The following is a 144,179-nucleotide window of genomic DNA, read 5'->3' on the forward strand; positions in this document are numbered from 1 at the left end:
GTGTGATGACTTTAACTAATGACATGTCCTTCTTCTCCCTTTTAGGTTCGCCAGCAGGCATTTGCTCTCCGGACCCTGAATGGCCACCCCTGACCCCGGAGGACCACCATGCTCCCCGTGCACCTGTGTCACACTCACTCTCTGAGCCAGGCACCAGTGCAGATACCAGCACCTCGGTGGACATTAGTTCAGCAGCTGGTATCTCGGTGCACATTAGTGAGGGCACTTCAGACTCACGTGAAGTACAGGCGGAGGCAGAGAGTGCCCAGGGCACCAGCAGTTGGAGGACCACTGGAGACTAGGGTGATGCTCAGTCGAAGGCTGATGATGAGCCTCTGGAGTCATTCATTAGGCTGCAGATGCTGGATCTCCAGCGGGGTGTACAGGAGGATCTAGCAGAGATCCAAGAGGGTATGCGTGCCATGGTCTCCATTGTAGAGGAGACCCTGTGGAGTGTGAGCACTGTATTGACCCTCATGGCCAAGCGCACTGCCTCCTCCATGGAGAGAATGGCGACTCATGCAGAGGCTGCTCCAGGAATAGAATCAGGGGTTCCTGGGGTTGTGCTCAGATGCAAGCCCTCACACAGGCACTGACCTCAACTGTTCAGTACCCGTGTGAGAGATGGATGGGGCACCCAGTTTCCCAGCTAGGTGCCCATCCATCAAAGGTGCGCAGGTAGGTCCACAGCAACCTCACGTTGGCACACAAGCTTGTCTTCTGTGCAGGGATCTCTCAGGGCCCTCTGGCTGACGGCAGCAGCTCTTCCGCCCCTCTACCAGTGACCATCGCATCAATGAGGCTGCAGCGACTGGGGAGATGCCAGCTGTGGAACTGGCCGCTCCCTCCCAGGTGAGGCCAGCACAGGCTCCACTGGCCAGAGGACGACCGCCAAGGTCATCAAGGCCAACAAGACAGCAGAGTCAGCAGGCTGCCTCCAATGCTGGTGCCAGCGAGGGGGCAGCACCTAGACATAGCACCTGAAAACGTAAGTTTAAAGCACCTTAAGCACAAAAGGGACTGGTCACTGGTGATCTTTTGTTGCCCCATTTTGTTTTTCTTTTTTTAATGGTGTGACGACCAACACCGGATATTGTTCTGTTCAGTACTATGTGAGTTCCGACATTAAATTACATTTGCTTTTGGGTTATTGGGCTGAGTACACTTCATTTGTTTTGTAGGTGCAGGGCAGGCCATTATGTAATGCTGAACGTGAGTGGCTCAGGCACTGAGTGTATCTTGGGGGCCAAGGAAAGGGTCATTTCTGTGATCCACGATGGAGGCAGCAGCCCTGGCATGAGGTGATAGGTCTTATTTGGCAGCCTAGCTGAAGGAGTGTTGGATCAAGGCATCCCTGGTGTCCCTACCTCCCTGGAGGTTACCGAGGTCTGGATCCACGCCCTCAGCATTCTCCTCACCGTGCTCCTTTTCTGACTCACTACTGGATTCGTGCTCTGTGGCCTGTGCAGCTGCGACAAGATCCTCTTCCTCCAGTGGATCCATCCCTGCCAGTGCCAGATTGTGGAGAGTGCAGCATGCAACCATTATCAGCGACACCCAATCTGGGGGGTATTGTAGTGCACCCCCTGAATGGTCCAGGCATCAGAAGCGCATCTTGAGAAGACCAATGGTCCTCTCTATCAAAGCCCTTGTGAAGGCGTGAGTCATATTGTACTGCTGCTCTGCCTCTGTTCTTGGGTGGCGGAGAGGCGTCAATGAGCCATCTTTTCAAGGGATTGCCCTTGCCGCCCAGCAGCCTTCCATCAGTCAGGCTGGAACATTGAAGGGCCTTGGCACCTGGGAGTGTCTCAGGATGTACATGTCATGGGAGCTATTAGGATACCTTGCACAGACTTGAAGAATCTTCATCCTATGGTCACACACTATCTGCACGTTCATGGAGTGGAATCCCTTCCTGTTAATGAAGGCACCCGGCTGACCCGCTGGCACCTTGATGGACACATGTGTGCAGTCGATTTCACCCTGGACGTGGGGGAACCCAGCAATCGTTGCAAACCCTCTGGCTCGCCCAGCCTGGCTGGCCCTGTCCATACGGTAAAGAATTAAGGGCAGTACCCACCTGAACAGAGCTTCAGGCACCAACTTGATGCAACTATGGACAGCTGATTGAACACTCCACAAAGATCCCCCACTGACCCCTCGAAAGAGCCAGAGGCATAGAAGTTGAGGGCCACTGTAACCTTCAGAGCCACTGGCATATTGTGTCTAACCACACAGTCGGAGCTGATCTCAGGCCCAATCCTCTGACAAATGGAGGTCACTGTCTCCCTGGAGAGGCGGAGCCTCCTTCGGCACTACACGTTGGACATATTGAGGTGGCTGTATCGCCGCCTGTAAACCCTGGCAGCAGGATAGTGGCATCTTCGGCGGCCCCTTCCACCTCGAGCTACCTGCTGGCCCTGCGTCCCTTGTGCCTGCGCCTCTCCTCCTACAGGTCCCCCCATGGAAGCTGCTTCGCGACACCCAATCTCCTCTCCCTTCTGCCCCTTTCTTCCTCCTCAGAAGAGGTGCCTCCAGTGGAGACCATAATCCCCATCACCAGGGTAAGGGAAAGCTGTCTGTTATCTGGAAGGGTCCACATGGTCCAAATCCTCAGGGGGCCTGGAAGACACCAATGAGTCCAGAAATGGAGCCTGAAAATGCTAAGAATGAAGCCTCAAACAGAGATTAAGCTGACGAGTACCAATAAGCGACCAGCAGCAAATCATCTCCAAAACTCCTCACTATTCACATTGACAATGCTGCTGACCCTTCTTATCCTGCCCGTGGATGAGGTTTTGCAAATTGTGGGCTGCCCGCCTGCCCGTTTTGCCCATGCGACGATGAAAAATCGCACGGGCAACGTTAAATCGCCATCAATTGGGTTTTCAAGGGTCTTAACTGGCTTCTTAATTAATGGTGGCTGTGGCTTCAACTCCCGCGCGTCCCCCACCACCGAGTGAAATATCACAAGTCATTTTACACTCGTTTGGGTCGGGCACACGCTCGCCTGAGTGAAGAATTCTGCCCTACGTTTCCTAATACAGGTCACACTTCCTTTCCCTTTTTCTTCACATCCTCGCTGAACAAGTTTTTACAGCCAAGCTATTAATTCTAAACTTTTTCCCTTTTTCACTAAGTCAAGAATCACATGTGCTGCCACTTGCAGTAACCATGCTGTGGCAACCCCTCACGTTGGCTTTGTACATCTGATTTAGTTCTCTGTGGGTGACCAGCACAAGAGAACGCAAAATAACCAGGGAGACATGTGCCTCCCCCATAAAGCTTGCCTCTTGTCAGTACATATTGATCAGCACTGATGTTGTCTACAAAGGCCATCTCACCTGCTCAGCTAAAGGAGGACAGCATAGAGAGAGAAGCCTGGAGCATAGCAAAGAAGATAAAAGCAAGGAAAATAATGAGAGCGTAAGATGTTGCAGCCAGTGTGAGTGCTAAGATTGGAAGTAAAGTAAATAATGAAAGAGATTTGATTTTCTTTGTAAATGTATGTTATAATGCAAATTGTTATACAGTTGGAGCGCTTGTAAGTTCTTTGAAAAAATGGTAACTGGGGATATTGCTTGGCTGCTTTGTAGTTTATTAACTCTGGAGAGTTTTAAAAGACTAAGAATTTTTCTTCAATTATAAATGTTGTGCAACTTAATCTGGGTTAATGAACGTCTATTTCTTGTCTGTATGCCATTTGGCGAAAATGCAAGTGAGTTGGCATTAAAAAACCGAGGGAAAGTTTTATTTAGTTATTGCTTTCAAGGCACCAGTGATACAAGGTAACATTTATAAAAATGTCCTGTTTGGAAATTGGTCAAATCATTCTCACGTTGTAGTGGTACATAATAAGAAGCGAGGATATATGAAGGTACATGGCACTCATTTGATTTTCTAAGGGTTTGAATTTAAGTCATAAGAATATAAGAAATAAGAGCAGGGGTAGGCCATTCGGCCCTTTGACCCTGCTCTGTAATGCAGTAAGATTGCAGCTGATCTTCTATTTCAACTTCACCTTTTCAACTATCCTCATATCCCTTAGTCCCCTTAGTACCCAAAGATCTAACAATTTCAGTCTTGAGTATACTCAACAACTGAGCATCCAGGGTTCGTTCAGTCCTGTAATTTAAGTCTTGGCTATAGATTGTAAATAGCTGAGGTCCAAGTACTGATCCTTTCAGTGCCCTGTTAGTCATATCCCGCCAACCCGAAAATATCCCGTTTATTCCTACTTTCTGTTTTCTGTCCATTAACCAATTGCCATCCACGCTAATCTATTACCCACAATCCCGTGAGTCCCAATTTTCTGTACCAGCCTCTCACGTGGCACCATTTTTTGAAAATACAAATACATCAGATCCATTGGTTCCCCTTTATCCAGCCTAGCTACATCCTCAAAACACCCTGATAGATTTGTGAAACACATTTCCCCTTTCATAAATCCATTTAACTTTGCTGACTCATTTGATGATATTTCCAGGCTGTCCTGTTACTACACCCCTTTTAACAGATGCTAATATTTTCTCTACTGCTGATGTCAGGTTAACCAGCCTAATGTTGTCTTTCTTCCCTGTCTTGAATAGCAGAGTTACATTTCTATCTTTCAATTCCATGTTTTGGAATCTATTAAATTTTGGAAGATCAAGACCAACACATCCACTGTCAGTGTAGCCACCTCTTTTAAACTCTATCTCTTTTAGAGGGGATTTGTTGAATTTGTGTTCCATTAATTTCTCCAGTACTATTTCTTTACTAACAATGATATCCTTAAGTTCCTCATTTTCACTAGACCCTTGGTTCCCCACTATTTCTAAAATGTTTTTTCATGAATTCTACCGTGAAGGCAAATACAAAGTATTTGTTTAACGTACCTGCCATTTCCCTATTCCCCATTATAATTTCTCCTGTCTCAGCCTGTCAGGGACTGACTTTTAATTTACTTCCTTTTTACAAATCTGTGGAAGCTTTCACAAACTGTTTTTATATCTCTAGCTAGTTTGCTCTCATATTCACATTTTTCTTTCTGTATCAATTTCTTGGTCATCCTTTGCTGAATTCTAAAACCATCGCAATCCTTGGGCTTATTATTCCTTTTGGCAGCATTACCCCTTAGATGTCAACTGCCAAAACCAAGTGCAGTATGTATAATTTAACAAGTTTATTGGTTGAGGCTAAAACTCATGAAAAATTTGACTTTTTATGCCAAGACTAATACATGCATACAGCCAAAGTCCTTGAATTTATAGTATGCATGCAGGTCTGTGTAGAGAGACAGACGGAACAGTTGAAACTAGACATCCTCACCACATTCTTGTATAAATCAATATCAAGTGCATTGATCTTAAAGCAGCTTTCTCTTCCACACCATAAAACATATAAAAATATAAACAACGTTATGTTTAAAAAAAAATCCCAGTGCAATGTTATATTTGTCCACCGATAAATTATTATGTATCAGGTTGCATTCTATTTAGGCTCATTTAAACTGTTTTTGAGCTGGCTTGGCATGGTTGCTATGGAAACCATGTTAGATAAGAAAGGTTCCTATCAAAACTAAAAGCAAACAATGCAGAACTGAGCTTGACTTCCATATATGTGTACCTCCTATTACTAATAGATATCAGCTAAATTAAATTTTAGAATCTTATAACAACATTGGAAACAATTTTTTGCTCAGCGTGCAGGAGCGCACACGACACGCCCGAGTGTGAAATAGTGCACGTTGACTTTGGCCGAGCGTCCCGATGTCATCGCGCACTTGCCCGATATTTCAGTCGGCTGGCACGCCTGCCAACAATTAAGAGGCCTATTAAGGCCGTTAATGTATTAATTCATTGCAATTTTTCACTGCCCATCAGGCAGGTGGGCAAATCGGCCAGGCAGCCTTTGGATTTTTGAGGAAACCTCATCCAAGGGCGGGATAATGTTTCTGATATTAATTTTAAAAAACTAAAAATGTTTCGACAGAATTTTTATAATCCAAATGTTCATGTGAGGGAGTTTGATGTGTTGACATCTTTTCCTGCAATTCCAAATCTTTATTTCATGGTTTAAAATTCTTCAGCTCCCTGAGATAGCTCTCTGCCTTCAGGGAGCTTTCATTGCACACTCCCCTGCGCAGACTTCAGCACTCGCCCTCCTTTCACCCCTACCCTGGCAGCGCTGAGCCTTTCAGTGCACGTTTCATGCTGGCTAGCCATTAATTGGGAAGCCAGCATGAAATTGTGGTTGGGGGCCAATCGCGGGCCCTTTCCTGCCCACTGCGCCCACCCGACAACTCAAAATCCTGCCTCTTATTTGTGAAATCTGACACTGCCTGTTTTCATTGATATGGTGGGGAGTTAATCATGCTGCCTTTTTAACATCACCTGATAAAGACGGCTATTTTCCAGAATGCAGATTATGTCAAGTCCCATTAGCAAAACAAATCAGTATAGGATAAATGAGCAGAAGCAATGCTGTGTGACATGGGCAATTGTTTGCGGAGGATGCTTGAATTGATGCTCATGAAGCTGGCTTTGATGTTCTCCTCAGGTTAATTGAGTTAAAGATCTTTTACAGATTGTTTACTACTTCCTCAAAATAGCATTGATAGCGATGGCTGCTTTGAATGATACTGATGCCGTGATCTGAGAAATTAAACATTTGCAAACAAGATGAGGTGATGGACATACCAGTAACTGCCGTGTAAAACATATTGGAATGGATCCTAAAATGTGAAGATTTTAGTGTTAACAGAAATCAAACTTTATGATACTAAAGTTAAAAAAAAGGATCATACATGTCAGGGACTTGTAAACACTGGGTTGTAAGCACTGAAAATATAAATATGTTATATTATCTTATCAAAATAGTTCATTCTACCACTAGTCTACAATGTATAATTTCTTAAAACAATGTTATGAACTATTTTATATGTCTTTGAAGTAATTGAAATGAGCTCTAAACAACTTTAAAATAACTCTAATATTACCCATGAAACTCATTGAACAAATCAGCCCAGATACTTGAGCATTGACTAAACCCATTTCAGGAAATATTTACCATTTTGCTAGTTCCTGCAGCCCACAGAAGCTCAGTTCTTCCCTTTATTCTCATTACCTCCACTGAAGTGAACTACACTCAAATTTAAGGCTTAACTGGGTCAATTGGTAACTAGTAAAATTTAAAAAAACAATTAAATCAAATCTTGGAGGAGTCACCCTTATAAGGAAAAAGAAACATTTCAGACTATTCTATTACCATTGTTGCATGTTTAAATGTTGAAACCAACAGCCTAATCTGAGTTTTGTAGATGCAGTACTGGAATGAAGTAGAAGGCGGTGAGTTGTGCTGGGGTACTTCCCATGGACCATCTGGTGTCCTAGATGTTAAGTACTGACAGCCTATTTGACTAATTCACGCTCTGGCCTGATTCTTTTATCATAGGATGTTCAAACACTTATACTTCATCCAGCCACGGTCATTGGCTAAATATTAGGAGTGAGTGCCCTGGCTGAATTTTCCCCTTCATAGCTCAGAACAATGGCCAAATCTAATGCCCCTATTGCTGTCTTGGCTAACAAAGCACAGATCAGAGATTGAACTTGGGGCCTTCCTTGTCTGCATTACTAATTCCCCTACAAGGCTGTGTATTTACAGCAAGCCATTCTTCACATTTCTTGAGCCGTGGCTTAAAGTGAAATGCCAGCTACAGCAGATGATAGAAGGACTGGGCAGATGCTACATGTTGTTCAGGTTTTTGAAGGTTTTAGTGGCATGAACTATAAGGTATTGAGTAATTGGTCCATTGCCAGTTTAAAATGGCATGTGTATGAATTGTCATTGGCACAAAACTCATTCCTAAACTAGGCCTCATTTAAACTGGTACCAATTCAGGATGTATAAATGTTCTAAGGTGTTTTACATTTTGGTGCTTGGATTTCAGATGATTTGGTAGTTGATCCATCTTCTGAGATGTAACATAACTGTGACATTAGGACTATGATCTAGCAACAACACAGAGAGAAATATAAATATGATGGGAATATTAATTAAATATGTTGAGCATATTTAGGGAGATCTTGTAGCTTCATGTGATAAAATGGTTACAAGAATTTTAATGTACTCTGCGTTCAACAGTGAGTATTATTTTCACCTTATGCAGAGGTAATAACTCCCAGAACCACAGAGGGTTCTATGTACACAGGAAAACACTTTTTGATTAACGATTATTTGAGAACAACTCTTCTAGTCAAGTCATTAGAAAACTGTCTACTGATGTAGGATCATCCTGGACAGCACAGATAATGCTTGTTTTTTTCCCTCCATTATCAACCATCTCTCTCTTGTCCCATTGGGGAGAATTTTCTCCCTGTCGGACGGGCCAGTTGGGAGCAGGTACAGGCAGGCGGGGAGCTGATCACCGCTCGTGATCAGCTCCCTGCCGCCATTTTAAGTGGGTGGGCCAATTAAGGCCCGTCCAGCATGACGCATGGCCGGGCAGCGCTACCTGTGTGGGCGGGGGGGGGAGGAAGGAGAGTCGGAGCCTGCACTCTTCCGCGCATGCACGCAAAAGAGCGCAGAAATCTCCCTGAGGCCGCTCTGTGCCTCAGGGAGATTAATTTCTTATTGAAATATTCAAAGAAAGAAAGATAAAAATTATTTAGACAGGTACCCTCATGCGACAGTGTCACATGAGCTGGGACATGTTTATGAAATGTGAATTATTTATTTATTTATTTAATAAAACCTTTTGGAAACCTCATCCCACCCATGGATGAGGTTTCCTGAAAAATGTGAAGGCTGCTTGGGTTCTTCCCCTGTCTGCCAACCTTAAGGCTGGACAGGCAGCTTCGAGAATTACTTCAATTGGTTTATTATTGGCCTTAACAGTTCGGCGGGTGTGCAGTCACCTCCGGCATTTGCTCGCCAAACGAAAGATCTGAAAGACACATGGTGACACACGCCCGATGTCATCGCGCATCATTTTACGCCCCCACACGCTGATGTGAAAATTCTGGCCATTGACATTAATCCACAAAATATGTAAGGAACTCATGTATTTTTTTGTCAAGAAAATTGCAGCGTCTGTTTCTTCTACCTCAGCCACCAAGCCAAATCTCCTTGCATAGCTTTAGCCCTGAACACTTGCATCTCTCTAAGTTCCCTGCCCATGCCTCTTCGATTGCATCTTGTCCATGACCTACATCACCTGCTCCCTTGACCCTATTTCCACTAAATGACTCATTTATCACCTATATCACCTATCTTGGCTTCCTGGTCCCTATGCTAGCTTGTCTTATAAATAATTCCCTCTCTATGTTCAGTGTCCTCCTCCCTTTCAAAACCACAATCAACACCCCATCCTCAATAAACACATCTGACCATTCTAACTTTGCAAATCATCACCCCACTCCAACCTCCCTGTCCTCTTCAAAGTCCCTTGATATGTTATTAAAAAAGAAAATACTGGAAAGATGAGTTTTCCATTTTAATTTCAGAGTTCCAACATCTGCAATACTTTCCTTTTTGTCTTCTTGAACATGCTGTTGACTCCTAGATCTTGCTCATCTTTCCAACAACTCTTCTGAATCTCTCCAATCAAGTTTCTATCCTCTTATAGAACTGAAACAGTTCTGCCTAAAGTCACAAATGGCATTTTTTCATGATTGTGGCCATGGTGCAGTATCACTCTTGTCTTCCTCATTTCCCCTGCAGCCTTTCATATCGGTAATCATACCATTCTCCTCAAGTACCTCTCCTCCATTGCCCAAGTCTGTGGGACTGCCCTCACGTTTCCATCAAATCCAAAATATCTCTACAAATAGCTTCCCTAGGAGCCCTGCAAGGATACACCCTAGGTACTTTTCTCTTCCTCACCTTTATGTTGCCTCTTAATTGGCAGCATCACCTGCAGACATGGTGTCACCTTCCACCTATATGCTGATAGCATCCAGCTCGACCCTCTTCATAAACTCTTGAATCCTCCACTGGATGAACCACTGTTTTCATTAACTGAACGCTGAAAAGGCAAAAGCCATCCACAGCCCTCAACACAAACCCTGTTACCATCATAGATAACAGTTAACAAAAAGCTAAATGTGTATAAGTGGTTGAGCGAGACAATTTAATTAACTGTAGTATATTATCCTTCTTTTATTTTCTTTACTCAGTGACATGATAGTTCTTTTCTGAAACATATCGTTAAAAATTATTTATTACAGACTAATATTCCTTCTTAAAGTATGATCAAGAGAAAATTACATAGTTTTGCTCAGGAATAGGATAAATATTAAGATTGGGTTTATTATCACAGATCTATTTGTTAGTTACGCAAACAAAGTGAAACATTTCAAAGGCTCACCAGGTTACTGGCAAAAGTGAAAATGGGATACAGGAGAAGGCATGTTATGAATACAACATCTATATGAGGCAAACCATGTGCAGAAAAAAACTACCTCAGTGAGCAGAATCACCACAACAGATGGCCAGAATTGAGGAGCAGTGGCTGATGAGACTAAGATTCATCCAGGAGACTGTACTGTTTTGTCTATATTGACCTGATGGCTACTTTCAATGTTCATACTGTGTCAAAATTCCTTCCTTGTACAGCCTACCCACTGTTCCACTCCTTCTCAAATTGTCCATTGAAACTTCAGTCTCCGATCTTAACAGCTGACTTAACATTGAAATTATTATTGGCTCTCAAGTGTTCCATAGAGCAGTAATGAAGTGGTGCCCTCAATAACCATTCAAGGTTCTCTTTGATATTTCATCAACGCTGACAACTCAATTCTTTATATCTTTCAAACTGTTCGATATTGCCTCCTTTTAACTTCTGGTGTGATCCATCATTGCTATGGCACAGTGGATGATAATGCTGAGCTGTTCAAATCCCAGAGGGAAACTTGAAACAACTGCTACAACTATTTTACAATTTGTATTTATTTTGAGATGCTTGCCTTGAATTCAGTAGTAATAAGATCACTGAGTCTTAAAAGTTTCTTACAAAACTAAATTAAACCTTTATTAATAAAAAGTGATTTTAAGCATATGCATAGGTTTACAAGTTCTACTATGATAACTCTTAGCTCCCTTAGTTAATCTGGCTCCCAGTTACATCTCTGTTAAAGCAACAGTAAAACACTTCGGCCAGAGTATTGTGCTCGTTGGGCGGGCGCGCATCCAACCTGAATGAACATAAAATGATATGCAATGACATTGGGCAAGCATCCCGACGTCATCACGTACTTGCACGATATTTCGGTTGGTGGGCGCGCACGGGAGTCCGCAGTGTGCCCACTGACAATTAACAGGCCTATTAAAGATCTAATTGAATTAAATTTTTTGCTGCCCATCCAACCTTATGGTTGGCGGGCAGGCAAAAAGGCCAAGCATCCTTTGGGTTTTTTTTTAGGAAACCTCATGAACTGGCAAGTAAAATTAAATAAAAATTTTAACATTTCATTCATAAAATGTCCTTGCTCATGTGACAGAGTCACATGAGGGGACATTTTTTAGCATATTAAAATTCTTTACTTTTAATTTTTTAAAACCTTCATCTCCCAGAGGCAGCTCTGTGTCACAGGGAGCTTCTCCTGTGGGCACCCACACACATTCACTTGCACACTCGGCCTCCTCCCCCCACACCCCCCACACAGGCAGTGCTGAGTGCTGCAGTGTGTTTTTCATGCTGGGCAGTCTTTAATTGGCCCGCCAACATCAGGCCCTGATCGCGGATGGTGGTCAGCTTCCTGACTGCTCCTGCTCGCCCCTGCCGAGCCCACACAATGAGGGCAAAATTGTGGCCATAGGTTTAAACATACCCAGGCAAAGTAACATGAATCCCTGAACAGTCGAATTCAAAGTGATTTTTCTTAACTTCAGTTCCTTATAGAGAGCAGCTTGAGGCTTAGATATTGGAGGCTTTTCACACTTGTATTAGTTCTTAAAATGTCTGGCCTTACACACAGCCTTCTCTCCTTTATACGTATTTTCCCCTTTGAATGAAAATTCCCATTGTTTCACTTTGTCTTTGGACTTTACCTCTCTAATAATAAAAATCTATCATAGGACTAATTTTACCAGTAATCTTTGGGAAAAATAAACATACTGTTTCTTAACTTCTTCTGTCTAGGTGTAACATTTCACCCTCTCTTTTGAATTTAAGCTACTCTGGTTTATTTTAAAATGCAAATGTCCCCTTTATACCTCACATTCTAAAACTTCACCCATGTTTACCTATTTAACATTTTGAACCTAGCTTCTCTTCTTACATCAGAGCCTTCAAACCAGCTGTCTTTAATTCAATTAAATCCTCCCCCACCACACACACACAGACCCATAGATGCAGACCCCACTATTACTCTACCTTACAATAAATTCCGACAACATCATGGGTAAAATTTTTCGCTCGGTAGGCGGGCACGTGCCCAACCTGACTGAACATAAAATGATGCGGGATGACGTTGGGCAAGCGTCCCGCATCATCCCGCACTCGTACGATATTTCAGTCGGTGGGTGCGCGCCAGAGTCGGCAGCGCGCCTACCGACAATTAAAAGGACTATAGGCCATTCAAAAATTAATTGAAATAAGTTTTTCACTATGCATCCAACTTTACGGTTGGCGGGCAGGCTAAAACACCAAGTGGCTTTTGCACTTTTTTGGAAACCTCATCCGTGAGCAGGATGAAGTTTCCAAAAGCAAATAAAAATAAAATAAAAACTTTCATTTTTCATTAATATCATGTCCCTGCTCATGTGACATGTTTCAAACATTTTTATTTATTTAATTTTTTTTCATATATTTTCATCTCCCTGAAGCAGCTCTCTGCCTCAGGGAGATTATGTAGTGCGCACTCGTGTGCATGCGCCAAGGTTGCACTCACCCGGCTCGAACTCCTCCCCCTGCCTGCACAGGCAGCACTCAGCGCTGCCACTCGCAATCCATGTTGGGCAGGCCTTAATTGGCCAGCCAGCGTGAAATTGCCTTCTGGGCCCGGCCCGCCCACCCTGAAATTGTCTTCTGGGCCCGCCCCCACCCACCCCCGCCGAGCCCACACGCCAAGGGTAAAATTCTGCCCTATGCAAATTATTATATCTCCCTAACAATCATGTATTTAAAAGTGGTCAGTTTTATGCAAGTGTAAAATTGCATGCACTTGCACTTCCCTTACACGATGGTAGCAATTTGCTAGTTTTTAGTTTCCGGCACAGCACAATAACTACATAATAATTAGATAATAATAGAGTTTGATATGTAGAACCATAGAATGGTTACAGTACAGAAAGGGATCATTCAATACATCATGTCTGTGCCAATTCTCTGCAAGAGCAATTCCCCTCGTCTCGCTCCTCTACCTTTCCCCTCAGCCCAGCAACGTTTTTCTCATATTTCTAGATTTTCAGCCATTTTAGCATGGAACAGGAACATTTGGTATATTTATATTAAAATTATCCCTGCGTAAATAGCATTAGTACGATTTCACCTTTCAGAGGACAGAAGCTTTAAAGTTAGGGATTATATTCACAGGAAAGACACATGCTGAGAATGTGTAAGAGAGGTCAGGTGAAAGATCGATCCAGTTGGCCTCAGACAACAAAGATTTATTAAAAGGAAATCCCAGAAAACAGCCACAATTTAGGGACTTTTTTTTAACTCATGGGATGTGAGCATTGACAGCAAGGGCAGCATTTGTTTCCCATCCCTAATTTCCCTTTTTGGGCACCACTTGAGAAAAACACTGAGGATAGCAAGAGCAGAGAATGCACTCTGGGTGGAGGATTTCAAGGTCTATCACCAAGAATGGCTTGGTAGAACCAGTACTAGCCAAGTGCTGAAGGACATATCTGCCAGCCTGAGCCTGTGGCAGTTGGTAGGGGAACCAACAAGAAAGAAAAACCTATTTGATCTCACCCTCACCAACCTACATCCAGAAGATGCAATTGCCCATGGCAGTATTGGTAGGAGTTACCATCGCACAGTCCCTGTGGAGATAAAACCCCGTATTCACACTGAGGATGTCATCCATCATGTTGTGTGACAAATTCACCATGCTGGGATAGGTTTAGAACAGATGTAGCAGCTCAAAGCTGGGCAACCATGAGGCGCTGTGGGCCATCAGCAGTAGCAGATTTGTATTCAAAAACAATCTGTAACATCATGGTTCAACATACCCCTCACTCCACCATTGTCATCAAGCAGGGGATCAACTCCGGTTCAATGAGGATTGCAGGAGAACATGCCAGGAGCATAAAAATAAGGACTCAACTTGGTGAAGCTAAAACATTGGACTACATGCATGCTAAATAGCAGAAGCAGCCATAGACTGAGCTAAGTGGTCCCACAACCAACAGATGAGATCAAAGCTCTGGAGTCCTGCCACATCCAGTCCTAAATGGTGGTGGACAATTAAAGAACTAACAAGAGCAGGAGGTTCCACATACATCCCCATCCTGAATGATGGGAGAGCCCAAAACATCAATGCAAAAGACAAAGTTGAAGCATTTGCAACCATCTTCAACTAGAAGTACCAAGTGGATGGTCCATCTTGGCCTTCTCCTGTGATCCCCAGAATCATACATCCAGTCTGCATTCAATTTGATTCATTCCATGTGATATAGAACCATAGAAAAGTTATGGCTCAGAAAGAGGCCATTCAGCCCATTGCGTTTGCGCCTGCCAAAAAAGAGAAAAAAGGAAAATAGCTGCTCATTTTTAACCCCACTTTCCAGCACCTGGCCCATAGCCTTGCAGGTCACAGCACTTCAGGTGCAGATTCAGGAGTGTTTCAACCTCAACCACCAATTTAGGCAGTGAACCCCAGAACCCATAACTCTCTGGGTGAAAAAGTTTTCGTCACGTCCCCTCTAATCCTTCTACCAATCACATTAAACCTATGTCCCCTGGTAATTGATCCCTCAGCTAGAAGAATGAGGTCTTTCCTGTCTACCCTATCTAGGCCCCTCGTAATCTTGTACACCTCAATTAGGTCACCCCTCAGCCTCCTCTATTCTAAGAGGAGAATTTTCTCCCCGTCAGGGGTGGGGGGGTTGAGCAGGAGCAGGCACGGGCACGCGCGCACGCAGCCGATCACCACCTGCGATTGGCTGGGCACTGCCACTTTACGTGGGCGGGCCAATTAAGTGCTGAGCACTCCCTGTGCGGGCAGGGGGCGGGGGGCAGTGTTGGTGGGTGGGGTGGGGGGCGGGTAGGCTGAATCGGGGCCTATGCTCTTTCACGCATGCGTGCGAAAGAGTGCATAAGTCTCCCTGAGGCAGCTCTGTGCCTCAGGGGGATCAGTTTGAGCTTCAAAAATTTTAATAAAGAAAAAAAACTTCAGGACCTATCCCCTCATGTGAAAGTGTCACATGAGCTGGGACATTTCTATGAATTTTAATGAAAATCTTTATTTTACTTATAAATCATTTATGCATGAAACCTCTTCCTGCCCGTGGATGAGGTTTCATGAAAAATGCGAAGGCCGCCTGGGCTCTTTACCTGCCCGCCAACCTTAAGGTTGGACGGGCAGCTATGTTAAGTGGTTTAATTAGTTTTTAAATGGCCTTAATAGGCCTTTTACAGTTTGGCGGGTGCGCAGCTGACTCCGGTGCGCGCCCACCGAACTGAAAATCGGAATGACGCGCGGTGATGTCAGGATGCATGCTCAACGTCACCGCGCATCATTTTACGCGTCGGCAAGCAGGCCCTGCCCCTACTGGCTGAGTCGAACATAAGAGATACAGCCCTAGCCTATCCAATCTTTCCTCATAGCTGCAATTTACTAGCCCTGGCAACATTCTTGTAGCTCTCCTCTGTACTCTCTCCAGAGCAATTATGCCCTTCCTGTGATGTGGTGACCAGAACCATACACAAAATTTCAGCTGTGACCTAACCAGCGATTTATCTAGTTCCAGCATTACATCCCAATACCTTGCCCAATAAAGGAAAGCATTCCATATGCTTTCTTTACCACCTTATCCACCTGTCCTGTTCAGGGACCTGTAGGCATGTATTCCAAGGTCTCTCACTTACTCAACCCCTCTCAATATCCTCCCGTTTACTGAGTATTCCCTTGCTCTGTTTTCCCTCTGCAGATGCATTACCCCATACGTTTTCAGATTGAATTCCATTTGCCACTTTTCCACCCACTCAATCAAAGAAACAGTTGAAGGCTGAGGATACAGCAAAGGCTATGAGTCCCGACAACATCCAGGCATTTGTCCTGTGCTTCAGAACATGCTGTGCCCCTAACCAAGCTGTTCCAGTACAGCTACAACACTGGCATCTACTCGGAAATGTGGAAAATTTCCCAGCTATGTCCTGTACACTAAAAGCAGGACAAATCCAACCCGGCCAATTACTGCTCCATTAATCCACTCCTGATCATCAGCAAAGTGATGGAAGGGGTTGTCGACGGTGCTAACTAGCAGCACTCTGCTCACCGATGCTCAGTTTGGGTTCTGCCAGGACCACTCGGCTACAGGCCTCATTACAGCCTTGGACCAAATTCAAGGGATGAGGTGAGAGTGACTCCCATTGACATCAAGGCAGTATGTGATTGAATGAGACATCAAGGAACCATAGCAAAATTGAAGTCAATGGGAATCGGGGGAAATCTCTTCATTGGTTGGAATTGTACCTAACACAAAGGAAGATGGCTGTGGTTGTTGGAGGCCAATCATCTCAGTCTCAGAACATCACTGCAGGAGTTCCTCAGGATAGTGTTCTAGGTCCAACCATCTTCAGCTGCTTATTCAATGACCTTCCCTCCATCATAAGGCCAGAAGTGGAGATGCGGGGGTGCTTACTGGTGATTTCAGAATGAACAGCACCATTCATAACTCCTCAGATACTGAAGCAGGTTGTGTCCACATGCAGCAAGATCTGGACAATATTTAGGCTTGGGCTGTTAAGTGGCAAGTAACATTCGTGTCAAACAGGTGCCAGGTAGACCGTTTCCAACAAGACATAATCTAATCATCACTGAATCCTCCACCAACATCCAACATGGGAATTACCATTGACCAGAAACTTAACTGGACCAGCCACATAAATATTGTGGCTTTAAGAACAAGTCAGAGGCTGGGATTTCTGCAGCAAGTAACTCACCTCCTGACTCCTCAAAACATGTCCACCATCTACAAGATACAAGTCAGAAGTGGGATGGAACACTCTCCACTTGCGTGGATGAGTGCAGCTCAATAATACTCAAGAAGCTCGTCAACATCCAAGACAAAGCAGCCTGCTTAATTGGCACTGCATTACTCCCTTTCTTTTTTAATTCTTTCATGGGGTGTGAGCATTGATAGCATTGTTGATGACACTTTCTATTACTTTGATGATGACTGAAATAGACTGATGGGGTTATATTTGGCTGGATCAGATTTGGCCTGCTTTTTGTGCACAGGGCATATCTGGGCAATTTTCCACATTGTCGGGTAGATGACTTTGTTACAGTTGGACCGGCATGTTTTGTTCTTCTAAGTTTTGCAAGAGCCAGTTTAAAGGCCCCACATCACAGTGAGGGGTGAATGGTGGTGGAATTAATGATGGTGAAATCTACTGGCCAAGTTCCAGATAGGAAAAGAGTCAGGGTCCAAACTGCTAAACCTCTTGCCCAGACAAGCTGCAAAAATGAGACTTAACTGTTTAGTGCCAGTGGAATGTCGACTGTTGGAGACAGATAAAGCCTAGCAGTTTATCTCAAGAATAGAGTTGGCCAGGCCTAAATCAAGTTTTGGTCACTCTTTTGTATGTTTAGGTACTGAGTATGCAAAATTACACTACTAATTGTAAGGGATGCAGAATCCTCTTACAGCAACACCAGTTACCCAAACTAGAGAGAATATCTAGGGTAGCCCCAAATTTATAAAAATGTTGCTAACCTGCATTTTTGATTAGCAGGCAAATGGTCAATGAAAGCACCTGCCTTCAGGCCATTCTTACTGTCTTCTTCTTTCAGTTTCTCCCAGTTTATTGGGGTCACCACAATGCTGGCTGATCACCTTTCTCATCTCCTCCTTTCCAATCCCACTACATTTAAGTCTCTTGCCATTGCATCTTTCCATCTCGTCTTAGGCCTTCCTCTTCTCCTTCTTCCTGGCAGTCCCATCTCCATCACTCGCCTCACAACATTTCTGCTCTCTCTCCACAACAGATGACCATATCATTTCAATCTTTTCTCGGCTACTCTCCTTGATGCTCTCACAATCTTCACTGACCCCCTGATGTTCTGGTTCCTGATTTTGTCCCTTCTTGTCACTCTGCACATCCATCTCAGCATCTGTAACTCATTAGTTTCCAGTTGTTGTCCCTCTCTTCTTGACGTTGTCCAAGTTTCTACATTATATAACAAGGCCAAGCTCACAACTGTCTTGTAGATTCTTCCTTTCAGCTTCAGCAATGCTTTTCTACCACATAACACGCCACTGAATTTCTTCCAATAACACCAATCAGAACTAATCCATTGCTTAATTTCCATCTCTATACTTTGTTATGGCAGGCGGATGATAAATGCCAAGCTGCCCAAATCCTAGAGGGAAATTTGAAGCAGTTGCCACAATGATTTGCAATTTATGCTTATTTCAAGATGCAGGCTTTGAATTCAGTAAAAGAAGGCCACCAAGTCTTATAGGTTTCTTATAAAACCAAATTAAACCTTTATTAATAGAAGAAATGATTTTAAGCACATACATGGATCTACAAATTACTACTATGATAACTGCTAAATCCACTAATTAATCCAAACCCCAGTTACACTTCCTTTAAGGCTACAGTGAGACGTATGGGGCAGAATTTTCCTGTTGGCTTGTGGGGGCGGCCCACGCACCATCGCGATATTTCATTGGGTGGGCGTGCGATGATATCTGCTACGCGCCCGCAATTAATCAACGGGTCACCTTAGGCCCTTGACTTACCAATCGACACCAGTTTCTCGGCGCCCGTTAAATCTTCAGGTCGGCACACAGGCGTAACGGGCAGGCAGGTAGGACCCATTTGTATAACCTCATCCACGGGTGGGATAAGAGGGCTTACTGGGGTCGCGAGTGTGCACTGTCAAATATTGATTTTTGAAAGTTTTTGAAACATGCCTGTGTGATCTGCAATACTTCAAAACACATACCAGCTGCTTGTACAGGACTCTTAACCTTCAGGTCAGCACTCTGCAGTAAGGAATCTTTTTTGGGCCTGCAGGTTTCTGGAAGCCTTCCCTTAGACTGGGAATGGGTGCTGAATTGTCCACTGGAGGCAGCACCTCTGAGGAGGAAGGGAGGGCTAGAAGGGGGAGGAGGACAGGCATGCACATTCAGCCTCCAGGGAAGCCACTTTTGGGGGAACAGGCGCAGGCAAAAGGGGCGCAGGGCCAAGAGGTAGACCAATGCAGAAGGGGCCGCAGAAGACGCCACTATCCTGCTGCCAGGGTATACAGGCGGCGAAGCAGCTACCTCAATGTGACTGAGGTGCAGTGCTGAAGGAGGCTCCGTCTCTCAAGGGGGACAGTCAACTATATCTGTCAGATGATTGGGTCTGAGTTCGCTAACTGTGTGGGTGGACACCCCATGCCAGCGGCTCTGAAGCTCACAGCTGCCCTCCACTTCTATGCCTCTGGCTCCTACCAGGGGTCAGTGGGTGACCTTTGCGGTGTCTTCCAATCAGCTGTCCACACTTGTGTCAAACAGGTCACAGACGCTCTGTTCAGACGGTCATTGATCTTCATCCACTTCCGTTGGGACCAGGCAAGCCAGGCACAGCGAGCCAGAGGCTTCGCAGCCATTGCTGGCTTCCCCTGCGTCCAGGGTGCAATAGACTGTACACATGTGGCCATCAAGGCGCCAGCAGGTGAGCCCGGTGCCTTCGTCAACAGGAAGGGCTTCCACTCCATGAACGTCCATGATAGTGTGTTATCATAGGATGCTGATTCTACAAGTCTGTGCAAGGTACCCAGGCAGCTCCCACGACGCCTACATCCTCTGACACTCCCAGGTGCTGGGGCTCTTCAGTGCTCCAGCCCAGCTTGATGGATGGCTGCTGGTGACAAGGGCTATCCTCTCAGATTTTGGCTCATGATGCCTCTCCGCCATCCAAGAACAGAAGCTGAGCAGCAGTACAATAGGAGCCACGCCTCCACAAGGGCTGTGGTGGAGAGAACCATCGGTCTTCTCAAGATGCGCTTCCGATGCCTGGACCACTCAGGGGGCGCACTCCAGTACCCCCCAGATCGTGTGTCGATGATAGTGGTTGCATGCTGCACTCTCCACAATCTTGCGCTGGAAAAGGGGGAACGCAGTGGATGTTGAAGACATCGATGTAGTAGCTGCAGCTGCACACGATGACTCCAGCAGTGAGTCTGAGGATGTACATGCACAGGGAAATGCTGAGGGGGTGGATGCTGACCTGGGCATACGCCAGGGAGGCAGGGACACCATGGAGGCTTTAATGCAACCAACCTTCAGCTAGCACACCACAGATGGACCTCCAGGACAAGCCTGGGTTGTAGGCTCCATACTCGATACCTAAGTGCCAAATCTTCCAGGTTAGGAACACTAACTAAGGGCCTTGTTAATGAAGCTGAATCTCCCACAAAGCACTCCTAAACTTTTTGAAACCGTACACATGCAGAAGAAAAGAGGCACCCTCAGCCATGGTCACATGTCTGAATTTAATATCACAGGCAAAGAAACTTAATAAAACAAAATGACAAGGGTGTTCCAGTTCAAAGCAAATGATAAGGACCTCATCTCGGGCCAACACAAAAGCACCAGTGATAAACCCGTGTTGTGCCTAAGGTGCCTTATGTTTATGTTTCCAGGTGCTATGTCTTGTTGCAGCCCCATCGCTGGGAGTGGCATCTGAGACAGCCTGCTGACTCTGCTATCCTGTTGGCCTCGATGGCCTTGGTGTTCATCCTCTGGTCCGTGAAGCCTGTGCTGGCCCCGCCTGGGAGGGAGCTGCTAGTTCCACAGCTGGCATCTCTCCAGTCGTCACAGCCTCACCGGATGCTACGGTCCTGGGAGAGGGGCAGAGGAGCTGCTGTCCTCATCCGGAGGGCCCTGAGAGGTGCCCGTAGGAACAACAGGCAGCGGCTGCGCTGATGGGAGGTCACTTTGGACCTCCCTACTCATCGTGGATGGGTGGGCACTGAGCTGGAAAACTTGGTGCCCACACCATCTCCCACACTGGCACTGACCAGCTGAGGTCAATGCTGATGTGAGGGCTTGCTGGTCCGAGCGCATCCCCAGGAAGCCCTGATGGGTCTCCTGGAGAAGGCTCTCTCCATGAGAGTCGCCACTCTCTCCATGGAGGATACATGGTGCTTGGACATGTGGCTCATTGCTTCAGCGATCGTCTGCGTAGACTCCTCCACCACAGATACCAAGCCAAGTATAGCCTCATGTATCTCCCCCAGATGCTCCCGCACACCCGGCCACATTTCCTGCCCCTGCTGCGTCGCGGACGACTCCAGAGGTACATCATCAGGCACTGACTGAGCATGTGCCTGGTCCCCTGCAGTCCTCCAACTGCTAGCGCCATGGGCACTCTCTGTCTCTGCCAGCTCCTCCAGCGAGTGTGAAGTGCCCTCACCGCTGTGCCCTGGGACACTAGCCGATGTTCGAGGTGCTAGTATCTGCGCTGGTGCCTGCCTGGCAGAGATGGTGTGACGCTGGTGAGACTTCAGGGCCCTCAGGGTGAGAGGGGGCCTCTGCTGCTCCTCCTCCCGGCCCTGCTCCGCTGATGCTGAAAGGAAGAACAAGGGCAGTGGATCAGTTAACGTGGAGACAATGACAAAGTGCATCTCTGTCCCCCGTTTATGCGCTCATCCTTCCAGAACCAATGGTCAAGCCATGTTGCAACAATAACTAATTTAACAATCATCAGTGCTATGGCTGTTGGGAGAACAATGCTGAGCTCACTGTCAGGCATAAATACCTGGCCGTGGCACCCCAGCCTCACCGACACCAGTGGACCTGGGCGCATGGTGCGTCTCCAGATCCAGGGCCTCCTGCTCGAAGTGGCTAAGAATGGCTAACTGCGCCTGGCCGCTGCCAGTCCTCACACGCTCTGCCGCGCTATGAGCATTCTTCTCCTGAAAATGAGAGAAGAGCATTGATTTGTGCAAATTGCACATGGACTCTCTTCACGCACGGCCCACCCCAACCAGAGTGGGACATATCAGGGCTCCAGTGCCTCCTCACCCCGCTGCTGCCGCAAACTCACACAAAGATGCTAGGCCTGTCCCCCATCCCTTGGCCACGTGCTGCCTGCATCATATTAGGCACCACATGGTATATCCTTCCATAGCAAGGAGGTGCAAGCACGTGGAGCACTGAGCGCAGCAGATGGTTCGTTGCCATGGTACTTTGAAGCTCCCCTCCCAGCATGTTATCACCCTGACTTGGACATGTCCTGCAGTTCAAGTACAGTGCCTAGGTGCAGCTCCTCCAGGTTGTCCCCAAACCAGTCATGAGGGGGCAGAACCCATCTCTTCACCACCCTCTCAGGCTGACCTCGGTATGGGCAATTTCTGCTGGCCCACCCAGCGAAGGACACATGCCGTCAATGATTCAATGCAGTCACTACACTCAGGCTTGGGAGGGCGGAAGCAAGGGGGTAAGCCGACCTGCTGGGTTACATGACCAATGCCAACATTGTCCTCACCCTGCCAGAGCGCAACAGGTCATTGAAGTGCTTGCAACACTGGATCCAGGTGCGCCGCACCACGTCGTGGGAGCTCACCACCTCCACCACTTCCTCTCAGGCACGTTACGTCATGTGGGGGGCAAGGCAGTCATCTGAAAAATGAGGGGCACACTGGCCCCCCACCCTACCCTCCAGCCTGGCCTGCCCCGATGGCCTACCCTCCAGACTTGCATGAATATCATTGCCCCTCTGCACAGCCCTTCTCCCTTTCCAAGGCTGCCAGGCCTTCCTTTATACAATCCACCGGGTCACCGTTGGACCCAGTGGCCTGAGCATGCCCGCCGCCGCTCGCCCACTCTCACAATGCACGGGAGTGGTGAAGTGCGCTGGGCGGGCCTTAATTGGCCCGCCCGCGTGAAATGGCGGCGCTGACCCGATCGCTATTCCCTGCGCCCACTCCCGCTCCACCGCCCCCTGCCAACCAGAAAATTCAGCCCATAGATTTTAAAAGACCCAGACAAAGTAATACAGAATGCCCTGAACAGTCAAATTCAAAGTGAGTTTTTCTCAGCTTCAATTCCTTGCAGATAGCAGCCTGAGGCTGAGATGCTGGAGGCTGTTCACACTTGTTAGATCTTAGAATGCCTTCCCTTGCACGCAGCCTTCTCTCCCTTATACATATTTTCTTCTTGGAATGCAAATTCCCATTGTTTCACTGTCTTTGGACTTTACCCCTCTAATAATAAAATCCATCTAAGTACCAATTTTACCAGTAATCTTTGGGAAAAATAAATTTCTCCTGGCTAGGTGAAACATTTCACTATTTCCTTTTTTGAATACAAGCTAGCCTGGTTTATTTAAAAATGCAAATGTTCCCTTTACACCTATGTTTACCTACTTAACATTTCAAACCTAGCTTCTCTTCCGTTACATTAAAGCTTTCAGACCAGCTGCCTTTAATTCAATTAAGACCTACTCACACATACACATACACACACACACACACGCAGACCCATAGACATAGACCCCACTACTACTCAACTTTACAATAAATTCCAATAACATTATGAAAATTATTATCTCTTCCTGACAACTTCCATCTTCTGCCACCACTGACCCCAAATACTTGAAGCAGCCCATTTTCCCCACGTCAGGCCATTTTTTCTATATCCTTCCATTTTAGTACATCTTCTCCCTATTTAATTTTTCCTTCCCTAGTCTTCACCATGCACAATTCCACAACTGAAAAGATAAACAGCAGTCCTATTCCAGTTATTTTAGCCAATGGCTCTTAGGAATTGCAGAAATGTGTCTCAGGTTGGCATGCTACTCCATTTTCTGCTATCTCCCAATGCGGACATTCTTTATTTCTACTCAGCAGCTCTCCCTGGTAATCCACAGGCCTTAGCTTTGTGGGGAACTGCAGCAATAACCCCAGTTTCACATGTCCTACTACACAATGATGCAATGGTTTCAGTGCATCAATATATTGTGCCATTCTGATGTGCTGGTTATTGCAAAGCAAGCATATACATTGCAAGATGTTCTCTTGCCTTTCCATACAAATTCTTTTCAAATAATAGGTATGTTTCATGAGAAGGAAAGGGTAATGCACTTAAATCCTATTTTTATACTGTCTGTTTACACTCCCTTGTGTTCTGGAAGACCTTAAGTATACACAAGGCTATGAGAGTGCCAAAACCTTTGCCAACATGGTCCCACAAACATATCACAGCAATTACTTATTCCTCTGCAATGTAGGTTTTATTAAATATAGCCTCCCCAAAACATACCATAATTAGATTACTACATAGAAGTGATTAATACATTGCAAGCACAAGTTTAACAATATGTAAAAACATATTGTGTATGGTCAAATGACATAATGTCAAGCATTAAGCTATATTATCTCATTTTCAGTGCACAGTATGGGATGATATATGGTTACATAGAGCAGCTCTTAGCCATCTCTATACTTAGTGAGTATTTCCATATGACACTGATAATAATGGTATTAGTAGCGAATGATCCTTTGCAAAGAAACTAAGCATAATGCATGAATCATCACTTTACTGCAACAATAGAAGCAATGAAGGCAGCAGCATGATTTGATCTTTTTCTTTCCCAGGATGTGGCATCACTGGCAATTGTTGCCCATCCCGAATTGCCCTTGAACTGACCTTGCTAGGTCTTTCAGAAGTCAGTTAAGAGTCAACTACATCACTGTGGGTCTCGAGTCACATGTAGGCCAGACCAGGTAAGGACAGCAGATTTCCTTCCCTAAAGGCCATTAGTGACCCAGGTGTGTTTTTACAACAATCGAAGATAGTTTCATCGTCACCATTACTGAGACTAGCTTCATATTCCAGGTTTATTAACTGAATTCAAATTCCACCAGCTGCTGTGGTGGGACTTAAACCCATATCCTCAAAGCATTAGCCTGGGTCTCTAGATAGCTAGTCTAACGACCTTACCACTACATCGCTACCTCCCCATTTCTATCTTTGTTTCCTGTTACTCTATTCCAATTGTACTACAGAAGGTTGGAAGAACCATTGCATTTGGTGATATATAAATTATGAGGCATTCTGATCAGATTTCAAATTAACGTTGAACTCTGAATTCTCTGGAGTTCCAAAGCAGCTGATTTACATCAGGCTCTGAGAGACAGCTAATGTGGTGATGCAGCTGATTCCAACTTAAAATCAAACCCCAGGATATATAGCAGGCAGGTAATTCAATATCTGCCAGTGTACAGGCTGACTGGGGCAGCCACATGTCTATCAATTAAACTTTGCGGGGATAGCCCTCAGTTCAAATCAGCCTGATGCAAGCTGAAAGTGACCTTCACAAGTCTGACACTATTAACAGAAGTTTGTCTTGTTGAAAGATAATAATATAATGGAGCAAAATCTTTGGCGCAATAAGTTATCACCAGTTTTTCAATAGCTTTCTGAATAAAATTAACTGCCATGACTGGTCACAAATGGTAAATCGATAACAAACTTGTCAGGGTTAATAATCAATTTTGGGAGATCAATGCTCTTCAGGTACTGGAAGTCTGCAGTCCACTAAGCTGACCCCACATGATAATGAGAGGGAAATTCAACTAAGTAATGTGCTGGAGCTCCCAGAACATAATGCCTGATATGCCGGTAGTGCATAGAGGTCAGGGATTGGCTTTTCCAGCATCTGCAGCTCTACAATAGCTGGGAAACTGGTTGGAGGTGGTAAAAAATGGTGGAATCAAAGTTTGGAGGTAGGAAAGTGCTGTTCCAATATGCTATTGCAGGACATACTACAGATAAGGGTGAATCCTTCTGAAGCAGAGGAGCATTCTGATCGATAGAACGACGAAGAGAAATTGGGTGGAGGTGGCAGAGAATTGTTGCTGTCTCAACTGTGATCCAAACCTCAGAGCAGGTGAAGAAGAAATTTACTGGATTGTCAGTTTGTCATGGTAAGTATGCTGGAATTTTGCAGAATTTAACAATGCTGTCATGTAAGACGCCTTAGTAGCACTTCACTGTGTGTTTGGTGCAGTGTCACAGAGGGATAATACATACTTTTAAGCAACTGTTCATCCAGTGTACAAATACACAGGCATGCCATGTAATTCAATATGTCAAGGAATGATGAATTGCTACTATTAAAAAAAATTTGTCTTTGGCCAATGAAATGTGGAAAGCAACCAACACCAAGCACATTACCACACAATCTTCCTGCTGCATGCTCTAGGTTGACAAAATCATATAAAGTGGCTGATGGTTTTGGTACTTGGGTCATACTACAGAATTCCAACAAATGTCACTGATCTAACTGCTTGTAAGATATATGACTCGGTGTCAAATTTTGTTTGATAAGGCTCCTGCAAAGTGCTTTGGGAGGTTTTACTATGTTAAATGTTCTTTCCAAATGCAAGTTGTTGTTGAGCAGCTTGATGCCTAGATTATGGTTCCTGTTTGTCCATTTAGTTGGGAAATGGCTTGGGGAATAAGGAGCAGAAAGTAAGAATTAAGAAAAATTAAAGGTGGCGGGGGTTGGAAGGGGGGGAACAAATTTCTCTGGCTTCTTCCCAGGAAACGAGTACTCATCATGTGTGTCCATTCCATTGATCACATGGCAGTTAAATTGTGAAAAATGCCTATTGAACTTACACGCTTGTCTTCCTGTTTGCAATTTTTGATGAACCTGTAACCACTAACTTAAATGATTTATAAAATCAATTTCTATAATTAACTTAATTAGAAAACTAACCACAGAAATACTACCCCTACACCAGGAGCATAGAAGAATGGGTTAATGGTTATGCTACTGAAACCATGATAATATTAATGATGTAATTGTGACATTAGTAGTCAGGTGACTGGTAGGCTTCAAGAGAGCTAGGCGCAGAATAGTCTGTGTCCTCAATACCATGGTCAGAATTTTAGGTTCGGCACGCGCCTGACACATACGGGCATAATATAACGCGCGATGACTTCGAGGCTTCAGTTCAGGACTCCAGAGGAGTCATACTTCTTGGAACCTTCCAGGTATCAGACAGCCTTCAGTGGAGCCAGGTATACCCCAGCAACCCCAACCAAGGTTAAGATGATAATTTGTGATGTTATGACTCTAGGGGGAGATGGCGGGAATGTAAATAGTTTTGAAAATAGTTTAACGAAAGAATTTGACAGTTTTGTGATTATACTTGGTTGGGGGGGTGGGGGGTTGGGTATGTAGAGTAATGGGTTAATGGTTATGTTAATGAGGCCATGATGATATTAATGATGTAACTGTGATCAGTGGTCAGAGGACTGAGAGGGTCCAAGAGAGGGAGGCGCAGAATAGTCTGTGTCCTGAATACCATGTACTTATTATGATGCCTTGTAAATCATGTAATTAAACAGTTTTACCATCTCAAGTCACTTGTAGACTAAATTAAACCTCTCTGAAACAAGGAGCTATGCCAGTAGAAATAAATTTGATGCAATTCACATTCATCTTTTAGCCACTGACAATAAATAGAACTAGCACATAGATATCTATCAGTATTTAGTAGCAATGACTGAGTTAAAAAATTAAGTAACCCAATTTGATAGTCTCCAAATCTGCGTGTCCTATATCTGTGACTGTGATAAATGTTTCTGCCTGAATGTAGCATCAATTGTACAGAAAGAGTGGTACTGTTTTGTCCTCATTTACCAAGTTAAATAGCAAAAATTAGATCTGCTCAATATTCAGACTTGCAATGGAAAACTGAACCAAAGATTGGCCATCGTCTCCCGCGGTGGCTCAGTTAATAAAACTACGGTGCAGTTATGACATACAGACCGGAGATTCCTATCCCTGGTGCACATGGAGTTGGCTAATCTAAACTGAGGTTTCAGCAGAGGCACTACAATTGGCTTAAATTCATTGAGGTGAGAGGGAAAGGTCAGCGGGAATTACTCACCTAATCATTATCCAGTGACTCTTGTTGGAGATTTGAATATGTATCTGGTCATGTGGGGAGGACAAAAAGTTAGGTTTGGCTGGGATATCCCTCTGCACAACATTTCTTCCCAAAAAGAACCTCAACAGTCACTGCCTACATACCAATCCCACCCTAGTTCACAGACAGTCAGGACTCCATACAACTTCCCATTCTTTCACAAAAGATGCTTTCTCATCATCCAGCCTTTCCAGTTTATATTGGCAGTACTCAACAATTTGACTCAGCATTCCTCTTTCCCTTTATTCTAATTCAAATTAGGACTCTTGGTCCATTTCCTCTTTCAATCTAGCACACTTGCCAATCCTGCGAAGCAGGTTTGAAGGTGGGACCAGGATTAGGGATTAGGGTGTTGAGTTGCAGCCTGACGTGCTCTTGCCTCCGGGAGATCCTGCTAGAGGCTGATGAACATTGGCAGCGGCTACCCATCTGGCAGAAGGAGGTAATCAATCGCCATCAATTAAGGACCTAATGGAGGATTGGGGAAGACTCTGCTGTGATCCTCCCAGTGTCAGAGTGGAGTCCTGCTGAATGCCAAACTCGGCCGCCCCGTGCAGGCGGCCTCCCAGCGGCAGGACAGGTAGTCACCTGAGCCAGAGGCTCCATGCCCCAAATGTCAAGGCCGCAGGTGTGAAAGGCCTAGACCAAACAAATCCTCAGGATGGGTTTTCCCTTTCTTTGATTGGCCTACCAACTTCGGCCACCTTTAATTGTGAAATGAGATGCACGCTTCCGATGGTGCCGCCGTTTTGGAGCACCCTTGTGCTCTCTTTGCTGCCTGAGCAGCACCCAGCTCTTCCTTGGGGCTGCCGGCCTACCAAAGTGCCAGAAACTCACTTTCCATCCTTAATTGGCTCTGACTGCTGAAAAAAGGCAATGATCAGAAGATCCTGTCTTTTATCCCTGGTGTTCAAACTGGAACTTTATTCCTCCTCCAACCCCTTCAGTTAATGGTAAAACTCTCCTTCCTTCCCATCCTCACACCTCCATTGCTAGTTTCTCCCAACTTCCTACCCCCCTCCTTGTCATGCAAACCCCCATCTCACTCCCTTCCTTTGTTTGATATCCACTTTCTCTTTCCTTCATTACCATTAATTTCTATCCTCACCTCTTCAGTCAGTGGAAGCAGCCTTGTCTCGACCTGAATTAGAAGATCATGGGTTTAAGCTCCATTTCAGGACTTTAGGACTAAATTGAGGCTTACAATTCAGAGAGGGACTGACAAAGGGGCGCTGTCTTTCAGATGAGACAGTAAAGACTCTGCCTGCCTGGTTAGGTAAACATTCGCATGGCACAATTTGGTCAAGAGTAAAGGAGCTTTCCTGGTATCCGGGCCAACATTTATCCCCATTAAAACAGAGCAACTGGTCATTTATCTTTTTGCTCTTTGTGGGTATTTTGCTGTCCACAAAATTAGGTACCATGTTTGCCTACAAAAAAAAGCAACCACCTTCTAAATGTAATTAAGGAATTAGAGTACACATAAGAAGGAATCATGTATTTCCATCAATGGTAGCACTCAGGGAGTGATATTGAGGAGACAAACTGGAAAAATAAATCTTATTTATAAGCATATGCTGCCATTTTCAGCTTCTTCTGTGGTCATACTATTGCCTTACCCCTGCCTTTGGTGCCTCACTGTGCTCAGGGTAGGATGGATATTATTTATCAACCTATTTTTAGGGACTAAGAAACAAAAAAACTGCAGATGCTGGAAATCTGAAACAGAATCTCAGAATCACACAGTGCAGAAGAGGCCCTTTGGCCCATCGAGTCTGCACTGACACGTGAGAAACACAAACTGGCACAGAAACAGAAAATGTTAGGAATACACAGGATATGAACTCTTTTTTTTCCTGAAGTCTCCCAGGCTTACCATTTGGAAGCAGGTAAGTGACTGCTTCCATGACAATCTGAGGTCACCTGTTAAGAATGACAAAAAGTGACTCAAGGTCACTCCATCTTATTTTCTCTTCCTCTAGAGAGATTGGCCTCCACTCACTAGACTGAATTTTCATTTGGGGTTCCCGATCCCGTAATCGAGAGGAAATGTGGGCTGGGAACTCAAACACGCTGTTGATTTTTGAAGAGGCAGCCAATTAAGTGGCTGCCTTCAGGAGCCCAGTCCAATTAAGGATGGAGTGCAAGCTCCTGAGGCAGGACAGCCAATAGGAGGCCACCCAGCTCTAAAAGATCAGCAGCCCCACCGTCAAAGATGGGAGCTACCAATGCAGGTAAGAGAGAGGGGGTGACTTAGGATGGAGGTGCCCTCTTAAGACTTATCAAAAACTTTAAAAATGAAAGGAGGCCACAGCTGCCAGGGGAATCTCTCCACACAGCCTGTGGCTTTGGCTATGGTCATCTTGCACTCACAGCCACATTGTATGGTTGAGGGAGGGGAACATGGGTGTTAAAAATGATAAATAAAGCATGGAGAAATTATTTCACTGTGGTCCATCACTTCATTCATTGGCCAGGATTCAGTCTCTGCAGGGGGCCTGACTGCTGACTGGAAAATTCCAGTTGTTGTCAGCATGTTGATCATCTGCCCATTAGGGCTCTTAATTGTCTACTTGCCACTTGTGGAGAGGTAGTTATCCCCCTCCGCAACCAGCCTCTTCAGAAATAGCCTCGTGGAGGATGGTGGGAGGGTGGGGTGGGTTGGTGATGGTGGAACCACGCTGACACACTGGTCAGCAGGAAATGGTGGACCTAACCTTCTCCACTGCCACATCTGCGGCCATTTAAAAATTCAGCACACTGCTTCCCGAAAACAGTACAGCTGATAACAGCAGCATATTTGCTGTCTGTTCCCTCCCCTCTTCCCCAGCTATCATGTTTTGGTGTTATGGGACACAGTACTAACACATGAAAATACGTGTTCTCTAAACTACCTACTTTGCAATACAGTGACTTCTATTGCTTGTTTTTTTTTGCCTTACTACACTACTGTTAGGCACCTTGGGATGTTTTCTAACAGTAAAGTGTGTGTATAAATGCAAATTATTGTTCGTGTACCGAATGCCTTTTTATGTTATGCAATTGTATTTATCCATTTTTTGCTGGGGGAAACATGGGAGATTAATGTTACACTGAGCACAGAGTAAATCTTCTCCAAGATATTCAAAAGTGATTTGTGGATTTTTGGGGTCAATTTGCACAAAGAGGATATGATTTTTTTAATTGATTGAATTTTGTCCATTATTTGGAATGAACAGGGATAATATGTTAAGGGACATTGATAAAAAGTTAAAGAAGTAAATTAGGTCAAATGTGACTGGAGTTTCAGATAGTAAGACACAGCAAATATCTTTTAAAAATTAAATATATTAATAGTATATAAGTTTAATCCATTAAAAGTCAATATTTAGTTAACAACAAAGTTATCAGTGAAAGGTTTGTTTTGATACATCATAGGTTCTTACTACATACAATAGGATTTATGCAAAAGGAGGAATATGTTATAAAATGTGTGTCTCTCTCTAGCAATCCCTTGAAACGAGGAGAATGCTTGCCATGGAGTTTTTAATGCGCTGCAGCTACCACACCTTCTGGTTGACCAGGAAACTCTCCCACTCTTACCATCTGCCATAGGCGTATTGGAAGGATTTACAGGTTTACAATCAACCTGCTTGGCCACACCACGAATGCACCTCTGTAGCCGTCAAACCCTGTCGAGCTCTGGCAGCTGCTGGCTCAGAGACAGGAAAGCTACCCGCCATGCCACAAGACCTCCACATTATGAAAAGTAATCATTCTTTTGTATCTATGGAGTTCAAGCAGTATATTCATCTTTAAATCACTGCTAACATAATCATTCCATTTTGTGGTGTTAAAAAGCCACATCCTGTAGAGACAGATTGCAATTCTCAAAGGGTTCCATTGTTTTTTATGGCATTCAGATAATTTGAGAACCAGCAAAAGGTCACACAAAATGAAACTTTTCACCCTTTCAGACTTTGTTTGAAAAAGTTGCCTTCAGGAGTTTGTTAAGTAGAACTGCTTACATGGCACGATAATCTGGAGTTAACCAAACTGGTCTGAAACAGGGTCTGAAGGGGAGGTAGTCAATCTACTTTCAAGTTGAGTACATTTACAAATTGTCCCTAAGCGCAGTTAATGTCACTGTCATTTGGCATGGTCTTCTTAATGCCTTCCAATGTACACCATTAGAACACAATGCAATGTATCACGTAAAATAGGTCAGCAAAACAAAAACTAAATCGGAAACAAAACACAGCATGATTACTTAGCAGGATCTGTTTGATTTGTGTATATGTGCACTTGATACCATATACAGGACGCTGAGTACTCCTGTATTTTGGAGTGGGGGCATAGGGGGAAATGCACTCCTTGGAAGAAATTTAATAAGCCCCAAGAGAGCAGGCAGGGAAACGGGTGAATTGTAGAGTTGGGAGAGCAGCTGTGAGATGGAGTGCCCATCGCCTTTCCGAATCCCCTTGATTAAGTCAGAGGCATAGAATATCGAGGACAGCAGTCCTGTCTAGAGTCCATTTGAGGTGCTTAAGTGGCTAATTAGTGGCCACTTATCACTCAAGGGCCTTGTTCAACAGCAGAGGTGGACGGGATGGGGTGGGGGATGGTTTTATGTCATAAAGGGAGGCCACCTGTAAGCTGGTGGCCTCCCTGTAAGCTCAGAGAGGGGCTGGACCCTTCTGCTCGGGCACCCTGTGGCTCTTGAAGGCCCTCTCGACGGCAAGGGCTGCCCCTGCTGAAATAGTCCCTGCTGCCCGCCACAACGACCTCCTCCCCATCACCTGGGCCTGCCTGACTGGCCTCGGTGAGCTTGATGTGCTCAATTGTATTTCGGGGCCTCCTCCATGGTCACTGTCCCAGGGCCTGCTGCAGTCCCAGCAGTAACCACCGCTTCAGGTGGTGCTACAGGAACAAAAAAGCTGCTGGCCCTCTGCTTGGCTGCAGCTCGTGTGGCTGGGCTTTTCGCCATTAAAGGCATGAAAACCCCGATGACAGGCAGTTAATTGCCTGATTGACATTTAACCCCATCGGGGACTCTGAAAGTGATGGTGGTGGTGTTGTCCTCATCAGTTGTGGTCTACCATATCCAGCAGGCATTCAATCTCCTACATTGCCAGCCACCTTACTCATGGTAATCTGAGATAGATGACAAGCAAACAGCTATTGAATTTATTTCATAGGTTGTGAAAGGATGGTTTTTAGGATGTGCAGGATCCTGGCTGAGTTTTGGCTTTGAGCTACAGAAATGGCCACATAATGGCCCAAAACTTGCTCTGAACTACTTACACCCATTGCTGCACATGCAACAATTGTTTAATAGCCAAAAACATGCATGAAATCTACTAAGCTGATCAGTTTAATTTTCTTATGTGAAAAGTGTACTATGTTTTAAAATTAAAGACAAGCTAAACTCACACTGGTTATATAGTAAAGGAAAATCATTACAGTATATAGGTTAATATTTGGTTATGCTTCTACATTTTGTTTAAAGTGACTAACGATCTACCCAAGGCTGTTGAAATACTACTGGCTGATCCAGTGCGTGTTACAGATGAAGATACAGCAACATAATTGGACCTGATGTTAACTCAGTTCAAGATAATGAGTTTTTGAGTGAGTTAAAACCTCACCCATTCTTTATGAATGGCACCATCAATGTATTTGGGGAGTTTAGAAGGAATGTTGGGATTATGGGTGAGGAACTGTACATAAATCAGCAATTGTGTTTCTCATATGTCGGTCCAGACTTGATGGGCCGAAGGGCCTCTTCTGCACTGCATGATTCTGTGAATTGATCAAGAGTCAGGGAAGATTCTATCGCTTGATTCTATGAAGTGTTTCTTTCTAATGTAGCATTTCTGTTTGTGAATATTTTCTGATTGAAGGAGTTATTTTAATATAGGAATGAAAGTGAGGTATACCCTATTTGGAGGATACAATTCTTGGGAAAAAGAAACAAGTTCTCATTTTTAATCAAAACATTGTTAGTGCACATGCAGCTCACCCCCTGTCATTTGGTTCATATACAGTAACAGATTGTATAACAAGTGAGTCCGTTGCACTTTACAATACGTGTTGCATTAGGAAACAAGCCCAAGAGCAGGATTTTATGCGTCAGCGAGCGGGGGCGGGGCCCGCTTGCCGACGTGTAAAATGACGCGCGGTGACGTTGGGGGGAACTCCCGACGTCACCCCACCCCATTTAAATTTTCACGAAAGCGGGGGCGCAGTGAAATCAAATGCGCGCCCACCGGCCTGCCAATGGAGACCATTGAGAGAGTCAATTATGTAATTAAAGGACCTGTCCGTCTAACCTTAAGGTTGGCGGGCAGGCCAGGAGTCCTGGCGGGCATTAGAAAAAGCATGAAACCTCATCCACGGGCAGGATGAGGTTTCATGTAGGTTTTAAAAAATTTTAATGAAGTTTTTGAGAGAATTATGGACATGTCCCAACTCATGTGACATTGTCACATGAGGGGACAGGTTAGGGAAATTTTACTTTTCTACTTTTAGGTTTTTTACATTTTGAGCCGATCTCCCTGAGGCAGCACTTAGACTCAGGGAGATGAGTGCGCTCTTTCGTGCCCCAAAGAGCACACTCTCCATTTTGGGAATCCTCCCCCGCCTTAATTGGCCCACCCACGTAAAATGGTGCCGCACCCCTGATTGGGGACGTTGATTGGACGTGCGCCTGTGTGCGCCTGCCCTTCAACTTCCTCCCCGACAGGAGGACAAATTCAGTCCCAAGTTGCGGCTGATGAGAAAGGTCCAGTCACAGACTGCATAGCCAGCCAAATTCATAATCTTTGTGCAAGGTGGGTCCTATTTCACTCATTGATTAAAAAGATATATTACTGCTATCACTTAATAGCTTGTTGGTGACAAGAGTTGCAACATCATCAATTATTTTGTCCAATGTTAATAAGGCTCTTTTAAATGCCAATAATGGGGAACTGGTTTGGAGAATACATTGAGATTTATATCCTGGAAAACTCAATTCTTATCATTACATGCTGCAAGTCATTAACCCAGGTGCTTCTATGATTTTATCTCTTCGACTGCCTTAATATTAATTTACCTTTCATATGCTTTCAATAACCTTCAGTCTCAGTAACCTCTCCAGCCAGTTTTCCTGAAGTCATTGGGCATTTGCTAAAATGTTCATCAAAACAGAAGTAGGCAAACGTACACAAGAACTGTTTAAAAGTTAATTTTTGTAACAAGAGTATTTGCTTTTATGCTGTAGTGACTGTATTTGATTTTTAAACTGTCTCAAAGTCATTTTCTTTAATGTAAGGTTATATTACCCTTGGTGAATATATGGTCACTCTGTAGTACTAAAATAAAGCTGATAACTCAAGTTCTCAAGAGCTTTAACTGATTATAATTTATTATATATGTAAAAGAATGAACTACTTTATCACCATGTAATTTGTAAGTTACACTTTTGTAAACAACATCTGTAACACAATTATTTTTCTGTTATTCAGCATCTCCAATATTGTTCCCTTTCACTTACAACATAATTTCACAATATTTACCAATGATATTCTGTGCATCAACTGACCCAGGTACAATTCAGTCAGTTGTAAAGACACAAAGCAATGGGTGGCTAGATGTTGAATTACAGTTGCTTGTGAGGTCCCAAATTTTTTGGAGCTTCGATTGAAGCAAGTGGCTTCAAAGAGCATTTTTATAATTAATTTATTTCATTTATATGCAGTTCTGTTCAATGCTTTCTTGTCAAATGATAGCGAGCGTGAAGTCTTTTAAGTAATGAATGCAATAATAAACAATATAATGACTAGCCTCCGAAGTGTAACAAATCTATAAAATTGGTTACTATGTTCTTTGTAACCTCAATTATTAGTAATTTATTTTTAATTAGCTTACAGCCCTTCCCTCCAAATTTTCCACGTTTTTTTTGCAAGATGAATATTGTAAACACTTTGTGGCTGTGCATGCAATATTTCTCATGGAGTCTCATGAGGTTCCACTGAATTGCATTAAGTGACATTTTGCCTTTTTGCCAAAATGGCAGGCAGACAGGCATATAGATCCGAAATTACTGGTCCCTAATGGCCCAAATTGAAGTACTGCTGAACACTGTCAAATAATTAGTCGCAGGGACACAGGTTTCGTTGATATATTTGACTAGTTTACCTTTAATGAAAAGGGGTTTCTGTTGGCACAGTTTTACTATTAAATAAATAAAGCATTTAATCAAAACCATCTATATATACTATACAAAATACTGAAAGATATATTCAATTAAAGGGATACTGCAAAAAAATTGCTTTCAGAAGGGAACATTATGAACTGTGTTACACAAGTAGTATTACAACTGAATGGTACAATATGTAGTCAATACAGATTTAAATACTGTTCTTTTACATGGCTGTCAAAAAACATTACACACGTTGGGAATGTACACAAATGTGTAAGATATACTAGTGGTGGAGACAGGATTGCATTAGACTTAGTTTGTTAACACAGGGTTACCAATAATTAAAACACTAGGACACAAAAAGCCAATATGCTTAGCAGACATGTGTCACTTTCAGTCCAATATATATTTTATAAATACAAAGTATACTTAGAAGGGAAAAACTGCTACTCAAGCAGCGTTTATAACATCAAGGTACAACTCTAAGTCCATAAATGAAAAAGTTCATGGCCTCCTTAATTCCTTAGTAAATCTCAGAAGAATCCGTGAAATATATTTAGAATGTTTTCCTCAAGGATGCAGTTGTAAATAAAACAGTACATTCTAAAACATTTTCTTCTATGGTTCGTGACTGGCGATTTCACTGCCCACGGGACTGTCCTTTCACGCCTATAGAAATCAGATGTGTTTTTTCATAGATGTGAAATAAAGCCCAATTCACACAGCAATTTACTTTCTGATACCTTTAGAGTAATGTATAAAGAGGGTAACATGCATACTCCACTGCGTGTTACTCTGTATAATACAAGTGTAGTTTTATTTGACAAGGATGTCTAAACAGACAGCAACGTCTGTGGGGTTTCTTGTCCTATGTCGCGGAAGTGATTTAATAAATGAAGGCATCGATGTTTGTGAAAACATATTCCATCCAATCCTTGTTCCCTTTCCTAATACCAGGGTTTTGTGTATCATTTTTGGCCATTTCAGAGTATTAATACAATCCACCACCACAATATGATATTGTGATTTCACTTGTGGTGGGTGAGGGTATGGTGATATATGGCTGATGCAAAGACTATTTTGACAAGACCAGTAGCACGTTCCATTCATTATTCCGTTAACCCTTGTGAGGAGGTAATCTTTGAGCAGATGTAAAGGAAAAAAATAAATAAGCTAGAGCTGGCACTTTGTTTACAGAATGCACTTCAAGGTAAGTGTTCTCACCTTATCCCGAGTATTGCCAGACTGGCATGGTTTTAATAATGTACCATGTAAATTGTCCAGCTCAACAGTTTTGGCTGTGAACTAAATATTATTTATTTGTAAAAAGAAAAACACTGAAAAACTCCCAATGGGAAAAACTCCATGGAAAGATTCCCATGCCCTAATCACGATTGGAAATACATCACATGTCTTTACCAGTAACAATAATCTGTTATGCGATTGCAAAGCAGTGTGTTCTGAATTTATTATACTGATTAACACAAGAAATATCATTCATTTGTTATTACAATTGAAACGGCACAATTTTAAATCTAAATTCAAAACCATAAGACAATGAGATGTAGGAGCAGAAGCAGGCCATTTGGCCCATTGAGTCTGCTCCGCCATTCAATGAGATCGTGGCTGATCTGATAATCCTCAACTCCACTTTCCTGCCTTTTCCCCATAACCCTTGATTCCCTTACTGATTAAAAATCTGTCTATCTCAGTCTTGAATATACTTAACGACCCAGCAAGATCAGTAAAAAGTTGGTAAATTTTACTGAGCTAAAGGCCAACTTAAAATACTGATCAAATTTGTCTCTGGTAACGTGTTTCCTGTCTGAACACAACCCACTGAAGTTTATTATTGACCTTTTCCTGGAGTAAAAGTGACATTTTGCAGTGACACATTTATTGCTGTGTGAAAGGGGCTGAACACTTAATAGTCAGCAGCAACATGTAGTATTTTAGAATTCCTCTGTAGTAGAGTTTAAGATGCTGGCCATAGAATAAACAGATATCTTATTCATTCCAGGCCTTCTTCCATTTGTGCAAAAGACTCACCACAACTAACTCTCAACAGGATCCTGCATATCACCATCATGGGTGAGGTATCTTTATTTGATTAACTCCTATGTTATTTCAATAAGGTTTAGACACTACTTTAAAAATGGAGTTGGTTATGTCCCTTCTTCCCTGTGCACCATTCATTAAGAAGTCCACCGTCATTCCTTTCAGAAGAAACTCGTTTTTCAAAAAATAAACTCAAACCACAGTTTTAAAAGAAAATGCACCTGAGATAGAATATATACTTGCCAACTTCTCTGAAATGTGTACAGAGCATTGCACCTTCTGTGTCACTCAGTCCCATGGCACAGAGTCAATTGTTACGGTGACCTCGGGTTTCTCCAGTTGGTGGGACAGGAGTGACAGAACTTGAGTGCTATAATATTGGGTTTAATTGCATACGTACACATTCTTAGACTTTACACTGTGCACATTTCTCAAATGTACACGAGTGATTACACCCAAGAAGCTTAGATCATAAACATCTGATCTGCGATACAGTGCACTAACTAGTGCAGGGAGCTCTGAAAATTATGTGCACAGTTTTGTCTAATCAATTCACTCCACATATGTATGCAGTCAGAATAGAATTAACTGAGAGACATGCCACTGTCTTGGATATTCCAAAAGAACTCAAATACGTGTTCAGTAACAAAACATTCAAATCAACAACTTTTCACCAGAAAGCACTGAATTCAAACAACCAAATAAACTAAGAAAAAAAAATGTACCAATAATGGCACAAATCTTTCAGAACACTTAGCAGCGTTTCTTTCCTTTAGGCTTCCTCTCAAAAGGTAGAAAAAAATTGACTCCAGAAGGAAGGATTAAAACTACAGCATTATAACGACTGTAGAGTTAGCAAATGTGGGTAACGTGAATCTTAATATAGAAAATAATTCAATTACAGAAACATAAATGATACTCTGGACAACACAAAAAGGTTACAAGTATGCAGAACAGAAAAACCCCTTGTGGCACATTTTATAGGTTAAAGAAAATAAAATCTGAATTAACACTAGAGGTAGCCAGCTGTTCAAAAGTCTTTTAGTTTCACTTCATGTCTTTATTATTCACTGTCAAAGTAATGAACTTAGCATCTTATAATTAATATCAACAATACTGTATAGACCAACAGTCACAAAATCCAGCCAGAAACCGCTCCTTCAAGTTGAATAATGTGGTTTTAAGTTCTTGTAGAATACCCTGGTCTTCTCTGCTCATGTCTGGTAGAAGTGATGGTAGTGGTGATGATGTTCATGATGGTGATGATGTTCATGTCTCTGAACAATGCGACCAACATGGCCTTCATACAGCATAAGAGATGGCAAATCCCTCACATGCTCTTGCTCTACTACTCTTGAAGGGGGTTGGAAGGCTTTATATACTTGATGGTTGTCCTTAGATCTTTGCTTGTGTTTCTTATGACTCTGCTGATGCTGTTGACCAAGCTGCATGGGTAGATATGAAATATTTGGGCTGACTACCACAGGAGTGGGGGTCAGTGGCATGTAGGGACTCTGTGAAAGCTTGTTCTTGCCAACCTTTCCAACTGGGACTGAAGCCATCATATTTTTGCTCAGGGTTTTGGGTGATTTAACTAAGTGCTTGCTGGTGTCCTGATTGCGTAGTCTTTGCTGTAATTCAATCATCCTGGTGTATGAAGAATGGTTAAGATGACTGTGTCCTGGATCCATAGTTTGAGATCTCCTGTGGTGGCTGTGCATGATCTCAGGATCATGGGAACGGGATCTGGCATGATGAGAAATTTTCACATGATTTTCTTTTCTAGAAGTCACTGGAGGTGAACCTGTGGGATAAACACTTGCATTAGTCTATAAATTAAAGTGGGTCTTTATACTGCTAGCGTTAAGAACTTACAATATTAGGTTCCAAACTCCAAGGCTCTCTTTTCATTTGTTGCTTGCCCTACCTTTAGCTTTTTTTCCCCATATAGTTTACTCCAAATCTTCCAATCAATATTGCTCAAGAACCAGTTTCTGGGAGGTGTACATAATAACTCCAACATACACAACCTCCAGTGTTTCCTCTGTACTGTAAAGTGTCTCCTATTGGTTTGTCCAAGCTGAGTTTGAGAACTGCTTGTACAGGTAGCCCCATCCAACTCTGTTTGACCTCTGGACATCACAGGGTCAGATAGATCAATAGATCAGGAGAAAAAGACAGGTAAAGACAGACAGAGATACTGTAGATTGCTTCCCCCAGGATCCATCCCAGACATCTTCTTCCCAGCTGGACTGTCTGATATTGCACTTGCCCAGAGTACGAGAGTTGCATTGGGATGCACATTTAGCACCACAGCCAGTCACAAAAAAGGCCACTCAAAAGGGAGCAAACCTTCTGCTGGCACTAATGGAGATTGACTGATGCACTGCACCTGATAATTAAAAACTACCCTAACCATGGTCATGTTCTCCTGTCCCACCGACGCAACCTTTAGAGTTTTCACCTCTACAGCCCTAACCTGAAGACCATTCCAAATATTCATTCTTTGCATGAACAAGTGCTTCCTGAAATCGGCTCTGAAAATGTCATTTACCTCAATATCATTTACCGTCTTTCTAGATAGAAGAGGTAAGTAGCTATTTAAGAAGAAGCAATTAATGTAAAAACATAGAAACAAGAGTAACTACACCAGCACCCGCAAAAATAAAAATACAATAACCCAATTGATCTGCTCTAATATAGATCCTTGTACCTGGTCCAAATTTTGAGGTGTAGTTTTCTATCCCTGCCAAGTCAAGGTAGTGATTTCTCCTTTCTATGTTCTCATCCACACACTGGCGATGGCAGTTACTCTGCTGGGGATGCTGATCGCTGTTGTGACGTCTGAAAAATAGTAACTTGTTCATGTACACTCATTCCACAGAAGGCTTAATCCAGATGATGTTCTACTGTTCCATCACTGTCACTGGGTCAAAATCCTGGAACTCCCTCCCTAACTGCACTGTTGCTGTACCTACACCACATGGACTGCAGCAGTTCAAGAAGGCAGCTCACCACCACCTTCTCAAGGGTAACTAGGGATGGGCAATAAGTGCTGGCCCAGTCAGTGAAGGCCACATCCCGTGAATGAATAAAAAATATTTGTTTGTTTCCTGCATAAAATTAAACCTCAATTTTTTGCACCAAATCAAAATATGCCATCATTAAGTTTTATCTGAAATCCAACATACATATTTAAGTTAATCCAAGTAAATTGTGAAACACAGATGCACCTTAACTTTAATATTGTCAGGATATTTCTATGTAAAGTAATGGTGTTGTATTTCGACATGTGAAAAAACAATTATTGAACTTCATCATAATTACACAATAATCACAGGGTGATGTATAAATGTCAGTTACTTTTAACAGTTTTAAAGGATCTCGAAAGCTTGATTTTCTTTAACAAAAATGTTCTCATATGTTAGCCTGTTTCTTACCTAAGGGTAGCACGGATTTTCTTCTCCATATTCTTTGACTCCTCTACACATTTATTTTCAGCTTTTTGCCATGAATTGTTAACATCTAAGATGGAGTAGGAAATTTAAAGCATTAGCTCTTTCAGTTCAAATTACAACTTCTTTACTATTATCAAATATTTACAAGCATGAGAGTCAAAACTAAACTAACTGCAGGGTGGAACAGTGGCTTCTAGCAGCAGGCCCTGAATTTGTACCAGTCATTTTACCCACCCCTCCACATTGTTGATCTCAGTTAGGCCGTTGTGGTGGTATCACATGGAGGCCAGAGCTTGATTCAGTGGAAGGGGGTGGGGGGGAGGCAAGGAGGCGGGTGTGCAGGAGTGAAAGTTCAAGAGACACTTTGGCCACTCATGTGTGTCACTAGCATCTGGTAGAAGACACCTATCTTCCTAACCATGGATGGTGGGAGTTATTTTTGAGGTTTTCTACCTCAACCCTGAATCTCTTTGTTGAGCCAGGAATTAACCCAGTTCCATTTTGAATAATTTAACTGTGTCGATTTTTACCTGCTATGTGGCAGTGTATTCAATAAGTCAATAATTCCAAAGTAGGATTGAAAAGTCCCAAGTGATTTTAATCTATAAGCTTAGCTCCTTTAAACTGAATGAACCAAAACCGGGGCAGGAGGGGGGCCAGACTTTGGGGGTGGTGGGGGGTGGTGGTGTGGAAGAGGGTTGCACCTCAGTGATGGGGAGGGGGTACCTCAAAGCGGGGAAAAGGTGTTGGGGGTTGGACCTTGGGGTGTGGGGGCCAGGGGGAAGTGCTTGGGAGGGGGTGCGTGGGTTGGATGTTGGGGTGGTGGCAGGGTCGGGATGGGTTGGGGTGGTGGTGGGGAAACATCGGTTATGGAGGGGGATCGGGATGGGCCAACAGCAGCAGGGGGTGTCGGGCTTGTGGGCGAGGGAGGGGTTGGGTTGAGTCAGGTATGAGGGGTGTCGGGTTGGGTGGGGGGTGTCGTCAGGTCAGTCGGGGGAGGGGGTCAGGCCTGTGGTAGGGGTGGGGGAGGGGGTTGGGCCCCCAGCGGGGGGTGGTCAGGGCGGTGGGGAATTCTGCGGGGGGGTGGGGGGGTGGTGGTGGTTAGTCAGGGGGTTGGTCTGGGTCTGTACAATAGTTACCAAGAGCTTAGAGGAGGTTTTAATTCTTCTAACTTATTCTGGGTAACTTTTTGTGTAACACAGTCGGAACCATCTGAAGTTGGTGGTTTAAATCGCAAACTAAACTTACTTCTCTTCATCAGTGTCACTTGCTAGTTCTTATCCAATTTTTAAGTTCTGAATTATGGACGAGAAATTGGGCTCATGAGTGCTCCTCTTTGGATGCTTTCAGCGCCCTTGGGGCTCCAAAATAGCATCTGCCATGCATATGCACACGTGTGGGGAGAATTGTGTGCTGTGCAAAATCACTGAGGGCGTTAGCACACTTGTGGAGAACATTTTCCCAAATTGTGCAGGGCAGATAGATCAGTGTGTAACGTTGATTTGACGTTAATGGTCCCATTTTGGAGCTCAATGCTCCAGCAGTGCAGGGCAATTGCCCAAAGGAAGTTTGGGCTTCTGGGCAATTGCCGTGCAAACCCTTACCTGTGAACTTCCGAATGGGATTCCCCAGCGCATCATTGGGATACCCCCAATCTGACGCTGGGGAGTTCTGAAGTTATGGCCCACTGCTTCACCTAATCATAGTAAAGCTGGGTAGTATGTTGGTCTCACTCCTGTGGCCTTATATATTTTATAGAACTCTGTATACACTACATTTATTTGGCATTGCAACTGTTGCCATGCATTGCTTAATAGTTTCAATGTTATTTCTCATTTTATGGGTTGCTTTCTATAATGTACCCAATCTCATATCCACATTACAATGTATATCTTTATCCCAATTTGACTGCAAGGCTCCTAAAAAAATTACTACCTTCTTTCTAAAAGTCTAGATATCAAAACATCCATTACATTACATTGTATTGTACACTTCCTTTTAAACCAATTCAGTTGTCTTCAAAGGATTTTTAAAATTTGTTCATGACCTAGTGTTCACAGGCTTGGAATCATTGCCTTTACCTATTAAGTATATTTAAATTGCTTCCTTTATAATAGACTACAATGCTTTTCCTACCAAGCTGCTATGCCTATAAATCCAGGGGTCACATTTTTGACTTTTTTTTCCCAAAACTGGAACATAAGCTATTTTCTGATCATCTGGTACTACTGTTGCACTTAATGAGCTTCAAAAAAATAAATCAGCCACAACTGCCCTTACTTCCAATCTCATTTCCTTAAGTACTCTTGGATACATTCCATCTGGGCCTGTTCTCTTGCAAATAATCAAGAGTTCTGTGTTGTTTTTAAAGAAGTGACCACTTTGTTCACGATCTCTGATTTCCTTGACAAATTCAAATACATTAGCTCTTTCCAATCACTGGAAAGGAAATTCCACATTGAAACCTGCAAAAAAACCGACGAACTTTCTTTTCTAGGACTTTTTCTGATTCATTATTTTCTGTAAGGCATTTCACTTCTTTAATACAGTACCTTGCTTATTACAAACACAGAGAAAGAAAGCTTACTTCTCTTTGTCAGCATCACTCGCAAGTTCTTTTCCAATTTTTAAGTTCTGAATTATGGACGAGAAATTGGGCTCATGATTGCCCCTTTTTGGATGCTTTGAGAGTCCTTGGGGCTCCAAAATAACATCTGCCATGCATGTGCACACGTGTGGGGAGAATCGTGCCCCATGCCAAATCACTGAGGGCGTTAGCACACTTGTGGAGAACATTTGCCCAGAGTGTGCAGAGCAGATAGATCAGTGTGTAACATTGGCCAGAATCTTCGGGTCAGCGTGCCGGGGCGGGCCCCACTTCCCGACACATAAAATTACGCACGGTGACATCGAGCGCGTGTCCCGATGTCACCGCGCATCATTCAGGTCTTCATTTCGGCAGGTGCGCAGCCGACTCCGCTGCGCGTCCGCCGAACTGTCAAAGGCCTATTAAGGCCATTTAAAAACTGATTAAAGTTATTAACGGAGCTGCCTGTCCAACCTTAGGGTTGGTGGGCAGGCGAAGAGCCCAGGCAGCCTTCGCATTTATCATGAAACTTCATCCACGGGCGGGATGAGGTTTCATGAAGGGTTTATAAATTAAATAAATTTTTTTATTAAAGCTCATTGACACGACCCAGCTCATATGACACTGTCAAATGAGGGGTCATGTCTTAAAAACTTTTTTCCCCTTTATTAAAGTTTTTGAAAATCAAACTGATCTCCGAGGCAGCCCTGTGCCCCAACTCAACCTACTCCCCCTGCCCACACAGAGAGTGCTCAGCGCTTCCAGGTGCGTGTCATGCTGGATGGGCCTTAATTGGACCGCCCATGTAAAATGGTGGCGGGCAGCCGATCGCAGGCAGCAATCGGCTGCACGCCCACACGCGCCCGCTCCCACTCAGTCCCACCAACGGGGAGAATATTCTCCCCATTGATTTGATGGTAATGGTCCCATTTTGGACAATTAGCTCAACGCTCTAGCTAGCGCCCTCTCCTCACACAGCTCAGCATACATCCAACAGTAAGAAATCCTGCCTGCTAATGCTATTTAAAGGAACATCAACACATTACAATTAAGCAGCTGGCTGACTTCTTCTGGCTGCTGCTATGACTCTACAAGTATTTGGCGCTTTCTATGTTTGTTTAAAAGTCTACATGGGGTGGAATTTTACACTGGCGGGATTTTATGGTCCCGCTGAAGACAATGGGGTTTTGAACAGCTTGCCGCATTTTACAGCCTCGCCCCTGCCGCGATGGTGCCGTAAAATTCTGGTCATGGAGTGGCGTGGCAGGTGCTGAAGGATCTTTGCTAACTTCATGGCTTCTGTATAAAACAGTTATTCCCAGACATCGCTGTGAGACATTCCTTTTGAAAAAAAGCATAACTTGGAGAATGAACAGAGGCTATGCAGAGCACGACAACCTGATGGAATAAGGAGGGGGAAGAAAAGCTCTCAGCTGGAGGCCATATATGTCCAAGGAGTTCAGAAAGAAATTCTCCTACTTTGAACCTCTGCAAGGAATAACATGTGAGACATTTTCACTTGAGTAAGTAGGTCCTCACTGAAGTATTCAATCAGCTGGAGCCACAACTGCAATCTCAGAGCTGGGCAAGGATTGCATTGCCAGTGGTTTGAAAGTGATTGTGGCAATGAACTTTTATGGGTCTGGCTCCTTCGAGGCTGGACCTGAAGATATTTACAACATCTCGTAGCTTTCCGTCCATTATTGCGTAAGAGGCTCCCTATTCAAAGAAAGCTAACCAATATTCCCTGCAAATTGCATGACTGCACAATAACCCAAATGTTCACAGCAAAAAAACATTAAACGGATGTGCACTTAAATGAACCACCCACATATTCAAGAAAAACTAAGAGAGCATGTTGGAGCTAACTATATTTCATTTCCACTCTTACCAGAGACAAGCAGCTGGAGCATGCACACAGCATCACTAGGGTTGTAGCTTCCCCATGGTTCATTCGCTACATGCACATCACTTTACAGGTGCCTTATCTCAACTCTGTCTTATACTGGAACCAAAGAGATTTCACTCACTCAACATCCAGCTGGTGAGTCACCATAGGCAACGAGTCATGCAGGACAATGTGGCAGTTGACTGTGCCAGCTGCATTTGTGCCAGCATGGCAAACTAAAAGAATGTTACTAGGTGACAAGGACTGTCCGCTGATGGCCTGGCTCATGATTCCATTGAGCAACCCATGCAGATGTATTAGCATGCAACAATGAAAGTCATGCTGCCACACGAGCAGATCTTTGGTGTGCTGAAACAACACTTTCGCTGCCTGGACTGCTCTGGAGGAGCATTGTAGCATCTGACAGAAAGGGTGTCGCAAATCGTGGTGCTCTGCTTCATGCTACACAACCATACCATCATGAGGGGACAGGTCTTGCCACTAGCTATACGTTGAGTAGCTGGTGGTGTATCACATTTAACCTCCTACCTTTTAGCCACTTAATTTAATTGCATATTTTTCAATCCTCCATTTTGAAGGTTTAATTAAAGCTTTTAAAAGATCAGGGAGAGAAATTTCAGAACTCACCATTTTTGAATGCCCCCATCTCACAAATTGTGAGCTCTGTGGAACTCAGTATATTGGGTCTGGGCCACATTATACGTAATATAGTTTAACAAGCCACAAATCTGAATCTTTACGAAGATTCTTTACAATCTGTCTAGTTAAAAATCCGGCCCTTACAAAGTTCTGTCTGGTTAAAGTGACTGCATTAACAGAGAGAACTGGGAACTCATATTACACAAACCTTCATTTGCAAATACATGCGAATAGGCTAGTTTAAAAGTCTTTCTCTTACCGGTTTGAACTGTGTGATTGCCTTTCTTTTTTTGGCTTGCATCAGGCGTCACCGTTAGCTTTACCCGCAATGTTTTGCTGGTACTCGGTGAGTGGTTCACAGATGCATCTACCACCTCATAGATTGTGTGCAGAAGACTAGTGATATCCTGCAAAAAGTATAAAAACAAAAGTGGTGTAGTACTCTTATCAACAAAGAGGATGCCCAAAGTGTAGTTATTTTTTATAAACTGAGTTCTGGTGGGAGTCATAGGTTTTTATGGCTTTATGAGCAACACATTTATGAATGTTAAAATTAAATACACAGAAGAAAATATGAGGAATTATGCTTATGTGCACTTTTGCAGACAGATGGGAAAAATGTTGACTTAAGTACTGTGGAACCTAACAAAATTACATGATGAGATGACTCCAATCACAGAACAGTGCCCCTTACTGCTCATGGCAATATTCCCACTTTCCATCTTTATAGCCTTAACTATGAACTCAAATTACATAAATTCATTTCACACAGAATCATCATACTAAAAAGAGCTTTGTTGAAAGTACATGCAAGTACACCTTATTAATACTAATGACAAAGTTGGATTATAGCAGTTTTAATGTAGAAAGGATGGGAATCCATCGCTGGAGTGGCACTGGCTATGTTTGGCTAGTTAGGAATGAAACTATGCAGCCAGTCCTGTGAAGTTGGGTGATAGAGGGTAGCGGCACAACTTATAGGGCGAGAATTTCTCTGGTAACTAAATGTAGTAAAATCACAAGCCTGTTAGAAACGGCCAGGGAAGTTATTTTCAAAATATTTATGATATCACTGCGCATGGCAACCAGAGGAATTCTTACCCTGAGAGAGGATAGGAACAAGGTTGCCTGTAATGTCAGAACGTGTGGACAGTGATTAACTAGGTTCACAAGAGAACAGCCAGTTAGGTGTTGGATAGGTGTTGCTTTCACCTGTGGAATCATAACCAGCGGGAAGGAAGGAGTCGTTGGTGTGGTGGGGGGTGGGGGAAGGAGAGGGGGAAGGAGGGGAAAATATATCAAAGGGAAGACTGGATTAGACAACATCAGCGCAAGATTTTATAGCCTGGAAATGCTGCCAATTAAAACTTTATGTTCTGTGGGGCAAAGCAGAACTTAGTGTTACAAGTACATTTCATAAAATTACTGAAATATCCACTATGCCTTGCTTTCAAGTTGGAGACAACTGGTCTCACAGCACTGGAGCCCATATCCTCCCAAATTGAATTTAATTAGAGCAAACCTTTTATATTGCAGACTGCCATAAGAACCCCTTTCCCCAGCTAGGATAAAAGGTCTGCAAGTAAATATTTATTTAAATAATCAAATATGTGGAGATTGGCAGTATGGTGTCGACGCTACTACGTCAGTCACAAAGTGCTGTTACTAATAGTAGGTATTAAAGCTCATGCAAAGCACTACAGTGAGTGCTATTTGATCCATATTAATGTCCACTTTTACATCCCTGCACCTTACTGAAGCACTTTGCAAACAACCCACCGGCCATGAATATGATTGAACAAAGGTTTGAATTCAGGAAGTTATTTTTTTAGATGCAGGTAGCATTATGAGCATGCTGCTGGTACTATTCCTCCACACCTCTATAATAGCCTATTGTTCCAAAACTTGAGAAAAACAGAATTCATATTTAGCCATAACAACTTTCTACCAAGGAAATGGGCTGAGGCTTTCAGTTGTGCAATAGCTTCAATGTGCTCTCAGCACAATATCAGTTTTAGATTTATTAAAGTAGCAAAAATACAAACACAAGGCTTCCTCTGCTCTGAATTTATTTTTATTTTACAAGCCTTTTAATTGTACTACAAATTGCACTATAGTCACATGCAAACCACCAGGCAATTTTAGAAAGCAAAAGATTTAAATCATTGTTAAGAACCACAGCTGTAAAACTTTGTGGGTCAAACAGATTAGATTTAATTTTTCTGATTTCCAGTCTTTAACCGAGGTCCCTGTGAAGGTAATTACAGCAGAACTAATGGTTCTCAAAAGACCATGAGAACAAAATCAGTTAGGCCTTCAAAAGCCTCTGAAAGAGTAACAATGAATGAGATTACCTGGTATTTTTGAATCCACAAAGCCTGGCAATTTACCTTCCAGTACACACAAAGCATTGGAAAATACTTTTAATTGGTGCTTGGTAAAATGAGTTTATATCAATATTTAATTTATAAATATATTCCACATAGATGTTATTTCCTAATTATTCTTCCAGGAGATTAATCTTGGCAGTATTCCTCTTGTACCCAGTTTAGTAAATGAATATTGTTCAAAAGGAAACCAGTAATTTGGATAAATCTTACTAATCAGATGGCTTTACATCTAAAAAGTTCAATGACTTAAATTAATTAAAACAGTGCACAAACCTTCATTCTCCATGCAAAAGCAAAATATTGCAGATGCTAGAAATCTGAAATAGAACAGAAAATGCTGGAAATACTCAGCACGTCAGGCAGCAGCTGTGGAGAGGGACATAGTTAATCTTTCAGATTGAGAACCTTTCATCGGAACTGGAAAAAGTTAGAGATGTAACAGGTTTTATGCAAATGCAGAGACAGGGATAGGGAAGTGGGGGTGGCAGGGAGAACAAATGCGAATGTCTGTAATAAACTGGTAGACACGAGAGATTAAGGGCTGGATTTTCCAATCCCTGTGAAGAATGGGATGGGAGGCAAGGGTGCTGGAAAATATAGATTGCTACATTGGGACAGTTCCCCAACATATTTGCGCCCTTGGGGAAGTTTCCCAGGGACGGGTTTAGAAGGGGATCGGCTGCCTGCACCACGGAGGCGGGCAGCTAATTAAGGTGACTGAGGCCCTGGCCCCATTAGGGGCGATTTTGCAGCTTCCTTGGCATGTTGCCACCTGCAACGTGAGCCCGCTGCTACCAGGCTTCCAGTTCAATGGAGGCAGCCTTCTCATGGGTCATCAGAGCTGGAGACTCCATGCTCCACTGATGGGCCTCGGGCATGAAAGACCACAATCACAGTCTATCTCAATCCAGCGGAAGTGCTCCATCTTGTTGGATCTGTCGGACTCAATATTATTAATTTCTGATTGGGCCTGCAGCATTGCTAGACCACTTGCTATCCTTAACCAAGCAGCAAGCTCAATGGCAGCCAATGAGGTAGTCACCTGCCTGAAGATTACAGGGCCGGCCTTGCTGCTGGCAAGTGTGGGTTTGAGATCCCAATATGATCCTGACATTGAGGCCCTGAAGCCCGTGGTAAAATTCAGCCCATAATGACAAAGTGCTGATGGTGCAAGGCAAATGGAAATGGTAATCGGACAAATAAGGAAATAAAAGATGGGTCTAAAGATGGGTCTAGAGGGGGTGGTAATGGCAAGTTCTTTCCAATTCCGACAAAAGGTCCTGGTCCTGAAAAATTAACTCTGTTTCTCACACCACAGATGCCGCCTGACCAGCTTAGTATTTACAGCATTTTCAGTTTTTAATCCTTTATTCTCCATGTTTGCCAAACACCACAATGAAGATTTCATTGCATGAATTGCAATGTAAAGTCAATGCAAACCAAAATGACACAGTACTGCTATCTTATAAGTGATCAAGATGATACCTCTTTAAATAAAATTTCCTTCTAAATATAATGTCAACAATGAACTACTCTGCCTATGACATGAATGTACCATTCAAAACAATTTTACAACACGATTTGAGAATTTATTTAGCAAATTAGTTATTGAATAATTCCTGGGAGTTTACAGTAACTCTATACGAAGTAGTTCCCATAAAGATGTTATTTCATTGTTTTGCCTATGCTGCCTGAACTATATGGAAATATAGATATAATTCGTCCACCCCAATTTAGCTGTTAATGTTGTTTACTTTAGTTTTGCAGCACCCTGTTATCCAAGCATTTAAAGTTATTAGTTCCAGCTCGAGTTAGGCATTAGTAGAACTGCAGCTTCTAAACAGTATCTTAACAATGGAAGACTTTGTAATGCCTGCTAAGAACTGTCTTCAACTTCTAACAGGAGGCTTTGGAGCACCAATTAAAGAATTGTAAGAAGGACCAGTGCAACCGAGTTCACTCACCTAAAGAATATGTATATTTGGGAGATTAACTCTGCTCCCAGAGAAAAGTTCCCAGGTACAGCTGAAAGGGATGCAGATTGATAATAGTAAGCAGTTCTGTGGAGTGAGAAGCAGCCATGATAATTGTACACACAGTCAGAAAGGAGGTTAAAAATCTTGTGGATCTTTTATAAGTCATATATTTAGGTCTATTAATATTTTACATTTTTAACTCCTATTCCAATGCTATAAAGCATGCAAGTCCTTCTAGGATATTTTTACTGAGATGCTTTATCTTCTCAAGACAAGCCCGATGCTATTGCCATTCATTGGCAGTGTCAAGTTGCCATTTATTTCAGTTGCACCAGGGCTGTTGTTATGGTGGGAATTTTTTTTCTAAATATCTGCATGTGGAGTCTCAACAGACCTTTTCAAATGAATTAAACAAAACATCTTTTGAAACATATGCACTTGAAGTTAAACATGAGCTTGCCTAACAAATAATGGCAATGTGATTCAGCTGCAATATCATAATGACTGGAAAATGTAGCCCATTTCCTTGTTAATCCCTTGGAATATGTTACATAAAGCAGTTTTAAAGTCTTGGCTGCTGGGATCTATGAGGGCCTGTTAATATATTTGTACACAACTAGCAGTTACTCAAGACTATTGATGAAAAACCGTGGAATAACAGAGACTGGCTATCGTGTAAATGGATTACTCCCTCCAGAGTGAACATGAACATGAACCAAAGCAGGTTGAAATGCTACTTCACAGACCACTGTGTGAACCTAAACCTCTTTGTGAGCATCAACTGGGATTAGGCACCTTATTCACAATGAAAAGTGCTCAAATGCAGCTGCAAAACCAACAGCAATCTACTCTGAACCAACTTGACCTCTAGCTCAGCGGTCCATATTTATTTTAACGGTCTGCTTAAACCCTTTACTGTCAAAAGACAGTCTTACACTTGAAATATCGTACTTTAGCATTCACGTTTAATTAGGACAGGAATGTTTTAAGACAAACAAGGATTGAAGAAATTTACATCTTTGAACAATAAAAGAACAAAAAGTTGGTGAGTCATTTGTTTGGTTTACCTCACGAGTGACTTTCCCATTGTTATCGAAGTCATATAGAGTGAATGTCCACTCTTGCCTGTTGTCTTCTTCCACAGAAACATCACATTCCAACTCCTGTAAAATGCATTTTAAGGGCTACTTCAGGCTTTCTCTTAGCATAATGTCTTGATACATTCAGCACCATTATAAGCAGCAAATTTCAGACCTCAAGAGAAGGCATTATGTGCTAGAATCCTGTTTAATCAATGCCATGCATCTTTACAGTGTTGATATCTTGCCAAATGAGTAAATTCACAGATTTGCAATGAATACCTCACAAACATTAACTCATCCAAGCAATTTAAATTATAGGGAAATCCTGATAAACGCAAGACTGCTTTACGATAAGTGAACCAGGGTATCTGTGAATTGCATAAAATAGGTCCGACCTCATTTTTAAAAAAACTAAATCACTTATTTATTTAGCAATTTAATGTAAATAACACCAATATAAAAGTGCAACTTACATGTTATTTTATAGAATATGGAAAAAGATCAAACCTTTAACGGGTTATCTTTTGGAGGACTTATGCAAAGGAGAATAATGTGCATGCTGAAAAGAAATATTTCTGATTAGACCAGGGATTACAATTTTAGGTTTTCCTAAAACTGTGTAGCTGGCATTTTCTGATAATCAGAACTGGAATGGTGCTGTATTTTACCATATAATTTTCTTCTCCTGAATGTAGTGATTTATGGCGAGGTGGGGTTCTAAAGAAACTAAGAGTCTTCCAAACTACCTCATTTCAGTGACCATTCTTCACTTCTGAGCATCGACAACATGGAGCCAACTTGCAATAGCTCACAGGAAACTCTTATTACCCAGATTCTAATCACAAAAATTTGGGCCGGGAACTTGAGACTAGAACTTCACCCTCTATACATTGCCACAGGTTTTTTTGGTTCATTTGTGGTATTGGATGATATGATTGAAATTTTCAAGATATTAAGAGAAGCTGATGGGGTCGATAGAGAAAAATATTTCTGCTGGTTGGGGAAACTAGGACAAGGGGGCGTAGCCTAAAATTTGAGTCAAATGTTTCAAGAGTGAAGTTATGAAATACTTCTACATGCAAAGGGTGGTAGAGGTTCGGAATTCTCTTCTGGAAATGGCAATTAATGCAAGATCAACTGTGAATTTTAAATGTGAGATTTATAGAATTTTGTTAGCAAAAGGGATTAAGGGATATGGGGCAAAGGTCACAGATAAACCATAATCTCATTGAATGGCAGAACAAGCTTGATGAGGTCAAATGGTCTACTCCTTTTGCTATGTTCCCAAGTGGACCTGGTCCTGTACTAGCACGAGCCAAGCACTCCCATGGAAATAAGGTTTGACGGAGCATTCCCAGTCATTCCCTGTTGTTCTCTTGGAAGGTAACCAGGCCCACAAGTTCTTGGATAAGCTGGGGTTTGGGCTTTGTGCCCAAGGTGCATCAGATCAGGTTGTCACAGATCATCACAGTTACCTGATTTAAAAAAAAAATCACCTATTACTCTGTGCAGGCATACACACATGCACAAAATCCAGTAAGGGTTATTAGACAATGATCCTGAGCAGGAACTGTGGCTAATTTTTTCTCCTCTCTAGCCTGTGAATGCTGAGATCAACTGCAGTGTGTCCCAGTATCATCTAAGAACAGACCGAAGATCATGCATCTGGCTTTCCTAGTCTGTATGCCCTAGCTCATTGCCAGCAGTAAAGTTACAAGCCGAGCCTTTGACACAGTTGCCATTAGGCTTGTTCCAAATCAGAAATGTTATATAATGTGATTGGTTTGAAATGAAGCAATTCTAGGCTTAGTCCTGGTGTGTTTTTTTATCAGGTTAAGTGGCCAACATAATTTAGTGTAATGCACTCAATCAAGAAAGATATCAAGCCAGACTGCTAAGCAGAATTGCTTCCAGAAAGAAGAGAGATTCCTTTTTATGCCAGTCCATATTAGGTGAATTCAGATCCAAGATGATGGATAGCTCTATTTGTAGACAGCTGCCAGCGAGGCTAGTAGAGATCAGCATTGTTCCTGCTTTTAGACAGTGATCCCTGTGCTTTAACATGTCAAAGGTTCAATAGCAGCTGAGACTCCAGTTTAGGCCAGTGCTAATGTCTGAGTGTCAAGATCAATATCCAGGAGCAGGAAATATGCCAATCTTCAATGCCAGTCAGCTAGAAATCAACTTGAAAATATGTCATCCAAGGAGTTATTTTCCCATTGGAAGATCCAGCTTTCAGAAGGCTACTTATTGACTCGTGCAAATAGGAATATCCTCTCTCCGCAAGCAATGGGAATTGACAATGAAAGATATTGTTTTATTACTGCAATAATTACTGCATTTTACGAATACTTTTTCTCACTTCATCTTGGCGATATTTTGCATTGAAAGTACTGGTCACACACAAATAATGGTCTGATACAACTACAACAGCTGACAGGAAATAAGATGCCAAAGCTCATCTGTTCTCACTGATTTTCACACAGGAATAACAATCGAAAAAGGAGGAAGAAGTGTGGCCGGGAAGTAACTGCCCAATTAACGAGGAATTATACTCAAGTATGTAGATTCCAGTCATCGCCCAATCGATATAATGATTTTTCACCTGCCTCACCATTAACTGTTTCTCATGCATTGCCGGTTCATAGTTACAGTACAGTCCTATTAGTAGTGCTCAGTCTTAGTATCATTCAGGCAGTGAGCAATACTTTGCCCTGCAAACATTTCAGGATGGTTCATTTCTATAAGTGCCAGTGAAATCTATTGAAATTTGTAGAAGAATTCACCCTGAATATCAGTAAAACCTAACATGCAAAAAACCTCAAGAGAGAACACCATCTTGCATTTCCCTTCTATATTAAGCACGTCTTGCCCCAGAATTTGACATGGCTATTTCTTTGACATCTGGCATTAACATCTAAATATTCTGAATGTTGGTAACAACATTTGATGCAGCCAAGAAAATCCTGCGCAGACCATTACTGGACTTAAAAGTGGTTTTATTTCTCCAATTCACAGTTAACAGATGTTTATAAACCCACCAACAATACAAAATCTCTGAAGAGCACTGTTAATATAAGATTTTTAAAAATTTCCCTGCACAAATTTTTTCTCTTGCTCCTTCTTTCCTGAAGGTGGTGACTCCTGGGCCTAAATTTTCGCTCCTGGGTCGAGTGCACAGAGTCGGGACAACATCCAGATCTGAAAACCCAGGGAAAAGTGCCCTGGAAAGTTGGATTTTCAGTCTGGGGAGAGGGCATGGAGGGGGGGTTGGGGATAGTGGGGTGGGGAGGGGCAATGTAAATGGAGTTGGGTAGGCAACCCTAGAACCAGTGCGGAGGCTGACAGATGTGGAGGGGGGCTAGACGGAAGGCCTGCCTAGGTGCACCGACACTGTGTCAGAAGTTTTTTTAAAAAAGAGTTAAGCAGCCCTCACCCCCAACGATACACCCAATGCCCCATCCATGCCAACCCATGCTCCCCACCCATCCCTCATGGCCTCCACACCTGCCATGCTGGCCTGTGCCCCTCTACCCACCCCATGGCCCCTCATATTTCCATGCCAACCGATGTCTCTCTATTAACCCCATGTTCCCGCACACCCTCCATGCCAACCTATGCCACTCTACCCACCCCCATGGCCCCTCATACTCTCCATGCCAACCTATGCTCCTCTACCCAGCCCCATGACCTTTTATAGCCAAATTTGTGCCAACCAATGCCCCCCAAAACTCCACCCTTAGGCCTTACAGATACCATGCCAACTCACCCAGTATCCACCATGGACAGACCTCTGAACCCATGCTGAGACAAGATAAAATAAAGTTCTTAAGTGTCTATTGAAGAATTCACTGTCTCAAAAAAAAACCCTACTCATTATTTAAAAACCCAGTCACCACTTAATCCCTTATAAAAATAAGCATTCAAATTCATAGTCCCACTTCAAAGAGTCTATAACCATTTGGAGCTGTCAATCAAACTGACTGACAGGCAACCCACGGTGATAATGGAAAGCTGTGAAATCAGTCATGCAGCACTGATTAAGTAATGATAGCCCTCAGGACTCTGTCAAGAGATGGTGAAATACCAAGTACTGTTTTTTTAAACACTGCAGATAGTTTATGTTTCAAATATTTAAAGGGCAGGAGTTTTAAATGCCTTGACAACTTGACAGTTCCGATGAGCTTAACATTCCAATGAGGTATGCACTTTTTATGCACCTACATGTCTATTTTTAACAATCCAAAGGGCATCTTACTTCTCCCAAACTGCACCTTATCTCTAGCAAAGGGCAACTAACATCCCCAAAAGTTGTCCTGGGATTTTACCCAAAAAGGTGCCATATCTCTACAAAAGGGTACCCCACCTCTAAAAAAAGGTACCCCGCCTTTCCAAGCAACTCTGCAAAGTTTAGACCTACTTCTACCAGATCTAATCTGCACTCATCGTGTTTCCCACTCCTAGCTGACGAAAATATGACATGACAGGAGGAAGCTGCTGTTTCATATGGGCAGCTGACTCCGTGTACCACGGATATGCAATTTGGAATCTGCCGCCATTCCTCTGCACCCGTGAAATGGTAGGCGTCTTGTTCAGGGGCAGGATTTCTGCACCCAGGCCTCTGTAGCCATTTTTGTAACAACGGAGAGGCTCTCTGTCTTAACAAAAATTCAGGCCCTACTGTTCATGAAATATATATCAAGTGACTGAAAGCAATAAAATGTATGGGGGTCAAATTCTACTTCAAAATGGGTACAAAATGGGTGGTAGCAGAAAAGCTCCTTGTTATACAATCACCATCTGCATTTCCTTTCCATTGACATTAAGATAAAGAAAAATCATGTTGAGTCTATAATGTGCAGCTGATCCACTGCCACTCATATTACACCCCACTGAAGTTTACGTTCACCTGACTAGAGTTTCAGCTTTTTCTCCCTGTGCATAGACAAATAAAAGGGTCTTTAGCCTTGACAAAAAACAGATTTTCATGTGGGTGTCAAGAAAGTATAATAATGTCCATAATATTTTTCTGGTTTATTGTGAAGTAGGTTTATGGGGGTAAGGGTCTGTCTGTGTGCGATTTAATTACATTTGGAGTCAAGTAGACTGCAAGCTTTAATTCATCAAAAGAAGCTAGGTGCTAATGAGTAAACATGGATGCTGGCTTAGCATGTAAGATGTGAAGGGAATTTGCATTTTTACATAGATGAAGGGAGATTTGGATTTCAAAGGGGTTTAAGTCTGTTTACAACTAGCCAGATAAGCAAGGCTCAGGAATGTTTATTTTTCCCAAAGATTACTAACAATAAATAGTAGCAACATGACAGTTTTAAATTGTGAGGAAGATACAATTTCAAAGACAAATGAAACAATAGAATTTATGTATTAAAAGAGAGAAACATATATAAAGGAGAATGAGGCAATGTGTCAGGAGAAGGCCAGGTGAGATCTAACAGAAGTATGAGAAATAGACTTAATGAAGCCTCCAGTATTTGGGCATAAGTCTACTGTCTACCAAAACTGAAGCTGGAGAAAAGCCATTTGGAATTCCACTCTCCGGGGTGTTGTGTTAATTTGCTGGATCTGTTTAAAATCTAAAATCCATTTTTGGACCGTTGCCTTAAAAGTGTCTAACTGGGAGTCAGGTTAATTAGGAATTTTAGGAATAATTATAATAGTAATTGTAGTCCCACGAATGTGCTGGACATCTTATATTTTGTTAATAAATATTTTAATTTAATTTTTAAAAATATTTAAAAGTCTTGGTGGACTTATCACTTCTGAATTCAGTGCACGCATCTCGAAATAAATACAAATTGCAAGATTGTTGTGATAGCGCGGCTATGTTTCCCTCATTGGTTTGGCCCACCTGGCACACATCATCTGCTGGGTCACAACAAACAGTGGGCCACTGGGAATCGCCAAAAAAATATTAAACAAGCATGAAAATTATGGCCACAAGTTTTAGCTTAGTGGGTGGATGTGCACCCGACCCGACTGATTGTGAAATGACGGTGGCCAAGCATGCCGATGTCATCGTGCAGTTGCGCAATAGTTCAGTCAGCAGGCGCGCGCCAGAGCCGGCAGCATGCCCGCTGACAATTAGAAGGCCTATTAAGGCCATTAAGTTATCAATCGTCGTTAATTTTTCACATCACATTCAACCTAACGGTTGGCAGGCAGGTGAAAAGGCCAAGTGCCCTTTGGTGCGCTCAGCACTGCTGCTCGAGTTTCACACTGGGTGGACCTTAATTGGCCCGCCAGCATGAAATCGCGGTGCACTGTCGATCGCAGGCGGCAGTCCTGCATGCTAAGGGCAAAATTCTGCCTCATGTGTGCGCATCAGACCATATTTTGCAGCCAGGTAAATTAGAGCAATCGTGATCTCTGTGTTCCTCCAAGTATGACCTCTTAAGTATCCCCCATTTTAATTTTTCCACCTTTAGTGGCTGGGCCTACAGCTGCCAAGGCTCTAAACTTGAATTCCCTCGCTAAACCTATCTGCCTCTCTCTCCTCCTTTAAGATTCTCCATAAAATCTACCTTTCTTATCAAGCTTTTGGTCACCTGTCCTAATATTTCCTTATGTGGTTCAGCATCAAATTTTATTTGATAGCTTTACTGTGAAACAATTTGGAAATAAAAAAAATGCATATAAATAGCATTTTCACGACCACCAGATGTTGCAAAGCACTTTACAGCCAATTAAGTTCTATAATTAAGGCGTAGTTACTGTAGTAATGTAGAAATGTAGCAGCCAATTTGTACACAGCAAACTCCAGCTAACAGCAATGTAATAAAGATCAAATAATAAAATATTGGACAGGACATAACTCCCCTGCTCTTCTAAATAGTGCCATGGGATCTTTTACATCCACCCAAACAGGCAGATGGGGCCTCAGTTTAACATCTCATCTGAAAGATGACACCTCTGACAGTGCGGCATTGGCATGTCAACCTTGACTTTTGTACTCAAGTCCTGGAGTGGGACTTGAATCCAGAACTTTGTGATGTAGAGGCAAGCGTGTTACCAACTAAGCCACAGTTGATACATATACTTTGCTACATTAAAGGTGCTATATAAATGCATGTTGTTGTTGAATGGTTTTTACAGTCTTAACTCAGCCTGAGGCCATTCCTTCTACAAAAAGTTGCAGACCACAGGCCCTGTTCCTGTCCCTGACAGAGATAATAGGGATAATTTAAGCCACAGATGATAGTGTAAAATGGGCAATATGATTTAGTTGGCCACTATATATCTCCCCCAATTTTCATTTCCATTGAAGTTTTACACTTTTAGCCAAAGTCAAAATTATATCCAATTCTCAAAGCTGACCTGGAGTAATTTTATGATGTCATAGCTCAATGCACAAATGTAAAAGCTGCAGATCTCTTCAGAACATCGAATTTGGCTGCAGATCAGAAGTGGAGGAGCAGCACACAACACATTTACTTTCTTCCCCCCTTTTAAATTTTAATTTGGCCAATGTGCGAATGGTTGCATTTGTAAAACCTCTTACAATGAAGAACATTTTCAGCTGCTAAATTTTTCCTTGAGGTTTGTAACACTGTAAAGACAGCATTGAAAGTCCTTTATCTATCTGTACACGTTATCCATCCTTATATATCTAAACAAAAACTCACTTCAAATTTCAGCTGTTTCTTCATGCCACTTTGTCCAGCTCCTTCTTTTTCCATTTTCTTCTCAACTGTATTATTAAAGCCATCAGTGTTCTCTGGAGGTAGAGCAACTTCAAATTAAAAAGAAAGGGCGTCAGTGTTTCAGATTATTTCATGATCAATAGATACAGCTGTCACTTTGATACAGTGCAGTTTAAATATACATTTTGATATAAATTCTTAAAAATATAAACTTTAAGCCTGTATACAAATGATAGATACTAATATCTAAAATGGAAAATTATTCCTAAATGCAGTAAAAATGTTTATCGCTTAGGTTTTTAAAATTATTATGGGAGGTGCTGACTCTGGATAGATGAATAATTGGTTTATGGAAAAATCATCATAGCGGCAGGTGGAGAATTGTGATGACAATATAAAAAAAAAATCAAGTAACCATAATTAATTACCTAGTTATAGATAAAATAAAATTGAAGTATAAAATAATAAAAAGATTGCATATTTATTATCATTTCAGTGTACAAATAATTACATTAGATTGCAAAATGCAGGTCTCCTTAATTTACCAAACATAAATGAAAGGTCCACTGCACTCTGCATTTGGTATTAAAGTCCATAAGTCATGGCCAGAATCATCAGGTCAGTGTGTGAGGGCGGGCCCCGCTTGCTGACGCATAAAATGACATGCGTCACTGCGCGTCATTCCGATTTTCAGTTCGGCGGGCGCGCACTGGAGTCGGCTGCACGCCCGCCAAACTGTCAAAGGCCTATTAAGGCCATTTAAAAACTAATTAAAATACTTAATGGAGCTGCCCGTCCAACCTTATGGTTGACGGGCAGGTGAAGAGCCCAGGCGGCCTTTGCATTTATCATGAAACCTCATCCATGGGCGGGATGAGGTTTCATGAAGTGTGTATAAATTGAATAACACTTTTTATTAAAGTTCATTGACATGTCCCAGCTCATGTGACACTGTCACATGAGGGGACATGTCTTAAATTTTTTTTTTTCTTTATTAAAATTTTTGACAATCAAACTAATCTCCCTGAGGCAGCTCTGCGCCTCAGGGAGATTTCTGCGCTCTTCCACGCGCATGCGCGAAAAAGCGCAGGCCCTGGCTCAGCGTGCTCCACCTCCCCCCCCCCCAACCCGTATAGGGAGCACACAACCCTTCCAGGTGTGTGTCACGCTGGGTGGGCCTTAATTGGCCCGTTCACGTAAAATCACGGCGCGCAGCTGATCGCGGGCGGAGATCGGCTGCGCGCCCACCTGCTCAGCCTCCCCCGATGGGGAGAAAATTCTCCCCCATTTGTTGTCAGGCTGAGTTCTTTAAATTCTCAATCATTTACATACTATTTATGAGTTTTTTAAAGTAGTGGATTGGGCCTACAACTAGCGCCCTCACCTTCCAAATAGTTGTACACCTCTAAAGATCATGTCCTAATTTCCAAAAGATGGTCTCAGGTGTCAGAGAAAAAGAGAGTCAACATTGTAGAAAACCTTTCTCTATTTGCCGACAGCAACAGAAATAAATATCTCAATAGAATACAATGAGTTCGCAAATATACAGCACTGACTTCCCCATCCTTCCACAGATCACAGATGTACATTATTTCAGTCATCCATTAGAAGGCCTTTTCCTTCACAGCAGTTCAGACAGCTACACAATGTTGCAACAACTTTCACAAACCTCTGTAATGACTTCATTTAGATTTTGGGTCAAATGCCTAACCCTGACCTCAGTATTTTTACTTAATTAAGTGATAGCAGCCAAGAAAGTGCAAGATGGTGACTACAAGGAGAGGTTAGTGTGAGATATTCAAATAAAGCTGTATAGGCAGGGTGAAGAAAGACAATCCATTTAGTCAAACAAGCAAGAACCTTTGGTTCATGGATCTTCCAAGACCAAAAAACACCTCCAGAAGATTTTGTCACTCATTTACAAAAAGGCTGCTGCCTCTGTCAGACTAAAAATTGGCAACTTAAATGTATTTGCACTGTTTTTACAAGTTTATTCTGTTTTGGTGTGTCCCTTTAAAAAAAAGGTCACTTTATAAAATAAAGTTTTATTTTTGTATGAATGTCTCTCCATGATCACTGTTTATAGAACAATGTGAGACCATGAGCCAGCAGTCATTGATAGTGAACTTTTCTTTGAATGATACTATTGGGGAGAATTTTTCCTATGGTGGGTGGGGGCAGGAGCCGATTGCCGCCTGCAATCGGCTGTGTGCCATTTTACACAGGCGGGCCGGTACCTGTGCGGGCTGGGTGGGGGGGTGCGGAGGAGGGAGAGTCGGGGCTTGCGCTCTTTCCCGCATGTGCATGAAAGAGCACAGCAATCTCCATGAGGCACGGAGCTGCCTCAGGGAGATTGAATGGATTATAAAAGTGTTTAATAAATAAAGTAACAATTTATTTGAACATGTCCCCTCATGTGACAGTGTCACATGAGCTGGGACATGTTTGTGAAGTTTGGAAAATGTATTTAATTATTTTATAAAATCTTCAGGAAACCTCATCCCGCTCATGGATGAGGGTTCCTGAAAAACGCAAAGGCCGCCTGGGCTCTTTGCCCGCCTGCCAACCTTAAGGTTGGAAGGGCAGCATTCTTAACAAGTTTAATTACTTTTTTAATGGCCCTTAATAGGCCTCCAGCGCGCGCCCGCCGAACTAAATATCAAAATGACACGTGATGACGTCGGGACACACGCCTGACATCATCGCATGTCATTTTACATATCGGCGTGTTGTGCCCACCCCCGCATACCAACGGCAACATTCTACCCATTGTTTTTCTTATTAATTCTTATGACATGCCTCCAAAACAGCATAATTTACACTTCATCTGTGAAAAGTTCATTTAATAGTAAGTCAGTCTAAAGTTTACAGCACTGTAAATCTCAAACAGGCACAGCCAGAACACTGCTTGGGCATCAACATATCACAAAGCTTGGTAAGTGCACCTCTGGACTTAAGAGTGAAAGTTTTTCACTGCATGAGCTACAGTCAATGTAAACTTGAAAGATCTACTTTCCGCAGAGCGACAGTTCCCTGCTCATAATTCAGATGGTATATTTTCCTGCAAGTCGTCACAAGATTGATTCAAGGATTTTACAATTACATTCTAGGCCACTTTTAGGATGTCATGCCATTAGCATGGATAATGAAGGGACAATAATAGGATGTGTCATGTGTGCAAGTTTAGTGCCATTTAAATAATCCTGAAACTGGCTGACACCAAATATAAAGTCATATTTGGAGGATTCCCTTTTCCACAATCCCCATCCCATCCCACTCCAATTCCACCCGAGGACATTTTGGGATATGAGTTAATATGCACCAGCAGCCTTTATTACCTCATCCGAAGAGCTAAGCTTTGTGCAACACCTAACAGGGAGGACCAGCAGGCAAATTTAGTTATGGGGGACATCACAGCTCAGCACAATCCTATTCTCAACTAACAATTGAATAGTGATCAGGAGCAGAAACCTTGGTTGACCTCTACCTTCCCTAGTCCAGGGACATGGATTAGGAAGATTTGTATTCAAATAGACACAATGTTCTTGCTCATAAAATAACACATGATGAGTCAACGACCTTCTCCCCTTTCCATTTTTAAATTCCATGTATTTTCATTCACCTGCAATGTGCACTTTGAAAGAGGTTGTCTTGCCACCATGATTATTCATAAAAAAATAATTAAAATGGGGTCAATTTTGATGGTCTAGTAATTCTTTCTTGACTTTGCAGCTTTATTTTTGGTTAATTGAATAATGTCAGAATTATGTACAGAAATAGTTTGACTGAACCCACCAACAATTTACTGAAATAACTAAATCTGAATCTAAAACACCCTACCTGAACAATGGGCAGAATTTTGCTCTTGATGGGCATGGGCAGGGGGGCCTGAACAGCTCGGCGGCGGGCAGACAGCCGATTGCCACTGCTGCCAAAGTGGGCCCCGCCGCCATTTTGAGTGGGCGGGCCTTCAGCGGGCCATCCGACAGGAAGTGCTATGCGATTCCTGTGCGGGGGTGTGGGGTGGGGTGGGGGGAGGGATTCCCCAACTGTCAAAGTGCGCTCTTCCACGCATGCGCACGAAAGAGCACACTGCTCCTTGAGACTAAGTGCTGTCTCAGGGAGATCGGTGAAAGCTTTATAAACATCAAAAATAGAAAAATAAAAAAACTATTAAAATGTCCCCCTCATGTGACAATGTCACACAAGATGGGACATGTTAATAAATATGACTAAAACTTTATTAAACTTTTTACAAACAGACATGAAACCTCATCCCGCCAGTGGATGAGGTTTTATGTTTTTTCAGAAGCCCGCCGGGGCTCCTGGCCTGCCTGTCAACCTTAAGGTTGGTCCGGCAGGGTCTTTAATTGGGTTAACTACCCTGTCAATGGCCTCAATTGGCCACTGACAGGTCGGCGGGCGGACAGCTGATCGCGCTGTCCCCCCCACCTTCCTGAATATTTAAATGGGGCTGGATGACATTGGGGGTTCTGCCCGACATCATCCCGTGTCATTTTCGCATCGGCGAGCGGGCTCTGCACCCAACTCGCCGACGGAAAAATTCTGGCCAATGATTCACCCATTTCCCAACTAGTATCCTTGATTAAAACAGATTTCACTGTTAAACTTTATTGAATAAAATCAATTCAAAAGTGGTCTCATTAAATATTAGCTTGAATTTAAAGATTTAGAGAGTTGATGTCAAATCCAGTAGGTCCCAACATATTTCATCCTGCCCTCTGATTCAGGGAGAGTGATATGCCTGGTGAGGAGCCCATTCTACTTAACATTTTGGCACTGATTGTAACTTGCTCTCCAGCAGGAGGGAACGGAGCAGCATAGTAGTTAACATGATGGTGCTGCACACTACCATTCTGGCCAGCACATGGATTTCAGAGCTAATCTTTTGACCATATCCTCTCTTGTGATTCAATGTTGCCAAGGTATGCCACCTAATGCAGATCCAGAGACAGTGCAGTGTTGCAACTCCACCAAGGTCGTTTCTGTTTCTCTTCCATATGTTGGAGTACAAAGATGTCATGCAGATAGGGTTGAGCCGTTAAAGCCCGGAAGGTAATACGCTGCCCTTATTGCTTGGTTCTGGATTGTCTGTAGCCTCAGAATCAGTGGCTAGCTCGCGATACACCTGGTTTGGGTGGATATGGCTTTGTTTGTGGATAATTCAGGAGCTGACTCTACTTCTACTTCACTGCATGCAAGACTCACAACTGGCCTAGTCTGGCTGATGCCCAGGTGGTGAAGTCATTACTGTGTCATGTCAATCATATTCCTCTGGAAAGTTCAGCCCAGGAACTTCTTCCCTCTCCTGATCTTGATTGGTCTTAACAAACACTCAATCCTCACATCGTGTTCTCTTTTTGCATAATTGCACCACGCTGAGATTTCCTGCAGTTCAGCAGAATTCTCACTGGTTGCCCATTCCTCCAGGTCGTCCAGGCATATCTGGAGCTTTTTTGACACTGTTTGAACTCATGCAAATGGCAATATCATCAGCAAATTGTGTGAGCCTCAATTCATTGTCTGACTATTTAAAAGTCAGCAACAAATTAAGTATAGGAATGAGCTGCAAACTAATCCCTGTGGAGCTCCTGCCATTCGGCAAAACATGATGGAACTTGCTGTGCACTCTGTCAGCAAATTTGATAACTTGAGAGACAGCATTTTACAGTCATTGTGCCTGTTTCTGTTAAAAAACCTTTTCCGAAGCTGTCTAATCTTAGTTTGTGGATGATCAACCGGCTGTTTCATTTCACTGAGCCCTGTTTATATCGAAGACCCTTTTCTTTCTGCTCTTAAGTGAACCAGCCTGGTGATGTGTTGGGGATATCACTAGGCTTCTCACCAGGAGCCTGCTTCATTAGAATTGTTGCTACTGCTACACTCACTAATGCATCAGCCAGCTGTTTACCACTTACTGGTCAGGTCTCACTGGTGATTGGGGATGAAACTCTGCTGGATGCAGCCTGAAGGCAGCCAGTCAGCTGCTTTAGAATCCCAGTCTAGAAGATTGCAATCAGGCAGAGAAATGTAGTGTGAAGAGGACTCTCCCACAACTCCCCTTACCACAGCTGGTGTTACAATGGTGAGATTGAGCACGTTGTGGGAGTTAAAGCTGCTGATGTGATAAGTATACTGAGCTACAGCATCTTGAAATCCCCAATTATGTCCAGTAGCTCCTTGCTTGCAGTGTTAATAGTCTAGCCTTCTAAAACTGTATGTTTTGCATTGCATATCCCAGGATTAGCATGTCGTTTCCAAATCGGAGAGTTTTCCTGAATAGGTGCAGCGATAGAGAAGTCCCTGATGAACAATAGACAGCCCAGCAAACCTTGCCAACTGGAGAGATTCCAGGTAAATATGAGCACAGCTTAATGCTAGTTAACTCTGGTTCTGGTTCTGATTTACCACCAATTCCAATTATCCCTGGTGGTCTATAAAAGCAGTATCTGCCTGGGAAAGGCTAACAACAGTACTTTAATGAAAAGCCTCTAATAATTCAATCATTATAGAAACACTTGAATTAACATAATAGTCATTATTTATTTTCTATGAATAATTTATCAGAAAGAATTCATGTCTATTATGCAAAATATTAAAAAAAGCTTTTGGTAACCTGCCAACGAACTGAACAATTTTGTCAGATGAAAGCTGTGTCTGATGAATTAGGCACACCCTTAATTTAATAGATATCCAAGGGCAATCCTTGGCTTGTAAGACTGATAAACTCTCTGGTGACTAGCTGTAGTAAAGTTTTAGTTCATTTCATGGTGTATAGCCTTGAGGTGTCAGTGCAAAATCTTAATCATTGAGCCTTAGTACTAACTGTTGTCCTCATCCAAAATTTGTAACTATGAAGTCAGATCTTCAATATATTGCAGTAAATTTACCTCACAACATTTTACTCCACATTTGGAATTACACAGATATCTTTTCTCACACAGCTAATTAACAATATAGGCCCCTTACTGCTTTGCTAACTTCCTATAACCACAATGATAATCTTTACAGCTCAAAAGTTGATTTCTTCATCTCCATCTTCTATTCTAATAAAAGAAAATGCAAAGTCGAACTTTTCAACAATGTTCCCCAAGCAAGCTTTTACGTTACATTTTGTTTCAAAAAGCAGTCTTAGATGTATGACTGCTTTTGGAGTCAACATCACTGTTATGTTGTTTTGTGAAATTTGTAGATGTGCAGGCAAATTTACATATGGTAGAAATTACAACAAATCCTCTTTCAAATACCGTTAAATTAATGTGTATAATAATTGTTATTTGTGCCTGTTTTAATAATTCATTGGTGATTCGTATATAGAAATTATTTAGATCAAATGAAAACTTGACATAGAATTGCTAAATTTCACAACAGGCATCTGACGATTAAAACTCCACGTTCTGCAATGATGCATTAAACCTTTTCCCCGAGCTAGTTTTTAAAAACTAGCTGTGTAATCCAGTTAATCACACAAATATGGAAATAAACCATATCCCATTTTATACCAGTTTCATTTAATCCTCACTGAAACCTTATCAAAGGAAGACAGCTACAAAAGAAAAGGAATTGCACAACAGGAGTTCAGAAATATATAGGGAGCATAAAAGTAATTAATTATATGGAATATGATGTTTAAAGTCATTCTAGTTTTCATTAGATTGATTCGTGATTGAGGGTACAGTTATACTGTAGCATTGCTACAAAGTGAAGGGAAGCAGTGAGACATCGTGCCACTTGAAGTTACACTGCATGCTGCATAACTCCCTTGGCCCTTCTGGGCAAATTATGGAGTCATTTTAAATGAGCTGGAAAGGTAAATGATTTCTTCCCTCACTTTAAAACCATCAAAAGCAGAGCTCTTTGCATGCATTTAAGCAAAACTCCCTTGCCTCTGACAATTTAATTGGGAGCCAGACAGAATAAACCAATTCTCTACTTAACAGTATATATGCAACCTCAGCTAAGAAATTTCCCGTCAGGGAGCGGGGGAGGGGTCCGTTCGCCGACGCGTAATGACATCATCCCGCGTCATTTGCATTTTCAGGTAGGCGGGGGCGCAGCCGAGTCAGCTGTGTGCCCGCCGACCTGTCAACGGCCTATTTAGGCCATTCAAAAATCAATTAAGCTTATTAGTGGACCTGCCTGCCCAACCTTAAGGTTGGTGGGCAGGTCGGGAGCGCCGGCGGCCACATGAAAAAGCATGAAACCTCATCCACGGGTGGGATGAGGTTTCAGTGGTGAATCAAAAAATTAATAGACACTTTTAACTCACGTTATGTCCATGTCCCAACTCATGTGACATTGTCCCATGAGGGGACATGGATGGTGAATGAAATTTTCATGGCAGTAACTTTTTTACTTTGGGAACTGATTTCCCTGGGGCAGCATTTAGTCTCAGGGAGATCGGAGCGCACTTCCGACTTTAAGAATCCACAGCCCCCCACCCACACCCTTCACAGGAAGCACACAGGACTTCCCTGCAGATGTCACGCTGGGCAGGCCTTAATTGGCCCGCCCACTAAAAATGCCCCCCCCCACCCCCCCCCAACAATGGGGGGGAAAAGTTTACCCTCAGTGTCAGTGTGAACATGGAATCACTCCAGTCCACAAAATGAAATCAATTCATGACTAATATCATCAATAAAATATGCAACACTGAATTTGACTACGTGTTGCAAAAATAAATTTTAGCCATTCCACTTATTTTAAAACACAGGCACTTCTATTACAAATTTAATCTGGGATACCAGGCAAGAATGGGTAAACATTACTTTAATATAACAAACAAATAAATTGATGTTTGAATAAATCTGCAAAGTATACTGGATCTACCGTAATTTTCCAAAATTGGAATGCAGTCTTTCTCCAGCCAAGTAATAGTTATCTCCTGTGTTAGCATCACACAGTCCTAATTATACATTAGTACCTGACATGCTGTATAGAGCCAGGATTTGCATCTTGCACACATTTACAAGTCCGGTACTAAAGTGGTCTAGACTTATATATGTCCATACTTTTGGATGTTATGAAGCATCTATTTGTGGGGCGGGAGTTCTCCATCAGCCCAATTACTCTCCTCCCAATCATGTACCAGTTTTGGGGGAAGTGGAATCAAATCTAGATTGGGGGGGAAGCGGCAAAGAAAGTGAAAGGGGGTAAAAAGTTAATTCTAACTTGGCATTACATTTCATGAATTAATTCAGATTCAAATTACTTTCAAAAAATCTCTGACTCCATCCAATGTCTACAGGCAACCAAATACGTTTCTCTGCCAAGATCACGTGATGCTCTTTTAGACCAGGTTGAATCTTATCTAGTTGACCTCAACCATTTGCCAAATTACAGAGCTAAAGCAATCATGATGTTTCCACCTACCAAACCCAAAATCCAATAGCAAGCTTCAAGTTAGATTGCACATTCTTCTGCCTCAAGGCGAAGTCCCCTCACTACTGGCTTGGGAACTGGATCTATTGTATCCAATGACAGCAATAATGTTGAAACTTTTTTTAGTACAACCCAGTTACAACAGAAACTTATTGGATATGTCCAAAACTCTTTGTGAGTATCACTAAACCAGTAGCTGCAAGTTCTGTGAAACACTTCATTCAGAATGAAGCTAAATCTGTAAGAGTTTATTGATACTTATAAAGTGTAAATATAAGCTTTTTATTAGGACACTGCTACCAGTCCAACTCAATCTGAGTAGCGAAGTAGAAAGGCTGATGTATAAGATATTCTTGGCATTGTTTGACTAACACAGAATATTTACATAGCCCCACAGAGGTGTGTAAAACAGGAGCTTTAGTGAGACACATCATACTGTACATTTTAAATAAGACTGCATGAGAGATAACAAACTATGTGATGTTATATCACTTCCTATGATGATGCACACAGTATCTGATTGGCATATTGCACAGTTAGAATTAGCCCTTTACTGTACAATGTAAAGCTTGGCTGAGAAAGCTGATTAGCTCATTATTCGTGTGACCTGGTTTTGATGCTAGATGATATGGCATTGGCTTCCTGACATTACAACAATCTCATGAAAGTAAAAGTACTAATCAGAGTTTCATAATTTTTACTGGCTGCATCTTTGTTGAGCAATTAACTGGCCAGGATTCTCCAATTCCATTGAAATGCATAATTCCAAAAAGCAACAAAATCAGGTTAGCTTTTTTTAATGGTAGCAAGATGGTGCACAAGTTGATCTTTCTTAACTGGTTTAAAGGTCCAAAATATGTTACAAGTATTGCAAACCTGGATCCCTCTAAGTTTGCATTGCCAACCATGTATTATCCTCTGTTTATCCCATTAAGCAACTACTGCCAAATTAAAAGCTTTATTTGACCATATTCACTTGAAACTCTTTGATGCTCTATTCTCATGCTAAGAAAATGCATTTTGGCTGTAGATCAGACAGAATTAAATAAAGTAACTAATTCATTAAGTTAAAATTTAAACACTGTTATTATGTTTGCCAGAAGAGTGAACTTTGTTTTGAAGATCAAAGAAGATTCTCCCCACCCATCTCCGAAGCTAAGCAAAATCACTCCCAGCATGCTTCTTTTGGGCTACTTAAAGCTTTGTGACACTACTGTTGTGAGTTTAAATATAAGAAGAAATTAAGCAAAAAAAAATCAACACCTTCAGGGTTTAAAACTTCTGAATATGTTAAATAAACACACACTTGTATTTATAGGGATACAGTGATAATGTCCAACCTGGCTTCACACAAGAAGGCCTTGGACATATTTTACAGAACCCGGACAGAACAGATTTGACTCTGGAATGAAATCCAATTATTTTCCTTTAATCGTATATGCATTAAGAGTTAAAATTTCTGTTCATTTGTAGCTACAGTGGGTTTGTTAATGATGATTTCAAATTCTTTTCCTGCTTTTGGGGGGATGTATAAGTGGGGATTTGCATGGACAACTTATATTGATGATACTTAATACAGTAAAATTTCTATTATTTGGCATGCACGGGGAATGGTTGCTGCCATTTAATCAAAAATGCCAGCTACCTAAGAGTTTGGTGTTTTCAACTAATCAGAAAGCTCCTGTGCGATCTAGTGGTGATGCAGGTGTTGAGGTCTCAGGAGAGGAGCATGCGAATCTAGCGAGTGGTGTCGAGGGAACATGGTGTTGCAGAACAGTGGGAGGCTGGGACAGGAACAAGGACAGGCCACGAGTACCTATGAGTTTCACAATCTTTAGCAGTTGCATGAGAGTGGGGCTAAAAGGGAACAAGTATTAGCACCAGCTTCTGAGGGATGAGAGACATCTTCAGTCAAAAAATAGACGGGACAGAAATTCCGGTTAGTAGAGAATTCCGGTTGGTAGAGTGCCAAGTAACAAAGTTTAGCAAATTTTAGCAAAACATAGTGGTCGGTATTAGGGATAGAATTGTGAAATCCAGAGTCCTACAAACTCACAATCCAAACATTTGTAATAAATATTGCAAATCATAATTAAAATACCTACAGAAAGGTGTTCACTTTCTAACAAAAGGGTTTTGCTCAGCTATTATTACAGTTGCGTGGCTAGCTAAAATTTATTATTCATTCTGTAAATTTTTTCAATTCGTAACCTGGGCTTGTTTAAAAGGTTACTCACTCACTCACCCAGAACCGCTTTATCCAATTCAGGGTCACGGGGAATCAGAGCCTATCCCGACAGGCAATGGGCACTAGGCGAGGTACACCCAGGACAGGACGCCATCCATCACAGGGCACAAGCTCACACACTAAAAGGCTGTTTAACCATAACCATAGCCAATCCACCTAACCAGCAAGTCTTTGGATGGTGGGGGGAAACCCACACAGACAATGTGCAAACTCCACACAGACAGACAGCCGAGGGCAAAAACAAACCGGGGTCACTGCAGCTGTGGGGCAGCAGCACTAACCACTGCGCCACTGTGTTGCCCCTAAAAGGTTACTGTCAATGTTATATTAAAACATTTCAAATTTTGTGCAATAACTCTATTAAACAGCTACTTAAAACTCCTCTTAAGATGAAAATATTGCCTGCTGTTTATGATATAAAGTTCTTAAGGCCGGCAGCACTGCTCAGGTTCTGATCATTTGTACAAGAAAGAAATTACTATATTTAAAAAAACAACTATTACTAAGGGAATGACACATGCTAAAGAACATGCTGTGCTCAAAGCAGATTGTTGTTATAATTTCAAAGATTGAGGCAGAAATTTAAGAACAGTCCAATAACTCGAACAGTAGATCAATGAACTTCCAACTAGACAGCATGAGTATCACAGTTTCAACTAAACTGCTCCAATAAACTGGGAGCTGACGCTACTTCACATGCAGACTACTGTAAAGGACACTTTAAAGCAAAGGAAAAGCTGGGCGAGCTCCACCCTATAGAAACAGCCTGACAATTGGTTGTTCATAGAGCACTACTAATGTCAGACACGGTCGTGTGTGATTGATGTGGACAGAAGTGAAAAAGTAGATGTATAACTAACAGCAACTTAAGAAAAGCTGCAATAAGTCCCTTCTCTCTCTTCGCCTTCCCTTCCCCCACCACACCAAATATAGATGCTGGATATACCAGGCAATAAGAGTTAAACAGTTTCTTTCCACATTATATATATTAAACCCAACACTGGGTAGGAGTCATAACCTTTAAGCTGGAGTTTCACTGAGTCAACATCTGCTCGGGTAGCTCAATACTTTGATGTTTACTTTGTTCATTCTACAGTTCAAAAGAACCACTAATGTACAAATTTCTCGCTAAATAAATCCTTAATTCAGGAACCCACCGCCTCGCCTCTCTGCCATGAAAGACCATAAAAAGGATCGTATTAAGATTTCAAATAATTGATTATAAAGTATTATTCCAGCATATTTCATTCTGCAGCATGCTTTTATAAAAAAATAGACAGCAGTTGTAGTTTCCCAATAACTCAGCAACTCCAAAGAATTTTTGTTCCCCCAGATAAATGAAGAGGAGTTATGTTTCCTACGAACAAGATTTCAGTGCTGAAGTTAAGAGATTCACATCTAGTAAGTACATAGAAGAAATAAGTACATTGAAAATGATTGACATGTTTCCTAATCTGCGTGACTTTGCCAGTCAGCAGTAAAATAATCATTTGTTCTCATTGGAGAGAGTTATCTAATAACATAACCTAGAAAAAAATCTATAGCTATATTCTTTCATTTATGAATTAGTAAAAACAGATTCTCAATTTGAGAAAGGGTAGTTTATATAAAACGTTCATTTTAATCAGAACACGTACTTCTCATTCCGACCAGAATTATTTTTCAGCTAAATTTTTATCATGTTCTTCCACCAGTTTGAGGGATCCTCAAGCTCATTGTGGATTAGGTATAGTGAGGGAGCTGGTTGAAATTTTACTGCACTATCTTGCAGTTATGCTGCAAGATCTGAGGCTGGTAACCAATTTTGACCACTGCAAACCAGCAGCACAAAGTTATACTGCCAATTGTGTACTCCGCTATAGTCAGGGGAAAGCTCCGATCTGCATCTGAGTAGTTGAAACACACATGTAGAGACTTGGGATATTTTTAACTACCGAAAGAGCTGTTTATTTCACTTTAAGAACTGAGTGATCATGAGAATTTTAACTTTTTTGTTTTAAGTTTAAAGCATTTACTTCATACTGGTAGCTATTATGCATAGCTGATATGCACAAAGTGATATGCAGCTACCTCCTTGAAACAGTCTCACACTTGAAGTCAAGCACCAAACTCATGCCAGTTTGGCTGTAGTTGAACCACATATTCTACATCACTGTGAAGCCCGAAAACTTTCACAGCAACACAAAGCATGCAGTAGTACTGCCCTATTAGTTTCTGTCCCATACACTATCAAATGAAGTCAGGCTGATTTTTTACAAACATTTCCTCTGACTTCATTACACCGCCAACATCCCAGACATAGTACACAAATCCAAAGATAGAAAATTCATCAATGTTTCATAGGAGGACAATTTCTCAAGTTGATCCATGCTTAAAGACTAGCATCAAATATAAATTACACAGAAGTCATTTTCATCCAAACAGTTTACCAAATAAAAATATTTCCTTTACAACTTTTTTTTAAAACACAAATTTCAATGAATAATCCAAGTATGTGCAACTTCATAATTCCAGAACGTGAACTCCTGGCAAATGAAGTTGGTCAACTTTATCCAGTGAAGAGAAATAGCCGATGTCAATTTATTTACTGCAAAATCACTTGTCAGCAAATTAACAGTATCCTCACCAGTAAAATGAAAAACTAAAGCTTCAATAGCATCCCAAGTGTTACATCCAATCGTTTTCTAGTTTTGCCCTGAGTTAGTGAATAAGGCAGTATTTTAATTGTTAAGTCATGTGATTTTGCAGTCTTGCAGAATATTCTCCTCCTGTGGATGAAAGTTATATCTGTTGTGATTTGCTATTCCATTTCAAATTGCAGTCATGGTTAGAATTATTTTGAGACATAGGGCAGGATTTTCCAGCCCCACCCACTGCCGGGATCATCTGGTCTCACCAAATTGAACGGACATTTGGCTGGCCCGCCACATTCCCCGCGGCGGGTCCTGCCATGGCGGGGTCAGAAAACCAGTCCCTAGTTTAAAATAGCCAGACAATTTTAGATGCGTAAATTTGATGTAATTAGCATTATTATTCATAGCTTTCCTTTAACAGAACAAATATGCCTTGAAACTTTTGTAATCAAGGCCTTGGTGTTTGGGTGAATGGGACTGAAACTGATCAACAGCAATAGAAGAAAAATGGCTTGATAAGCAAATCCACAGCCTGCACTGCACTGCCCCTGATTGTATTTCCACTCAACTTTCCAGCCATGGCTGGCGATCCATTATCCACCCATTTTGCACCACTGCCGTTCATCAGTTTCACCCTGTATTGAATTTGCAATTGATCAAATTTTTACACTTAATTAAATCCATTCTGATTTAGATTCTAGCACGGATGAAATAGATTGTCCAAGTTTAATAACAGCAAGATTAAGATAAAGCAATCCCTTCGGCTATATGACAGTGATGTGGCCAACTGAAGCCATGCCAAGGTGTGATTACATTTCATGATTCAGATTATTTTCTGAAATGAATGTTAACCTCTAACAGTTTAATATTTGCATTTATTCTTGTGTCCTAACAGTCCTGGGTTTTCATGATATACACTGTTAAATGTTTCTCAGCATTTTCCACTCTGAACCTATGGTTTCTAATAATACGACAGTTCCTTTCAATAATAGATTTTGGGAGAAATACAAAAAGCTATCATTAAAGGTATCTGTTGTCAAAATTTTCTTTTTTTTAGTGTTACAGATTTTAGATTAGGATATCTCGGAGCATTATAGTGAGTGGCTATACTTAGCAACATAATTAGTGGCAGTTACTCCTTCAGGTATGCAAAACTTGTCCCTTACAGAAGTCTCACAATCCAAGCCTTCTGGCTATCTCTAACCTGGGAAAACATAAAAGGAATCTTCAAACACTGCAGATAGATGAGCCAATGGATAAGTTGTTCAAATGATTATCTAAGCAATAGTTCATTGCCTTTTTCTATTTTAAAAAAAACATCCTGACCTTTACTGAAAGCCAGATTTCTTCCCTGGAGATTTGCAACTAATACAACCGCTCAACCCATTAAAGTCTACAACATGGATTCCCTACATTTTGGCGGGGTCTGGAAAGATCCACTACTGGAATACTCCATCTGTCTGGCCATGTATCACCCTGAGTGTAATGGAGATGAATGGTGACAGCTGCAGAGTCTACTACCTACACCAGATGAACTTCAGTAAGCTGTTTGGTCAATACTTAAGTTACAATTTCAGGACATTCAAATTACACTTTGCCAGCCCAATAGTGGTAATGGGCTATGCCAAAAATCTTTTTTTTCGTTTGAGGGTTCTTGCTTCTAGTTGAGCGTGTGCTCAGGAAAACTAGTGCCCAAGTATGGGTGGGAAGGGATTCCTGTGGCTTGAGTTGCACTTTTCTATGGTCCCAGGAGATAAGTTGTTTCTCGTCACTGTCTGCACCTGCTACAGAGTCAGTCAGTGACAAAAGTACAGAGAAAATACATTCCCATCATCAGTGAAGGAACAAGGAGGAAACTAATGAAACTAAGCCTTAAATGGGAAAAATAAGCACTTCGGGTAGGGAGGCTGCATACAGCTATTCCCAAGTACAAATGTCAGGGTGTTTTTTTTCCAGCTTTTTGTGTTTGCTTCCATGCAATGTTTTTCTACTGTCCCCAAATTAAATTGGGAAATGTAGGTTCCATGCAAAGAAACAGTATGCATCTGTTTTCACACTTGTTCTTAAGGGAAAAAGGACAGAAAATACGTTTATATCACAACACCAAATTTGAATATATGCCACTGTCAGTGTTTTGGTGACTTGGTCAGCGTACCAAATTTTGTTACCACAAATCAGCACAACATAGAGTTCCTGTTTAAAATGTGTATTGACAACAATCCCTGCCATTTAATGCTGGGACCACGGTTAAGAGGAGCAGTGGGTCGTAGCATTAGAGGAGGGCAGAGAGGTATGGCAAGCAGAGTGGAGAGACAGCAGAATGCATGGCAGCAGTAGTGAAGAATATATGATATGATGAGGGCACAGCAGTGAAAGGACAAGCTGAACAGATGGCAGTGAGTAAGGGGAAAAGTGGTTAGCAGTGAGGGTGAGGAGAGGAAATAAAATTAATGACAATGAAGAAGAGATTAATGGATGGTCGTGAAGGGGTAGGGCAGCAATAGAAGCTGGGAGCAACACTTTGTGGTGTGATGGGGTGGGGAATGAATTAGGGAGGAGCTAGAATTGTCACTTTGAGATTGGGAAGGATGGAAAACGTCAGCATTAACCGAGAGGAAGTGCATAGGAACATATGAACATGCAGACATACTAATTAGGAGGAGTAGGCCACTTGACCCTTCAAGCCTGCTCTGCCATTCAATAAGACCATGGCTGCTCTGATTTTAACCTCATATTCCTGCCTACCCCCGATAACCTTTCACCCCCTTGCTTATCAAGAATCTACCTACCTCTGCCTTAAAGATATTCAAGGACTCTGCCTCAATCACTTTTTGACAAAGTGAATTCCAAAGTCTCACAGCCCTCAGGGAAAAAATTTTTCTTCAGCTCTGTCCTAAATGGGTGATGCCTTATTTTGAAACAGTGACCCCAAGTTCTAGATTCTCCCACAAGAGGAAATGTCCTTTCCACATCCACCCTGTCAAGTTCCCTCATGATCTTATATGTTTCAATCAAGTTGCCTCTTACTCTTCTAAACTCCAGCGGAGACAAACCTAGCCCATATAGCCTTTCCTCATAAGATAACCCGCCAATTCCAGGTATTATTAATCTAGTAAACCTTCTCTGAACTTCTAACGCATTTACCACTTTCCTTAAATAAGGAGACCAATGCTGTATACAATACACCAGATGTGGTCTCACCAATGCCCTGTACAACTGAAGCATAACCTCCCTACTTTTGTGTTCAATTCCCCTCACAATAAACGCTAACATTCTATTAGCTTTGCTAATTACTTGTTGCACCTGCATACTAACCTTTTGAGATTCATGCACTAGGATACCCAGATTCCTCTGCATCTCAGAGCTCTGCAATCTCTCACTGTTTAGATAACATACTTCTTTTTTATCCATCCTGCAAAAATGGACAACCTCACATTTTCCTACATTATGCTCCATTTGCCAGATCTTTGCCCACTCAATTAACCTATCTATATCCTTTTGTAGCCTCCTTATGTCCTCTTCACAACTTACTTTCCTACCTACTTTTGTGTCACCAGCAAATTTAGCAACCATAACATCAGTCCCTTCATCCAAATCACTTATATAAATTGTAATGTGTTAAGGGCCCAGCGCTGATCCCTGTGGCACATCACTCATTACATCTTGCCAACCAGAAAATGAGCCATTTATGCCTACTCTCTGTTTCCTGTTAGTTAGTCAAACCTCTATCCATGCCAATATGTTACCCCCCTACACCATGAGCTTTCATTTTCCGCAATAACCTTTAATGAGGCACCTTCTCAAATGCCTTCAGAAAGTCTAAGTACAGTACATCCACTGGTTCCCCTTTATCCACAGCACCTGTTACTTCTTCAAATAACTCTAATAAATTGGTTAAACATGATTCCCCTTTCACAAAATCATATTGACTCTGCTTGATTACCTTGAATTTTTCTAAGTGCCCTGCTGTAACATCTTTAATAATAGCTTCTAACATCTTCTAGTATCTTAATAGCTTCTAACATCAACTGAAGTGAGGAGGGAAAGCATGAATTAGCGGGCACAGTGCCAATATGGAGACAGGAAAAGAAAATAAGGAAGAGCACCAGCTTCAATGCAAAAGCATTGAAGACTAGCAGTCTAATTAGGTTGCAGGGGAGAAGGAAGCCAGGTTGAATTGGTGAAGGTAGGAAGAGTTTAACTGCTTGTTTTCACATTTTCTAGAACGGTTACCTTTTTGAGGGACTGAATGCATGAACCATTTTGGTTAGTCAGCTTTTGCTTTTCTAGATTAACATGTACCTATCAGTATATTTACACATGCAGTTCCTCTCAGCACAATAAAACTGTTTGCAAAGGTGCTTTTAATATCACAATGAAACTACTGTTCAGAGCAGTGAAGATCTGAGTGCTGAATATGCTGGGGCTAAAAGCACATTAAAGTCTTCACTTCTAGATAGATTACTGCTGAAATGTTGACTCAATGATATAAATAGTAAAATAAGCCATAGAGATACATCAATCAAAGCAAATTCATTGCCACAATGAAATCCTATGCTTAGTAATACTGAACATTCTACACAACTTCATCAGTTTAGTAACAAAGAGTGACATTATAATGTCACAAATTTAATAAACACCAACGGCATTAGCTCAACCAATTATCAAAACAAGTTCATTTAGACAGCTGTCAATACCACTTAATAGCCAACAGACTAAGATAATACTCTTAAGAATTGAGGTAAAGTAGATCTTATGAAAGTGTTTTTGCATATTCTCTTGATGCTTTCTAAATTGAAGAAAACAGTATTATTATACAGAAATATAATTTATTCCCTGTGAATTACTGAATTGGACTCAATTTAGTGCTAACAGTTGTTATTGTGGCAATGTTGTAGGAAAATACATGTTCAGTAATGGAGCAGACGATAGAGTTGAAGACTGAGTCAATTGCAGAGAGTTTCGGTTAGCCCGAGATCCTTTACCAGCAGTGACCTATAGGACTGCCCTAGTGATAGTCACTCTGTGAAACAGAATGTGTACCATTGCACTTTCACTAACAATAGACACATCCAAGGTATGTCAATTCTTCTACCTATTTCAACTTTTCTGCAAAGTAAGTGAGTAAATGATGAGAAGAAATGATAATTATTTGCACCTTTTTCATGAAGAAATGATAACTATTTGCACTTGAAAAGTTTGTAAATTAACTGTAGCCTTGGAGTACATGAAGCAGGCAGCAACTGACTGATATACTGGGCGTGCAATGAAATATAAATACGAAAAATAACTAAAACTATTTCTTCTTACAAAGTGCAACAGTTACCTTCTAAAGGATAGTGTTCTTCACTATATCCTTCTCTGCTAAATTCACCAGCCGATCCCTGCAAGACAAAACCCAGAGTTCCTTCAGTATGAAGTTTTTTTTTAAATGAAGAGGTTTTCTTTAACAGAGTAATGTTCAAACAGTAATCAAAAAGCAGAATATTGCCGCTGCTGGAAATCTGAAATAACAACAGAAAATGCTGGAAATACTCAGCAAATCAGATAGCATCTATGAAGGGAGAAACAGAGTTAACGGGCTGTATTTTCATGGAGTCGGGGAGAGTCTGGAGCGAGGAAAATGGGGGCCGGAACCCGATTCCAGGAATCCCGAATCCATTCCCGGATTACCCATTTTCAGGAATGTCTTTTAACAAGACGCCACCCTGCACTCCCGACCTGGCTGGCTCCATTGCAGGGACAGGCATGTTCTAGTCCCCCACAATTTTCCTGGAGTCAGGCCAGCTTTTTAAACAGTCGTGCTTCACAGCACTGCAGTGGCGTTGTGATTGACAGACTGCGTGAGGGAATCTTTTGAAAGTTAAGTTCAAAAGGTCCTCCTCATGCTCTCCATGCCAAAGTACACCCCCCATCCACCTCCTGTGACCCCTCATGTGCCCATTCCAAGGTATGCCCCCACCCACCCTCTATGACCCGTCTTGCCCTCCCATGCCAAGATATGGCACTTCCATGCCCATTCACCCCTAAACACTGTATGGAACCAATGAATCCTACAGTGACAATAGCCTCATTATGCATTCTTGGCTGACAGCCCAGACTTCCATTAGACTACTTAGACTACTACAGGGGGAAAACATTGATTGATTAACAGCTCTGGCTCTGTCATCCCTTGTGTCAATTGCACAATGTTTATTTACACATGATAAAGAGGTTTCAAGTGCTTGCAGTTTCAACTATTGACACTTTAAAGAGTCTGGATGATTTACACTTTTATTGGCCTAAAGTAAAATGGAATTTTTTTAAGACAGTGGAAAGTTATCAATGAATGGATGATTCTTTTAAACACTTTTTTATTGCATGCTATTGTCACTCTAGGGTTCATTACTTCTATTAGTGGGTGAATGGGCATGTACATCTCATAGCTAGGCATGGGAGTATGAGGGGCCATAGGGGGATGGTGGGGTTGCATACCTTTGCATGGGGAGGACATGGGTGGTGTTTGGGGGTGAGGAGGAGTGAGGAATGAGAGCTAGAGGACCTTACTTTTTTCATTATTACTGGGATAAAGTTCCATAGCACTGAGGCAGGCCTTTTAAGCAGCGCGCCTCAGCACCCGGCTGCCCCTGTGGCTGTCTCTGAACACTTTCCTGGGTCGGCTGGTCCAACTGCAGCCTGCATCTGCTACCCCACAGTCTTTCCTGGCACTTTCTCCAGAGGCTGGCGGGCCAAGTTGCGAATTTCCCTGACTCCAACTACCTGCCTCGAGGTTGAAAATCCTGCCCAATCTTTCAGGATGATGACAGTACTTAGTTAAAAAAAAGCAGATCTGTTTTCTTCTAACAACTAGAAAAACTAGAAAAAATTAACAAACACACTAGACTTACATCATATGAGCAAGCATAAGCTGGTTTTCAACACTAATTATATGGTGAACATGTTCTAATATCTTATAGAAATGTTTATATTTTTAGGTGCTCAGATCCACAAGAGAGGAAGCACCTTTATATGGGATCAAGGATGGGAAGAACAAGACTTTCTTTCTGAGAACAGCAATCCTGGCCCCATTAAGGAAAGTAAAGGAAAATGTCACTGCCAACTGCCTCGGTCTACCTGTTAGGAAGGAAGCTGAGTCTACATTTACAAATTATGTCACAACCCTTCCACCTCTTCCGAAACCTAGGCTCAAATTCTTCTTCCAACTTCTTCCTTTCACCGGGAGGTGGTGGTGTGGTGGTATTGTCCCTGGACTAGTAGTCCAGAGACACAGGGAAACACACCACGGCATGTGGTGAAATTTCAATTCAATAAAAATCTGGAATTAAAAATCTAATGATAACCAGGAAACCATTGCCAGCTGGTTCACTAATCTGCTGTCCTTACCTGGCCTACATGTGACTCCAGACACACAGCAGTGTGCTTGACTCTGACCTGCCCTCTGAAATGGTCTAGCAAGTCACTCAGTTGTATCAATATGGTAAAATGCCTAAAAGGAATGGAATCGAATGGATCACCCAGAACTACACCGGCACTGGAAACGACAACAGCAAATTCAGCCCTCTTGACCCTGCAAAGTCCTCCTCACTAACGTCTGGGGACCAGTGCCAAAATTGGGAGTCCTGTCTCACAGACTAGTCAAGCAACAGCCTGACACAGTCATACTCACGGAAACATACCTTACAGGCAATGTCCCAGACACCACCATCACCATCCCTGGGTATGTCCTGTCCCACCGGCAGGGCCAGACCCAGCAGAGCTGGGGGCACAGTGGTATACAGTCAACAGGAAGTTGCCTTTGGAGTCCTCAACACCGAATCTGGATCCCATGAAGTCTCATGGAATCAGGTCAAACATGGGCAAGGAAACCTCCTGCGGATTGCCAGGTACCGCAGCCACACCCTCCCCCGCCACCCTCTGCCCCTAGCTGATGAATCAGTGCTCCTCCATGTTAAATACCACTTGGAGGAAGCACAGAGGGTGGCAAGGGCGCAGAGTGTACTGTGGGTGGGAGACTTCAATGTCCATCACCCAAAGTGGTTCGGTAGCGCCATGGCAGACTGAGCTGGCTGAGTTCTAAAGAACATAGCTGCTAGACTGGGTCTGCGGCAGGTGGTGAGTGAACCAACAAAAGGGAAAAATATACTTGACCTCATCCTCACCAACCTGCCTGCTGCAGATGCATCTGTCCATGACAGTATCGGTAGGAGCGACCACCGCACAGTCATTATGGGGACGAAGCCCCGTGTTCACATTGAGAATACCTTCCATCATGTTGTGTGGCACTACCACCGTGCTAAATGGGATAGATTGTAAACAGATCTAGCAACTCAAGACTGGACAACCATGAGGTGCTGTGGGCCATCAGCAGAATTGTACTCAACCACAATCTGTAACCTCATGGCTCGACATATCCCCCACTCTATCATTACCGCCAAGCCAGGGAGGGGGTTCAATGAGAAGCGCAGGTGGGCATGTCAGGAGCAGCGCCAGGCATACCTAAAAATGAAGTGACAACCTGGTGAAGCTACAATATGGGACCAACTTCATGCCAAACAGCATAAGCAGCAAGTGATAGACAGAGCTAAGTGATTCTACAACCAATGGATCAGATTAAAGCTCTGCAGTCCTGCCACATCCAGTCATGAATGGTGATGGGCAATTAAACAATTCACTGGAGAAGGAGGCTCCATAAATATCCCCATCCTCAAAGATGGGGGAGCCCAGCGCAACAGTGAAAAAGTTAAGGCTAAAGCATTTGCAATAATCTTCAGCCAGAAGTGCCGAGGGGATCATCCATCTCAGCCTCCACCGGAGGTCCCCAGTATCACAGATGCCGTTTTCAGCCAACTTGATTCACTACACGTGATATCAAGAGATGGCTGAAGGCCTTGGGCACTGCAAAGGCTGTGGGCCCTGGCAACATTCCAGCAATAGTACTGAAGACTTGTGCTCCAGAACTTTCCACGCCCCTAACTAAGCTGTTCCAGTACAGCTAGAACACTGCATCTACCTAGCAATGTGGAAAATTGCTCAGATATGCCCTGTACACAAAAAAAGCAGGACAAATCTAACCTGGCCAATTACCACCCCATCATCAGTAAAGTGATGAAAGGGTCATCAACAGTGCTATCAAGCAGCACTTGCTTAGCAATAACTTGCTCACTGACGCTCAGTTTGGGTTCTGCCAGGGCCACTCAGCTCCTGGCCTCATTACAGCCTTGGTTCAAACATGGTCAAAACAGCTGAACTCCAAAGGTGAGGTGAGAATGACTGTCCTTGAAATCAAGGCAGCATTTGATCAAGTGTGGCATCGAGGAGCCCTAGCAGAACTGGAGACAATGGGAATCAGGGAGAAAACTCTCAGCTGGTTGGAGTCATACCTAGCACAAAGGAAGATGGCTGTGATTGTTGCAGGTTGATCATCTCAGTTCCAGGACATCACTGCAGGAGTTCCTCAGGGTAGTGTCCTAGGCCCAACCATCTTCAGCTGTTTCATCAATGACCTTCCTTCCATCATCAGGTCAGAAATGGGGATGTTCGATGATGATTGCACAATGTTCAGCACCATTCGCGACTTCTTAGATACTGAAGCAGTCCATGTCCAAATGCAGCAAGACCTGGACAATATCCAAGCTTGGGCTGGCAAGTGGCAAGTAACATTCATGCCACAAAAGTGCCAGGCAATGACCACCTCCAACAAGAGAGAATCTAAGCATCGCCTCTTGACATTCAGTGGCATTACCATCGCTGAATCCACCACTATCAACATCCTGGGGGTTACCATTGCCCAGAAACTGAACTGGATTATCCATATAAATACTGTGGCTACAAGAGCAGGTCAGAGGTTAGGAACCCTGCGGCGAGTAACTCACCTCTTGATTCCCCAAAGCCTGTCCATCATCTACAAGGCACAAGTCAGGAGTGTGGTGGAAAACTCTCCACTTGCCTGGATGATTACAGCTCCCACAACGCTCAAGAAGCTCAACACCATCCAGGGCAAAGCAGCCTGCTTGATTGGCTCCCCATTCACAAACATTCACTCCCTCCACCACTGACGCACAGTAGCAGCAGTGTGTACCATCTACATGATGCACTGCAGGAACCACCAAGCCTCCTTAGACAGTATCTTCCAAACCCACGACCACTACCATCTAGAAGGACAAGGGCAGCAGATAGATGGGAACACCACCACCTGTAAGTTCCCCTCCCAGCCACTCAGCATTCTGGCTTGGAAATATATTGATGTTCCTTCACTGTTGCTGGATCAAAATCCTGCAACTCCCTCTCCAACAGCACTGTAAGTGTATCAACGCCACATGGACAGCAGCCATTCAAGAAGGCGGCTCACCACCACCTTCTCAAGGGCAATTAGGGTTGGGCAATAAACGCTGGTCTGGCCAGCAAAACCCACATCCCATAAATGGTCAAAAAAACAACTACAATGACCCTACTCACACCCCTCCACCATCAGAGATCAAGCTCTCAGTGTGAGTAGGGTCATTGCAGTTGTTTTTTTGATGAGATCATACCAGCCAGAAAGTCCCAAATTTAATTCCTGACTGCTACTGAGTTCACTGATCTCATCCAGGCCATCAGTTAGGAGATACAGTTGGCCTCAGGGCTAGGGAAATGAAAAAATAAAAATCAGATAGATTTTCAACTCAAACAGAAATGAATGACTACCTGTGTGGATAATGCATGAGAACAGAACCCAGGTTGGCTGTAATGCTCTGTTCAGTTAAATAGTTTGCTGACACTCATTCTCTTGTTTTACACTTGAAAAATGGTCATTTGGGGTGATACCAAAGGGTTGTTTGCCCATGTGGAATCATAATCTAGTCACAGTTAGCACTTTGAGATGATGAGGGGGTAATTGTAGGGGAGCGGGAATCCTGTACATACTAACTAATCTAAGAGAAGGGAGAAGCAATATTATTTCTTCACTTCTTTTTAAAATGCATTTTCCTTTGAAAGTCTGAAGCTAAAAATCTGACCACTGCTAGAATGCCATAGGACATAAACACATACCTCACATCCCACAGTGAACTCTCACAAACCAAATGTACAATTCCGACTGGGTCATCAAGGACTGTGGATCTACTCAACCATCCAGATTTCATGGAAACAAACATATCTTCACCGACAGACTACAGAGAATATGGAACAGTCCCTTTCCAGACTGGCAGGCAATGAGGCCATAATTACTGCTAGACCAACTAAGAATCCATCAAATATATAAGCGTCACTTCACCTAATGCCACCACAGCAAATTGCCAAGAGTTATCGGACAATATTTTTTGAGGGCTGAGCTACAAATTGTCCACCCAGAGACCAGCCTGATGGACAGGCTGGACCTTCAGTTGGTCAGGGAGTTGGTCACTGACAGCTGCAGCAGCAATGGGAATCAGGGAGAAACTCTCAGCTGGTTGGAGTCATACCTAGCACAAAGGAAGATGGCTGTGGTTGTTGCAGGTTGATCATCTCAGTTCCAGGACAGGCTGTGGGCCCTGGCAACATTCCAGCAATAGTACTGAAGACTTGTGCTCCAGAACTTTCCACGCCCCTAACTAAGCTGTTCCAGTACAGCTAGAACACTGCATCTACCTAGCAATGTAGAAAATTGCTCAGATATGCCCTGTACACAAAAAAAGCAGGACAAATCTAACCTGGCCAATTACCACCCCATCATCAGTAAAGTGATGAAAGGGTCATCAACAGTGCTATCAAGCAGCACTTGCTTAGCAATAACTTGCTCACTGACGCTCAGTTTGGGTTCTGCCAGGGCCACTCAGCTCCTGGCCTCATTACAGCCTTGGTTCAAACATGGTCAAAACAGCTGAACTCCAAAGGTGAGGTGAGAATGACTGTCCTTGAAATCAAGGCAGCATTTGATCAAGTGTGGCATCGAGGAGCCCTAGCAGAACTGGAGACAATGGGAATCAGGGAGAAAACTCTCAGCTGGTTGGAGTCATACCTAGCACAAAGGAAGATGGCTGTGATTGTTGCAGGTTGATCATCTCAGTTCCAGGACATCACTGCAGGAGTTCCTCAGGGTAGTGTCCTAGGCCCAACCATCTTCAGCTGTTTCATCAATGACCTTCCTTCCATCATCAGGTCAGAAATGGGGATGTTCGATGATGATTGCACAATGTTCAGCACCATTCGCGACTTCTTAGATACTGAAGCAGTCCATGTCCAAATGCAGCAAGACCTGGACAATATCCAAGCTTGGGCTGGCAAGTGGCAAGTAACATTCATGCCACAAAAGTGCCAGGCAATATGATCTCCACCCATTAAACTGGTTCAAAATTATTTCAGATAGTTGGCATTCCCATTTCACTCATTTGTGGAGTAAATAACGACATCTTACACTTATTAAATGCTCCTTAAGTAAAGTACGGCTTTTAAGTACTCTTAAAAGGGAAGAGGTGGACAGTCAGCAGAAGGTCAAAGAAATTCAGTTGCAGCTCAGGAAGACAATGCCAAGTGGATGGGTTTTTAGGAGGCTTTTGAAAACTGATAGAAGTAGCCAGGCCAAGTGTTCATGAAAGGAAGTTCCAGAGATAAGGCTGTGGAGAGGTTAGGAAGAAAAGGGGGTGGTTCCGTCTTAGGTAGGCTACCTCCTGATCCGCAAAGACCAGCCCCCGAAGATCAAACACCACCCACCCCCTTCCTTCCCGCACTTTGATGAATTTAGTTCAAAATCAGACTGCCTGCTCCTGCCCAACTGCCTACGCCAAACATTTTATGGCATGGGCAGCATATTATCAATTGACCCTTGATTACCTATTTAAATATGGCGGCAGGCTGCCGATTTCGGCACCTACCCACCCCCTGTATTATGGGTGAGAGCTCGGGGGTGGGTGGGAAGGTAGTGAGATGGACACCCGCCCTATTTTACGTGCCCTCCATGCCAGAAACATTCCCAGGAGGCTCATAAAATGCAGCCCATTCCATTGAAAGACAAAAACTCAGCAAGAAGGATTCATTCGTGGCTCACTCAGGAAGTTAAGACTAGTATTAGATTAGAAGAAGAGGCTTACAAGGTTGCAAAGAATAGTAGCAAATCTGAAGATTGGGAGTGTTTTAGAAACCAGCAAAGAGCCACCAAAAAGCTGATAAGAAGGAAAAAAGAAATAAAATATGGGAGCAAACTAGCCAGGAATATAAAAATAAATTGTAAGAACTTTTACAAGTGTATAAAAAGGAAGAGAGTAGCTAAAGTAAACATCGGGCCCTTAGAAGCAGAGACAGGAGAAATTATTACTGGAAATAAGGATATGGCACAGACATTGAACTAATATTTTGGCCAGGATTTTATGCCCCTCTCCCCCCACCCCCCAACCCAGCGAGATATTATGATCCTGCCTATTTAAATGGCTCGCTGCATCCGCCAGGGGGAAAACAGCCTGCAGTGGGGCCGTAAAGTCCTGGCCTTTGTGTCTGTCTTCACAGTAGGAAGACAAAAGTTGCACACGTGAAATAGAGGGTAACCTCGCAGTTAAAAAGAGTGATAAAATTAAGGAAATTAATATCAGGAGAAAAAAAGTACTGGAGAAAATTAAAGGACTAAAATCCAACAAATCCGTAGGACCTGACTGCCTACATCCAAGGGTTCTAAAAGAGATGGCTGCAGGGATACTGGATGCTCCAGCTATGATTTTCCGAAATTCTCTAGATTCTGGAATGGTCCCAGCAGATTGGAAGTTAGCAAATGTGATGCCACTAATCAAGAAAGGAGAGTAGGCCAGTTAGCCTGACATGTGTCATCAGGAAGATGCTGGAATCTATTATTAAGGCAATCTATTATTGGGGGCCATCTTAAGGTTCGGTGGCCTCTGGACCTCCCTCCCACCCCAGCCTCTCGCCTGAGAGTCCGCGCGCCCCCTTCGCGCCCACCAGGCCTTCCCTACCCTGCCTGCCCTGGGACCCCTTGAACTTAGCTGGACCTCCGGTGCCCAGACTTTGGCTCAGGCATCTTCCGGCATTTCTTCTTCCATGCATTGCAGCCCTGTCACTATAGGAACTGGAGAGCTGCTGGCCAGTCAAATTGGCCTGCAGCTCTCTAAGGTGGGGCTTCCTTCCGAGTAAGTGACGGAAGTCCCACCTGCAGCCACCTACCACTCATTTGTGTGTGAAATGGCTGCGGGGCAGTCAGGGTTGGCAGGGAAGCTTTGGATGGTGGGAAGCAAGACCTCGCCATCTGAAAAATTCAGGCCTATATATAAATAATCTAAATAACATTCACACCACACAAGTGCCAGACAACGACCATCTCCAACAAGAGAGAATCTAATTATCTCCCCAGGACATTCAATGGCATTACCTTCACTGAGTTTCCAACCATCAACATCTGAAGGTGGTGAGGGGTTGTGGGGGGAGGACTGTGGGGTTACCATTGACCAGAAATTTAGCAAGTCTAGCCATAAAAATACTTTGGCTACAAGATCATCTCCAAGGCTGGGAAGTCTGCAGTAAGTAACTCACCACCTGACGCCCCAAAGCCTGTCCACCATCTACAAGGCACAAGTCAGGAGTGTGATGGAATACTCTCCATTTGCCTGGATGAGTGCAGCTCCAACAACACTCAAGAAGCTTGACACCATCCAGGACAAAGCAGCCCGCTTGATTGGCACCCCATCCACTCCCTCCACCACCGATGCTCAGCGGCAGCAGTGTGTACCATCTACAAGTTGCATTACAGTAACTCCCCAAGGCTCCTTCGACAGCACCTTCCAAATCTGTGATCTCTACCACCTAGAATGGTAAAGGCATAGGACGTATGTGAACAACATCACCTGTAAGTTTCCCTCCAAGCCACAGACCATTCTGACTCGGAGCTTGTTTTTTATTCATTTACGGGATATGGGTGTCACTGGCTAGGCCAGTATTTATTGCCATGTCTAACTGCCCTTGAGAAGGTGGTGGTGAACTGACTTTTTGAACTGCTGCAGTCCCTATGGTATAGGTACACCTACAGTGCTGTTAGGGAGAGAGTTCCAGGATTTTGACCCAGTGACAGCGAAGGAATGGCGATATATTTCCAAGTCAGGATGGGAACTTCCAGGTGGTGGTGTTCCCATGCATCTGCTGCCCTTGTCCTTCTAGATGGTAGCAGTCGTGGGTTTGGAAGGTGCTACCTAAGGATCCTTGGTGATTTTCTGCAGTGCATCTTGTAGATGGTACACACTGCTGCCACTGTGCGTTGGTGATGGAGGGAGTGAATGTTTGTGGGTGGGGTGCCAAACAAGCGGACTGCTTTGTCCTGGACGGTGTCAAGCTTCTTGAACGTTGTGGGAGCTGCACTCATCCAGGCAAGTGGAGAGTACGCCACCACACTCCTGACTTGTGCCTTGCAGGCAGCGGATAGTCTTTGGCGAGTCAGGTTGGTGAGTTACTCACCGCAGGATTCCTAGCCTCTGACCTGGTCTGGTTGCCACAGTATTTATGAGGCTAGTTCAGTTAAGTTTCTAGTCCATGGTAACCCCCAGATTGTTGGTATTGTTTTTTTTTACTGTAGCTGAGTCAAAATCCTGGAGCTCCCTTCCTGACAGCACTTTGGGTGCACCTACACCATATGGACTGCAACGGTTCAAAAAGCTGGCTCACCACCTTCTCAATTAGGAATGAGCAACAAGTGCTGGCCTTGCCAGCAGTGCTCAAATCCCATGAAAGAATTTTAAAAATTACAAATGGCTTTGAATTAGTTTGCTTTTATAGGTCGGTGTGTGTGTGTGTGTGTGTGTGTGTGTGTAGGTTAAACATACATCTTTGGTTAATTTTGGTATCAAAAATCAAAGTTGCTATGTTGTGATAGCCTAACCAAAGTAATGCTTAGCAATTCACTCTGTTATACGAGATGTTTACATTAGCAATGAGACATACAGTGGGACTGAGGAAGGGCTTCAGTGTTTAGCTTGTTGGGTTTGGAAGAAACACTTCTTTTCCGCTGCCCTTGAGCAGTGCTGTAAAGGCATTGGATTCAGCCCTATTGCCTCCTTTCAGCCTTGAAAACCATACCAAGACCATTTTAAAATAGAATCACAGAATTTTACAGTGCAGAAGGTGATCATTTGGCCCATTGTGAAAGCAATGGCTCTCTGAATAGGCAACTCCCCTAGTGCCATTACTTGGTTTCCCCAATGACTCTTAAAATGAAGGCAGAGTGATCATTATAATACTTAAATGACTAACACACTTCATATGATCCGATTGGTCACTTGTCCCTCACCCTGCTTCCTTGAGGAGCATAGGTGGCCCAAAATGTAATGTTTTGCTTTCATTTTGTTAAATTGGGCAGGATGAGTGTGTCCATTTTTACTATTTTAGAATAGTTGCTTATATTTTGAAATTGCTGTAGGTTTGGCTGGATGGCATTTGCAGGAGATTACATCAGCATGCTTATGGTTGTTGATATGGTTATGTGGCTGCTAGGAATTACCTGGTGTTGAGTCAGGATAGTTTCCAAGGAATGAATCTCAACTCCCAAACACCGGGTTTGTTTGAAGTGGGCTGTTTCAGATTCTTTACATTTTACCTCTGACATGACTCAATAACTAGGACACCCTTGCCCTGCTCAGTTTAACAAAATAAAAGCAACATTACATTTTGGGCCATCTATGCTCTCAGCTGCAATAAAAACTTTTAATACAATTAAATTAGATGACCTAGTGTGATTTATAGCCATTTACAAGGCCAAAAATTGAATAAAAAGCATAATCCTAACCAGGAGCTGAGTGCAATGGTGAAACCACATGTTTGGCACGGTTATATCAGATGGCAGTAAGTGCATTTCCTGTTCTTCCCTCTGCCCTGATCACCATACAAAGAAGGAATCAGTAACTTGGATCTACATGCATGACCCGTTGAAAGGGATCAGAAGACTGAACTGATAAAAGAATTCAGTTTGTAAAGCACGCCTAGAGGTTTATCGAAATCCTCAAAAAAAAAAATCTGGCTCATCACTGATCAGATTACTAAGGTTTTCTGTACAGTCACTTGAGGTTGGTCCCACAGGCTCCTCTCACTGGGTGGTCAGAACTCTAATGTGAAAGACAGTGCGTTGACCTGGATTCTTTCATGTTTGAACTGTATGGGGCTGTCATTTAAACCAATAGTGAATGTTTATTAATAGGATCATGGAAAAACTACTGACACCACGTATGCATTTCATTTCTGAGACGATTCAAGCAGCATGCGCTGGGCATACTGTGACTTCAGGTCTCATATTTATGAAGGATGAAATTACAATAGTTAAATCTATCTTGGCCACATGCAAGGACTGAACAGCAGAACATGTTTGAGTCTTCTCTTTCTACATTCCAACAATATTTCACAACAAGGCTCATGTATAGAATTCTCATTTTACACTAGTTGTAAACAAAAGTTAGATGTGAGGATAAAATGGAAAACACAGCCTTATGCCCACATCTATTTCTTCACTGAAATTCATGGACAGAGGAAAAGATATTGGCCCAAATCTTCCGGTCTCTGGGTCATCAGAGAATGGACATACGACTGAGGATACATGTTGGGAGCCTGTGGAAGGCCTGACCTCCATGGGAATTGCCCGGGAAGTTCTGACGGGCAATTGCCATGCTCCCCAAGACCATCCGCAAATGTCTCTGACTCTGAGTTAGAGTCGGAGACTTCGGACAGTTCCACGATACTTACCTGGATAGTTATCCAGGAAATGTTAGACAGATTAAAACCTAGACACAACCACCACCCGCCTCGCACCCCCAGTCACCCCCGCCCACCCCCCCCACCCCCGTCACCTCTGCTGACCTATCTACCCCGACTTCCTTCCAACCCGACAACTCCCACCGCCCCCTCACCACCACCACAGGCCACCCAACAACCTCCAAGACCCGACTGCCCCTCCGACCACTTGACTACCCCTCGACCTGTCTAACCTCTACCAGACCTGACTAGCCCCCGAACACCCAAACCGACTACACCCAAACACCCAGCCCAATTGCCACCTGACCACCTGATTACCACTTGACCCAACTACCCACTCAACCCAACCACCCCCAACTATGGCCCAGGCCCGAATACCCACTCACCCCACTTTCCACTTCACCCACCTGCCACTGCACCCTATCCAACCCACTTCACCCACCCAACCCTCACCCATCTACCACCTGACCCACCTTATCCGCTTGCCTACCTTACCAATCCACTAACATTCAAACTGGACCTTTGAACTTGCCATACGGCAACTAGTGCCGTAAAAAGTGGCATGTCCTGTCTTCCCCTGACTCGATGCCACTTTGACAGATGGACACTGCATGGCGCATTTCTGTGGGAGCTGGGCTCAGTAGGTCCTGATAGAAATGTGCAGCAACGTTGAGTCAGGGCAATTTTCAATCTCAGTGGCAATCGGATGATCACTGAGGCTGCTTGGAAGATCTGAGCCATTATCTAGTTGGAGAACTGACCAAATTTAAAATCAAACTTTAAGTGTAATACAAAAACCTTTAAATATTTAAGCCATTCATTATACAAACTAACATAAAATATACAGGATTAACTGTAATCTATGTGCTGTGCAATTGCCCTGCCTCCAAATATTTTACATACAAATATTTTCCTCCATTCACTAATCATGGGGAAGCACATGTGTATGAAGCAGGAAATATAAGTGACAGGAAATATACCCACTGGTGCGTTTTCTTTTAAAAGAGGTGACAGGTCCATCTATAAGACAGCAAAGAATAGGAAGTGAAGTGGTGTATCATGGGATTGCCCAGGCTTCACCAAATTGCTGGTTTAAATTTTAAAAGAGTCTGCAGTAAATAATATCCACGAGAGTGGATGCAGTAGGGGATGTGTCCTTTTGGTCAGGCGTGGAAGCTGATGATTGGCATATGGGTGAGGGCATAATAAACTAAGGACCAGGCTAAGTTTTGCAGATGACTGGACAATATAGTACATTGTCAGAATAGATAAGGCAAAGTTAGTGATTCACTGAACTGTGGACATTGATTGTGCTCAAGGTCAGGTCATTCCGTGATTATTTTGTAAACTCATCTATAATTGCAGGCGTACCGAACTAAACGTACAAGATAAGAGCATTGTGAGTTAATGATGAGGTATCACAAAGATGGTATAAATAACTGACAGAAACTATGTATCTTTGAATTGCCTTTTAGAGCATCCTGAGAGGGCATTCCCCTGTATGCGTACTTGTACTGAGTAAACTGCTAGACTGCTGCTTGATTCGCTTATAGCTGACTCTGTGTCAAGTGTCTTTAGACATTCCACAACAATTGGTGCTGCGACCAGGATCTCCACCAACAACTGAGGAACTGGTCTGTTGGATGCACCAGGTGGGTGAGTATCTTTATTTACCACCCATATTTAGGGTCTAAGTCCGGCGATCATGTGATGCAGTTCCTGTGGAGACCCGAACCTGACAGTTGGCTGATGATGAGGAAGCAGGAGCTATGCAGTTAGCTGCGAGCCGCCAGTAGGAAGGTTAGAACCGCCCTGGGCCACAGGCCAGGTAGAGCCGCACTAGGAGACAGACAGGTCAGAGCCGCTAGAGCGAAGGCCAGAGGCCAGGTATCGTATAACCATTTCCAGACTGGACGAGAATAAGTAGGGGCCTGAAGGGTCGATAACCAAATTTATAACAGATAAGCATGAGAAACTAATAAAGAAGATGAGAAAGAAAGGGTGGAATCTGGAAGACCCCCAGAACAAGGACAAGGAAGCAAAAGACATGATTATAGTTATCAGTAGCTACTTAGGACTCAGTAAGTGCATAAAACGGATGTTACAGTTCAAGTGTTTTTAACTTTAAACTGATTAGTTTTGCAGCACACAGACAAGGTGAGAGAAATAAAGCAAACTTTGAAGTTAAAGATAATGGTTAGAGTAAGTTACATTGGAAATACCCACAGCGAGTTTTGTTTTATGTGAAAATGAAAATGGGAAATTGTGTGTGCGTCAGCTGTAGGGATATTTGTAACTGTTGTGTCTGTCTGATTTTCTTTATGGGCAGAATTTTATGGCCCCGTCCGGGGACAGGGCCGTAAAATGCGGCGAACCGTTCTAGACTCCGCTGACTTCGGCGGGACTGTAAGATTCCACCCTATGGGGAGAATTTCCCCCCATCAGGGTGGTTGTGTGGGGGCGGGCGGGAGCAAATTCAATCAGCTCCCCCTATCGGGTCCATGCTGTCATTTTACGTGCCCATATTAAGGCCTGCCCCCCGTTGGCCGACCCAAAAATTCTTCCCTATGTGTTTAAGACAGTGTCCACACGTTTGTCACTGACTTTAAAGCTAGATTAACTCTTTGTGGTATGGTTCTGTATTTTGTCTTCAGTTGTTGGTTAAAGAGTGAAGCAATTGTATTTTTCTGAGAGAGAGATGAGACTTCTCTAGGGGGTTAGTGAGCAATGGCACTTAGGGGCAGTATGGCTGTGATTGTAAGTTTTGTCGTTTTGTTCTGTAAGTGAACCCTCAAACACACTCTGTGTCTCTCCTGTGCTGTTGAAGCTGCTGTTGAAGATAGTGTCGAAATGTGTCGAAAAGTCACTTTTTCTTGAGTTTTTAACTTAGTAATTTTTGAAAAGGTACCTTGAAGAAAGAAGAGCTAAAGAAAGAACTGAGACTCATGATAGTCATTCCTTTGCTTTCCTTATTTTTTAAAAAGCATGTGCTATTTCTATTGTTTGATTTGGTTTTAAGGTGTTAAAGTGTGTGACTGGAGAATGCAAGGTACAGTGTGGGAAGCTTCCAAAGAGAATGTGTGTGTGTGTGAAAAAGAAAAGATTTTATGTGGATGATGTGTGTTTTAAGTGTTGTTTCAGCACTTCTGAGTTTAAAAAGATTTTAACAATGGGAATTGTTATTTAGATTAAGGGAGAAGTAATTGAAACAAAGTAAATATTTTAAGCTATAAATTTGAGTTGAAATTGATCAAAGTTACAATTCAAATTTTATTTTGTGAAACATGTGGGAATCTTAATCTGGACATAGGTTTTCATATGTGAGTTAGTTTTAAGTTTGGAGGCGGTTAATTGGAACTTTAAAAACCAAAACTGTTTGTTTTAAGCTTAGACTGTGAAAAAAGGGGTAATTTGACAAAGAGGGTTTAAAAATTGGAGAGAAAAAGGGGCAATTTGGAAATTCCTGCATGAGTTGAATAGCTCCAGCCCTCTTTACAGTGCAGGGTTCAGCTGCCTGCAGGGATCTATAGAATTTTAAGTTTTTTGATTGGTAAGATATATTTAGACTTACCTAACGAATCTGGCCTCAAGCCAAATGGATCTTGTGTTTGTTTTTTAATCAGGCAGACTATGTAATCAGCACAACAAGCAACTGTAATATCTTTAAAGATCAAAGAACTTTATGATAGTATTGTGATAATTTGGGCCGAAGGCTTTGCCTTTCGTTTGAAAAAGTGTTGCCTTTAAACTCATTCAGGTTTGTTACTATTTGTTATCTTTTGAGACTTAAAGTGTTTGTAAATCAGTTGTAGTTGGCTTCCCTATAACTGTAGACAACTTTGTCTCCGATAAGTTGATTTTAAAACCACCAAGCCTGGACGTTTTTGAAATTTAAATTGATATGAGTTGCTGTTCCATGCACTCAAAGGAAAAGGGAACTTATTTAAGTTTGAAACGATAAATGGGATTTTTAATTTTAAAGAAAAGTTAATAAAAACAGTCCAGGTAGTTCAAGGATGAATTTTTTCATCTGAGAATTAAAATCAGCACGTTATTAGACAATGATATTATTGTTTGAATTTGGGACAAGTGAAATAGGAACAATATATTGTAACCAGTATGATTTGATGGTTTATCTTGTAAAATGTTATTTAAGGTAAAGAACAAGTGAACACATATAATTTGCTGTTTTAATTTATGTACTTATATGCTAATAGCTTGGGAATTAACCGTACCCCTGTAAGGATAAGGGATGTTGTTGAGCAAGGTGATTTGCAGTGAAGTTGTGATGAATAATAATGGCTCTGGAGTGGAATTATGAAATGGAGACCGAGTTATTTTTTTTGAAAAAAAACGTTCGTGCAGATCACACCCCTCAGGAACTAGAGATAAGAAAGTTGTCAACAATAATGATGAGATGAGATGATGTAGGAGTAAGATCTTGACCTGTGGGAAACTAGAGGTTCTAAGAGTGGTTTTTTGAATGACTAAAGTAATTCTCATGGGAGTTAAACATTCCAATATAGTATGAATGTGCAAGTGTGGCTTTAGTTGGACTACACAACGGTGACAAGGACAAAAGAAAGAAATATTATCTAAGAAATTAAATGAATAAATGAATAGGTCATGTTAAGGCCTAGAAGCAGATGGAATGTTTGATTTCTAAAAGAAAAAGTTGAACGTTGGTGTTGTTATTGGATTGTGAAGTTTCTCCAGGGCTCATGAATGAGACAAGATGATAATTGTTGCATGTGTAAAACAATATGAGGAAATCATTTAGGGCAGGAGACTTGGTGAAGGAAAAAGGACATAACACCAAATGTGAATTAGATGAACTCATCGTGGGTGTAGTTCAATTGAGTACATCTATTTGGTATTATTGTACGTTCTAGTGAAAAGAGAGTGTAGACGAGATGAATAAGGTGGCTGCTTTCTCTTGGAGATATTTGTGTCTTTGCCTATGAACTTTTTAAAGAGAACTGAATCTGATAATCTGGCCACCACCTGAGACATTAGGAACATTCAAGGGAAAACAAGTAAAGATCTTGGGATAGAGACCCCCTTCAATCCTTTGAGAAGATTATCTGAAAGTCAAGAATTATTGAATGGTGCATCCTTTTAAAGACAGATTATGAAGTTGATTGGCAAAATACATAGCATAATCCCTATGGCCCTGATAAACCTTCCACAAATGCAAAACAAATATTTGCGGGATAGGGCCGAGAAGTGATGTGAAGGAACACTGCCAGAATAGTAAATCTGGGAATAAAAAAAAATCACAGAAGACCACATCCAACAGATAGGGAAACATGGGAAAATGACTTACAAATGTGAAATTCCAACAGAGGATTAAATAAGGAACTGGGACTCTGGTGTGAGTGTTCAGGAGTAGTCTGTTACGTGTGAAGTAACTGGTATACGAGTGTACATGGTGCAGCTGCACTGAGGAACAGGTCCCAGGCTTACTCAGCTACTTGATAAACAGTGTGTCATGAAATAGTTAATATAGCCTGAAGAGTAGGAAAACATTTTTAAATGATCAAGGTGCTGACACATACACCATAGAGAAACTGACTTTAAGGCAATTAGGGTGGTAATGGTCAGAGAGAGTAAAAGTAAAAGTAATTTTGGATTGGGACAATTGGAGGTTAGGGAGAAATAATACTTAATAACATTTATCCACAAGGTGGATACAGCTGAAGGGAGAGCTGGGGAATCTTTTGAGTCCACACATAATCTATTGCTTTAATAATATGTACTTACCTATGCAACCCAGTGGGGATCCCTCTTTACAGGAATCTCATTGGTTGGGTGTAGGGAGAAAGGGAATAACGTTGTCTGCCCACATTCTGTAGGGTTGGGGACGAGAGCCATGTGCAGATTTAATACCACCTGAAATTTCCAGTGCCCACCATGAACCAATAAAGATGGCATGCCATGGAGAAGGGGAATACTACGTGACCACCAACGAGCTTCAATACCAGTACGGTAACATCCACTGCCCAATGATCAACTCAAGTTTCTGCTTCCACCATGGGCCCCAACAACAATCGGACATTTGGCAATAACCTACATCCAGCTTCCTCGTAAGGAGCGGGTAAATATAACCAATGATCTAAAAGAAGACTTACGGAGATACCTGCTTCCCAAAGGGAGGCGAACCCTGAAGCTACCGGAATATCTATTGAAGTTGTTGAAAGAGGTCCGGGCAGCAATGAAGCAGTGTTACTGAATTCAACAAGAAGTCAAGCAACTGGGAAAAGGTGTGAAAACCAAAATTGAGGATACACCATGGTGGCGGGCGATTTGGGACTGGGGTATTAGGATGGACATTAGCCGTTGGGTCAGAATTACCTTCCATGTACTGGTGGTTGTGCTATTGGACTTATGATTGAATGTTGTACCTGGTGCCAGCAATGCCAGCGCCAAACCATTGCTAGAGCAGTAACCAAAACACTGCTCAAACCTGAGGAGAAACAGAGCATGCTAGATGTAGTTTAGCAAATTACAACCATGTGAATCTAACCGCCTGCCTGGCCAACAGTGATGGAGCGAGGAGCAGGAGATTGTTTAGCATTAATTGGCCATTTTGGGATTAGTAGCCAAGGGCCAAAAGGGATGACTGAAGTGGTGTATCATGGGATTACCCAGGCTTGACCAAGTTTCTTTAAAAGTGCTTGCAGTTAAAAAGAAATCACTAGAGTGGATGTAGTAGGGAATGTGACCTTTTGGTCAGGCCAGGAAGCTAAGGACCAGGCTAAGATATGCAGATGATTGGACAATATAGTAAATTATCAGAATGGATAAGGTAAAGTACGTGATTCACTAAACTGTGGGAATTGTTTGTCCTCAAGGTCAGGTCATTCTGTGATTATTTTGTAAACTCATCTGTTTTTGTGGACGTGCTGAACTAGACATAAACAATAAGAGCATTGTGAGTTAATAATGAGGTATCACAAAGATGGTAGAACTAACTGACAGAAAATATGTAGTTTTGAATTGCCTCCTACAGCATCCTGAGAGAACATTCCCCTGTATGCCTACTTGTATTGAATAAACTGCTAAACTGCTGCTTGATTCACTTACAGCTGACTGCGTCGAGTGTCTTTAGGTACTCCACAACAGAAGGATGCCTGTGTAGCACTAGAAATGTATCAAGCAAGTTAAAATGCTGATGATTCTCTGAGTCCTCCTACCTGGTCTAGATGAAACCCTTCAAGAAGGTTTAGACTGGGTGACCGCTTTGCGGAACACCTTCGGTCTGTCCGCAAGCATGACCCAGACCTCCCTGTCGCTTGCCATTTCAACACACCACCCTGCTCTCATGCCCACATGTCCTTGGCCTGCTGCAATGTTCCAGTGAAGCTCAACACAAACTGGAGGAACAGCACCTCATCTTCCGACTAGGCACTTTACAGCCTGCCGGACTGAATATTGAGTTCAACAACTTTAGATCATGAACTCTCTCCTCCATCCCCACCCCCTTTCCGATCCCCCTTTTTTCAATAATTTATATATATTTTTCTTTTCCCACCTATTTCCATTATTTTTAAATGCATTTCCATCCATTGTTTTTTCTCTACCTTTTAGCCTATTTCAATCCCTTCCTCCCACCCCACCCCCACTAGGGCTATCTGTACCTTGCTCGTCCTGCTTTCTACCCTTAGTGTCACCATTAGCACATTTCTTAGCTAATATCACCACCGTCAACTCCTCTTTGTCCTTTTGTCTATGACACCTTTTGGCAATCTCCACCTATCACTGGCCCTCTATCCAGCTCTACCTGTCCCACCCCCCCCTTAAACCAGCTTATATTTCACCTCTTTCCTATTTTTCCTTAGTTCTGATGAAGAGTCATTCGGACTTGAAACATTAACTGTGTTCATCTCCGCAGATGCTGTCAGACCTGCTGAGTTTTTCCAGGTATTTTTGTTCTTGTTTTGGATTTCCAGCATCCACAGTTTTTTGCTTTTATCTTAGAATGCTTTCAGCTATTCTAAGAAGGTTACTGCAGGGAAAAAAATGGCTTGGTAACATCTCTGTTTGGAAACTAGATTATCTAGTGACAAGAAAGGTGTACCAATGAAGGTAGTAGTGAATGTCTGAAGGTTAAAATTTTGGCTCAGTTTTTGAAGTTAAAATAATAACTTTTGAATAATGAAAAGTTAATCTAGGGCCAATTTATTAATTTTATGTGCAACTACCTTTAGAAATCACTAGAGTGGATGTAGTAGGGAATGTGACCTTCTGGTCAGGCCAGGAAGCTAAGGACCAGGCTAAGATATGCAGATGATTGGACAATATAGTAAATCATCAGAATGGATAAGGTAAAGTACGTGATTCACTAAACTGTGGGAATTGTTTGTCCTCAAGGTCAGGTCATTCTGTGATTATTTTGTGAACTCATCTGTTTTTGTGGACGTGCTGAACTAGACATAAACAATAAGAGCGTTGTGAGTTAATAATGAGGTATCACAAAGATGGTAGAAATAATTGGCAGAAAATGTGTAGTTTTGAATTGCCTCCTACAGCATCCTGAGAGAACATTCCCCTGTATGCCTACTTGTATTGAATAAACTGCTAAACTGCTGCTTGATTCACTTACAGTTGACTGCGTCGAGTGTCTTTAGGTACTCCACAACAGAAGGATGCCTGTGTAGCACTAGAAATGAATCAAGCAAGTTAAAATACTGATGATTCTCTGCGTCCTCCTACCTGGTCTAGATGAAACCCTTCAAGAAGGTTTAGAATGTTTTCAGCTATTCTAAGATGTGTCAGTAAAACACTAGTGACTTTTTTTTTTTGCATTGCCAAATAAGATAAAGAGTGAGGCAGGAATCCAGGAAGAAACAGAAATATATAACCCAGGGAGAAAACCAAAACCATGATAGTAAATTTAACATTAACCACCCACCCTGAAGCCTCTGCGAGCTGACTAGTTGTTATTTACATGCTCAATGGAGCAGGCACCAAAAATACCCACCCAAAAATCAACTGGGTCCTTTTTAACACATGCATGTTGGGCCCCGATAATGGCATTGGAGTCCAACTACAATATTAAGAGCAGCCTGAACAGAAACAGCCATGAATTTACTGCCTGACCAACCTGGTGGAGAAGTGACTTGATGCAAGAAGAGGCACTTTCCTTGTGCAATCAGGAGCAGCAGGTGCACTCTACGCCCTGTATGGAAAAACTAGGCCATGTCTACTGGGAACTCCCTCCCCCGCACCCACCCGCTCCCTGACATTGCAATGCCCCTGTGCGACAGTCCTGGTGGCTGATATCACCACTTAACTGAACTCAGTGAATGGTCTCCGGGCAAGGTGAATTTTTGCCATTCCCAGCCGGAACTGATAGGACATTGACAGGCAGCATTAAAATGAGGCCTGGGAGCTCAAATACCCTGGGCCTCATTTCTCTGAGCATATACCACTGTTCACCTGCTGAAAATTAGGACGGAGTTAAAGTCAGGACCCATGAGATATGCAGAAGGTTATTGCAGGGAAAAAAATGGCTTGGTAACATCTCTGTTTGGAAACTAGATTATCTAGTGACAAGAAAGGTGTACCAATGAAGGTAGTAGTGAATGTCTGAAGGTTAAAATTTTGGCTCAGTTTTTGAAGTTAAAATAATAACTTTTGAATAATGAAAAGTTAATCTAGGGCCATTTTATTAATTTTATGTGCAACTACCTTTTTTATAATTTTCTAACAGTGATCCATACAAACATACACACACATTGTTATGGTCAGTTATATTGTCAGCTTTGGCTGTTTGGCAGCACTCTGAGCCTGAGGCTGTGGATTCAAGTCCCACTTCAGAGACTTCAGCACACAATCTAGAATGACACCTCAGTGTAGTACTATGGAAGTCCTATATTGCCAGAGGTGCTATATTGCCAGTGAGATGCTAAACTGTCCACCTTCTCTTTGGATATAAAGATCCAACGTCACTATTCAAAGATGAGCAGAACGTTCTTACTGGTGTCCTAGCCTATATTTATTCCTCCACTGCCACCATTTCTAACAAATTATCTGGTTTTTAATTCATTTATGGGGCCTTTCCATGCATAAATTGGCTGCTGCATTTCCTGCATTACAATAGTGACCACACTTCAATAAGTACTTTATTGGCTAAAAACTGCTTTGGGATGTTCTGAGGTGAAAGACACAATCTAAATACAAGTTCTTTCTTTTAGAAGTATCCCATTTGCCATGGTAAGGTGAATTTAGTAAAAAACACAGATAGATGAACTTCACTTTTTGGCATGTTTTGTTTAATGATCTGAGTAAACTCCAAGTTCATGAAAGTTCTTCTAGCCTGTGGTGACAGATTCCAATGCGCAAATTTGAAGAAGCAACTGGCCAATAATCCATATGCTCACCGCAATCCAGCTCTGTAATGTCAACATAGCGTGAGAGATCTCAACAAAATGATCCAAGATTCTTGTAGACAAGCCTACGTGAGAGAACATTTCCTTAAATGGAATGCTGTAACAAAGGTAAGGGTTTATCACCTTTTTTTGATCTTCTAAAATTCAGAGCATAATTTTAGTCTGTAACTGATTTATTTATGTCTCATTTCCTAAAAGTTAACAGATGTGGCACAGCGCGGTTTAAGCACAGCGCGGTTTAAATAAAGTTCCCCGATAGCCATGTGATCCTATAAGACTTTAAAGGCAGCATCAGAATTTGGACCGTGCACTAATATATTGAAACTTCAAACACAAGGACTTAAGTAGATTATATGGTTAAAACGCTGAAAGAGTCTGCACATTTTGACTCTCAATACCTTTTATTCATGACATTGTTTCCTTAAAGCCTCCAAGTATGATAGGAACCTTTATTCTCCATTAAATTAAAAAAATGAGCTGCAAACTTCTGACCTTGATTTTAATTCCACATGGGTAGGGTAGCAAGGTGATTTAGCAACTCTGCCAAAGAATTGTGGCTCAGACTATTTTAGCCTCTAGGGCTGATTTAAATCTCACCAGCCTACTTCCCACCCATTCTGGACAAGAAAAAAGCAGGAAGGAGCAGAAAGCTACACAACTCAGTGGCCTCTTGCTGGGCCAGGTAACAGACTGGCGTTGGGGAGGTGCCCTCGCTGCCTGCTCAGTACAGAAGGTTAAAATTCGGAATGGTGAATTCATGTCAGCTTTCTGGCTGTTAAGTAAATGTTGAGATTTTATCTGCCCACCTGGTGGGTTATGTATAGAGATTGTGCCAAGCTTCTCTTGGCCATAAAGCTAGGCAGGTAGGGTTAATGTTGCCCTTTTCTTAAATGTTATAAAAATGTTACCTAATTTACAAAGAAGCAAATTAAAAGTGTGTCAACTATCTCTGTGTATAATGATGTTGTCTCAGGGAAATCCAGGACCCTGCCATAGGACACTGAGTATTTCAAGATGTACAAAAACACTAAAAAAACAAAGACGCATTTTTTGAATCTTCAGGTAGAGGCAACCGCAAGAACCTGTTGAAAAATTGGGTTACATCTGGTCTGTGTCATCGTGACTGGTACATGTCTTTTTTTCCTTTATTCTTTCATGGGATGTGGGCGTCAATCACAAGGCCAGCATTTGTTGCCCATTCCTAGTTATCCTTGAACTGAGTGGCTTGCTAGGCCATCTCAGAGGGCAGTTAAGAGTCAACAACTTGCTGTGGGTCTGGAGTCACATGTAGGCCAGACCAGGTAAGGATTGCAGATTTCTGTCCCTAAAGGACATTAGTGAACCAGATGGGTTTACAACAATTGATGATAGTTTCATGGTCAGAATTACTGAGTTGGCTTTCAATTCCAGATTTTATTAACTGAATTTAAATTCCACCAGCTGCCGGGGTGGGATTTGAACCTATGTCTCCTGGGGATTAGCCTCAGCCTCTACATTACTCGTCCAATGACATTACCACCATACCACCATTATGTGTCTGCTTCCCCAATTTAACTATCAGCACTCCATATTAACGAAAGATCCATAACAATATGCAATCTCCTAAATAGATTTATACAATAGGCCTATTGTAACCTCCATAATCGTCTTCTGAAGCACCTCAATAAACCACGTGACATATTTTAATTTTTTGCCAATCCTTTTGTCCTTTCCCATTATCTATGAAAGGATTTTAAAGGTGAGTTATGATACTCCAATGCAAAACCTGGTACCCATTGTCCAACCTATACCTGTTCATTGTTTGTGTACAAGCTCTACAGTAGATATGAACAGAATTTCTCAAACTGCTGGTGGGGAAAATGTACAGACCAAATGAAATTGGGATAGATATTACATTCATTACTACATTCACTATTTCCCTTTCTCCTATAACTAAGTATTGCACATCTTGAATTGCTCAATGGGAGCAAGGTCTGGATTACTCTGATACACAGAAACAGTTGACATACTTTCAATTTGCTTTGTTGTAAACTAGGGCCAGGATTTTCCGGCTCCATCTTGGCAGGACATACTGTGGGAGATTCGGCGGCCTAGGCAAAAGTCCATTGACTTTCGGCGAGACCGGACGATCCTGGCGGTGGGCGGGGCAGGAAAATCCCGCCCTAGGTAACATTTTATAATGCTTAAAAAAGGCATTATTTTAACCCTACCTGGCCAGTTCCTCAAGAGTTCATTCAATGGATGCAATTAAGTTGCCAAATTTGGTATGAAGATGAAAGGTATACTGGCATGGGAGGCAATCCTTAGAGGGTTCATTAGGTTGATCCCGGGTGTGGAGGGATTTTCTTATGAGGAGAGGTTAAGTAGACTGGGCCTGTACTAATTGGAGTTTAGAAGAATGAGAGGTGACCTTATTGAAACATATAAGATTCTTAGGGTGCTTGACAGGGTAGACGCTGAGAGGTTGTTTCCCCTTGAGATAGAGTCTAGGACCAGAATGCATAATCTCAGAGTAAGGGGGCTCCCGTTTAAAAGAGATGAGGAGGAATTTCTTCTCTCAGAGAGTAGTCAACCTGAGGAATTCTTTACCGCAGAGGGCTGTGGAGGCTGGGCCGTTAAGTATATTCAAGGCTGAGATAGGCAGATTTTTAATCAGAAAGGGAATCAAGGGTTATGGGGAAAAGGCAGGAAAGTGGAGCTGAGGATTATCAGATCAGCCATGATCTCATTGAATGGCTTGGCAGACTAATTGGGCCAAATGGCCTACTTCTGCTCCTACATCTTATGGTCTTATGGTATAAATGGAGCAGGTGGGCAGTTAAAAACTGCCCAATTTACCTGCCTCCCAAATCTTGCCCGGAATTCACCATTCTGAATTTTAAGGTACTGTATTGAATTTATGGGAGATCTTGTGGAGCAGTGGGTAGCATGCCTGCCTCTGAGCCAGAAGCTCTGGGTTTGAGTCCCAGCCTGGCTTGATGGCCAAGGAAGGTGCGTTCATAACACAGCCAAACAGGTTGAATATCAATCAAAAATCCTTCTAACTTGCGAAAATGGTAGGTGGTTAGAATGGAAGAGATTCCAGGTCAGCCATGTGATGGAAAGAACCTTGGAGCCTCTACCATCACTATCAATAGCTTCAGACTACAACATTCATGTAAAAGTGCATGTTGCACATCAACTGAGACTCCCTCGGTGAACTGTAACATACCACCAACATCACTGAATTTAAATGAATTCACTTTCCTTTTTCTGAACGAATACCAAGAAGTCCGAAGGTACTCAAGCCTCCAAGATGTCTTGAAGACAGTCCAAAGTGTCTGCCTCCTTCTGATCCCAATCCAGAGAATCATACTTCAAAAAATGATAGCAATGGGAACCAATCATGAACACAATGGCTTGCTTGTAAGAGAGAGTGTTTGGCAAAGTTTTAGCATGGCAGTGGAACATGTGAATAGCATCAATGACAGCAGTTCCTTCAGTTGGCAAGAATCTAAGCTCTGGAATTCCCTGTCTACACCTCTCTGCCTCCATACCTCACCTTTCTCCTTTAAGACACTCCTTAAAGCCTACCTCTCTGAACAAACTTTTGATCATCTGACTTAATATCTCCTTGTGTACATTAGTGTCAAATTTTGTTTGATAAAGCTTCTGCAAAGCACCTTGGGAGATTTTACTATGTTAAAGACACTATATAAATACAACTTTACACATACATATACATAACCCATTACAGCATACTGGGAAAAAACAAATTCATTGGGTTACACAATGACAAAAAGTAACACCGAATTAGCATGGCTTGCGGAGAGGTATGGCCTTTAATTTTTATGAAACATACAACATCGCAACTCAAAACCATCTCTTAGGAGATGTATTTGTTTCCATATACAGTCACCACACACATCGCCTTTCTAACTCTCAGCCACAGAGTCAAATCCAACAGCATGGGAACTATTAATGAAGCACAGCCAAGGTAGCTAGGGGCCTTGTTGGAAATGCGCCCATTTCTGAGGTGCTGATAGGCTTGCATGCTTTGATATATATATTGGCATATCAATGAAAATTATGTTATCACGTACAGTACAAGGCTTTAATAGCCACAGGCAGCCATTTGAAATAAACATTAGTGTGGTTCTAAACAAACATACACTGTAAACGGGACTCATTAACCTCATTTCTACCCAGTGTGAAACCACTTCTTTTCACACTTGGTAATGAAGAAAGCAATCAAAAAGTCGGACAGTTACACCATATGCCAAAACAAACATGGTTAAAAGTTAGTAGTCGCCTCTTGTCACATGGGTGGCAGAAAACAAGCAAGAAGCATTAAGTTTTTTTTCTCCTGATTCACTGTTGCCCCCTTTGGCCTTTACTTACCTGCACAACCAACAACCCTCCCACTAAAAGGTGACAGAAAGCAAGAACACTCTGTGGAGCACAGTATATCCATTAAACTAATGAACGATGTCTATTGAGATTCTACAGTCAAGGGAAACTTAAAGAAGTGCTCGTACAATCCTTATTAATACAAGGTTACAACTTTACACGTAAAACTCTTATTGAATGTAGGAGAGTTGGTAGGCCTGCTGCAATGCAAGGAGGGTTGCCACGTTTTATAATTCACATCACAGGAATGATTCTATCATTGTTTTGACCTAAATGTGCCTCGCATCCCACTTCATTGTATATATTTTTTTCCAATGGGCTCTTATGGCTGAATGGATATGGTTATAACCGGTTCTCTGGTCAAACATCAGTGTAAAGTTCACACAGTGACAGTAAACAAGTCACAGAACAGAAATGTAGTTGGTCCGCAACAGAGCTGGCGGGGTAAAAAAAGCATGGTCAGGATTTTCCAGTGCCAGCAATGGTGGGTTTAATGACAGGTGGGTGGTGGGGACAATGCAGCAGGAGCTGAAAAATTGGTTTCTCGCCAGCATGAGATGATAGCGGGAACGTGCGCTCTTGCTGGTCATGGGGGTCACAATTCCTGCCATGGAATGGCATGGAGCCATTTTACATCCTGTTAATGGGATTCAGATGATGGCCTGACCGGAATTGTTCTCGGTCGTCCACTTATCCGTGCCACCAACGGGATATCACGCTGGTCCGGAACATGTCCGGACCAACATGGCGTGGACATGTTGGTGCTCACCTGGAAGAACGCCAGGGGCAGCCTGCGGAGAACGGAAGATAGGGGCCTCCAGCGACCTTGGACAATGGAACACCACATGCACCAGTGGGTAGGTGGAGCATCAACCACGTGGATCTTCTCTAAGCAGCAGCTTCCAGGAGGTGAATCTTCTCACTGCAGCAGCCTCCAGGAGGTGGATCCTCTCACTGCAGCAGCTTCCAGGAGGTGGATCCTCTCATTGCAGCAGCTTCCAGGAGGTGGATCATCTCATTTCAGGAACTTCCAGGAGGTGGAACGTGGGTCACGGGGGAGGTTGGAAAGTGTTGAACTCAACCTGAAAAGTCACATGCACCATGGAGGCTTGCAACTGTCTAGAGCCTTAAGGTCAATATCTTGAGGGACTGCATGGTGGTTGGGCCAGCAGGGGTGGATGGAAATGTAGGTCAGCTTAACTGGATAACTGAAGGGGATCCCCAGCACTTAGCACTGACAATGCTAAGGCGTTTCAACAGATGAGCACATGAAGGGCAAAGGCTCAGCATGCGTATATGGCTCACAAAGGCCCTGGCAAAGATCATTGCCTCCCTGCACATGCATGATTCCAGGGGACATAGCCCCAGCTTGGGGTGTCCCTCGGAAGATGGGGGACTGTGGGGCACACAGGCTTAAGGACTATGAATCACAATTAAACCACATCAGACCTCATTAAAGTGAAAATGTGGTCTGTTTACATTAATAACATTAACAATGATAGTGCACCCATGCAACCACATGTGAAATCATATTTGCTTAACCTTTTTTTTATTTGTTCATAGGATGTGAGTATCACTGGCTAGGCCAGCATTTATTGCCCATCCCTAACTGCCCTTGTTCAGAGGGCATTTTAAGAGTCAACCACATTGCTGTGGGTCTGTAGTCACATGTGGGCCAGGTAAGGACAGCATATTTCCTTTCCTAAAGGACATTAGTGAACCAAATGGGTTTTTACAACAATCAACAGTGGTTTCATGGTCATCATTAGACTTTTAATTCCAGATTTTTTATTGAATTCAAATTCTACCATCTGCCATGGTGGGATTTGAACCCAGGTCCCCAGAGCATTACCCTGGGTCTCTGGATTACCAGACCAGTGGTAATACCACTACGCCACCGCCTCCCATAATCTTGCGATCCCCACCACTTCTTCTAATTGCTCCCCTGCCATCCGCAGAAAAGGTGGAGGCAGTTTTGGATGACCTTGGCAGGGGTCCTCTGGAGACCAGAGGCCTGGAGGGCCCTGGCTTACTTTGGCAGTTCTGCTGTGGGGCAGCTGCTCCCTCTGTGATCACAGAGGATGAATTTGAAGGGGTCACAGGCAAGGAGGATTCCAAAGGGCGGACACCCTCAGAGAGTCCTGAGTAGAATCCCAGGGTTATCCAACAGCCACTCCTCCTCCCTTTGGATGCCCAAGGGCCTCTGCCTGACTCCTTGAGGGGAAGGAGCACCTGGAAGGAAGTAGTGGTGCCCCATCCCCCTCTCGTGTAGCCACTGCAAAAGCTCACCCATGGCTACAGCAATGGAATGTAGGTCTGCACACATCTGTGCAGAAACAGGGCGCTCTGCTGGACGTGGTTTACCATTGCGTCCACCACCCTCCCCAGGGAGACCTTGATGCATGCACGTATTGATACCACCTCTTAGCCAGCAGGCGGATGGACTTTTCTGCCTCACATGCCACTCCTTTGAGGGCCTCCGACACCTCTGCCTGATGCTCCCCCATCTCTTGCAGCTTCCCCACGCAAGGCTGATCCCAGAGGCTCGTCATCCGACTTGGACATCACAGATGTCTCTTCCTGAGTGCCGGTGAGCTTGGCTGATCATACCTACTCCTGCTGTGGACATGTGACTGGGGGGGTGGCGGTGACCGTCAGAATATGGTCTGCCTGAACTAGATATAGTATCCACCGAGGTGTCTGTCTCTGCACTGCTGGAGGGTGCAGGTGACTGATGGGATGGCCCTACAGGTGCACTTTCTTCCTCCTCCCCAATGTCCTCAGCCCTCTGTGGGCTGGAGGACTACTAGACAAGGCTTCCTCTTCTGGTCTTCCTATCATCCTGCTGGCACCTGCAAATGAGAGAGGAGGGAGCGAGTGAATGCATGAGCTGCCTCCAAGATGAGGAACACATGACCTTTAGGTTTCTATGGGACTACATTATGTATGGATCCTTATTGGATGGAGGCTGCCTACCGGCCTCTCCATGTGCACAGGCTCGGTCTGGTTCTCCCCCTGCCACCAGGGCTGCCCAATCCTCAAACTCAGTAAAGTTCTTGAGGTCAGGCCAGCCACCTCCCATCTTCTCTCTCTCTCCCTCCTGTTGTGCATTAACTTTTCCTGCACAAAGAGAGAAGATGGGATTGACAGTAATTGTGTTTCATGCATCTTTCTCATGCTTCCAGTCTTACAAATAACCCACTGGATAGTGTGCCATGTGTTTGGTGCACTGCAGGTTGTCCACAAGGGTTCTAGGGCAGCACCCTCCAGAGCAGTGAGCCCATGCAGATAGAAGGATAACATTCACAGAGGCATGTCATTAGCAGTGCTTGTTAGTGTTCCCATTGCATAGCCCCTTTCCCCTCCCCACCCCCCCAACAAATTCTGAGCTCGCTGTGTGGAAGGGTCAGGGGCCCACAGTGGCCTCTCCACCTGCAGACCAGATGGATTGCAATGGGGCTATGAGGCATCATTTTATTATGTTGAGTAGCTCTTTTATGCATGGGTCGCACGGATGTCGGGAAACCCCCAGTGCATAATTAATTATCGCGCGACTCAGCGCTAATTCCCACCGGCCTCAACAGTGGGAAACACTCCTGGTTCCCACCCATGCCATGGGACTTAGGCCCAGAATGGAAAATTCCACCCCATGTCTCTTGCTTGCACTGTACTGTTGTACAGCTGGATTCAGGCTGGGTCACGAGTCCTGTTGCCAGGCAGGAATTTTAGTATACAATCTTTTGGAGGAAAACTCACTGGTCAGTGCCCAAGTCATTAGGCCACACGTTTTTTAAAAAACACTTTTCAAAGCAGATTATTAAAGAGACAAAAATGCAATAATACAGCCAGCGTATAAAAAAAAACATTTTTGATACTCATCTAATATTTTCTGGCATTACACCAAAATACTGAACAGCATGACAGCGAAGGTAAACCACACTGGCACAAGTTGCAATTCTGTTAACACTAATAACGGGCAGGATTTTACCTTTTGGATCAGGTCCCCAATATTGAGGTCAGATGGGGTTCACAGCCCCGCTCCATGTGGGAAACAGTCACCTGGCAGTGATTTTCCCTGAATTAGTCAATTAGTGGCCAGAGAGCAGGCAAGCAGTCCAATAAAAGAGAGCGGGTGGGCCTCAAAGCTGTGCAGGGCCAACTGGAGGCTCTCAGGCTCAGAAGGAAATGAAGCCTGAAGTTCAGGGAAGAGAGAGATAGGGCACCTCCATTTCAAGGTGCCCCCTCTGCCTATTTAAAAATTTGAAATGAATAAATGGCCTCTGCAGCCACAGAATGGTTTGCAGCTGCAGCTGAGACCAGGCTGGTGGGAAGGGCTCAAGACCTGACATGTCTTAGCCTAAAATATGACCAATTTGTAACTCTCAGCATTCCATGGTTATTGTCTCACAGCTGAAATCAAAGCAGAAAATGTTGGAAACACAGTTCAAGTCCGCCTGGATCTACAATAAAAAGCTAGATGGATCTCTGGATGGTCTGAAGTGCAAAAACATGAGCCTATTTTTCTGCTTCAAAAGTTGATAAACCTGCTGCGAAATCCCTCATTTTCTGGTTTTATTTCAGATTTCCAACATTTAGAATTTTCTTTTTTTATCAAATACTTTCTTTTAAGTGTGCAACAAAAGTAGGATAAACCTTGGTAGAACAGAACTTTAGTATTACTGAAAAAGAGATGCTGTCACAGCTTTTCATCTTGTACTCATCAGGACAGACGCAAGAATGCCAAATTTCAAAGAGAACAACAATATATACTGCATGAGAAAAGGGTGCTGATTGGTTGGCAAATGGACTTTAATTGGTCAAGGTGTTGCCATGGGGAATGCACCAGAGAACAGTTGCCCCCATGCGTTTGTTTAATTGAAAAAGGAGCAATGCTTGGACATATTCTTTCTGTTTGCAGAGGACAGGGTCCTGCATATGGATATACGCAGCTTCTAGCAAGCGTAAGTGAGCCTCATTGCGAGCTCGACTGATAATCTTAAATTGGTTGTGAGTGTTATGCTTAGCACACACTTAGCCACGTGCCAACCAATCAGCAGCCTTTTCTCATGCAGTATAAGTTGTTGTTTCCTTTGCAATTGGTATCCAGGCATCTGTTCAGATGAGTGCGAGACGAAAAGCTTCGACAGTATGTCTTTTTTTTTAAACAAAAGGATAAATCTAATAGCATTAATTAATTGTGAACTTAGATGCCAAGGGAAGCATGAGTTCCTTTTGGGCTTCAATGGCCTTTCAGTTCATATCAATGGGAAGAATTTTCCTGTTGGTGAGCGGGGGCAGGGCCCACTCGCCGACGCATAAAATGACGTGCGGTGATGTCGGGCGGGCATCCCGACGTCACCGCGCGTCATTTAGATTTTTAGTTTGGCAGACACTCAGCTGAGTCAGCTGCGCGCCCGCCGAACTGTCAAAGGCCTATTAAGGCCATTTAAAACCTAATTAATTCAATTTAATGAGCTGCCCGTCCAACCTTAAGGTTGGCGGGCAGGCGAAGAGCCCAGGCGGCCTTCGCGTTTTTCATGAACCTTCATCCACGGGCGGGATGAGGTTTCATGAAGTGTTTTAAAATCTAACAAAAATTTATACATTCTTTGACATGTCTCAGTTCATGTGATAGTGTCACATGAGGGGACATGTTTTAAAAGTGTTAAAAACCTTTATTTAAAACTTTAGCACTGAAACAAATCTCCCTGAGGCACCTCCGTGCCTCGGGGAGATCTCTGCGCTCTTTCACCTGCACAACCACCCCGACGGGCAGAAATTTCTGGCCAATTGAAATACCCCCATAGAACAAGAAGATTGCGCCACTCTGAGCAATGTAGGTCCCATGAAGGTGGTCTGAAGGTGCTATATTTTAATTCTGGAGCAGAACAAGAGTGGAAATACAAAATGACCAGGTGCCTTCCTGCTCTTTTCTAATGTACTAGTTTACTACTGGGTATGATTCTGAGGCCTTTTGGAGGATCTGTAGGTAGATAAATATTTTCCTGCCTCTTAACGGCTGCTCAACACCCATGAAAAGTCATGCCCTGGATCCTGTTGGATTCGTAGACTTTCCTCCTTTATATTGTCAGGTGCTATAAGTAGCAAGACTATCATGCTTCGCTGACTGTCAGTACATTACCAATTTTGTTTAAAACCTATATTTGTATCAATGAATCTGGTGTAAACTTGGCAGCATAAGTCCAGGTCAGCATACACCTGACTTGGACATATTACCTGGAAAGTAAGAACCTAAATGGGGTAAAGGAACAAAGAGATCCACTAAAAGTAGTGGCACAGGTTAATAAGACAATTAAAAAAGAAGTCAATCTAGGATTTATTTGAGAGCAATAGAATTGAAAAATAGAGAAGTTATGCTAAACATAAGAACATAAAAAATCAGGAGTAGGCTGTTCAGCCCATCAAGCATGCTTTGCCATTCAATAAGATCATAGTTGATCTGATTGTGGCCTTAAATTCACTTTCCTGCCTGCCCTTTATAAACCTTGACTCCCTTGTAGATCAAAACTCTGTCTAACTCAGCCTTGAATAATCTCAATGACTCAGACTCTGCTACTCGCTGGGGAAAAGAATTCCAAACACTAACAACCCTCTCATAGATGCAATTTCTTCTCATGTCTTAAATGGGAAACTTATTTTTAAGCTATTGCCCCCGGTTCCAGATTCCCCCACAAGAGGAAGCATCCTCTTAGGACCTACCTTGTCAAGTCCCCTCAGAATCTTATGTTTCAATAAGGTCACCCCTCATTCTTCTAAACTCCAATGAGTATTGACCCAACTTGTTCAATCTCTCCTTGCAAGATAAACCCCTCATCTATGAAACCAGATTAGTAAACCTTCTCTGAACTGCTTCCAATGCAAGTATGTTTAAGTAAGGCGACAAAAACTATACACAGTACTCTAGGTGCAGCCTCACCAATGCCCTATACAGCTATAGCAGGACCTCTCTACTTTTATACTCCGTCCCTCTTGCAATAAAGGCCAATATTCCATTTGCCTTCCTAATTACTTGCAGTACCTGCATACTAACCTTTTGTGATTCATGTACAAAGACACACATATCCCTCTGCATTGCAGCATTCTGTAGTCTCTCTCCATTTAAATAATATTCTGCTTTTCTATTCTTCCTGCCAAAGTGGACAACCTCACAATTTCCCACATTATACTCCATCTGCCAAATTTTGGCCCACTAATTTAACCTATCTGTATCCCTTTGCAGACTCTTTGTAGCCTCCTCACAACTTGCTTTCATACCTATCTTTGTATCATGAGCAAATTTGGCTACAATACAGTTGGTCCCTTCATCCAAATCATTAATCTAGATCGTAAATAATTGAAGCCCAACACTGATTCCTGAGACACTCTACTAGTTAGTTTGCCATCCTGAAAATGACCCATTTACCTTGACTTTGTTTCCTGTTAGCCAGTCCTCTTTCCATGCAATGTATTACACGCCCAACACCATAAGCTCTTATATTGTGTAGTAACTTTTTATGTGACGCCTTATCAAATGTCTTTTGAAAATCCAAGTTCACTACATGTACTGATTCCCCTTTAGCCACCATGCTTGTTACATCCTCAAAGAACTCTTAAAAAAAAACAAACATGATTTCAATTGTCAAACAAGCCATGTTGACCTTGCCCGATAGTATTAGGTTTTTCTATATGTCCTACTACTACCGCTTTAATAATGGGTTCCAGTGTTTTCCCAATAGTTTCCTGCTTTCTGTCTCCCTCCTTTCTTGAACAGTTGTATTACATTTGAGTTTTCCAATCTGCTGGGACCTTCCTAGGACCTAAGGAATTTTCGAAGATTACAACCAATGCATCCACTATCTCTGCAGCCACTTCTTTTAAGACCCTAGGGGCATTAAGTGTGGGGCGTTTTACCCACCGGCCGCAATGGTGGCTTTTCACGCCATATCGTCCAGATCCTGCCTCATTAATCATGCATTCCCAGGAAACACACCATTTCGATGGTGAGTAGGCTCCAATTCACCCACCACACAGTCATCTCACCACTTCATCATGCCGGGCGCCACATTTAAAGTGCAGTTGAATGCACATCTCTCAGTGCTTCCAGCCCAGGACTGCTGCAAAGAAGACATGGCCCCAAAAGGCAAGAAGACTGCAGCCCCCCTGGTTTAGTGATGCGTCCCTTGAGCACCTTTTGGATGCAGTAGAGAGCTACTCCAGCTCTGGCCGCAGGAGAGACAGCAACATTACCACACCAGCTTGGTAGGTGATGGCAGTGATGATCAGTACCAATGCTGCACAAAAGATGTTGGCCATTCACTGCACAAAGAGGTTGAATGACCTCATTCATGCCACCAGGGTAAGGCAACCATCTCATCACTCTAAACTCACATACTCAAGCCCATCACATGTTCACTGGCATCTCACTCAATGCCAGATCAAGGGACATCACCATTCACTCTCTCACATACTCCCTCAGCTCTCCATCTGGCCCGATCTCCTCTGGAGACTGCTTCCTCAGCCCTCACCATCTTGAGGCCACTTGCACAGATCAACATGTGCCCCCCAAACACACCCTGGGATACCCTTCCTCAGTACAGCCTTTGCCCTGCAGCCTCTTTTCTTGCCTGAGGTCAGTTCTCCCCCGTCCTCAAATAAGCGCTAGCCCTGCAGCCATTGAAAAGCCGCCCCTGCCTTATAGCTGGTCTGGTAGGTATTGACCTGCCTGTGAGCCCCCCTAAAAATGATGTGGTGCAGTCTGCAAATCCTGGCGTTGATGACAGCGAGTGCTGCCATCACACCGATGTGCTCAGATGGTCCAGCGTGGGGGGATGATTCCAGCGAGCTGGGCTTATAATGGCATGCAGATGTATTACAATGAAGTTCCCAACGTCCTACAGTGGGAAACAGGGTCCGCCATTGACAGGCAGAGCAGACGATTGTGAACTGGTTTCACAACGTCGTGAAACTGATTTTTGGCCTTCTCGCTCATGCTGCCAGACATGGCCACCGCCAACGGCCATGGAACTCAGCCATAGGGTGCAAGTCATCAGGTCTCGGGGCCTTGTCAGTCTTAAGTTCCATTAGTTTTCTCATTTTTTTTCCTCTAGTGATAGTGATTGTTTTAAGTTCCTCCCTCCCTTTCGCCTCTTGATTTTCTATTCTTGGGATGCTTTTTGTGTCTTCCACTGTGAAGACGGATACAAAATACTTGTCCAAAGTCTCTGCCATTTCCTCATTTCCCAGTGTTAATTCTCCAGTCTCACCCTCTGAGGGGCCAACGTTCACTTTAGATACTCATTTCCTTTTTATATACTTGTAGAAGCTTTTACTGTCCATTTTTAAATTTCTTGCTAGCTTTCCCTCATACTCCAGTTTCTCCCTCTTTATTTTTTTTTAGTCATCCTTTGCTGGTTTTTAAACTTTCCCAATCATTTGGCCCACCATTTATCTCTGCAGTATTGTCCGGCTTTTCTTTCAATTTGATTCCATCCTTAATTTCCTTAGTTAGTCACAAATGGTACATCCTTTTTGGAGAATCTTTCTTTCTCAATGGAGTATATCATTGTTGAGAGTTATGAAATATATCCTTAAATGTCTGCATCTGCTTCTCTACTGGCTTCCCCTTTAAGCTTTTTGCCCATTTCATTTTTGCCAACTGTCTTCATACCCTTGTAATTACCTTTATTTAATTTTAAGACGCTAGCTAAGGACCCACATTTCTCACTCTCAAACTGAATGTGAAATTCTATCATGTTATGATCATTCTTGCCTAAAGGATTCTTTACTATGAGGTCTTTAATTAATCCTGTCTCATTACACATTATGAAGTCCAAAATAGCCTGTTCCCTGGTATGTTCCACAACACATTGTTTTAAGAAACTGTCTCAAGTACATTCTATAAACTCATCCCCCAGGCTACCTTTGCCAATTTGATTTATCCAATCGATGTAAGGATTAAGGTCACCCATGATTATTGCAGTATCTTTGTTGTAGGCCCCCATATTTCTTGATGTATACTCTGTCCTACAGTGTAGCTACTGTTGATGGGCCTATAAGCTACCCCTCACCAATGACTTCTTTCCTGTATTGAATATTGAAACAAAAACAAAAATTGCTGGAAAAACTCAGCAGGTCTGACAGCATCTGTTCTGAAGAAGAGCCATACGGACTCGAAACGTTAACTCTGTCTTTCTCTCCACATATGCTGTCAAACCTGCTGAGATTTTCCAGCAATTTTTGTTTTTGTTTCAGATTTCCAGTATCTGCAGGATTTTGCTTTTATCTTGAATATTGAAACCTATATTCAATCTTGGTTCTGCTACACGTGGAGCACTGTGTACAATTCTAGTCACTATATTATAAAAGAAATGTAGAGGTACTGGAGAGGGTGCAAAATATATGCAAGGATGGTACCAGAAATCCAAGGTCGTACAGGAAAGGAATGAATAGGATGAGTCTCTTTTCTCTTCAAAAAAGAAGTGAGGGGTGCCCTAATAGAGGTTTTTTAAAATTAAAATGTTTTGACAGAAAAGACACAAAGCAGGTTTTCCACTTGTGGGGAAGAGCAAAACTAGAGACCGCTAATATAAGATAGTCACCAAGAAAATCAAATAGGGAATTCAGAAGAAACATATTTACCCAAGGAGTGGTGAGAAAGTGGAACTTGCTACTATAGGAAGTGGCTGAGGATGTATTTAGAAGAGGCTAGATAACCATATGAGGAAAAAAGTGATAGAGGGTAATGCTGTTAAGAGTTAGATAAGGAAAGAAAGGAGGAGACTCAAGTGGAGCATAACCACTGGAATAGACTGGTTGGACCAAATGGCCTGCTTCTGTGCTGTATATTATGTAATTCCAGTATAAAAATGTGCCTTCCTAGCTGTAAAACACAGAGTACTGTGTAAACAAATACCCCAAAGTATATCAAGAGTCAACATTTGGACCTTTTCCCTATGTTTGTATGGAACTGGGAATCTCAGCATGGTGATAATGCCTTGGCATTGGGATTCCAAGCCAGTGGCACTCATTCCCGATATTGGAGACCATAGACTGGTAACCAAACTACACACAGCGAGAACACCGTGTCACCTGTACAAGTGATTAATTGTTAAACTAAGATTATTGACTTTACATGTTCCAGCATGTGACACTGTTAGAACAATGAGGCCTGCAGACTACAGCCATATAACCCAACGATTCCAAGTCATTTCACTTTCCTGCAGATATCCAAAAACATATCTAAACTGAAGATGCAACAAGGATAATGGGTTTATAGCAAATAGCCAACAAGCGATATTTTTACCTCTCTGTGCTTTTCTAAGTTAAAGAAATTACTCAAACACACAGCTATTGATGTTAATATTGTTAAGGTAGTAGAACCTGCTAACACTCCACGATTGTGCAGCTGAAAACTCCTTAACGGATTTATTTTCACTTGCCATGACATATCTATGATGAAAGTGGACCTGATTGTCCATTTTCTGCAGGATATCGGTATAGAAATGTGCCAGAAGGGGAATCACTTTTGTGCACAGTAACTTCCTTCCTAAAATTACACAAACGTAATACTTTACATAAAAATCAGCTTTGGTTCTCTTTTTATAATAGTAACAATGAATAAAACTGCTCTTTAATCTTGGCAAACATTTAGTAAAATAACTGCTCAAATAATAGTAGTTATAGCTCTTAAGGCCTCTTTGGATCACAAACCTATTGCTTTAGAAAGAGATCATTCATCTAACAAAAATAAATTAATTGCCTTTAAAACCCTCTGGAAGGATTAAAGGACTCAAACTTTTAATTGCTGGAAGATTATTTCTAATTCTGGACATGATATTTAATTCCAGACTAAGCACAGAATAAATAATACAGCCATAGTTTTCAAAAACAACGAACACTAGAGGCTGGCTGTTCTTTTCTCAGCTCCAGTTCCCTACCATGCGCCAATTGTCATGGCTGACTTTCCCGCTTGTTATGTACCCCACCCCCAGCCAGCACTTTTTTTCCAACCATCTGTGTTTCTAATCAACGTGTCAGCTACAGCAAAGCCCAGATGATGAAAGGGAAACATCTTGACTCCAAAGCCTACTGGAAAGGCCGCTTGACTGATCAAAGCCCAGAGTCACTGCTGTTTGCACTGTATTAGCTTAATGAATGCCAGTAAGTGCTCAACAGATTTGATAAACATTTAGCCTGTGATTCCACACAGTTCGCAGATGAAATTTAGACTTGCATCCAGAACAGGAGTTCAGTGCACATGCAAAATTGATGAAAGAAATCCAAAGCTTTAGAAGCAGCATTAGTTTATTGAATAACAGAAAACCACTCTCCTAAAGAGTGCATTCAAGATTCTCATTTCAGGTTTTATGAGTTTAGAAGTATTGGAATTCAAGAGAAGAAAATGCATAAACATCAAAAAGCATTAAACCCACTCACTTATCAATTCTCTCACTTTTTCCTCCAGTCGATTATCTAATGCAAATTCAAACTGCCAAAACTATCAGCTGTTTCTAATACCCTTAATTAGGTATCCTCAGCCAGGTCAGAAGACAGCTAGGATCAATTGCAAGAACCCGCAACCTTTCATCTCCCAAGAAAGAAACAAAAAGATACTGAAAGAAATATACTTTGGAGGGGGGCAATAGCAAGAGTGTATTGCGCCAAACAAGCACATGCTGTAAAACCAGGGTGAAGCCCATTCCAACAAGATTAGAAAAATACGTTCATATTTTAACTGCTAACACATGTAGGAATTTCAACAGTTACTCACATGCTCTGTGATTTTAGTTAAGTTTAGTAATCTTCATACTTAGTAAACAATCTCTGAAACAATATGTCTGCTACTTCTTCAGAGTTTATTTGCAATAGCTTCACAAGTACAAACACCATCAGTACAATGGCTTTAATCTATTGTTTGCAGATCAAGAAGCAAAGATTGTTTGAATTTATACTTGCAGCAAGTGTTGGCATCACAGGACCTTGTGCAATTAGAATCATGGTCATTGTCAATTTTGAGGGGGAAGTTTTACCTCTATCCATCTGATGCTAACTGGACCTGTGTTCAATTTAAATTAGGCATGTTACAACCTGCCAGAAGAGTGCCAGGAACTCACTGTTCTGAATTTTAAATTGCTTGACTGAGCAGGCAGCAATCAAACCTGCCCAAGCCAGTGGGGTCCCTCTTTACATATACACGCCAGGTCCCGAGAACATTATTAGAACCCAACTGTAATCTTAATTTGGCAGCTCAAGCGGGAATGCCACTGTGACTTCCCCATCAGGTAAAGACAGTGGGAAGAGCAGCCAGAGTCAGAAAATGCCCAAACTTTCTTTCTGGGGCCAGAAGGAACAGGAGTATTTCTCCAGGCTCTGCAAGAAAAGCTTTGGCCTTCCCTCTCATAGCCAGACCTGCCCAATACCTGCACCCCCTCCAGTCCCATTCTTAGCAGGAAGTCAGCCAGGAGGATTTAAATGATGTCCACAAGTTAAAATTGTTCAATTTCTAACTCAGGTCGCTACCCACGTGTTCAACATCCTCCAGAGTTAAAATCAGGACCATTGACTTATATTTTTGTACCCTAAACCACAAATGTCTGTAACAGAATAACCAATAATAGGTTACTGGGGGGAAAATACTTAATAAATTGGGGGAGGGGGTGCATTATTCTTATTGGTTTCCATTATACCTCTGCTCTCCATTTATTTATCAACAAGTTATGCATTCGATTAAAACATATCCATTTGCAATCATATTTAACAGTCACTCTTTTGGGCCTAAGTAATGACACAGACCAATGTGCCTATAAGCACTGGCAAGAGAGGTAAAAAAAAATCAAGAATACAGTTTCTAAAGCTAGACAGGAGGTCAAAAGACTAGCAATTCAGAAAGGCTTCAGGTGATAGCAAATGAGGAAACATATTGACAGTAAAATATAAAGAGAAACTTAAGATCATCAGGAAATAACTAATAAGTGATGAATTGCTTTAACAGAATGAAATCCATGCAAATAACTTTCATAAAGTCCAGGGCTTGTCACATTTCCATTTCTCTACTTGGTTGGTGCTGAATGAGAATCCAAAACTCTGCTGCATGTTCCTCTCCTGTACCAAGTGCTGTTTACTATTATTCCTGGTGTTGCTGACCTACATTTGGCTCCTGCTCCAACAATGCCTCCAATTCAAAATTCTCATCCTCATGTTTAAATCCCTTCAAGATTTTTTCCCTTGCTATTTCTGTAGCCTCTTCTCAAATATTACCCCACCTTACAGAACTTTCCATTCCTGAGGCTCTGGATTCATGTATCCCTTCTCCCCCTTCCCCTCCAAAAGTATATCTCATTCTGCCTAATTATGCCTCTGTGAAGCACTTTAGAATATTTTTCTACCTTAAAGGAAGTATATAAATGCAAGTTGTTGTAATAGTGTGAGAGACCTTTCACTTCTCAGCCATCCAAAGGTATTTAGATTTTAAACCACCACACGCTATATACCAGTTTCATGGTATCTTTAATTCCCTTTAAACCATGAGTTATCAATATTCCAGATATGTAAAATAGCAGTACTGCACAAATGTATACAACAAAAAAATATAGTTCATCATCATCAGAGCAAATTCATGCAATCCAGCAAAAGAGGCCTTTTTAAAACTGCACTGCATCCTTTCTTGGCTTAAAAGTTGTAACTAAGTCCAAACAAAGGACGGATCATAGGGGAAGTTTAAAAACAAAAGAATTGGATATAATGAGATCTGATTGTATCTTCTTCTTTGATCACAAGCCTGCACCACAGAAATATCCTGCATCCCTTTTGAAATTTCTTGGACTGTATCAATGGATTGGTTTTATGTCATTCTATTCTACACTTTGTGGATAGGGTTAATTGGTCGACAGTCTTGCAAAACATCAAAGAAAAGACTAAGAGTATAATCACAGCAAACTCAGTAAAGATCACAAGAACTACTGGCTCCTCCCTTTTCAAACCAAACTATTCAGGAAGGACCTTAGTGCCTGCATTTTACAATCATATGCTTTTCTAATGCCTACTCATTAAACAAAGAAGCACCTTCCTTCACCATTAACCTCCAAAAGGGATCATATAAAAGGAGAACGGTGCTCTCTTTCACCAGAAGGTGTGAAATTTCAGTTTAAGTGGCTGGATTTTCACATTTGGGTTCTACAGCTTCCCCAAATCCACATTTCTCAGATCTATTTACCCAAATCCATGCTTGCAGTGTTTATTTTTGGTGCTACATTTCCAACAGACTTCATGCCATATCCCTAATGATCACAAAATGTAACTGTAAATTAACCAGGGCAAAAGGGCATTTTCTTGTTAGCATGCAAAAGACAGCCAAAAAAGTAGAATAACTCAAATACATTTATACTTTTCACTGGATTAGGTCCATTTGTTTTCCTCTCTCCTTTTCTGTTTAATTAACCTTTTCAAGCGTTCCCTCGTGAGCCACTTCATAGTTCTCAGGATAGACCTCTCAAAAGGAGAAAACTTCTCGAATTCAACATAAACTGCTCCATGAATAAAAAGCAAAAGATCGTCTTGCTCAGTTCCCTTTTAATTTGTGTTCTGTTGTTTGTGGTTGCTACTAATTATCATATTAACCTGTGGGTTAAAGTTAAAACCCAGAACAGGTTACAGGATTTTGTTTTACAGTATCTGCATTTGCGTTGGCATATTAAGCTTTTCAATGAAACAGTAACCTTTACCAATGCATATTACAGCTTGAAAAATAGCATTCTATGAAGAACAGAAGGCAGACATGCTGTGCCTACTTTTGTTAGATCAGAGGTAAAACATCCCTGGAATTCTCCATACATGTCCATATACAAGCCTATGCCGACAGTGCCCTTAATGCATGGGAACTCTTCGCACAAAAACAGTTAATACAGAGAGAGGGTTAATATTGATTGCATCACTGCCAACATTCCACAATTCAGTGTCACTTTGCAAAAATAAAAGAATCCTTCTAACTATCCCTGCAGAGTTTAGAGCTTCAAATTAAATGGAAATCTAACAGACTAGTCAAACTTCTTAATGAGTCTAGCCATGGGACTGTGCGTTACTGGTCTTAAAGTGGAAAAAAATCAAATTCAATTATAATGTGTTCTGTACTAACAAGATGTGGCCTCAGTATACTAAATGTCTAATTACGGCAAAGTCCTTTGGAGCCATTAAAATGCTGCACAAGTGTTGCGCTGGATATCTCTTACGCATTTTCAATAGCAAATAAAAGGAATTTACAGATCAGGCTTTGCACTCCTCTTTCAGGATTCCCTTCCAATTTAACAACAGATGTACAAATGATTTGATTTATTACTTGTGAAATAATTATGTTTCATGAATGCATGGGCAGGATTTTATGTCCCATGGGCGGGCGCTGGGCCTGACCCGATTGGGTGTAAAATAGTGCGCAATGACATTGGGCGAGCGTCCCGACATCATCGCGCACTGGCGCGATATTTCAGTCAGCGGGCGCACGCAAGAGTCAGCAGCGTGTCTGCCGACAATTAAGACCCTTAATCAATTGATTGAAAGCTATTTTTCACTGCCTGTCCAACCTTACGGTTGGCGGGCGGGTGAATCGGCCGGGCAGTCTTTTGATTTTTTAGCACACCTCATCCACAGGCGGGATGAGGTTTCCACATTTAAATAAGCAACAAATATAAATTTTTGGGCAGAATTTTTATTCTGCTTAAGTTATTGTGAGCAAGTCCCATGTTGGGACATTTTTTTCAGATTTTAAAAGTCTTTATTTTTGATTTTAAAATTGTTCAGCTCCCTGCCTTCAGAGAGCTTTCAGTGCGCGCTCCCCCATGCATGCGCCGATTTTCGCGCTCGCACTCCTCCCGCCCCCATCCTGGCAGCACTGAGCTTTTCAGCTTGCCTTTCAAACTGGCAGGCCGTTAACTGGCCAGCCGGCGTGAAATCGCAGTCGGGGGCCGATCGCGGGCGGTGGACCGTTTCCTGGCTGCTCCTGGGCCCGTCCACCACCCCAAAAATCCTGCCCCATATGCTTTTGTTTTAAGCTTACATGGGCAGAATTTTCTGCCTCTCGGGCGGGCGGGCCCGACCCAATCTCCGGCGGGTGGGGAGCCGTTCCCCGCCGGCGAAGAATGCCGCACCGCCATTTTACGTGGGCGGGCCAATTAAGGCCTACCCAGCGTGACGTCCAGCGGGAAGCGCTATGCGCTTCCTGTGAGGGCGGGGGGGGGGGAGGGAATTCCGTAAAAGTGAGAGTGCGCTCTTTCACACATGCACACAAAAGAGCGCACATCTCCCTGAGGCTACGTGCTGCCGCAGGGAGATCACCTCCACTTTGAAAAATATTAAAAATAGAAAAAAAAAATTCCCTAACATGTGACAATGTCACATGAGATGGGACATGTTCATAATTTACAGAATAACTTTATTAAAATTTTTAAAACCCTGGTTGAAGCCTCATCCGGCCGGTGGATGAGGTTTCATGTTTTCTCTATTTGGCGCCAGGGCTCCTGGCCTGCCCGCCAACTTTAAGGTTGGACAGGCAGGTCCTTTAATTGTTTAAATGATCCTGTCAATGGCCTCAATTGACCATTGACAGGTCGGCGGGCCCGCAGCTGATTTTGCTGCACCCCCGCCTTCCTGAAAGTTTAAATAGGGCGGGTTGACGTTGGAGGTTCCGACTGACATCATCCCGCGTCATTTTACGCGTCGGCGAGCAGGCCCCGCCCCCTGCTTGCCGGCAGCAAAATTCTGCCCTATGGTACAAACTGTAGATTTAAAGTGAACCCATCATTGTCTCAAATTCATTATCAAACCTCTATCACCAAATTCCCTTGATGGCCCAGTGAATGAAAGTACTGCACAGTTTGGTAACAGACAACAAAAAATTTTCAGATTTTAACCCAGGTTTGTGTTAAGGTAGTTGATCTCAGGCCAGGAGTAAGATAGAGGCAATGCAAGCTCAGAATCAGGGGAAAAAAATCAGCCAGGGGCAGAATTCTTGCTCCCAAGAACTGTCTGGTGGCACCACCTTGGAAGGGCAGGATTGGGCTTTGCTGTGATGTCCTCCATGGTCAAATGACTGACAGTGATCATCTTGGCTTATTTGATCAGTGTCCACTGGATAACACATTGTAATGGAGTTGTCAACATCCATGAAGTCATACCCGGGTATAACAACAGTATTTTAGGAAGGGGGACAAAAATCAGAAAAAATTATGCTTCACGACAATAATGCCAGAAAACTTTATATCATTACACGATCAGCATCATTGACCTATTGTCTTTCTTCATTTCTAACTTTTCTTTCCAGCTGCCAGCTGCTTTCTGGTACCTTGTTCAAGTGGTTATTCTTTATGCATAAGCTTGCACAGTTGCTGTCAGCAGGCTAATTCACCATGGTGGTGTAAGAAAGCCTAGGTTGATCCCATTCTCACCCAAGAGCCACATACGTACACTTTCCAGCAGGAATTACTGAATAGCAGTCAAAAATATAAAGCTGTCCCAAGTTTTTCCTTTTCACAGACTATGGGCATCATAGGCTGATTGTAGCAGCCCTACTGTTGTCCTTCTGGATGAGTGCTGGGCGCTGTCCACATCTGCATGATCCAGTTGTATATCAGGGAGTGAATTTACAAGTTTGAGTTATTGGGCCAGCACTGATGTTTTTCTAAATCATTTCACACAATTTACAAATGCGTAACTGACAGTTCTGGGAGAACTTAAGCATGATGGGCTGGACTTTCATCCTAGAAGCGAGTAGTGGGAGTCGGGAAATTTCCCGGCTTGGCCATCCAGCCTCAAGGAAATGTGTCAGCAAAGACAGCACTTTTGTTCTGGGTTGTGTGCTAAATGGCGTCACCCCTGCCGCTTCCGGAAAGAGTTGAAGGCAGCCACAGGGTCTACCAATTGTCGAGGCGGGCTGTTTAAAAGGCCACTTTGGTGGTCTGGGTCTTCGTCCCAGTTGTAATAATGACAGAAAAATAAAGAACAACCCCCTCTCCCTCACCTCTCACACTCCCTCATCCCTCACACACTCCCTATGCTCCATCCATGCCAACTCATGCCATTTCATTCCCCACCCACCCCGCCATGGCCCCTCATACCTTTTATGCAAAGCTATGCCCCTTATCCATCCCCATGGTCCCTCATACCCTCCATGTTTAGCTATGCCCCTCCACCAAACCCCATGGCTACTCATACGCTCTGTGCCAAAATATAACAGTTCCATGTCCATTCACCCACTTTACAGTCTGTACAGAACCAATGCCATGATAACCCTATAGGAATTGTGGCATGTGTGAAAAAGCTTAAAATATCATTCATAACTTTCTCCTTTCTTTCAATCATCCAGAGCCTTTAAAGTATCAATAGCTGAAACTCAACCACTTGAAACCTCTTCATCTTGTGCAAGTATACAGTGTGCAATTGATAGAATAGATCAGAGAGCCAGAGCTGTCAATTAAGCAATGATTTTCCTGGGGAACAGCTGTTTCAACAGAGTAATGGATGTCTGGGCTCTCAGCCAAGCCTCATTATTCATTCCTGGCTGAGAGCACCAACATCCATTAGGCTGTTGAAAAAGCTGAGAAATAGGCTTAAAAATCCAGCCTTACAGAAAAGATTGTCTGTACATGTGGGTGGGCTGACTTTTGAAGAAGGTTGCACCAACAGGTATTATTGGGCAATTGGGAGAGTACAGCTGTAACTTAGAGTCTTTCAGTGCATATGTGGAGCAGCTAGATATGTTTTTCACTGCTAATAATATCCTCAAAGATCCTGATAATCCAATTGTTAATCACACAGTAGGGGAAAGGAAAAGGGGGGTATTTTTTATGGAAGCAGGCCCAGAAGTGTATGAAATACTCAAGAATTGACTTGCCCCTGCTAAGCCAAAAAGACAAGCCACTGATGGACATTTTGTGTAAGCTTGAACAGCACTACCATCCCAAGCCATTGGAGATTGCAGGAAGCTATCAGTGTGGAACAAGGAATCAGTTGCCAGTGAGGACATTGGAGAGTTTAACGTGGATTTGGAAAAGCTGTCCCTCCATTGTGATTTTGGAGAATTTCAAGAGGGAGCCTTGCAGGACAAATATGTGCCCAATTTAAAAAGTGAACGCATTCGCAGCAAGTTGCTGACATTGTCTAATTTAACTTTCAACATAGCTTGCCAAACAGCATCATCCATGAACATAGCAGAATATGACTCGAGAGAAGTTGGAGCTAACAACAATCAGTTGTCTGCTAAGTAAATAAGCTGCAGCTGAGTAAGGTGAAGGCCCCAGCAGAGGCAGTTAGTAGTAGCAGTGGTACTATCAAGTCTTGTTACTGGTGCTTAAGCCAACATTGGGCACAGAATTGTCCATTTATGAAAGCAGAGTGCTACAGCTGCAGGAATGGTCATCTTGCCAAGGCATGTAGGAAGAAGGTAAATGGAGAAAACACTGGCTGGAGGAAATGGAAGTCACTGCATATGGTTGCTGAACAGCAGCAGTTCGATGAGGGGTAGGTTGAGATTCATATTACCCAAAGCACAAGGATGTCTACTGGAAATTTGCAAGGCATTGTAGTCCAAGTAGCATTAGATTGAGCTTCAGTACATCTTAAATATATTCAATGACTCAGCCTCAATAACCCTCTAGGGTACAGAATTCCAAAGGTTCAGCACCCTCTGAGTAAAGAAATTCCTCCTTATCTCAGCCTTAAATGGCCTATCCCTTATACTGAAATGGTGTCCCTTAGTTGCAAACCACCCCACCAGCCAGGGGCATCATCCTTCCTGTATCTACCCTGTTGGGCCCTGTAAGGATTTTGTAAGTTTCAATGAGATCACGTCTCATTCTTCTAAACTCTACAGAACATAGGCCCAGTCTCTACAATCTCCCCTCATAGGCCAATCCCGCCATCCCAGGGATCAGTCTGATGAACCTTTCACTGCATTCCCTCTATGGCAAGTATATCCTTCCTTCGGTAAGACGACCAAAACTGTACACAATACTCCAGGTGCAGTCTCATCAAGGCTCAGTATAGTTGCAGCAAGACATCTTTACTCCTGTACTCAAATCATCTTGCTATAAAGGCCAAAGGTAAACATGGAGGTCGACACAGGTGCATCAGTTAGTGTCATTCCTGAATCGCTATACCTTGAAAAATCGAGTCAACATCAGCTGGAGAAATCATGGATAGAATTACAAAGCCATGGAGGAGAGAAGATTCCATAATGGGAAGTGTGTCGGTTCTAGTCCCATACAATGAGCAATGTGCAAAATTGCCCATCGTTATGGTGAAGAGTGAAAAACCAGCCTTGTTAGGAAGAAACTGGTTAGCAGCACTTAAGTTAAACTGGAACAAGGCTTTTCATGTCCAAGCAAAATTCACATCGCAAGACGATGTGATCGACAAGTACCCTCGGGTATTTAGTGAAACCAGCAATCTAATTCAAGGATACAAGGCTAACGTTCGGATTCAGAGGAACGCAAGACCAGTTTATTGCAGTCCTTGTCCAGTACCCTATGCTCTAAGGGATAAAATAGATCAAGAGCTGAAAAGACTTGAGTCTGAGAACTTAATCTCTAAAGTAGAACAGAGTAATTGTGCTACTCCCATAGCGGTAATACCAAGGTCATGTGGTAGTATAAGACTATATGGGGATTATAAAATAACCATAAATCAGGTACTGGAATGTAATCCACCCGATACTTTGCCAAACCTGGAGAATCTGTTCACAATGTTGTCAGGAGGCCAGGTTTTTTTCAGAGTTAGATCTGCAACTTGAGTTAGATGATGAGCCCAAGTCATATTTGACCATTAATACACACATGGATCTATTTCAGTTTCATGGGCTGCCAGTTGGTGTTTCTTCAGCCCCCAGAATTTTCCAAGGGGCAATGAACCAAATTTTGCGAGGAATTGAGGGATTAGTGTGCTATTTGGATGACATACTTATTTCAGTTCCAAACAGACAGAGCCATGATAGCAGGTTGAAAACGGTGCTCCAATGCTTGGAAAAGCATGGAGTTCCAGCAAAAGCACAAAAACATGAAATGTTTCAAAACTCTGTGGAGGATTTGGGTCACAGGGTAGACAAAGGTGGGTTTCATCCTACCAAGAGTAAATAATAAGAAATGTACCACACCCTCAGAATACCTCTGAACTCAGATCTTTTTTTGAGTTTAGTGAATTGCTATGGCAAATTCATAAGACCATAAGACGTAGGAGCAGAAGTAGACCATTTGGCCCATTGAGCCTGCTATGCCATTCAATGAGATCATGGCTGATCTGATAATCCTCAACTCCACTTTCCTGCCTTTTCCCCATAACCCTTGATTCCCTTTCTGACTAAAAATCTGCCCATCTCAGCCTTGAAGATACTTAATGGCCCAGCCTCTACAGCCCTTTGCGGTAAAGAATTCCACAGATTGAATATCCTCAGAGAAGAAATTCCTCCTCATCTCTGTTTTAAATGGGCACCCCTTTACCTGAGATTATGCCCTCTTAGACTCTCCCAAAAGGGGAAACAACCTCTCAGCATCTACCCTGTCAAGCCCCCTAAGAATCTTATATGTTTCAATAAGGTCACCTCTCATTCTTCTAAACTCCAATAAGTACAGGCCCAACCTACTCAACCTCTCCTCATAAGAAAATCCCTCCATTCCCGGGATCAACCTAGTGAACCTTCTCTGGGCTGCCTCTAATGCCACTATATCTTTCATCTTCATACCAAATTTGGCAACTTTACTGCATCCATTGAATGAACTCTTGAGGAAGGGTGTTCCGTGGAACTGGACAAAAAAGTATGACAAAACATTCAAGCTGTGTAAAAGTCAATTGGTAGATGATACAATGCTTGTATATCATTATGTGTTCAAAAAGATTAAGCTAGCATGTGATGCCTCTCCAAACAAGGTAAGTACTGTGATCTCTCATGTGTTGGATGATGATTGCACATCTCACACTACTCCCGGCAGAACGCCAGCTGAATTGTTTCTTAGCGGACAGCCTGGAACGAGATTTACATTGCTGAAGCCACATGTAGCACAATCAGTAGAAGAGCAACAATTCAGACGGAAAGAGAATCACGAGAGACATAGAGTGAGAGAAAGAAGTCTGAAGTTGAACCAGAAGGTTAAGGTGAAAGATCATCATCATAAGTGTTTGAAGTGGCTAACAGGAAGAGTCATGAAAATATGTGGTCCTCACACAGGTTCTGAAAGTTTGGGTCAAGAAAGGGGGCATCCTCTTAGGCATAGGAAACCAATGGTTAAGTTTGATTTATAAATAAATGAAAAACAATGAATGTATATATGCTTTATGGAATTTGAACAGTGTGTGATGTTTTCATTAAGAAGGGAAGAGTGTAATAGCACCCTTTTATGGCCATTTGTGTATATATGTATGTAAACCAAAACTGGAATAAACCAGTTCAGTTGGGTACTTGAACTCCATGTGCATGCACCAGCCTTTTTGTCCTGCATGGTAGCACAATGCCATACAGTTCTGTACCATGCAATCTTGTTCCAGAATGCATCAAAGAAGACAAACCCTCGAAAATGGTTTCTCATTTAAGAAAAAGCTATTTATTGACCTTCAAGGTGCACATCCTTGGCTGATATACCAAGCAGGATAATATGCTAAATACATAACCTGACATAGTAAATGTGGAAACAACCATGCTCATCTCAATTTTGTAATTTTTTGCAACCTCAGTTCTTGAACTGGTAAACTGTGCAGATCACTATTTCAAACTGACAGCTTTGTTTGCAGAAGCCTGGAATCACTTTCATGTCTACACTTTCCTCTTACAACATCCAGACATTTATCTCAAAGTTTACACTGTATCTGTTGGCGTTTTTCAGATGTTACGAACTATGGGGTCAGCCAAGTACCACAGCTCTGAGTATAAAAGCTCCGAACATCAGCTTCTGCATCAGTCGAAGTTTGCAAGAATTCGCCTTAACTCTTCACTAGTTCACTGCATCTGGGGAAAATCTAGTACCATGCTGTCAATTAATAAATAATGATCTCAAACAATAACTGTTCAATGAAATACCCATCCTAAGACTGTCCCTGTTATAAAGCTATTGCAACTTACCTACCTCGTAACAAAATAATTGTTCACTACAATGCACAGGGTACAATCCATAACCCACACAAAATGGGTTTGCTCAAGAGCTTAGTGACCAAAAGCATTAAAAATCATAAAAGTTCCTTTTCAACCATTTCTATAGTTAACTAGTCTCAGTAAGGGTGGTTTTGGGGCACTTCAGTTTTTTTTTGTTCCCAGACTAGGGAGAATTACATAGAATTTACAGCAAAATAACAGGCCATTCACTTCAACTAGTCTGAGTGATGTTTATGCTCCACATGAGCATCGCACCCTGCTTCATTTAATCCTATCTGCATATCCATCTATTCCTTGCTCCCTCATGTGTTTATCTAGCATAGTCTTAAAGGCATCAATGTTATTTATCTCAGCTACTCAATATGGTGGTAAGTTCCACATCCTCTAAGGTTGGTGGATAAGAAAAATATACTCCTTCTTTAAATGCAGTAAACTCTGCAATAAAATGCTTGTGGAAAATGTGAACTTGGATAACTGCAGACACTTTCAAAGCCTGACTCACAATCCAGTGAGATGTAAGGCACTAGCCGCCAGCATATCCTGGCAAGCGTTCCAAAAAATGTGGGAAAAGTGGAAACATAAAGGACTACAATGCTTGGCTCCTGATATCTTATCATAACAAGAGTATAAAAGGTCATAACAAGGCTTTTACTTCAAGTGGAAAAGACCCATTTTTCATGGTTACTAAAGCTGCAAGTGGAATTCAGAAGCATTATGGCTAAAAAAAAATCAGAAGGGTTTTCCAAAGTTCCAGCTATTGCATGGTCAGTAGTACTTACCCCACTGCTGAGTTAGGAATTGAGACCATGCCTGGGATTTTCCAGTCCTGCCCGTGGCAGGAAACACTGCGGGCAGTACAGCAAATTTGGAGGGGCAGCCAAAAGTCCATTGAATTTAGGTGGGAATTTCTGGTCCCACCCAATTCTCGGCCGTTGTGTGGTCAACATTAATTGCTATCAGTTTCCAAAATGTATGCTATTTTTCAGACTTTGTTTTAAAAATATATTTTTCAACTCGTCAGAAGAAACTGTTACTGTACTGTAAGACAATTTTGAATAAAGGAGGGCAATGTGTACACTTTGAAATTTGAATGGTGCAACGAAAAGAATAGCAGCATATAGAATGGAAATGAAAAGGAGAAATTTTCTTGCATCCGCATGACTGTTTACTTTCCCTGCAATGAAACATTATTAAAGAGGACTACAAAAATAACAAAATGCATGCACAAGTGCATCATCTGCCCTTTCAAGACAAAAAAAATATGGATTGCTGCAATGCAGATCGTTGCAACAAACCAGGGCTCCTGCGATGCAAAAACTGCTGTATTTATGTTGCAATGCAGATTCCACAGCACATGTAGCAACTAACAATTATGTTTGCACAATGGACATTGTTGCCACTGGAAGAATTAGCTCTAATTCCTTCTCCATGTCTCCACAGGCAGCAACACCATCTCATTTACAGAGCAGGCAAAGTCAGGACCACAATCAGCAGCTGCACTCCATTACACTACAGGCCTATCAATTACATGACCAATATCATGTATTAACTTCCACCAGTAAAGCTTATATGCACTTCTTAACATCAGTCCATTGGGTTTGGATACCAACTGTTCAGATGTCAAAAGTGATACAGAAGAAACCCACAAATATTAAAGTGGGGCACAAGGGTGAAAGGTTGAAATGCTATGCATAATCTGCTGCCCTTTCCCTCTTGCATTTTGTAGGTTACCCATATTTGACTTCCTTCTCTCAATTCCCCAGATTGTGCTATTCCCTTGTAATTCCCTCCCCGTGTGTATACAGTTTTCTGTCTTTATTCGAAAGTACTTAGTTCATCTTTTACTATAGGTTCACACCCAACATGAATGGACAGAATTTGTGCAAAACGTCAACAAGAAAGCAAAAATGCCAATTTCAAATACCAAACTTGATAAGCTATTATCTCAAAGCATCTAAAATGACTGAGAATGGATTATGTCATTATTTTCCGCTGCATAATTTCTACAAGATGTAATGAACAACCAATTAGTCATAACTACTCAACAGTATATATATTTAAGCCATCATTGAAACAAGCAGACTAAATGCAAATTCCACACCCAGTGGTCCGCGAAGATGTGTGCTTCCCTGTAAAATGCACAACTCAGCAACACAAGAGCTACATCCTTTCTTCTCTTCAACTGAGGCAACACATTGTATTCTTGCGGTCCAGCTATTTATGTAGTCAACAGCAATCTCAACAAATAGGCCACTTGACTGAGGAATTCACAGGTCCTTTAAAGGTTGTAAACACAGAAGAATAGCTTTCATGAGCTCAGCTTTTTTGTATACAATGCTGTTTGGAATTTCTACGAGTACCAGCTGCCTCCATACAGTACACACGACCAAGAAGGGGAATATTCAGCCAGTAAATATATTCTAAGCAAAGGAAATACAGGTAAATCATAGCTTGGTCAAGTAGAGCTTTGCTTAAAATGTTTCAGTATAATAATGCTTTGAGATTTCAATTTCCACGTGTACTTGCTAACAAGAAAAAGTACAGGGAACATTGTCAAGTGACAAATCAATTATTGTTTTATTCAATAAACTATAATATGGAATTTTTAAAACAATCCTCTTTATTCCAGAAAAGTAGGACAGAATGTGCCAGTACACATTACAAACTATAAAGAGAACACACCTTCCTGCAGTTAACTATATTTAACAAGTTAAAAAATGAAATGTACACATATTCTCCTTCGATATCTGGGGAAATCATTTAGGATTACGAGCAGTGGAGGAAAATGTCCTACAATATTGGTTTAGATTTATGAGCGAGTTATTGCTAAAATCATTCCAAGGACGACCCACCACAACACATTACAGTAAGGTACAACATGTGCTGACAGCCCCTCTAACATCTCACCTAAGCAGTCATTCTTAACCAAAGGTCTGGTAAACAAATGTCAGCAGGCTACCCTGTCTAGGGGGTATCACAGCTGCCCTGGCCCTATCTTCACCCAACAGTCAACAAGCACTTTTCAGTTAGGATCACAAGCTCGGACAGGGATTAGCAATCTTAATACCAAGAGCCATTTTAAAAAATTTAGTCAAAAACACAATGGCCGGAATCTTGTGCTCTCGGTGGTGGTGAGCTTGGAGGCAGGAAGGGCATTTACCTAGGTGGGGATGGTGGCGTACTGAAACCCTGCTGCCTTCCTGCCTCCGTCAGAATTAAGTTCTGGGCCGGAAGGCCCATGATCGACCTTCTCACTCCGCCGCCAATTGAGGCCCTTAAGTGGTCGCTTAATGACCATTGAACGGCCTTATCCTGCTATCATTGGCATTAACCCTGCTGAAGGCAGGCCTGTCACAAACCCCCCCCCCTTAAACCAGCTTATATTTCACCCCTTTCCTACTTTTACTTAGTTCTGTTGGAGGGTCAAGAGGACTCGAAACGTCAACTGTGCTCTTTTCTGCTGATGCCGCCAGACCTGCTGAGTTTTTCCAGGTATTTCTGTTTCTGTTTTTGTTTTAGCCAAAACCATGTGGCCAGCTTGTCACCTCTGGGAGGGAGGGGTGGAGGGTTCCTTGGGGCAAAGGTACTCAATGCCTGATCGAGGGACTGGATATTGGGAATTTGGGGGGGGGAGGGGGGGGGGGGGGGGGGGGGGGGCATTGAGAACCATCCCATGTCCTTGCTCCTGACCCCCCTGCACCCCTCTTCCTGCAACCCCCACCCCACAAAACCCCCCCACTCGCATTACTTACCTATGGCCTGCGTCACTCCATGAGACTCCAGTGCTTGTCCTTCCGCAGCAGCCACGGCCTCCCAAGTGCTGCTGTTGGGTACCTCCAATTGGCCAGCAGCTCTCAAGAGACCAGACTTCCACCCCTGGGTTCTAGTGTCTAGGGAAGGCCCACCCTTGGCCTCGCCACTACCTGACAGGCGTGTGGCTCGGCAGGCCTTCCCGAAACGAGGCAGCATGGGTCTCGGGCTGGCTCTCCAGCCGGCAGGCGAGACCCTTGACGCCTCAACAAGATTCTGCCCAATATCCTAAGAGCTGCAGTGTTGTACTCAAATGCAAGTAATAATGAAAAACAAGAGAGACACATTTCAAAAACATTTTAAAAGTTTTTGCAACAAGTTGCTAATTGAATGATACTTTCCCATAAATAAAAGTTTAAAAAAACAAGCCCATTTAATTACCATCAAAATGGTTTCGATCAATCGAGGTCGGGAGCCACACGAATCCTTAATGAGCTGCAGATTGCAGACCCCCAGACTAGGAATTGGGAACAGGAAAACTAGCTATTTCCTCAGCAACTACCACCACTGACCCCCACCTTTGCACCAAAGCATTGAGGTCAATTGCAGCACCTGCTACTGCTACTCCAGGTGAGTTGAGCTCAGATCAGAAGTCGACCTGGGACTTCCTTTACTTATGCAGCTTAATGCCTAAACAGTCAATGCTGTTACCCGCAACACTATGAAGGTGGGGGAGAGAGATAAGTTAACAACTTGGATGTAGAATCTTCTTCAAAAGAGCTTCATCCCCAAAAGATTAACTGGTCAGTTTTGTCCACAGATGCTGCCTGACCTGTTGAGTATTTTCCACTTTTTCTGTACAGCACACATTATTTCTTTTTTTTGATCAAATCTGAACAGTTTGAGGTTAGATTTTAATTATAATAGTGAGCATTAATGCTACTTTAACGCATTTTATATAGATGTGGAAATATGATCGGACCAAGTATACACAACAGAACATTTTTTATATGACAGAAACAAAAGTGAATAAAAATTGAGATTTTAGCCCAGATTTTCACCATGATGGAGAGCCTCGCAGTATTGGCAAAAATAGCAGAACTGGTGAAAATCGTAAGTCCACCGCTGAACATGATAATTCCCATTTTTGCAGGGGTGGGGTGCATTTTGTGCATGCATTTTACAGAGGCAGCTGGCCATTTAAATCATCAGCTGCCTCCACTCTAGTTGGATTTTGGTAGCCAAGGATTACAAAACCCTAGTGTGCAAAGTAGACATGGTAAAAGCAGGTTGACCTTGGCGTATTATTTTGGCATGGTAGGGTACCCCTGTACAACTTGCTTTAAAATTTTATTCACCGCCCCAGAGGTGGCACAAAACAAATTCCAACAGTCTTGCCTTAACCCAAGGGAGTAGGAAGATGCGGCTCCTGGTGTCGCAGGGCAATAATTTTTGCTCCTACTGACTCATGGACCTAGGTGCCAAGAAGAATTTTGTGCTGGAGAAGGGTGCATAGTGCTTTGTGTGAAAGAACATATAAGATGGGCATGGCACCCTCTCACATAGAGACCATAGAAGCCAATCAACGTAAGCAGCTAGAGGCCAGAGGGAGAGCAGAGAGGGTCAGGAGGAAGAGGCTGCTGCCCACACACCAGGAAGGAGGACGAGAAGAGGCAGGACAACCAGATAACTACTCTGTGGGAAGGGTGTACAGACCTAGGATATCCTACCTAAATATGATGAAGAACCAGTGCTGAAGGCAACTGAGGCTAAGCTATGCAGTGGTGACAGAAATATATCGCATGATCCAGCAGCAGCTTGAGCCACAATCCATTGACCCCCATGCTTGCAAGCAACTGCGAAAGTAACAGTTGCTCTCAACTTTTATACCTCAAGATCTTTCCAAGGATCATCACGAGATCTGTCTGGTATCTCCCAGTCAACAGCGCACAGCTGCATTAAGGTTGTGACTAATGTCCCATTTGTTCGTTTGGGGGGGGGGGGGTCACATTAATTTCCCTAGAGATTTGGCATCTCAGACGTAGAGAGCCACAGCCTTTGCCCAATTAGCAGGCTTCTCTCAGGTACAGGGCATTACCGATTATACCCATGTTGCCATAAAGGCCCCAACTCAACATGCGGACACCTTTGTCAACTGGAAATCCTTCCACTCAATCAAGGTGGTTTGTATTCACAAGATCTTCCTTCATGTGTGTACAAGGTTCCCTGGTATATGACATAATTTCTTCATACTAAGGAGGTCCCAACTCCCTCAGCTATTTCAGCTACCAACGCACATCCATGGCTGGCTTCTAGGAGGCAAGGGCTATATCTCGAGAACTTGGATAATGACCCCCTTTAGCAGCCCACAAATGAAGGCAGAGCACAGCTACAACAGCAGCCATGTAGTCATCAGGAATTCCATCGAGCAGGCAACTGGCATTTTAAAGATGCTCTTCAGGGGTCTTGATCGCACAGCTGGGACTCTGTAATATGCACCAGCAAGGGTATCAAGAACTGAAGAGGTGTGCTGCATTCTGCACAACAATGCGTAGCAGAGGGCCTAGGCCTTACAAATCAATGACTACAAAGCCATAGGCACAGCTCCAATCTCCAAGGAGGAATATGAGGAGGAGGAGGGAGCCCATGCCCATTCAGAAGGTTTGAAATGGATAAGGATGAGGAGGCTGCCAAGCTGGGAGGCATAGTCATGTAGCCAGGGCTGACTATGTTCAGAAGAGTCCTTGTGCAAAATGGATCCTCATAAGGTCCTCTAACATCACAACTGCCATCAGCCAGTCCTTGGTGACATACTTTCACCTAAAGAACCTTGTGCATTGACTCCGCAATTAGTCAAGGGGCTGCTCATCCCATCACAAGGCAGAGAATAAATATCAATGAGTTGGACTCAGTCACATTCATATAGCTGAAACCCTCACCATCATAACCATCGGCCTCATCATATTGCAAACACACATGGCAATAAGTCATTCAGAACTTGACCCTTTACATGAACACCAATGACTGTAAATGAGGAGCCCATGCAGGCAAATAGTCCCTAATAAAGCTATGCCCACAATGCTGAGAGTGACATGATGTCAGACTTCAAACCCTATACATGCTGATAAGATTGTATGTTGTAACATATATGCAGATAAAGCATTTAGTGCATGATGAGCCCATAACTGTGCAACAACAGCTCTTTGAAAGAACTTAAGTACCATCCATTCCAGCCAGTGGTCCAGTTTCTGACATGGGCGCCACATGCAACATTCCTGGCTTCCATATACCTCTGCTAATTGCACAAAGCACATCCTATGAGACCTGCAAATGCAGCCAAAGCAGACGGCCAATATTACCTGCACGAAACATGGCCCCTCGAGCTGCGATGCCTACACCTAGGCCAATGTGTAAAGCTGCAGTGAGATGAAGGCCTTGCACCCAGGACTCAAGCTTGAGATGCACCTACTGCCCAGGGTCTGTTTGTGGAGTCTGATCATTGAGCCTCCCTTAAAGTCAAGCTTGGATGGACAATGAAAGATGCAAGGAGCATCTCAGTGCTTGAGCCTTTGAACACTGGAATCTTGTGATACAGAAGAGAAAGAAGAAACGCTTCAAAGCATCATAAATCAGCCGACAACTTTGATACTGTTGACGGCACGTCGAGATGGACCTCAGCATGCCGCCCTTATTATTACTGGTAAGACTTGCCTTCAAAATGTTACCATTCTTCTGAGCTCTCTAGTGTACACACAGATACATGTACAAGTGTAAGTAAATATATTCAAGTGTTCAAATGTGTTTTATATATTGTGAAAAGTGTAAGCACAGTGAATCCATTAGTGCTCTAGGTGAGACAGTGTCCTTCACTCTCACACACTCCTACAGATATAAGAGCATACATACAATTTCGGAGCAGGGGTAGGCCACTCGGCCCCTCAAGCCTGTTCCGTCATTCACTAATACCATGGCTGATCTGATTGTAACCTTGACTTCACATTCCTGCCTACCCCCAATAACCTTCCACCACCTTGCTTATCAATAATCTATCTACCTTAAAAATATTCAAAGACTCTGCTTCCACTGCCTTTTGTGGAAGAGAGTTCCAAAGAATCACGACCCTCTATGAGAAAAAAAATTCTCCTTATCTCTGTTTAAATGGGCGACTCCTTATTTTTAAACAGTGACCCCAAGTTTTATATTCTCCCACAAGAGGAAACATCCTTTCCACATCCACCCTGTCAAGATCACTCAGGGTCTGATATGTTTCGATCACTTCTATGAAATGCACCCCCAATCTCCATTATCTTGGAGGGGGTGGAAGCAGGCTGCTTACTTCTCTGTCTAAGCAGCAATGAGGAGCGTGGTGGCCGTCCTCATCATGCAGGCACCCCTTGGGGTCCTCCTTCAGACTACAGCCTCTGTATCTCTGCATGGGCAGCCGTGGCCACTGGCACATATGCAGCAGACTAAGGCTCTGGCAGGGGGCTGGAGAGGCGGACAAAGATGATGGTGCTGAGGAGCTCTTGGTACCTTCACCTTCCTCAGTGACTGCACAGCCCTGGGGTGGTCTTCAGATGGAGTTGATGGGGCTGACTGCTGGTGTGCAGCAATCATCCATTCCAGCAATTGCTGTGCCAACAGTGCAACTGTGCTGTTCAGGGTATGCAGATCTTCATTTATTCCATGGGCGTCAGCGCACATACTCTGAGCTGACTGATCTAGGGAGGGAGGCTTGCACCCTTTCCTGGCCAAGACACTGCTCTTGCATCCACTCCAAATGTTGCTGCATGTGTCTCTCTGTGAAGTTGGCCAATCTCTCACGGTCAGAGCTCATGCAGTTGAACCCCCAGGATAATGTGGAGCTCATGACAATTATGGACTCCTCCATTTGTAGACCTAGAGTTCACACTGCCCCAGGGAACTCCGCTAGATGTCCACACATCTGCTGCTGATTATCTAAATACTGTGCCCCAAAAAATAGCTCCTGAGGCTCCATGTTCCTACCCAGTGGAGCATCATTGTGGCTTTCCTCCCCCACCCCCCCCCCCACCCCCCCCACCCCCCAAGGGGGACTGTGCACAGATGTCTTTGACTCTGACACCTCCTCCTGCACTCTGGTGCGGTGACTTTCACCCCGTGCCACCAACTCTACATATGTGCTACATCCTTTCAAAGTGCTGGTATCTTGAGATGGCAGTGTGTGGGCAAGTAAGGCGTGACGCTGCCTCCTCAGACATCTCTTCCTCCTCTTGATGCCCAAGGGATGCTCTGGCCCTGGGGAGTGGGGGCAGGAGTGAGGGAGCACAGCTGGGACCTATGTGAGACACAGAAGGAATTATTTAGACACAGCCCTTCTCATTGTAAAAGCACACTTTGATGCACGCCATTGCCTTAATCATGCTTGTGCTGCCCAAATGATGCAACCCCATCATTGCATTTTCTCTTATGCTAATGTCCTATTGTGCTCAGTGACCTGACATCATGATCTCCACCATTACCACCATGTGCCAAGGAGATTTCAACACCACCTTTATCTGCTAACAGCAATTCACCATCACCGGACAAGCTGTTCAGGCACCCTGGCAATCTCCATGGCCATCTATTCCACGGGAGGAATGCGTCTCAGCCAGGCTGACCCACCCCCACACCACGCCATCTCCCTTCACCGTTTTTGGGCTGCAACAACATGAATTTATGTCCACCTAATATGTTATGCATGGAAGGATATTGTTCTTCACTGCATCTATGCATCATAGTGCTCATTCACATGTCTCGCACTTTAGCTGCAGCATGCAGATGTGGCCTGTCCCTTGGATGAGCCAAGCTACTCACTTTGGCGGAATGCAGCAGGTCATTGAACTTTTTCCTGTGTTGAATCCATGAACGCTGATGCACTCACTGTAGCTGCAATTTTAATTCAAGCCTTCTTGGTTGCTGCAGATGCATTATGGCAGCCAGCAAGGTAGAGGACCGGTCTCCTCATCTGGACCTCTTCCACCAAAACTTGAAGATACTGGTCAGAAAAGAGTGGGCAGATGGACCCATCCTTCCCCATGTCTCCTCTTTGTGTCATTCTATGAATAAAAATGTAAGGCAAAAAGGATCGTGAGCCATTTAGATTATAATGCTCTCATTCACTTTTGTGTGTTACATGCACTAACCACTTTCACTGTATCATCAGTGATTACTGGTAAGGTTTGGTGGAGAAAATGGCTCTGTACAAATGCTTGGTGCCATGTATGTTGAGGCTGTGACTCCAAGGTAGCATGCTGTGCTCTGTGACCATCGACAGCCCGGCTGGTTTCCACCCCTCTGAGTCACACTGTTATACTGTGACAATGTGCAACTGTGAGGGACCTGGTCAAGAGTCAACAGTATGTGCACATCCTGATAGCTGGGTGGCAAGAAGGCAAGTTGGTGCGATAATGACCATCGTACTCTTCATCATTCATCCACACACTGAGGCCAGGATTTTCCCGTCGGTGAGTGGGGAGCGGGGTCCGCTCGCCAACGTGTAAAATGACGCACGGTAACGTTGGGCGGAACTCCTGACGTCACCCCGCCCCATTTAAATTTTCAGGTAGGCGGGGGCTCAGCAAAATCAGCTGTATGCCCGCCGACCTGTCAATGGCCAATTGGCAGGCCAGGAGCCCTGGCAGGCATTAGAAAAAGCATGAAACCTCATCCACGGGCGGGATGAGGTTTCATGTAGGTTTTTAAAACTTTACTTAAAGTGTTTTTAAAAATTATGGACATTTCCCAACTCATGTGACAGTGTCACATGACGGGACATGTCAGGGAATTTTTTTTCTTTTTTTAATATATTTTTTAATGTACAGTCGATCTCCCTGAGGCAGCACTTTGCCTCAGGGAGATGAGTGCGCTCTTCTGTGCGCACACGCGAAAGAGTGCACTCTCGGCTCAGGGATTCCCCCCCCCCACCAGAACAGGGAGCGCATAGCGCTTCTGTGCTGACATCATGCTGGGTGGGCCTTAATTGGCCCGCCCACGTTAAATGACGGCGTGCCCCCGATTGGGGGTGCCGATCGGAGGCACGCCTCTGCGCATCCACTCTTCAATTTCCCCCCCACAACGGGGGGAAAATTCTGCCCTGAGTCTTGGCAGTTAACTACATGACTGCATAATATCTGTCCAAGGTAGTGATGGCAAGATGATGTCATCTCCATGGCTGTGTCTTGAAAATTCACTCCATGCTTTCAGTGGTGCAGTATACTTTTATTAGGCAGCAACAATGACATTTCCCCCACAGTGAAAGCCCATGAAAGGCCATCCGTTCCTGGGTCAGCTAACAGTTAACCTTTACAACCTTGACACTCACCTGACAAGTCAATGACGTCTCCTCCAAGGCACAGAGACTTCATCATTGATGACCTATCTTTCTTAGAGCCCGCTTTCTATCTGCGCCCAAGTCACCCAACCTGCACCAGACCCACCCCGGACCTCTCTCTACTTCCGGGGTCGCCTGCGCCCTCTGGACCGAAAATCGGAAGTTCAGGCAGCCATCTTTAAAGGTCGGGTTTGTGGAGCCAGGAATTCTCCCACCTCTGCGCACACAGCCTGGGAGCGAAAATCTGGGCCTTTCCAAGTTTAAATTTGGGATACCACTGTATTTGTTTAAATTCAGATGAATAATACATCAGAATACACTCCATTGGTTGACAAAGTGATTTATTTCAATAGGTAATTCATTTACCATCAGCATGTTCAAAAAGGATTTAAGTCAGCCGAATAAGAGGTCCACATTTCCTCTACTAGTTCAGACTTAAATCAAAAAAGCCAGGACTGTAGCTGAAAGTAAGCTTCCTGTGGTGACTCCAATGAATATCTCAGTAAAACAAAGTAACTTAAACCATAAAGTCAAAACCCTTGACCTTAGCTAGCAGCTTTACTGAAACTAAACTTCGGACATATTAATGCAAAAAGGATGGGGAGAGAAGAAAGAGCTGTGGTCCCAAGGTACATTTGACAGGAAATGTGACTTCATTGGTGAATGTGGAGAGATAATTCTGCATGGCAGACTATGCAGTACTTCTTCCACGAATAAAAAGCTAACCATTAAATCTCACAAAACTAAGGGAGGCCAGATGTAAGTTAGCACACTTACAACTATATTTTATGATAATATATAAAAGTTGTGTTTGAAAGCAGCACAACATCAATGTTTCCAATATACAACTGTTCAGAGCTTCTGTATGTCTGCATTATTCTCTAGGCCTGCCCGCAGTAAGTAATCTTTAAACAAACATTTTTTTCTTTTTTTATTCCTTTTACAATTGAATCCTGATATTTGATATTTCAGGTTTTAAGCGCTTAAATCCAGACTGAAATGTATTTTCAACTCTTGCCCTTCACCCCAAGCAAAATGGACTTTGCATAGAATCTTCTCAGCCATACCCTGTGCATTTTCAATGTGGCCCCTGGCCCAAGGGACATAGCCTTCACTGAATCCCAAAGGGAAGTGCAAAAAAGCTGTATAATGGTCTACATCCTGCCTAAAAAGTTAGCAGAGCTTTCAAATCACAAAACATCCTTCTTCCAAAAACAAATGTTCACTGGGCTTTACAATACCTTCATTGCTAATCAGCTCATTGCCATCAAAATTCTGCATATTTTACAAATTCATAAATGTCTTTAGCTCTGCAGAAGCATTTACACAATGCAGAGTTTGAGAAGTCAAAATAGACTTCACTGTCTTTCTTAAAACTACTTGGAACACCAATGTCACACTTACAATGGCTGGAAGTATATCTACAAAAGCAGCATCTGTGTGATGTCACCTGTTACTTCTGTTTATTCGAGCATAATGGGGGAGAACTATTTCAGAGCATCAAAAATAACTGCAGTCCTAGAGAGCTCTATTCTGAAAGGCATGTTTTGCAAAGAATCATGCAATCTTCAAAATATATTTGCATTTCTTCTTCCTCTCCACCCACCCCCAGAACATTTTGAGTGAGAAGAGGGCTTTTTTAATTTTTGAATTGACAGTTCAATAAAGTTTTGCTTGATAAGCTACTCTGATGACACTGCATTTGATACCAGGTATTCTGTCTGTTTATGGCTTTTCTCAAAGCTAGCAATCTGGTGAGAGTGTCCAATGATTATATTGGTGGATTGTTCATGGCTTTCCAACTTGTCAAAGGCAGCTGAGACTTTTACAAACTTGTACTGGAAGTGTTAACAGTGGCATCCCTGCCTAACAGCATTGTGCAAGCAACTTTACCATGTGGACCACAGCAGTTCAAGCAGGGAGTCTAACGTCAGCTTCTCAGGTCAATTACGGATCGACAACAGGTGGCAACATGACCAGCATCGCCCACATCCCAAGAATGAATTTTTTAAGAACAAAATAATGTAACAGCTATCTGTATCAGCAAAGAAATTTGCACGGGCTCCTTCAAATGGTTCGAAACCACTGCCAGACTGAAAATAGCTGAGAAACACCTTTGGCAAATCATTCATTCATTTTTGGTACAGTTCTGTATAATGAAGGTCTCACTGGTTCAGAATGCCAA

The 144,179-nt window shown here is 42.8% G+C and overlaps 1 protein-coding gene across 1 annotated transcript; it reads right to left on the minus strand.

Moving 5' to 3' along the window:
* Positions 1-36,236: 36,236 nt before the first annotated feature.
* On the minus strand, positions 36,237-109,327 carry nkd1 (NKD inhibitor of WNT signaling pathway 1). Its single transcript, XM_078544782.1, has 9 exons — positions 109,194-109,327; positions 98,347-98,458; positions 79,637-79,814; positions 60,010-60,116; positions 52,352-52,447; positions 47,178-47,325; positions 41,766-41,850; positions 41,039-41,169; positions 36,237-40,129 (listed from the first exon to the last, which is right to left on the minus strand). The coding sequence occupies exons 1-9, from the start codon at positions 109,325-109,327 to the stop codon at positions 39,540-39,542; spliced, it is 1,581 nt and encodes a 526-aa protein (XP_078400908.1). The 3' UTR covers positions 36,237-39,539.
* Between the last annotated feature and the right edge of the window lie 34,852 nt (positions 109,328-144,179).

Source organism: Cetorhinus maximus, chromosome 6, assembly GCF_964194155.1.
Source record: "Cetorhinus maximus chromosome 6, sCetMax3.hap1.1, whole genome shotgun sequence".
In the NCBI taxonomy this organism is placed as follows: domain Eukaryota; kingdom Metazoa; phylum Chordata; class Chondrichthyes; order Lamniformes; family Cetorhinidae; genus Cetorhinus; species Cetorhinus maximus.

Bases quoted from the DNA above. Each gene is read 5' to 3' on its own strand.
- nkd1 (XM_078544782.1), bottom strand. From the start codon at position 109,327: ATGACGAGCCTCTGGGATCAGCCTTGCGTGGGGAAGCTGCAAGAGATG. The intron at 79,815-98,346 runs GTAATTCTGACC...TTGTTATTTCAG, and splicing joins CAACCACCAGTACATGGAAG to ATTTCCAGCAGCGGCAATAT. The intron at 40,130-41,038 runs GTACAAGGATCT...TTTATCCCACAG, and splicing joins CACCTCAAAATTTGGACCAG to GTTCACCTCCAGTGACTTCT.